At 45.6% G+C, this 143135-nt stretch overlaps 4 protein-coding genes and 1 long non-coding RNA gene across 6 annotated transcripts; 3 read left to right on the forward strand and 2 right to left on the reverse strand.

Annotated features, from left to right (window-relative positions):
• Positions 1–2180: 2180 nt before the first annotated feature.
• Positions 2181–58842, reverse strand: BAZ1A (bromodomain adjacent to zinc finger domain 1A). The gene is made up of 28 exons (XM_083166294.1): positions 58750–58842; positions 58260–58396; positions 55162–55440; positions 53113–53247; positions 49948–50049; positions 47686–47773; positions 44885–45007; positions 44160–44229; positions 42189–42331; positions 41588–41683; positions 41330–41468; positions 41095–41241; positions 40621–40716; positions 39222–39446; positions 38849–39014; positions 36004–36102; positions 34832–34944; positions 28806–29351; positions 20820–20980; positions 20296–20459; positions 17334–17482; positions 15561–15656; positions 15233–15480; positions 14334–14512; positions 12798–13321; positions 9730–9875; positions 3512–3599; positions 2181–3063 (listed from the first exon to the last, which is right to left on the reverse strand). The coding sequence occupies exons 2-28, from the start codon at positions 58370–58372 to the stop codon at positions 2873–2875; spliced, it is 4626 nt and encodes a 1541-aa protein (XP_083022420.1). The 5' UTR covers positions 58373–58396; positions 58750–58842; the 3' UTR covers positions 2181–2872.
• A 6867-nt stretch (positions 58843–65709) lies between these two features.
• On the reverse strand, positions 65710–87272 carry LOC146049686 (uncharacterized). 2 transcript variants are annotated; one of them, XM_083166254.1, is made up of 8 exons: positions 87113–87272; positions 83812–83933; positions 75445–75583; positions 73839–73960; positions 72899–73009; positions 70683–70789; positions 67771–67861; positions 65710–66133 (listed from the first exon to the last, which is right to left on the reverse strand). In XM_083166254.1, the coding sequence occupies exons 1-8, from the start codon at positions 87234–87236 to the stop codon at positions 66017–66019; spliced, it is 933 nt and encodes a 310-aa protein (XP_083022380.1). In that variant the 5' UTR covers positions 87237–87272; the 3' UTR covers positions 65710–66016. The 2 variants fall into 2 exon arrangements, with proteins under 2 accessions (XP_083022380.1, XP_083022381.1); XM_083166255.1 differs by lacking the exon at positions 72899–73009.
• A 75-nt stretch (positions 87273–87347) lies between these two features.
• Positions 87348–104122, forward strand: SRP54 (signal recognition particle 54). The gene is made up of 16 exons (XM_083166253.1): positions 87348–87545; positions 87948–88054; positions 89831–89922; positions 92736–92820; positions 95030–95134; positions 95439–95505; positions 95703–95760; positions 96218–96368; positions 97003–97151; positions 97917–98017; positions 98781–98867; positions 99016–99089; positions 99871–99979; positions 100904–101074; positions 102799–102894; positions 103650–104122. Exons 2-16 carry the CDS (start codon positions 87977–87979, stop codon positions 103739–103741), a joined length of 1515 nt encoding a protein of 504 aa, XP_083022379.1. The 5' UTR covers positions 87348–87545; positions 87948–87976; the 3' UTR covers positions 103742–104122.
• Positions 104123–111849: 7727 nt separating this feature from the next.
• On the forward strand, positions 111850–118160 carry LRRC14B (leucine rich repeat containing 14B). Its single transcript, XM_083166690.1, has 2 exons — positions 111850–112757; positions 117408–118160. The coding sequence occupies exons 1-2, from the start codon at positions 111853–111855 to the stop codon at positions 118048–118050; spliced, it is 1548 nt and encodes a 515-aa protein (XP_083022816.1). The 5' UTR covers positions 111850–111852; the 3' UTR covers positions 118051–118160.
• Positions 118161–131090: 12930 nt separating this feature from the next.
• On the forward strand, positions 131091–134338 carry LOC146049680 (uncharacterized). Its single transcript, XR_014466182.1, has 3 exons — positions 131091–131234; positions 133301–133366; positions 134268–134338. It is a non-coding gene; the product is annotated as an uncharacterized LOC146049680 (long non-coding RNA).
• Positions 134339–143135: the final 8797 nt, after the last annotated feature.

A 143135-nucleotide genomic window follows, 5' to 3' on the forward strand; every position in this document is an offset into this window, starting at 1 on the left:
GATTAGAAATTAAGTCTGGGAGCACATGTAGGAAGAGCTGCACCACCTGTGCTAATCGAATGGTCACATGCTTCACTTTATGGCTATAGGCGTACTGTATGTGAGTTGTGTTCCACTAGACCACAGAAATGCTCGCCTACTATAGTAAACACCAGGGTAGACTGTGCCATCTCCACCCGCTGCTCTCCTGTGGGCCACATTTGTTTAGCATGTCTGTCTTAGGATACAGAGTGCACTGGGCAAAGGCAGAACGCACAGCCAGGCACGAGGGAGTAACGAGAGCCTAGATGGGGAGTAATAGGTAGTGGAGGGATACATCAGTCCTCCCAGGAAGCATTTGTAATAAGGTGGAGAGGAACCAAAAACAGATAGGTTGGTCATAATATAATTAGCACCGCCTCCGACTGATTAATGAAGGCGTATCACAAAACCATTGCTCAGGTGGCCACATCAGAAACAGGAACATTACCAGAGAGATCAAACATAGAGCTGTGTCCTCATAGGACTAGCTGCCATGCGATTCAAGATCACTGGCACAAGTGTGACTATAGGTGCAGGGTCTTTTTTTTTTTGGTCTGAATTTACATCTTAATCACAATGTGATGCGACAAAACCGATTCAGAAAACTGCACAGATTAACTTTATATACGACAATTGCGCTGTGTCACAAGTCTGATCTGTGTACAAAGCACAATGGGGGAAAAAAAAAGCTTCATAGAACGACATATACATATTCAGACACACAGATATACAAGTGTCGCAACCAAATCAATCTATGTAGTCCCCGGAAGTCGTGTTGCATCGCATTCTATATCACGTTTATGTCAGGGACGTGCAGTGAGGTAAATGGCTGAGGAGTCCCTGGCAAGTACCAGAGCCAGATATGCAGACAATGTATGAGCCATGGGGTACATACCAGCATTATACACATGTACAGCAGTATAGACTGCTGGAGAGTCGCTTAGTTTTAATAAGAGATGTGCAGAAAAGGTAGCCAGGTGAGGCACTGCCTCACCTGTCAGACTTTTTGCTCCAGAGTTTTGACTAAAAATTATTAGAATAAGAAAAATAAGAATCTTGGTACTTATGTATTGTCTGGGCTCCCATGTTAAATGCACCCCATTTTTTCATACCCCTACTATCCAACTACGCATGGAGTTGATTCTATATAGTGTGGCGAGCGCAGCGAGCCACCGTGCCCGAAGCACAGCGAGCCCCGCGAGGGGACGCGGTCTCATAAGAAAAAAACGGGAGTCCAGATATTACATAAGTACCAGAATCTTTTTATATTTTATAAATTCAAAACTCTGGCATATACGTTAGTATGACAGGAAAGGCTGTGCCTCACCCCACCGCACACCACTGGTTTTTGTGGTCAGTGATTACATCCTTAGACAGTGATCTCCGGTTTTGATCAAATAGAAATGCTAAATTATTTAAATGAACCCAGTGTGGTTGCTCTCCTAGGCTATGGTAAATCAATCTCTGCTCAATCTATACCAGTGATGGCTAACCTTGACACTCCAGCTGCTGTTGAACTACACATCCCAGCATTCCCTGCTACAGTTTTACCATTTGGCCATGCTAAAACTGATGCAGGGCATGCTGGGATGTGTAGTTCAGCAGTAGCTCGAGTGTCAAGGTTAGCCATCACTGATCTATATCATGTAGCATTGTGTGCAATGCAAGACTAATCCTGTTTCCTCCAAATTCTGACCCTGTAATCCAAAGGTGGGCAATAAGCAGCCTTCCAGCTGCTGAGTAACTACACATCCCAGCATGCCTTGCCCTAGTTTTGCTATTTGGCCATGCTGAAACTGATGCAAGGTATGCTGGGATGTGTAGTTCATTAACAGCTGGAGGGCTGCTTATTGCCCACCACTGCTGTAATTTGTATGTCCAAGTAGAACCGTAATTTGTCAAACCAGGCAATGTTTTCCCATTTTTCAGCTGTCCAGTCTTGTTTAGCCTTCATCCATTGCAGCGTTATTAGCAGAAAGGAGTAAAAATCAGGTGTTTTATTGTATGTACAAACGTACATGTACACACCCACTGGCTGCTACAGTATATAGTAGATTGTGTGTGTGTTTTAACAAGTTAGCGGTGGGGGTGGCCGGCCTTAAAAATATGCACGCATGACAATTCTTATACAAAGACATTCAAAGTAATATGACAAAACATAAAGGGAAACAATTTTTATTGCCTTTTACACAGTCGTCTGCATATAAATTAATGGTGATCACTGTGTAATTATACCTGCAAGAGCCCTCAAAAGTCTATCACATAGAAAAAGGTAGAAACAACTTGTTCTGATTCCGAAGTGGAAAATAGTTTCACATAAGAAATATATTTAAACTTCAGATACAAAATATTCATAAATACAAAAAAAAAAAAAAAAGAAACGCACACATTCCTTTGAATGCTAGATAAATAACTAGAATTTTTCAAAATACTCTCAGTGTGTATAATCCACCCATCAAAAATATACCCCCGTCTATTCACTCAAGTAGTGTTGTTCAGGTACAAAACCTATGGCTGCTTTTCGGCTTTGATATAAACAGTAACTTTCAAGCATAAGAACTACAACAAACAGAAAATGAGGAAAAATAACAACTCACAGCAGTTAAACAGTCAGCTCATCCTCCGATATACATATTTAACATACATGTATGTGGCTTGGACCTTTATTTAGTAGTTCTTTCCTGCTTATGCAGTGCTGAATGGTCAGGAATCAGTGCTCTCTCATCAAGTGGATATAGCATTAGATTATTGCTTGGCAATTCAGTTCAGCAGGACAACACAATACCTGAAACCAGAGATTGTACAATAGAAAAGTGACGCTCCATTGTCTGTACTAAGCAGCTGGAGACAGTCAGATCCGGGACTTCTTGTTGGCTGGAGCAGGCTGATATGTATTGCTAGCAGATACCTCCAGACCTAATTTCTGAGCCTCGCTGTGGAAAAAGGACCGGAGGCGTTTTCCTGCATTGGCCTCATTGCTGTCAACATGGTTGTATTCGAAGCAGTTGGAAAACATCAACTCAACATCTCTTACGAATTCAGCTATAGGGAATAGAGACAGAAGTTAGTATCCTGATCTAGTTACCCAGGGGTAACTAGTTGGCCGGTGATAAAACCAGACACTTATTACTTCACCGAGCTTAATAAATCTGCCCCTTAATGGCTTACCAGTGATTCTCAAACTCCGTCTTCTAGTTAGAAATATTTAGTTAAGCACGTATAATCCTTATTTAACATGTAATGCTTCAAATCCTGATTTGCTTCAATAAAAAGCTGCCAAAGCCCCTGTCTAAGAACGTTGTATCTTCAGCAGATCCCGGTTCTTACAGCATAGAACCTTGCAGATTTTGTGGAGAACATAGGCAGCAGACACCACAGAATCAACTGTACAGTATGTAGCTCTGTTGCAATGGCTGCTGTAAAAATCATTACTTCAGCATGGACGAGCGCTAATAGGAGACCAATATAAATTGGTTCCGCGATCACTTACATGCACACTTGTATTCACATTTGTTCACTTTCTCGCGGATAATATTTAAGGCAATGGGTCTCTGGATAATATCAAAATAATCCGGAACCTGCAAAGATTTGTAAATAAATATACTTCATTAAAAAAGTCTGTTTCAAACATGCCAATTCGATAATACAACGTAATAAGATGCTGTGAAAGATTACAAATCCTAAAACAAATATACAGTCAAGAAAATGTTATTTTAAAAGCTTTTAAATAAAGATCTATGAAGAAACAAATATATTTTTTCACTGAAAATGCATCAGCGGAAATGCAAGAGCAAACAAATCAATACACATGTTGCAATATTTTTCAGCTGCAGGCAAGCGAAATCACCCTTCCGTGATCTGACCTCAAGAAAGAATGCTGCAAAATGGCAGCTGGAGGGCGCTGGCTGATCCTCTTTAGGGACCAGAGGGACAGGACCACTGTCCGGTTTTGGACACAGATGGGTGGGATTTGGCTACTTATCACTTGGCATTAGACACAGGATTAAACATCTTCCAAAAAAACACAATTATTATTATTGGGCCCTGCAGTAACAAAACTTCCCTATATCAAATAATGTCATATCAAGTGACTGGCAGGTTTAAAAAAAATAAAAATAAACTTATTTTAAAAGAAAAGATTAGCATAAAGTACAGATTCCTACCTGTTAATATGCTTTCCTCTACTCCACCATGGCAGCCAACTCATGGGTTAAGTCCCGAAGGGTAGTACTCTGGAAGGAAACAAAAAAGAACACTGGCCCCTATATAAGCTCCACCTCTTTAGGACTCAGTGTCTTGATTAAATAGCACAACACACCATTATACATCAACTTAAATCATAACCACCAACAACCGGGCGGGATAATGCTGCCATGGTGGAGTAGAGGAAAGCATATTAACAGGTAGGAATCTGTACTTTCCTCTACCTCCCCATGGCAGCCAACTCATGGGTAATACCCAAGCAGTTACCACACTGGGTGGGCATAATAACACAATACTGATAATCATAATGAAAATAATAAAAGTAAGGTTACATCACCTTACTTAAACAACTGCGCTCAGCACCTTCCTACCAAACCGGGCGTCCGCCGACGCCGCTACATCCATTCTGTAATGTCTGGTGAAGGTATGTACTGAGGCCCAGCATGCTGCCTTACATAGCTCCTGAATTGACGCCGCCTCCTTCTCCGCCCAGGAGGCCGACATTGCTCTCGTTGAATGAGCCTTCAAGCCCATCGGCGGGTCTTGACCCCTAACTCTGTACGCCTCCAGAATACAGGATTTGATCCACCTTGAGATCGTAGTCTTGCTGGCCCCCTGCCCTTTATTCTTCCCCTCGGTAAGCACGAACAACCTTTCTGTTTTTCTGTGAGATTTGGTCCTCTCTAAATATATTTTTAGCGCCCTAACCACATCTAGCGTATGTAGCCTCTCTTCCTTTGAGTTAGCGGGGTTCGTGCAGAACGAGGGCAGGACAATCTCCTGATTAATATGAAAGGTGGACACCACCTTGGGCAGAAACCGCGGATTCGTTCTTAGAACTACTTTATCAGGAAAAAAGTTCAAGAAGGGCTCTTCTGCCCAAAGGGCCTGGAGTTCCGATACTCTCCTTGCAGATGTGATAGCTACTAAAAACACCACTTTCATAGTAAGCAGTTTCAACGATACTTCTTGCATAGGCTCGAAAGGATTTTCTACTAGCGCGTTCAAGACCAGATTGAGGTCCCAGGGTGACAGCGGGTTATGGAATGACGGCTTTATCCTCTTAGCTGCTTGAATAAATCTTTGAACGTACTTATTATCTGCTAGTCTCCAGTCCAGCATGGCCGACAGAGCCGAGATCTGCACCTTAACTGAACTAACGGACAAATTCCTGTCCAGACCCTGCTGTAGAAACTCCAGCACCACGCCTATCTCCTTCGCCTGATTGTTTCTTGACTTACAGAACTCCACGTACCTCCTCCAAATTCTATGGTACGTAATGGACGTAGATTTTTTCCTGGCCTCGAGCAAGGTCCTTACCACTCTACTGGAAAACCCTTTCCTCTCTAACATACGTGTCTCAACAGCCATGCCGTCAGTTTCCAGGTGCAGGGCTGCGCCTTCCATAACCTGTTCTGACCTATTAGGTTGTTCAGATCCGGCAGGTGCCATGGGTCTGCTATCGACATCTCCAGCAGTTTGGAGAACCACGGTCTCCTTGGCCAGTACGGAAGGATCACTATTGCGGTCACTCTTTCTTGTTGAATTTTCCTCAGCAGCCTTGCTATTATTGGGAAGGGTGGAAACGCGTACACAAATTCTGCTTCCCACACTGATGTCAGTGCATCCTGCTTCTCTGCCCCCGGCTCCCAATGCCTTGAGAAGAATCTCTGGAGCTTTGCATTTCTCCTGGTGGCCATGAGGTCCACCTGAGGTTGACCCCACATTTTTACGATTTGCTCGAACACTTCCGGGGACAACTCCCATTCTCCCGGCTGCACAAGCTGCCTGCTGAGGCTGTCCGCCTGCAGGTTCTCCTTGCCTGCCACAAACACCGCCGTGAGACTGTTTACGTGGCTCTCTGCCCAAGATATTACTTCCGATACCTCCGACATGAGCTCTCGGCTCTTTGTCCCTCCTTGCCTGTTTAGGTAAGACACCACCGACTGATTGTCGGACCTCACGACAACGTCTCTTCCCACTAGGCACTTCTGTAGGTGTATGCAGGCCATCAGCACTGCCCTCATCTCCCGGACGTTTGAGTGCTTGGCTCTTGCTTCCTGGGTCCAGACCCCTTGAACTATCTGTTCTCCACAGACCGCTCCCCAGCCTGTCAGGCTGGCATCCGTGGTCACCACTTTTTGTTCTGACACCGCGAACACTCTTCCCTCTTCTAGCCTCGGTCTGTCCGACCACCATGCTAGATCCTGACGCGCCCTTTTTGACAGGACAATCCTTTGGGACTTGTTTTTTCCATCGCCGTCCCACTGCATAAGAAAGCAGCCTTGGAAAGCCCTCATATGGAATCGGCCCCATTGCACTGCATCTAGAGCCGCCGAAATGAGTCCTAGCACTCTCATGCAGTCCCCTGACGAAATGCTCTTTTTGCTTTGGAGAGAGGATACTTCGCGTCTTAGCTTCTGTCTTCTGTCCTCTGTTAGCTTGATCGTCATGCGATTCGTGTCTATCCAGACACCCAGATATTTTGCCGCCCTTGCCGGGACGAGCTGACTCTTCTCCTGGTTTATCAACCACCCGTGTTGTTCCAGGTACTGCCTTACTTGGGACGTACTCCTCTCTGCCTCTTTCCTTGTCCTGGCCATGATCAACAAGTCGTCGAGGTATGGCCACACGCAGATCCCCTGCTGCCGCAGGTTGGCGACCAACACCACCAGCACCTTTGTGAACGTCCTTGGGGACGTAGCCAGGCCGAAAGGCAGGGCGACAAACTGATATGTTACATTTCCAAGCCGAAATCTCAGATACCTGTGGTGCCCTGCGTATATTGGTACGTGCAGATATGCATCCCGAAGGTCTATTGTGGTCAGAAATGACCCTTCCACGATATCCGGTAGGATAGACCTTAGTGACTCCATCCTGAATTTTTTCGTTATGATGAACGTATTTACTCTTCTCAAATCGAGGATCGTTCTGAAGCCTCCTGAAGGCTTTCTGACTATAAAAAATCTTGATTGGCAACCTTTCCATTCTTGCTCCTTTGACACTTTGATCACTACTTTCTGGTTGATCATTTTTTGTAAACTGTCCAGTAACGCGGCCTTTTCTCTCGGCTCCCGGGGTATTGGAGACTCCGTCCTCCAGTAACCGGGGAACTTCGCAAACTCTATTTTGTACCCGGACTCTATTATGTCCAGTACCCATTTGTCCTGGACGGATTGGGACCAAATCTGCTTGAACTGCAGCAGTCTGCCCCCAACTGTCTCTCTGGCGTCATTGGGTAGAGTGCTTTGCGGAATACCTTCCATCTCTGCCCCTTTGGCCTCGAAAAAAGCTCCGATTCGCCCAGGACCTTCTGAAGCTTCTCCCCGGTCTATACGCCCTTGCTTCCTTAAAGTCCTGCGACTGGAATTTAAGTGACCTGTTGAGAAAGGGTTTCTTCCCCTTATCCTGCGGTAGCCACACTGACTTACCGCCCGAGATCTTAGTGATGATATCATCCAGCTTGGAGCCGAATAGATACTGACCCTGAAATGGTAGGGCCAGCAGTTTCTGCTTCGACTGTGTGTCTGCTGCCCATGGCTTAAGCCAGAGCGCTCTTCTTGCTACTGCCATCGTGGCGCTTGATCTTGCCGCTAACTTCACCGCATCTACAGACGCATCACACATGAACTCCACGGCAATCTGAATGTTCTGGATGGTCTTTATCAGATCTGACCTCTGAATTCCATCCAGCGTGTCTGACTCTAGGTCATGACACCAGGACCTCATTACCCTGGCCGTTACCGCCATGGCTGCGGCCGCCTTGATTGCTGCCCCCGAGGTGACATGCTGCTTCCGCAGACTGACCTCCATCTTCCTTTCCATCGCGTCTTTAAAATTGTTCGCGTCTTCCAGAGGGAGCGTCGTTTTTTTGGAAATTCTTGCAATAGCCGCATCAACCCTCGGGGCTTCCTCCCAGTGTTTCACCTGCTCACTCTCGAATGGATACATCTTGGCTACCCTAAGTGGCACCGCCACCTTTTTATCCGGGTGCCTCCATTCTTCGTCCACCATTTCCTTCAACGCCTTTGTTAACGGAAATGTTTTACTTTTTTTCTTTTTGTCCTGGAACAGCAGGTCCTGCAATTTCTCTTCCCCTTGAGTCTCTTCTATTTTCAGAGACTTATTGATAAGAACCAACAGGTTCTCCAATAACACTGGGTTAAAGTCAGCCTCTGCTTTATCCTGCGCTATCTCTCCTTCTTCCATTTCCTCCTCTCTGAATGCCGGTCCCTCTGCCGAGTCTTGGGATCCCCCTGAGAGATCAGCTCTGCTCCTTTTTGCCTGCATTTTCTCCACATCCTGCTTTGTCATAAATGTGTCCGCCAACGCTGTCTTCAGCATAGACACCAATTCGGTCATCTGGGGCATACCCATCTGTTGGGTTAGTTTGCAGGCGCTACACGAGGAGCCTATCCACATATCCGGCAGGGCCTTGTCACACAAACTGCACTTGGCAGGATGGTGTTTCTTGTGCTTGGCCTTTGCCTCAGCCTGCCCCTTGCTTGTGTCTGACCTAAAACACATATATCACAGTCAGTACCCGAACTGCTTCACCAACCAGTGCTTATCTCTGGCTTACCCTGACTTTCTGTGCTGCTTCTTCCCCTCATCCATAGTGATAACTTCAAGCCTGCAGCTAAAGCAAATAACACAGAGTAAGGATGATGATAACTCCTCCAGCTACTGCTGTCAGCGGAGTCTTACCGTCTGCTGGAATACTGCGTGCGTACACTTCACTGCTCCCCGCAGTCTATCCGCTCTCACAGTTCACTGGCTTCAAAGAGCTTGCTGGCCCGCTTTTAGGAGCTTCATGCTCCGTTTTTAAAGATTACCGGCGCCTTAATGACGCGCCCCTCGGTGCGTCCGTGACGTCAGACGCCCGCCGCACATAGCCACTGGGCTAAACGCCCGACGGGCGCCCCGCTCCTGCGTCCCTACGTGGCGCTGACGTCAGACGCTTACACGCCGGACACCCAGCTTCCGCCCGACGGGCGCCCGGCTTCAGCGTCTTTTCTCCTGCACCAGACGCCACACGCCGGACTCGACCTGCACCAGCCCATGTCCGCCGCCATTACCACGGACGAGCGTGCTCCCTCCGGCCGGTTCCAGCAGACCTCAGGTACCCCTTACTGCCCTCGACAGCGGGGACCCGTTTTTTCCTCAATCCATGCCTCACCCCCGACTGCTCTAGGCAGCGGAGAGGGCTGCAGCTCAGGGTAAGCCCTTCCACTACCCTGGAAGGAAAAAAAAAGACACTGAGTCCTAAAGAGGTGGAGCTTATATAGGGGCCAGTGTTCTTTTTTGTTTCCTTCCAGAGTACTACCCTTCGGGACTTAACCCATGAGTTGGCTGCCATGGGGAGGTAGAGGAAATCCCGTTCACTTAATCACTATTATAGTGGGTTCTACAGAGAACTGAACGGAGCAGAATAAATAGTATAACCGCTGCAGCAAACAATCAAGATCACAAATGTCACAGCTGTGTAACAACCAATTACAGTACCTGGTATTTAGACACCAGTCTCATGAAAGGCCAACTGTCATTGTGCCTCACCAGCTCCACCACCAGGTGTTCACAAGCCGACAACTCGTGTACGCCTTGATTTCTCCCAGAGCTCCTCCTATTTCCTACGTCCAATGAAGAAAGATCTGGAAAATGTAAAACACTTACAATTAAAATCGGTATTTGGTCCCTGGGTCGACAATTAAGAATGATCAACATACCTAGGTCAACATTGAAAGGCTGACATTAATTTTTTTTTTTTTAAAGGTTGTTTTTCACACTTTACTTTCCATGTGGGCCTAGAGAGAGAATATAACAGTGTGCCGTGACTGAAGCATGGTGAGCCATGCAAGGGGACACGGTACACTTATACGGTGTCCATGCCGGCAAATAAAGAAAAAAAAATTAAATACTCATGCCGACAATGCCCATGTCAACCTTCTGCCAATGTCAACCATTCTTAGGCATCTACTTAGACATTAGCTATACAGTAACCGTTAATCACATTACTAAAATTTAAAGGCAGAAAACTTATACAAGTTTAGGTACTCTTTACCTAGAAGGGCGCCAGCGATTGAAATCGCGGTGATCGGGGGTAAAAATCGCGGTGATCGCGGGTAAATCGGGATGACCGCGATTTTCCCATAGGGAACAATGTTAAAACGGCTGATTGACCGCGATTTTACTGTTAAATGCCTCAATGGACCCGATTTGGGGCCAAATAGGCCAAATTAACCGTTAAATGTCCCCCCAAATGTTTAACGCCACCCCACGATCCACGCCAACCCGAAGCGTGGCGAGCGCAGCGAGCCCGCGAGGGGCGGCGGTACGCGTCCTCCGACCTTTTCATGCCCTACTATCCACTAGGGCGTGGTGTGAGAATATAATAGTGTGGCGAGCGCAGCGAGCCACCGAGCCCGAAGCGTGGCGAGCCCCGCGAGGGGACGCGGATACCTTCACAGGTAGACGCGTCCCCTCGCGGGCTTCACAGGTGTCCGCGTCGCCACGGACACCTGTGAAGCCCGCGAGGGGACGCGCATAACTGTGAAGGTATCCGCGTCCCCTCGCGGGGCTCGCTACGCTTCGGGCACGGTGGCTCGCTGCGCTCGCCACACTATTATATTCTCACACCACGCCCTAGTGGATAGTAGGACATGAAAAGGTCGGAGGACGCGTACCGCCGCCCCTCGCGGGCTCGCTGCGCTCGCCACGCTTCGGGTTGGCGTGGATCGTGGGGTGGCGTTAAAAATTTGGGGGGGGGCATTTAAGGGTTAATGGGCTCTGTGGCCCATTTAACATTGATTCCTATGGCCAAATCGGGTGGATTGAGCCATTTAACAGTAAAATCGGGTCCATCGCGCCTTTTAACATTGATTCCTATGGGAAATCGGGAGCATCGCGTCGCAGGCATCGCGGGTACATTTATGTGCGGCCGCGACGCGACCGACACGATTTCAAAGTTTAACATTGGTTTCAATGGGAAATCGCGGGCATCGCGTCGGTCGCGTCGCGGCCGCACATAAATGTACCCGCGATGCCCGCGACGGGCGCCCTTCTAGGTAAAGAGTACCCAAGTTTATGTACACATTCTCCAAGCAAACTTAAATATGGATCAGTTATAAACATTTGTTCTTGTAGCAAATAATGTAAAAAACGTAAAGGAGGTGCTGGAAGAGAAAGGCTACAGCAACTGCAACCATAATCCAATCAGTGTGTTCTAATGTATTTAGTATCAAAGCAGGAGACCTACAGCAAACTGAACTCCAGTGTTCTGCTGTGTGTATGGCAGCAATAACCAGTTACCCTATATATGCAATAAACATATGCGAGACCCTGCAGTGTTATTGCATATATACTGTAGGGAACTATGCGAGTTATGTACAATCGGGATGCAGTCTGTCCAGAATCCAGCAGAGCATCGGGATTCTGGAAGTCAGCATCCCTTACACCTGGATTTTATCTGTATCCCCTTTGTACAGATTGCTATATTGACATTTAATGGTATTTTCTTTGAGTCTTGAGATATACGGAAACGATTCTGACATGGCTACTGGAAAACAGAAGACTATCCGCTTTTACCAACTTCCGATTGTATCTGACACTGTAGTCCCACAGGAGAAAGAATACTGTGCACCAGCCACCTGCAGTGTATTCACCAACTGGGCAGGCAGGGCCACAGAAACTGGGCTCCATATTCTGGTATATTCTGTAAGCCCAGTGATAGTCCTCTGCATTCTAATGCCTACACACAAAGTTTAGCCATTTTCTAAGCGATCTGACCAGACTGCTTAGAAAATGACCCTACATTACCCTGCACAGTGCTATCGCCGGTAGAATGAAGAATGAGTAGGGACCTTCAATAGAGTCCTCGCCAGTGTTCTCTCACTGGAGGACACGGGCGCTGTCACCCTGCTCAGCACACAGCGCTGTCAGCTCGCTCAGCACACAGCGCTGTCAGCTTGTGCTGTGTGTGGGCTGTCAGTGATGTGTGCTGAGCGACAGCGCTGTAGCTGAGACAACATAGCACAGCTAGAAAGCCCTACACACATATCGGCATCTGTGTAAGGCCTATAAGGCGTAAAGGCAGAGGTAGGCTTTTAGGCATGTCAGGAGAAACAGATAGGAATGCTTAATTGCAGAAAAGTTAAATCGAAGACAAATCTCAGAAGTATAGTGGATGCGACAAGGGCACTGAAGAACTCGCCTGGGTTTAAAAAGAATCCTGTGATGTATATACCCATCATTAAATGATGATGTAATAAAAAAGCTTGAAGCAGCACAAAAAAAAAATATATTAAAGTGCACTGAGGGGTAGATATATGAAGCAGTGATGGAGAAGTGGCCCATGGCAACCAATCAGCTGCTGTGTAAAGTTTTATATTACGCAAATAGATGTTACTTTAGTGCTGATTAGTTGCCATGGGCCACTTCTCCATCACTGCTTCATACATCTACCCCTGAATTATGAGGACAATACTATGATAGAAAAAAAAGAATAATAATAATTTATCTTAAAGGGCAAAATCCAAGTGGGTCAATTATTGTTAAATAAGTTTTACAGGACTCACCACCTGCGGACATGCGCTTCTTGCCCCTTCCTTTGGCTTCCACCTGGAGTACAGAGTCACCAGACAGCGACTTTCTTCCTCTGGGTGTCTGCTCAACGTTGTCCAGGCTAAATGGGCGGAAGGCAAATGGACTGCCCACTGGGGTGCTGTCATCTGATGTTAGCTTTTTCCCTCTTCCTCTACCCCTTCCCCTTCCCCTACCTCGACCTCTACCCCTACCCCGCCCACGGACTGATACAAGCTCAACAAGTGATGATTCATGTGTGTTTGCAGTGGCTTGTGAACTGCGATAAGAAAGCTGGGAACCAGGGCTCCTCTCAAATGGTGGGGCAGACTGTACTTTTCTGACACCGCCTCTTCCTTTTGGAGTGGCCAAAAAGTTTATGGGAGTTCCTTGTTGACTTTTTGGTGTCTTCCCAGAGTCCTTTTTTCCCGAGCCTTTTTTAGGTCCTGGCTTTCTCCCGGGTTTTCCTTTCTTAGTCTTTAATGGTAGCTGTAATTTGGGTCTCCCTCTCTTTGGAGTACTGCAAAAAGTATATTAGTCAGTGTTACTAAAGCTTACAGAAACCTTTAGAGACACAAGCCATATACTATTCAACCTAAAAACAGATTGGTTAAAACAAAAAGTCAAGAAAATAGGCCAGTAAATAGAGAAGTAAAGTTATGGGTTTTATGCTTGGCTGTAAGATTATTGCTCTAGCCCAGTGGTGCCCAACCTCGGTCCACAAGTACCCCCAACAGTACACGGTCTCCAGAGACTCACAAGTTAAATAATTAGCTCCACTTGTGGATCTTTTAAAAATGGGCCAGTGAATAATTAGTACACCTGCCGGGTGACCTAAAAAACGTGAACTGTTGGGAATAACTTGGACTGAGGTTGGGAACCATTGCTGTACAAGCCTATTTCATGCTTCTGTTTCCATATCGCCTCTGGACTGCTCATGCACACCAATTATTCACACTCTTATTCTTCGGGACACGTCAGGGGCCACAGGGCCAACGCTGGGTAGTGGAGTGGGAGAGAGCATTCCAGCACCCGAGAGGTTAAACTTCTCCCAAGCTCCTCCGAGAAGTACACAGCAACCATTCAGCTATTATCTATCATTTTATAAACGCTACCACAAAGCTCCCAAAGACACCTAACAGCCAATCACATATTGTACTGTGCAATCTCCACTAAAACTCATACTGCATGTGTGGTCGTATTTTATGCCCCATTGGTCCTATATATCCAAATGTGGCTGCAGCGGGTGTGTCTGAGCATTGTGAAGGAGCTGTATCTGAGGTATGCATATGGTGAAGTGTATCTTTGACCAAAAATAAGTCAATGACATTGTAGAAGTTTAAACCAGGTAGCCAAACAGTTTTGCATTGACGGCCACATTGGGAGACCATATTCATAACATGGGACCACCATAACAAAAACGTAATGTCTTTAACCGGTGAATTACTTTACAATCATGCCATACAGAGCGTCCTTTTATGGACTAACAGTCACAGCATAGCGAGTACGCACTCTCCTGCTGACAGGCTCACCTCTCTTCCTCAGACATGTCCATCTCTACTTCATAGTCCGATCCCTCCAGAACGTCCTCTTCCGATACATCCTCCTCTTCGAAGGAATCACTATCCATCGAAGGCCTCTGTCGGTCAGGCCTGCGTGCACGTTGCTTAGGTCGACACTCTGGACAGAACCAGCCCCCTTCGGGAATGTACTGGGAGAAAAAATAAAATAAATGAATAAATGAATGAATAATAAAATTATTGTGCAAACTAATTGGTCCCTTTGAAACACAGATATATAAAGCTCAGGTACCAAAACTTGGTGTCTAGCAAATGATTGATCTGTGCAGTGCATTGTAACAAGTTTATTTCACAGGCTATCAAATAAAAAGTCTAGTTTGACGCTTCTACCCCCTTTTACACCAGAAAATGCAGGGACTTACCCGGGAATATGGTGCCCGGATCATACAGAGACATTTCCGGGTTGGCCCCTTTCACACCAGCTTAGTCCCTGCATTTTCTGGTGTAGGGGGGAACCTAGCATCTGTGTCTCCAGCAGTCAGGCAGTAACGGGAAGGGGAGGGAACCAGGCAGCTCCGTCCCAAGCAACGGCAGCGGTGGGAGGGGCACCAGGCAGCTCTGTCAACAGTAGCCCCCCAGAAGCCAGGTAAGTAGCTTTCCCACCAGCCAGCAACCCCAGGGCTGAAATCCCAGCAACTCTGTCCCGGGATTTCCAGGAGCCTGTCACACCAGCGCTAGTGCCGGGTTGTTCCCGGGGCCAACCCGGGAATTTTGGCTGGTGCGAAAGGGGTATTATAAGGCAAGAAATAGAATGACTCAATCTCCCCCATAGTCCCAGCATCCACCATAGGCTGATAGGAAAAAAGATTTATTTCAATAGAATAGCATTCAGTGCATTGTACTGAGCTAACCTTCAGCTTGGGCCTGACGCAATAGATATGGTGTCCCCTCTCGCAGCCATCACACAAGAGCATGCTCTCTCCATCTCCTTTCTTACGGCACACCTTGCACCTGGCATTGAGAATGGAACGGGACCACAATATACTGCGGTCCAATGTGGACAAGTGCAGGAAGATTTGAGAAAAGCTGCCAGACGCCAGTAGCGATTCCCGCCAGCGATCCAACACCGTCCTCTGGACGCGCCCACCGTCACTAGCATCTACAGCAAAAAAATAGTTATAATGCTGCAATCTCATGTAACCGCCAAAAACAAAAACAATGCAATAAAACATAACATACCATCTCTTTCACTATTTTGATCGTCGTCTCTCTTTTTCTTGTCTTCCTTCTTTTTCTTGTCAGATTTTGAGTCCTTTTTATGATCTTCTGCATCTCCTATAGAAACCAAAATAGTGTTCCATTAACAGATCAATGACCCAACTATAGTACATAGGTTGGGTTCCATGAACCACACACAATCCAAAAGAGAACAGATTAAAGGCTCATACGCACGGGGCGACTTGGTGTGCCGAGCGATCTAGGCTAGTCAGATCGCTCAGCACACAGGGCTTGCTAGATTGCCCATACACACGTAGCGATACGGGCGATCTGTGCTAACCAATGTTCTCTGGTTAGAGCACTGACGATCGGACTAGACAATGACTACATCTAGTCAAGATCTGAGCTGGTGATGCACAACGCCATCGCAATGGGGCATACACACAGAACGATCCGTTCTTAGTTACCAAGTGATCTAGTCACCCCGTGTGTATGCCCCTTAATTTTAACTTAATATACAGAGTTTAACCAATATTTGGAATCCTGTAGCTTCAAGCCACTGATCCCAGATGACAATATGCGAGTATGGGTCATAGAGTTGACTCAATGGAGGTCAACAGGGCTTAGGTCAACACAAGTGTTAGGTAGATGGGAAACGGTAATTTGGTCAGCAGCATGTTGATCGACGGCCATCAGGGCCAGTAGGTCAACAGTCAAAAGGTCGACATGGGCTTTTTCACATTTTTTTTTAAGCTGACAGGCGGTATTTCATGCCCTACCATCCACTAGGGCGTTGTGGGAGAATAAACTAGTGTTCCGAGTGTAGCGAGGCACCGTGCCCGAAGCATAGCGAGTGTCCATGTCGACTGTCGAAATTTGGGACCAAAAAATAAAATGTGAAAACCCCATGTTGACCTTTTGACTGTCGACCTAACCCATATCGACCTTCCTGCATGTCGACATAACCCATATCACCTTCCTGCATGTCGACCTACATGCTGGTGACCTAATACCCAGGTCGACAATGGGAAGGTCAATAGTCAGTTAAAAGGTCAACATGAGATTCAAAAATTTTTGATCCAGAATGTCGACATGGACAACATCTAAGTGTAGCGCGTCCCCTCGCATGGTTCGCTTTTTGCCATGATTCAGGCATGGTGCCTCGCTGTGCTCGGCACACTTCTATGTTCTCCATCTACGCCGTAGTGAATGGTAGGTTATGAAATACTGCCCAGTGGCACGAGTTGGCTCCCAAAAAAAAAGCTGTGAAAATCTGATGTCAACCTTTTGACTGTCCACCTTCAACCTAATTCAGGTGTTGACCTTCAGTGGTTGATCTAACGTTTGTTGACCTTCATTGATCGACCTATTCGAAAATTACTTAAATATGTAAGCTTTTCCTCATAAGGGATATTACTGTATTGTTTTTGTCAGGATATTATGACAGACTTGAGATGCAACTACACTGGAGGGACAGCAGGTGGAGCGCTTGTGTATGTGTTTACGTGTCTGATGTATATTGCACTTGTTTGTTCCTATGTGTGTTATGAACTTCTGAAAGTGACCTGAGAGTACCAATGGCGGCTCATATACAGATGTCTTATTCTGATTATCAGTTTGTATTCTGATCGTTTCCAGCTTCATTATATAAACAAGTTATACCACAAAGAGCTTTCCAGTGTGTGCCTACTGATTGAAGCGTAACTCCAGAGTGGGTAAAGCGCTCTATGCCAACAGTTCCCATGCTGTAATAACACCACCATATTACGCAGAACCTATCTAGTACCCACTTACCAAGAGGGGCTTTTAAGTACTTGCGTTCCACTCCTTGCTCTATTTGTAATAATGCTTGTGCAAGGTAATGTATAGAATTAGTCACTGAGCGTGGAGTGCTGGCATTTGTGGACGTTGCACTTGGGGTGTTATTTTTCAAACCATGCAACCTGCATAAAATAAAATAAAAAACACACTGTAGCTATTAATCTTTACAATAACAATCTAGTAATGTAATAAAGCATGAAAAAAAAAAAAAAACTAGGTCATGATAGTTACTGAAATTTCTGTTGACTCTTGAATAAAATTATATTCAAAATGGCAAGACTTAAATGATGGTCAATGTTCTTCAGTTGTTGATGGAAAATTCAATGTGCGATATTTCTGCACTCCTCTTCTGGAGGAGTGCCATGCTTGGAAAGTTCTGGCTGTGCTATGATGTTAAAGTGGGATGGGGATGTATATTATTTGACAGCTGGGCAGAATAGGCATTGTACACATGGGAAACCGTTTGTGTTGACTCTTGAATAAAATTATATTCAAAATGGCAAGACTTAAATGATGGTCAATGTTCTTCAGTTGTTGATGGAAAATTCAATGTGCGATATTTCTGCACTCCTCTTCTGGAGGAGTGCCATGCTTGGAAAGTTCTGGCTGTGCTATGATGTTAAAGTGGGATGGGGATGTATATTATTTGACAGCTGGGCAGAATAGGCATTGTACACATGGGAAACCGTTAAAAGGGGATAAATGAAGTTTAAAAAGTGGATTTCAGTTATCTTCAAACACGTTCCAATATTTAAATAATGCACTCTATTACCATAAACGTATAACTTGCATATAAAACACAACGCGTTTAAGACTTTAGTAAAATGGAACTAAATATTGTTCAGTGTAAAACTAGTTCATCAAAAGATAGCTGGTTCTAAAGTCAAGAACCAGATTCAATACACTGATCTTTCACAACACAGTTGTTGAAATTTATCATATATAGATATGGAAAAATGTTTTGAATTCTAAACTGATTTAAAAAAAATCGGCCTTTGGGGGAATAGAAGCTACCATTGGTAACAGCACCACCAAAAAAGTGTTTTTTTTCCCCCATGTTCTATGACAGAATGCGCAATGTTTCTACCAAAATAATAGATTTTAGTGGATTATTTTTTTGCTACATGCAAAAAAATAAAAGCATGGAAGTATGAACGGAAGCAGAAATGGAACATGCTAAGAACAAAGCTTACTGAATCATTGATTGAAACCATCAGTCCTTTGAAGGTAGCTCCAGCAGGGAAATAATTAATTAGGATTAGTAACAAAACATGCAAAAAGGTACACCCCCCCCTTAACACAGCGTATACTCTATAAACCCCCAGCACCAATTCCTACTCCAAATACAAAAACAGGCAAAGAATACATATTTTAAAGACAGAAATTAAAGGAAAGCTTTCAGTGACACTGGAACCTGGGTTATAACAGCATAGAAGTTGTACTAGGTACAATGGAAAAGCAGGGTGTGAATCAAAAGATTGAAAATGAATCGGTTGACCATCATTAGATCTTCAGTTTTTCTTGTCATCTAGTGGAAAGGTGCACCCTTGCTCCACTCGCCATGCGTTGGGCAAGGAGCCTCTCAGCTAACACCTCCTCTAGCATGCGAGGGGAGGTGTACGAGAATGTATCCCCTCGCATAGGGCAGAAGGGGAGAGAAAGAATTCAATGGTCGCCGATCTAATGATTTCTCTCCCCTTCAGAAATAACAGTAAATGTACTCCATTGTCATTATTGACCTTTCCGTACCTGTTGACCTAGAACCCGGAAAACAAGACTCTAAATTCAGGGAGTATTTAAAAAGGAGTAAAGTATAGGTAATAGCATTTGAAGCTATTTCCACAATGAAACGTTCACAATATAAAATCAATTTAAGACCATTTCGAAACCTACTTTCTTAACTAGTAAATTCATTAAAAAAGTTATTTGGCAGCCTGCAGCCCAGGATCCACACAGGGGTACCAAACCCTATATTTCAAATGCTCCAGACAATTGAGAGATCCAAAAGGAGCAATCTAGAACTATCAGTTGTCAGCGTCCGGTGTTCTTCTTGGAGATCTCTCTATGGGGCCACAATGACCTTGATGATGGTCCCTATGTTCACATCAAGGTTTCTTTAGATTTCCCATGGATTCCTTCCACGAAGGAGAATACTTTTATGCTGTACTGACCTTGGGATCAATCCCTACTTGCATATAAAATGTACCTTTGATGAAGTATAATCTTCACCCATCATGAATGCATCATATGAACAAATGAACGGACCTGGGAATCAATCCCTATATTCACATAAAAGGTATCTTTGGACGCGGACCCTTATTCCTATGGAAAAGATCAACACCTCCAGCTCTCCGTAAAAGCAGGGTATTTTATTCTTGACAGGTATCCATAAAACAAAGAGACTGGATTGTCGAATAGAATGTTTTTCGACAATCCACAGGCTATCCGGCACTCGACAGCCGGAACATTGAATTCTGTCTGTCGAGTTCCAACAGTCGGAATTCTGGATTGAATACATCTCCAGAAAGCCAGAGTTTTCTTGGCATAACAAAATGTAATGAGAAAAGAAGAAAAAAAACCAAGAAGGTAGAAGCAACCAACCGGGCCAAAAACTGCAATAAAGAGACAAGTCCATGCAGAATGCATAACTGCTTTCCATAAGGGCCAAAACCCCCAGTATATAGATTGGGCATTTCCTGGTGGGTTAAGAACGATCTGCTAAACTGCCCTGAGAATTCTTCTATGGAGAGGATTGGAGGGAATAGGATAACTGAACCACCAATCAGATCCAAAATTCACTACACACCACCCGAGCATCTGAATCCTCTCCCAATGTAGATCTGCAGTACACTTATTTGAGTTTTCTGCATAGAGCTCATAAAGGATGTTCTGAATGCTTTGTTTAATATTTGTTTAACTCATTGAGGTCTCCAACCTGTCTTTATTGCTTTGCCTTGTATCGATTTCCATCTCTTCAAGGTCATTCTCCTCCAGTTTCATGATTCCATCCTCACTCGTACCATTCTCCTTTATATCATCATCCAAAAGCTCATACGTACAGTTCTTAAGTCCTTGTCTCCATAACTGCCGATCAGGTACCTGTGACAATAGAAAATCAATGTTTCTCAAATGGTACATTTATCATCAGCCAACACAGAAGGATGAAGCAGGCGGTTGTGTTTTATACATTAGATCAAATATATTTAGGATCCAAAATCCAACTATATTAATGACTAATTAGCAATTTATTAACAAATGTTCTAGGTAACCGTAGAGATTAATCCACCTCTTTAATTTTAAACCACACATTTTAATATTCACCGCTTGCTTTTACTGGAAACAGATTTAGTTTAGGCACATCGGGTAACCAAACACGATTAATGAAATGATTCAAGTTTGTGAATTAGGTTTGCGGATTTTTCCACTATGTATATTGTATGTTACATCCCAATGAAATACCTTGACAGCACCAAGAGTACCCTGGTAAATCCTATCTTCAATATCCAGGAGGAGGTCGCACAGTCTCAGCTCTAATTGTTTTTCAGCAGATGACGGTGTAGGATCCAGCACGTCCAGAGACCTCCCCCGCCCAGTCTTCGCATCCGTTGAGGGCGGGCTGTCTGCAAAAGTAACCTTTGTTAGAAATGCAGACAACTTTAGGGCTTATATGATTGGGAGGTGTGCCTTATAACCTTTGAAAACAGGATTACAGAAACTCCTGTTAGGACTTTGCAGAATGATAAAAAAGGAGAGTTATGGTAGACCTACCTTTGTTAACTCCCTTTCCTTGAAGTCCATGGGAACCACAGGGGACATCGGGGTTGTAGGCGGATCCAGGGGGTCCGAGGCACCAATCAGCGAAGCTCTTAAAGGTTTTACCCAGCATGCCCGGGCCCTCTCCCCTACAGCCCCGCCTCCAGGCTACTGCCGCCAGTTTTTGGTAACAAGCCGAGAGCAGGAAGCGGAGAAGAGAACAGGACAGAGAACACATATGCCCAGAACTCATACATACTTCTGGACTGGTCAGAACAGGTCACAGTATCAGAACATCACATAAAGGTGAACCTCAGTGGCAAATTTAAAGGGTGGGCGCCCTGTGGTTCCCATGGACTTCAAGGAAAGGGAGTTAACAAAGGTAGGTCTACCATAACTCTCCTTTTCCTTGTCAGGGTCCATGGGTCCCACAGGGGACATCGGGGATGTCACAAGCCGTAATTAAGGGAGGGAATTTGTCTGAGGTGTCAGCAGAACCCGACGACCGAAGGAGGCATCCTGGGAGGCGAACGTGTCAAAGGCGTAGAACTTAATGAATGTCTGGACGGATGACCACGTTGCAGCCTTGCACAGCTGTTCGGCAGAAGCACCCCTGCTTGCTGCCCATGAAGGCCCAACCGCTCTAGTAGAGTGTGCTCTGATAGCGACCGGAATGGGCCTGTTAGACAGAAGATATGCCTGTTGTATAGCCATGCGGATCCAGCGGGCAATAGTTTGTTTACCCGCTGGCCAACCCTTCTTGTGAAAGCCATATAACACAAAGAGGGAATCTGATTTCCTGACCGATTTAGTGCGGTCGATATAGACGGTCAAAGCTCTGACCACATCAAGCAATTTTTCATCAGATGAAAGGTCATCTGAGGTGAATGCAGGTACCACGATTTCCTGGTTGACATGGAATTTTGTCACCACCTTGGGCAGATGAGAAGACCTTGTCCGTAACACTGCCCTGTCACTGTGGAACACCAGGAAGGGTGATTTACACGACAGTGCGGAAAGATCCGACACCCTGCGTGCGGAGGCAATGGCCAGGAGGAAGACAGTTTTGACTGTCAGCCATTTAAGCTCCACTGATGATAGTGGTTCAAACGGTGGTTTGGTTAAAGCTTGAAGCACTAAAGATAAGTCCCAAGGATTCGTGGGAGGGACAAAGGGAGGCTGTATGTGTACTACTCCCTGTAGAAATGTGCGAATGTCAGGTAAGAATGCAATCTTTCTCTGAAACCATACTGAAAGGGCTGAGATTTGGACCTTCAGAGAGGCCAATCTTAGTCCTAAATCCAATCCATTTTGAAGGAAGGCCAATATCCTGGCTGTTTTGAAAATCTTGGGATTATATTTATTAGAATTGCACCAAGAAAAATAGGAATGCCAAGTCCGGTAGTATATCTTTGAAGATGCTGGCTTGCGAGCCTGGATCATCGTCCTAGCCACCTTGTCAGAAAAACCCTTGCCCTTTAATAAGGCAATTTCAAGAGCCACGCCGTCAAAGACAGGCGCTGAGGGTCTGGATGAAGACACGGCCCCTGGCTCAACAGATCTTGACGAAGAGGCAATGGCCAGGGGGACTGGTGTGACAATTGTTGTAGGTCCACGTACCAGTGTCGGCGTGGCCAGTCTGGCGCGATGAGAAGAAGGGTTCCTCCTTCCTGCCTGAACTTTCTGATCACCCTGGGGATCATGTTTATCGGAGGGAACGCGTATGGGAGATGAAACTTCCACGGTACGGACAGGGCATCCGTGAAGTAGGCCTGCGGATCCCTGGTCCTTGCTCCGAAGCATGGGACTTTGAAATAGTGTCTGGACGCCATGAGGTCTACATCTGGGGTGCGTCAGACTGACAAACACTTCCGGGTGTAGAGACCACTCCCCCGGGTGGATATCCTGTCGGCTCAGAAAGTCCGCCTCCCAGTTCAGGACTCCTGGGATGAAGACTGCCGACAGGGCTAGGAGATGTTCTTCCCCCCAGGTGAGAATCCTGGAGACCTCCCGGAGGGCGGCAACACTTCGTGTTCCTCCCTGGCGGTTTATGTATGCCACCGCCGTGGCGTTGTCCGACCTGATCTGAACAGGTTTTCCCTGCAACAGATCCTGAGACTGAAGAAGGGCATTGTAGGCTGCTCGAATCTTTAAGACATTGATGGATAATCGAGATTCTGGTTCGGTCCAGACGCCTTGCAAGGACCGGGATCCTACTACTGCCCCCCAGCCTCGCAGGCTGGCGTCTGAGGTTAGTACTATCCATTCTCTGAACCAGAATAGTCTCCCCTGGTTTAGGTGGTCCATCTGTTCCCACCACAGGAGCGAGTCTTTGACCTCCTGTGTTAGAGTGAGAAACGTCGACTTGACGTGTTGTGGTAGGCCATCCCATTTCGCCAGGACCAGGCCCTGGAGCGGACGGGAGTGGAACTGGGCCCACTCGACCATGTCGAATGTGGACACCATCCTCCCCAATATTTTCATGGCCCAGTGAACCGAGACTCTTGGTTTCTGAGCAAAGATCTGGATTCTCTGTATTAAGTCCCTGGCCTTGTCGTTTGGGAGAAACAGACGCAGGGCTCTGGTGTCCAGTAAAGCTCCCAGATGCAACATTCTCTGGGAGGGGATCGTGGAGGATTTCTCCCAGTTGAGGAGCCACCCGTGATCCTGTAATGTGGAGACTGTTATCTGCAAGTGGGATGTTAGGACCTCTGGTGACTTGGCTACAATCAACAGGTCGTCCAAGTAGGGGAAGACCCTGATCCCCTGCTTGTGCAGGATTTCTGCCATTATAGCCATCACTTTTGTAAAAATCCTTGGCGCTGTTGCAAGGCCGAATGGGAGGGCCTGAAACTGGTAGTGACTCTTCAGAATAGCGAAGCGCAAATACTTCTGGTGGGCCGGTAGGATGGGGATGTGGAGGTATGCGTCTCTGATATCTAGAGAGACCATGAAGTCCCCCTCCTCTAGGGCCAGGATAATGGTCCTCAAGGTCTCCATCCTGAACTTTGTGACTTTTACCACCTTGTTCAGAGCTTTGAGGTTTAAAATGGGACGGAATGTTCCATTTGGTTTTGGCACCAGAAACAGGGTTGAGTAGAAGCCGAGGCCTCTCTGGTGCCCTGGCACTGGAACAATGACCCGCGACCGAAGTAAGGTCTGTAGGATGATCCTCAAGTGTTCTGCTTTGCATGGGTCTCTTGGGAGACCTGTGCAAAAGAACCTTCTTGGGGGAGGCTTTGAGAAAGATATGGCGTACCCCTGCGACACTACCTCCCTCACCCAGGCATCCTTTGTGGTGGACAGCCACTGGTGAGCGAAGTACAGGAGTCTGCCTCCCACTTGGGGGTCCGTCTGTGGGAGGCTGGCCCCGTCATGCTGAAGGCTTGTCGGCCTCGGGGGGAGCCTGTCTGGCGGCCCAAGGCTGCTTGGGTTTGGGTTTGCCAGTTTTATGAGCGGGCGAGGGTCTGGTATAGGACTGGCCTCTGGCCTTGAGGGCGAAAGGGCCGAAAGGACTGGGTTCTAGGCCTTTGAGGTAGAGCCGTAGGGAGGCAGGCTGTCTTAGCTGACGCCAAGGAGGCCACAATTTTATTTAACTCCTCCCCAAACAGGTTTTCCCCTTTAAAGGGTAAGAGTTCCAGAGTCCTTTTGGATTCTAGGTCCGCTTTCCATGACCGAAGCCAGATAATCCGGCGTGCCAGCACTGAACTGGCGGAGGCTCTGGCAGCTAGAGTGCCGGCGTCCGACATAGCATCCATAATATATGTTGCTGCATGTTTGATGTGTTGCATACACAGCCTTGCATCCTCAGATGCGACTGGGGCCAACTCATCCTCTATCACTTGCAACCAAGGAGAAATGGCCTTTGCCGCCCAAGTAGCTGCAATTGTAGGCCTCTGCACTGCCCCTGCATAAGAAAAGGCTGCCTTGAGAGCGTTTTCCAGACGCCTGTCTGTCTGGTCCTTCAGGGCTGACCCTGAGGCTACCGGGAGCACGGATGGTTTAACCAGCCTGGACACGTGCGCTTCCACTGTGGGAGGGATTTCCCAAGGGGTACAATCCTCTGGAGGTAGCGGGTATCTAGCCAACATCTTTTTAGATATGTTGGCTCTCTTTCCTAAGGCCTCCCATTGATCTCTCCTGATTTCTGATAAATGATCAGAATGAGGGAACTGGGCTTTGACTACCTTCTGCTTTTTGAAGACGTCCCTGGTCTTAGCAGTGGGTTCAGGTTCGTCTGCATCTGACAGAAGAACCTCCCGAATAGCATAAATAAGGCCTGCTATGTCAGGGGTTTCAGCCTGAGAAGTGGAAGGGTCCGTAGGCATAGGGTCATCCTGATCGTCATCAGGTATGATGTCCTCCCCATTATCAGGGTCTGCATTATCGGGGTCATCCCCGCCATCGTCTGTGTCATCAGACCCATCCCTGGTTACCGGTAGCAACGGATTTATCAATGATCTACTGGGTTGTGCAGCGAGTGGCAGTAGCTTCTGCATAGCTGCCGTAGTCTGCTGCAAGGTCTGCACCGTGGTCGACAAAGCATCCACCCATGGAGGGGGGGCTGTACTACAGGGGGTGCTATAGCATTAGGGAGACGATCCACCAGGGTGCCCAACAGCTGTTGAAAGGCTGCCCATGGTGGCTGGGGTGCCCCTGAGGGCTGGGGATGGTCAGGAGGAGTAAAGCAATTGACACATAGCCCATCCTGGATGACATCCATGTCAGACAGACCTGCAGCGCAGCCCTTGCAAGACAAGAGCAAGGGAGATTCTGTCTGGCTGTGCCCCCGTTTGGACATAGTGAACACACTCCCAATAGGGGGAATACAGTGCACAGTAGGTAACTCAGTGGAAGAGAACCTAGAGTGATCCACTGACAGTATGTGACCTCTGAGGTAAAAACCTCACTTAGAATAAAGTGGACAGTTTGAGAAAAAAACTGACAGAGGAAAAGAAAGTACTAGCACAAAGTCACATACACACTATATTAGGCAATATAGATGAGCTAACACACCCTAGATCAACCACAGTACTCTATAGAGCAAAGTGGGAATGAGGGTGGCTGTGAAAAGCACTAATTAGCCTGTAGCCGGTTTCACAGGGGAGAGAGATGTGCCCGACCTCTGGAGACCTGCGTGCTGCTGTAATGGTGCTGGTCCAAGAGAGGGGGGGCGGGCACAAACAGTTTCAGCTAATGGACGGCAGACCTCGAGGAGATTGGCGCCAAAGCTGGGGGAGGGGCTGCAGGCCAAACGCCACCTCCCCTTGCTGGACTTCCCCCACCGGAGCATAAGAGCTACTTAAAAATGGGTCCCCCTTCAGGCCCAGCCTGCTGCTCTGTCCCCGGTGGTCTAGTGGGATCCCTGGCCGAAGCGAGTGCCCACGCCAGCCACCGCGGGCGTCTCCCAGCGCGCCGCGGCAGGACAGCGATTAGTGCTTCCTTAGGAAGCCTTACCTGCTCCTGGTCCGGCCACGCTGTCAGGAGAGCGACGTCCGGCGGTGCTAGGCGCTGACGTCGCCTCCGCCGTCTGCCTCAAGCTGTTCTGAGGAGGTCGGCGCCGGGAGGAGTGAAGGAGACGCTCACTCCGCTGTCAATCACTGACGGCGGGGAGCGACTCTGCCGCAAGGCGGCTTCTGCCGCCGTAGCAGCTGTTTTAAAAATAAAAAAGCTTCTTTTGGAATCACCTCAAAGAGGTGATTCCTGCTGATTACAGGTGCGTCTGCTTCATGCAGGCACCAACTAAAAACTGGCGGCAGTAGCCTGGAGGCGGGGCTGTAGGGGAGAGGGCCCGGGCATGCTGGGTAAAACCTTTAAGAGCTTCGCTGATTGGTGCCTCGGACCCCCTGGATCCGCCTACAACCCCGATGTCCCCTGTGGGACCCATGGACCCTGACAAGGAAAAAACAAAACCCACCTACTCATAACTCTCTATGGGCCGGATTCTGAGTCGAGGACCCGTTAACAAAGGCCATGCTGTGGCTGCAGCATGACCGATGCTCTCCCCCCCCCCCCCTGTGTGTAGTGCCAGCCCCAATACTGTAACAAGAACTGGGTGCTGCACGTAATGTAAAAGTGCTGGACCCAGCTCCAGTTACTAAGCAGGAGTTAGCATTTTGGTGTTACCGAGTACAAACCCCCCCCCCCCCTGAACGTCCCAACAGTCGGAATTCCACAACATTTTCATTCCATCCAACAGTCACTCTACAGTCTGAAATCAATTCTCTACACCAAATTACTATACATGAGGGTTTAAAAAATATATATATTTTATCTATAAACCAACGTAATATAAAAGTCTAAATAGAAACAAAATATTTCTCTATCACCCATAAGGGATACTGGTGATTCACTTAGTACTATGGGGATGTCCCAAAGCTTCCAGAAAAGTGGTGAGCTTGTTGCAGCGCCACCTGCCCAAAGTGGGTATTCTCTTTGGCCAGGGTATCAAACCTGTAGAACTTAACAAATGTGTTATTCCCATACCCAGTAGCAGCTCGGCAAAGTTTTATGGCCAAGACTCCACGGGCAGTCACCCAGGAGGAACCAACAAATCTAGTCGAGTGGGCCTTAACAGAATTCAGAACAGGCAAAGCTGCCGAAGTATAAGCTTGCTGAATAGTCAATCATATCAAATCGCCCGAAGGTCCAGGATGATGATGGGAAGGAGAAACTCGTGGCTTGACCACCTGCCCTGAAACTGCACCCCTTAGGTTACAGCTTCCCAGCCTCTTCGGCTCACATACGTCATTAAAAGGACCAATTTTGGATCCCAAACTGCCGTCCCTCCAACAGGTGAGACGACTGAAGCCACCACGCCAGAGAAACTCTGGCCAGAGTGGAGAGCCATATCAGCAGAGGCATGTGCAGGTGGGAGCCCGACCATTTGGGCAGGAGTTCCCATTGACAACTCCTGGCGTGGAAACGTCCGTATTGGATGGGCTTATAGGACACCACCAACTTTCTACACAGGTGAATACAAAGATGGATTGAGACCTGATTCGGCGTCACTACCTTCCTGACCAATTCCGGAATGGCTGTTGCTTTGCCCGGAGGAAGGAAGATCCTCTGGGCCACGGTCTCCAGAATCATCCCCAGAAAGAGAAGCCTCTGGGTAGGCAGCAGCTGATAATTTAGAAGCCACCGGTGATGGAACCGCCACTGAGTGGTCCAATAAACGCTGGCTGACACCCTGGTCCCCGCCTTTATGAGGAGCTGTAAAGATCCTCCAGCAGGGCAAACCGTAGGTATGCCTGATGGGGCGGCCAGATCAGGATGTGCAGGTATACATCCCCGATATCCAGAGAGGCCAGAAATCCGCCCTCAAGGACTCCATTCTGAACTTGAACACTCGTAATTCAGTGACTTGAGGTTCAGAATTGGGCGAACCGAGACATCCAGCCATCCAGCTTCGGTATGACAGACAGGTTTGAGTAATAACCCAGACCTATTTGGGGAGAAGGGACCAGGACAACGTCTCTGGAGTCTCCAGTGTGGGTATCCTCTCTTGAGAGCACATTTTTCTAAATTGAGCTGTAGGAGGGGCATAGAGGGGAGGAGCCAGCACACCCTGTTTGAAGTTTTATGTGCACAGGCTCCTTTGGACCCCCATCTATACCCATAGTACTAAGTGAATTCCCAGTATCCCTTAGGGATGATAGAGAAATAGACCTTTGTATTAATAGGAAATACCTGGTATATGGAAGCGATCAGCTGCACAATCGCTCAGTCGCTGACAGACTTTGTTCTTGTCCTGTACAAGTACATCTTTAAGGGTGCTCTCTCTATATCCGCGCGTGTTCAGATTCTCAATCAGCTCCTCCAGCTGCTCTACAGAGTTATAGAAGCACCAGCGATTTGGCTTATTGACCGGTTTAGAAGGTTTATGGTCATTTGTGACCTCGTGGACAGAAGAATCATGGCCATTCACTGCAGTAGTCTGCTCAGATTCTTGTTGAGAAACAGGTTGAGGTTGCAGCATATCCTCAGTTATATTCGTATAATCCTCTTCCACAAACAGGCCTGGCACAGAAAAGAAGGTCCAGAATCGCCTGTACCATCGGTCCCGGCCCAGAGGGTAGGTGTTCGTGCAGGCTGTGACTTGCTGTATCTTTTCTAACAACTCCAGTTCTCTCTTCTCCTGTTTCTGCCGCCACTCTTCTTCATCCACTGTCAAGGCCAGGCTCTTTCCCAGGGAGTCTCTATTCTTTAATTTACAGCTGTTTGGACCATTCATGCCTAAGAAAAAAAAAGGCTAAATTATGACAGTTTGTAGTTCCAAAAAGTACAGATTAGTACCTGTTAATAGGCTTTCCTCTACTCCACCATGGCAGCATACATATGGGTTACGCCCTCTTGGGTAGATATCTGGAAAGGAACACAAAAAAACAGACACTGCCCCTATATAAGGACCTCCTCCCTTGGGCTCTGTGTCTTATTAAACAGCTCCTTATAACATAATACTTAAATACTTAAATACTTAAATGGGACGGGAAAAACGGCTGCCATGGTGGAGTAGAGGAAAGCCTATTAACAGGTACTAATCTGTACTTTCCTCTACCTCCCCATGGCAGCATACATATGGGTATACCCAAGCAGTTTTACTTCACTGGGTGGGACATACATAATTACGAAAGGATACGGTTACTTCACCACCTCCGTCTGTAGATTGTACGTATTACTATCATACGACTGCGCTCAATATTTTGCGCCCCATGCTGGCATCTTGGGATGCTGTGACGTCTACCCTGTAGTGCTTGGTAAACGTGTGTGCAGATGACCAGCACGCTGCTCTGCATACTTCTTCTATTGATGTGGACTCCCTTTCGGCCCAGGATGCCGCCAAGGACCTGGTCGAATGGGCTTTAAGCCCCACCGGGATTTCCACTTTCCTAATTTTGTATGCTTCACCGATGCATGCTTTAATCCATCTTGAAATGGTAGTTTTGGTAGCTCCCAGCCCTTTATTCCTGCCTTCCATCAGTACGAACAGTCTTTTTGATTTCCTAAAAGCCTGTACCCTTCTTATGTAAGCTTTTAAGGCCCTCGTCACATCTAGATTGTGTAGCCTTTCTTCTTTAGTATTCTTAGGATTCGCACAGAATGAAGGAAGGATTATTTCTTGGTTGAGATGGAAGCTGGAAACTACTTTAGGTAAAAATGTAGGATTCGTCCTCAGCACTGCCCTGTCTTCGAAGAAGTTTAAAAATGGTTCTTGCACCCACAGGGCCTGGAGCTCAGATACTCTCCTTGCTGACGTAATGGCTATAAGAAAAACCACTTTCATCGTAAGATACTTGAGCGATATCTCCTCTATAGGCTCGAATGGAGCCTCCGTCAGTGCGTTAAGTACCAGATTAAGATCCCACGGGGCCATGGGGTTGTGGAAGGTTGGCCTGATCTTTTTAATCGCCTGAACGAACCTCTGGATGTACTTATTGTCCGCAATTTTTGTATCTAACATCGCCCCAATGGCCGAAATCTGTACTTTTAAAGAATTTGCCGCCAGCTTTTTCTCTAATCCCGCTTGCAGGAAGTCCAGAATGGTAGGTATTAACCTAGGGTTTTTGTTATTTTCTTTACAGAAGAATACATACTTGCCCCATATTCTATAATAAGTCACGGATGTCGACTTCTTCCTTGCTTTCAGTAATGTGTCGACTACTTTCTGGGAAAACCCTTTCCCTCTAAGTGTCCTGGTTTCAGTAACCAGGCCGCCAGGCTCCAGCTTGCTGGCTGTCGTTGATGAAACCGACCCTGCCCGATGAGATCCTCGTGGTCGGGTAGGAACCATGGCCCCGCTATCGCCATCCTTACTAGTTTGGCAAACCAAGGTCTTCTTGGCCAGTAGGGCAGGATCGTTATTACCGTGGCAGTCTCTCGCTGTACTTTGTTCAGGAATCTGTGGATGATTGTAAACGGGGGAAACGCATACACCAGCTCCGCTCCCCACTTCGCCGTGAGAGCGTCCGTCTGCCATGCTGTCGGCTCCCAGTGTCTGGAGATGAACCTTGGAACCTTTGCATTGCTTGCCGTTGCCATCAGGTCCACTTCTGGTACCCCCCATTCTTTTGTCAGTTGTGTAAACACCGCTGCTGACAACTCCCACTCTCCTGGGACTAGCCTGTACCTGCTCAGAGCGTCTGCCCTGACGTTTTCTCTCCCTGCCACGAATACTGCAGAGATGCTCCTGACATGACGTTCTGCCCATTTCAGGATAAGCGTGACTTCTGCCATCAGTTTCCGGCTCCTTGTACCCCCTTGCTTGTTCAGGTACATGACCACTGACTGGTTGTCCGATCTTATTATCAGATCTTTGCCTCTTATTAGCTCTTGAAATTCTTGACATGCCAAGAACACCGCCCGCATCTCTCTTACGTTTGAATGTTGCCGGCCCATAGCCTGGTCCCATTCTCCTTGTGTCGACTGCTCTTCGCACACCGCGCCCCATCCTGTCTCGCTGGCGTCCGTTGTCACCACTACTTGTGGACTGGTCGCGAATGACTTCCCCTTGGTCAGCCTGTGTGCTTTTGACCACCAGAGCAGATCTTCTATCGCTCCTTTTGACAGATATATTCTCTGTCTTCGGTCCCTCGCATCCCCGTTCCACTGTCTCAAGAAGCAATTCTGCAGCGTCCTGATGTGGAATCTGGCCCAACTGGTCGTATCTAATGCGGCCGACAGGATACCGAGTACCCTCATGCAGTCTTCTGAGTACACCACCTTTTTCCTTAACATCCCTTTTACCTCCTGTAGAAGCTTTAGGCGTCTGTCTTCTGTTAATTTTATAGTCATTTCTTTTGTATCCAGAATGACCCCTAGGTACTTCACCTCTTGTGTCGGTACTAGCTGACTTTTTTGGATGTTGATTAACCATCCGTGTTGTCTCAAGTAGTCTAGCACTATCCTTGTATGTGCTTCCGCCATTTCTTTGGTATCTGCCGCAATCAAAAGGTCGTCCAAGTACGGCCAGATTGCAATGCCTAACACCCTTAAGTTGGCCACCAGAACCACCAGAATTTTTGTAAAAGTTCTCGGGGATGTAGACAGGCCGAACGGCAGCGATGTGAACTGGTATGTTATTTGTCTTAGGCGAAACCTGAGAAACCTTTGGTGTCCCAGAAATATCGGGACGTGTAAGTATGCATCCTTTAGATCGATTGTTGTTAGAAACATCCCTCTTTCTATATCTGGTATGATGGATCTGATTGACTCCATTCTGAATCGTTTCACATGAACATAGGTATTCAGCCTTCTTAGGTCTAATATAGTTCTGAACCCCCCTGACGGTTTTTTCACGACAAAGAATCTTGAAAACCATCCCAGATCTTCGTCTTGTTTGGGAATTCTTATGACCACTCCTTGTTCTATCATGGTCTGTAGGCTGCTGAATAAGGCAGCTCTTTCTTCCGAATTGCTGGGGATAGGTGATACTTCCATCCAGCTTCCTGGTACTGTGACAAATTCTATTTTGTAGCCTGATGAGACTACTTCCAATACCCACTTGTCCTGTACTGACTGATGCCAAGCATGTTGATATTGCATCAGCCTGCCGCCTACTTTCTCTCTGGCGTCATTGCTGGTTTTGCCTGAAGGCAAACCTACCATCTCTGCCTCTTTGTCCACGAAAATTATATCTGTTACCCAGCCAAGGCCTGCGAAAGCCTCTGCCTGGCCTATATGTTTTCGCTTCTCTGAAGTCCGTGGACTGGTACCGGGATGATTTATTGAATGACCCCCTTCTTGCGGCCTTATCTTGCGGTAGCCATACCGACTTACCACCTGATACTTTAGTGATAATTTCGTCTAATTGTTGCCCAAACAAGTAACTCCCTTGGAAGGGCAAAGAGATAAGTTTGTTTTTGGACTGACTGTCCGCCGCCCAAGGCTTCAGCCACAAGGCCCTTCTTATTACCGCAGTTGTAGCGTTAGATCTGGCCGCCAACCGTACCATATCCAGGGAAGCATCACATAAAAATTCTACAGCAACCTGTATGTTTTGTACCACCTTCAGCAGTTCTGACCTCTTAATGCCATCCAACATGTCGGACTCCAGGTCCTGGCACCATGATCTTAGGACTCTGGTAGTTACTGCTGCTGCTGATGAAGCCTTCATAGAAGCCCCTATTGTGGTATGTTGCTTCCTCAGACTCATCTCAATTTTTCTTTCCATTGAGTCCTTAAATATGTTCGCATCCTCTAATGGAAGCGTCGTTTTCCTTGAGATGCGTGCTATAGCCGCATCCACCTTGGGTGCCTCATCCCACTTTTTGACCTGCTCATGGTCAAAGGGGTACATCTTAGATACTCTTAAGGGTACTGCCACCTTTTTATCGGGGTGTCCCCATTCCTCTTCCACTACCTCTTGTAGCGTTTTAGATAATGGAAAGGCTTTATTTTTCCTCTTTTTGTCCTTAAACAAAAGATCCTGCAGCTTACCCTCCTCCTGAGGGTCCTCTATGTTGAGTGACTTATGCACTAAGCAAAGTAGGTTCTCCAGTAAGTCAGGGTTAAACTCCACCCCATCTTTTTCCTGGAATACTTCTCCTTCTTCCATCTCTTCCAGAGGGGCCTGGCTCTGATCCTTCGGAGTCAGAACGCACTGCCCTAGGCCTCTTCCCTGAGGACTTGACAAACTCATCTTTAGACATAAAGGTGTCTGCCAGCTCAGTTTTAAGCAATTTAACTAAATCAGTTATCTGTATAGATCCCATCTGCACCGAGCTCCTGCATTTGCTGCATTCAGGACCTGAGCATTTATCAGGTAATACTTTATCACAGGATGAGCACTTCCTTTTGTGCTTAGCCTTAACTTCTCCTTTTTCTTTGCCAGTATCAGACCTAGCAGAAAAACCCTATTTTAGTTATATGCATAAAAAAAAATTTTCTTAGCCAAAACAGCGCTATTTCAATGTGGCTTACCCTGGCTTACTCGGCTGTTTTTTCTCTTCCTCCATTATTATTTTTATCACAGACTCACTGAAACAACATGAGACCTCCGTTATAGGTAAGTAAAACAACCAAGTCCCAGCAGCGCTGCTGCTTGTCGGGACCTTACCCCAGTCTGCTGGTATCAAACACACGCTTTCCGCTTGTCTGCACCTCCGTATGGACACAGTCCTGTGCACGATCACCGGCATCCAGACACTCTGAGACGCCTTCCGATGACCTCAGACGCTCTCAGGCGTCTCCTATGTACCACGCGTGACGCCCTGCGTCATCACGCGCCGCGTCACGGAAGTGCGCCTCTCCCTCTGTATCCATGCCTGCTGCTAATGCCGGCGTCGTTACCCGCAACCGCTCCTGGCGGCGGGGTACCCCAGCAGATGGACGTCCCAACTGCCCTCGACAGCGGGGGTCCAAAAACGCCATTACCCCTTACTGCACTCGGCAGGGGAGCCAGCCTTCTTCTCAGCCACTTCACAGGGTAAGCCATGCACATCTACCCGGAAAGGAAAAAAAGACGCAGAGCCCAAGGGAGGAGGTCCTTATATAGGGGCAGTGTCTGTTTTTTTGTGTTCCTTTCCAGATATCTACCCAAGAGGGCGTAACCCATATGTATGCTGCCATGGGGAGGTAGAGGAAAGATACATTTAAACCAAAATAAAATGCTCTTTGCAAAAGAAAAATCATCTACTGTATCAAAGAGACTTCCTTTGGGTGGGGGGAAAACAATATTTACATCTGCGTGAATAATGTGGGCATTTGATCCAGGTTACCTTTTTTCGTTTTGCCAGTAGATGGTGACCCATCTTCATCCTCGGAGGCTATGTACAGGTCACCCTGCTCATTGTCCTTATACTCCGAGCTGGTGTCTAAATCATCTTCCTTTCTGTGGAGCCAATGTAAAGACTAGGAATTGTTAGAAATCACAAAGCAGAACACTAAAACTGAACACAATAAAGACGCAGGTGGGTTAATTGCAGAGAGTGAATCAAGACAGACTAATTCATGGTCAAAAAATACATTAATCCAAGGGAATTTGTCAAAATAGGTGTGAAAATTGGCAAACATTTTTTTATTAACCCCTTCAGTGGCTTTTTTTTTTTTAGGGAGTGCTCCCCACCGGGCAAGTTTTTTTGTGAGTGCTCCCTAAAACCCCCCCATCACCACTGTTTCCAGGGGCCGGGCAGCCTACACATTTGATCAGCCACTGTCCGTCCTGCCACCAGCAACCTGGCTGTGTGCGGCATAACGTTAGCAAGGTCACGACCCACAAAGCTGGGAAGGGCGGCTTCAGGAGACAGGCAGCAGCTGAAGCTGAGTGCAGCGGCTCTGCCCGCGGTAAGAAGGAGCAAAGGCAGTGGCACTCCCAAGGATTTTCTGAGTTTGCCATTCTGGGCATTTCTCAGGAGTGCCAGCAAAAGGGTTAAACCCTTGGAGAGCCAACATTGCTGTGAGATCAACATATCCCTTAAAACACCAGTGCTGCTTTTTTGGTGCAATATTCAACTAAATTTCAATGAATTGACTCAGCCGTATTTGTATTTATTTATACTAAAAGAACAGTCGCTGTGAGCGGCAATGGCATTTTTTGGCAGATGTTTTGAGGATTGCTCACAGCAACATTGGGACTCAAAGGGTTAAAAGACCCAAATTATAGTCTGAGGCACAGTATTCTGGTGCCTCTGCCAATGTCTTGGACAAAAGTGCATAGCACTTTAGTACCAAATCTTCTAAAGAAGGGACAGGTGTAACAGTGGCTCACTCAATGGGCTGCTATCATTTTATGGCATGTACTTGGTAAAAGCTAGCAGCAGACCTGTTGTGATGGTCGCTGTACCCACTTCTCCGCTATACAAGGTTTGAGAACATTAGATGAGGAAATCTCCATGCAAACACCTGGTAACATGTCTGTACAATTTAGTTCCATTAGAGGAAATGCAATTACCCTGCACTTTTAGTGGATTCATTGTGCTCATCTTCTTTCAGTTTATCCCTTATCTTCGACTCTTGCTCCTTCAGCTTCTCCTCTTTCCGCTTACGGATCCTACCAATACGCAATGAGTGTCAATCATGTTAAACTTGCACCAAATACAAACAAGATCTATATACGGATAGATCATTATCTCCTTCAGCCTATCTGGGTTACACTGCTAAACCATGGGGTCTAAAAAGGGCGTTGTGGCTGGAATAGGCACTTCTGAAACTAAAACTTGCTTGTTGTGCCATTATCCCCTTTTATAGGTATGGGAGATCACTTATAAAGGCAAAAATTAAACACTCAATATATAGGCATGATAATGAAATCTAGTCAGGTATATAGTTCCTGTTGACGTTTAAACAATGTATAAAATCAATATGTAGACAGTTAAATGGTCTAGAGCAGAGGTGGCCAACCGGTCAGAGGTAAAGAGCCGAAAAATATCGGTAGTCAAGCTAAAGAGCCGACATCATGCGCGCCCCGAAGGCGCATGCGCCAAAAAAAAAAGGGGTGTAGTCTATTTTGACCCCTTGGGTGGGTGTGATACATATATGCCTCCAATAGTGCAGTGCCATATATACATATGCCCCCAATAGTGCCAGATACACATATGCCCCCCACGGTGCCAGGTATGCACCACACGGTGCCAGAAAGCTGCTATGCCCCCACAGTGCCAAAAAGCTGCTATGCCCCCACAGTGCCAAAAAGCTGCTATGCCCCCACAGTGCCAAAAAGCTGCTATGCCCCCACAGTGCCAAAAAGCTGCTATGCCCCCACAGTGCCAAAAAGCTGCTATGCCCCCACAGTGCCAAAAAGCTGCTATGCCCCCACAGTGCCAAAAAGCTGCTATGCCCCCACAGTGCCAAAAAGCTGCTATGCCCCCACAGTGCCAAAAAGCTGCTATGCCCCCACAGTGCCAAAAAGCTGCTATGCCCCCACAGTGCCAAAAAGCTGCTATGCCCCCACAGTGCCACAAACTGCTATGCCCCCACAGTGCCACAAACTGCTATGCCCCCACAGTGCAAATTCCCCAGCAGCAGCACTCACCATTGTTGCTGCTGCTGCCGGCGGGGAGAGGACAGTCTGGTGTCCCCCTGCAGTCCTCCTGTCATGTCACCGATGGGAGGAGAGCACAGCACAGCACAGCACACCACACCACGCGTCTCCTTCCCCCTCACTTCCCTTTGACTGGGCCGTCCACCAATCAAAGCTCGCTGGCCGGCTCCTGATTGGCTGCTGGCCCGCAAGCTCTGATTGGCAGACGGCCCAGTCACAAGGATGCACAGTAAGGGGTAGGAGAGATGCGCAAGAGCGCACTCTCCTCCCCTCAGAAGGAGAAGGGATTGAGGGAACCGGCAGCAGGGGGGACTGGGACGGACGGTGGCAAGAAGTGGGAGCAGGAGCCGCACTTTACAAGGGGGAGAGCCGCATGAGGCTCAAGAGCCACGGGTTGGCCACCACTGGTCTAGAGACTATGTAAACAATATGGAAATTAATAAATAGGTTGAAATGTATATCCACTCAAAACATGTAAATGTAGAACCAGAAAAGATAAACATCCAAAATGTAGACCGTGTCGACAGGCTTAATAACAAAAGTCACATCGGAAGTGGTCAGTGGTTCCCAACATCAGTCTTCAAGAGCCCGAACAGCGCATGCTTTGCAGGTGTCTCCACAGATGAAATAATTAGCTCCACCTGTGATATTTAAAAATGTGTCAGTGACTAATGATTGCAACTGTGCACCTGCCGGGTGAGAGGGAAAACGTGCACTGTTGGGGGGGTATGTGAGGACAAAGGTTGAGAACCACGGTCTTCGATGATGCAGCTACAAAGAATCTTGGTTTTTACCTGATGAATCCCTTTCTCTGGATCTATGGGGGATACTGGATGCATGGGTATAGTGGAGGAGTCTGGAAAACAACGGTTAACTTTGCAGAGAGCACATCCTTCTCCTTTCCTATCCCTCACTTTGTATACAAAGTTAACCTTTCAGTGCACAAAATTCTCCAGCTCAACTATACCCATGGTTCCAATGTCACCCAGGGAGAAAAGAAAAAAAAAAATACAATTGGGGCTTCCCCCCAATCCACTCCTAACCAATGAGCCAGAGCTGGTATTGTATTTAAAAAAAAAAAAGTGGGAAACTGTGTTGGGTTCTGCCTGGTTTCCAAAATCCAGGGTTGATAGTATTATAGCAGGAGTAGGGGGACGCAACCAAAAACCGTAAACAGCCCAAGGCTGAAACCTCTCAGAGAAAGCTAGAACTCCCCCACCCCCATCAAGTGCCTTACTTCAGGGACACATTGCTCCGCTCCTGCACTTCCCTGGTAATGTATGACTGACATCACCTGTTTTCAAGCACCTTATCATACATTGAAGGTGCATACACACTGTACAATTTTTTTTTCCCAATTTCGTTGAAAGACCTCTCCCTTGAACCCAGTGTCCTGGACGAAAGATGTTGAAAGATACAGTTTATAGGCTCTTTTTGAAAGATTTCCAAATTGAGCTGCATGCACAGTTGACAACCTTGATGAACAACTGGCGGGTATGGGCATCATCATTTGTTGTTAGTCTCAAACGCACTGAAAGATATTTTGACCTCCTGTCATTCAGAATGGCCGAGATAACCGAAATTGGTAAAAAAAAAAAAAAAATTGTACAAAAATGCACCTTAAGTCCAGGAGCAGAACTTTCTGTCCCTCCTGGAGAGGGTCGTGTTGGGAGATTGTGAGTGTGTATAACATACATACACTCACTCTAGAATAAACCCCTAATTGCTGACTGCATTTCTAAGCTGTTCCACAAACCTGGCAGCAGCCTCTTCACGCTCCTTACGATTCTGTTCAGCTTTCAGCTCTCTAAACTCTTGCTTAGCCTGACGCAGCTCTTCAACGCAGTCCTCAATGTAGTCTCTGGTAGAAACTAACGTAAGCAGCTTCCCGCAGAGTGCATGGAGAATCTTCAGCTTCTCATCTAAGAAACAGTGTATGGACCATGACATAAAATTGATGTGCAGTCTACTTTGTTCATTAACACAGCACTACGACTCTGGCACATCGGCCTACTGACAGACAGTATAGAGCAATAGATACTATAATATCAGCAGGTCTGGTTGTATTTGCGCACTAATAAAAAAGGAGATAATTTAAATCAAGGGGGCTGTTCAAATCAGCTTCTCACCAGGGGACAAGGCATACACGGAGATATTAGACAGCTTCTTCAGGATCGCAGGATGGTTAATACGGAGCTCCATGCAGGCATCATCAGTTGCAACAAAGCCACCCTGCTTCTGGTACCGGTACTTGGCATTGGCCGAGTTTGAGTCTGCTCCAGAAGCCAAAATGTGTAGGCGAAGGATCTCTGAAAGAGTGCAGCTGTCTAAAGCCAGGTCTTTTAGACTGCAGCCTGGGAGAAAGATTCACAGGTTGTTACCTCAATCTCCCCAAACATAGTCTTACACATTAAACATAGAAAAAACATTTGAGCTCACTCACACAGACAGGTTCCGTCCTCATATTCAACACTAGCACTACCCTAGCGAATCTCATCTCCTTGCTCCCATTCAGTGACTGCCTGAGCTCACTCAGGGGCAGATTTATTAAGCTTGGAGAAGAGATAAACTGGAGATAAAGCGGAGAAAAGGTAAAAGGAGATAAAGCACCAGCCAATCAGCTGTGTTTGTAAAAGACAGTTGGGAGTTGATTGGCTGCTGCTTTATCTCCTTTTACCTTTTCTCCGCTTTATCTCCAGTTTATCTCTTCTCCAAGCTTAATAAATCTGCCCGAGTGCTGAAACACCTTCCCTGCGATTGTCCTCTACAGGCTGTCGGTAATAGATTAGTGTTCTCCACAGGCTTACATTTTCGTCAAGAGATGCCCTGCCACCCAGCACTCGTAGTGACCTGATATTCTGAACTCTCACCAATTAGATCTTGTTGCAGGCAGAGGTGGATTCCGGACGGACCAATGGGAAGATCATGTGATTGACACGGCAGAGTTATGCGGACGTGAGTGCCACATGATCTTCCCATCGGACAGTCTGTCCGGAATTAGTGTCCGCCTGCAACAAGGTCTAACTGGAGAGAGCGCCGGGTGTCAGGGTACGATCAGTGTGGTGGGAGGCAGGCACGTGGCCTATCACAGAGAAAGGTTGCGTCAGGTGGAGGACTGTGATCCCTCCCTCCCTGAATAAAAAAAGACAGGGTGCGCTGTTCAGTTGCCTGACTGAGCAGCAGTGATCACAATGTCACTGTCTCTGTGTACACCCTGCTTAGCATTTTGTGTGGGCATTATTTATTCTGGGTGCTGCTTATCATTCTGTGGTACCAACTAGTTGGAACATTCTATGGCAGGACAGTAATTGTGTCTGTGACAGAATAATTGTGTGGTATTTGGATGACTAAAAACTTAAACTCTGAAGGTCAGGAGTAAAACACTATTATTGCGAAGACCCCCCACCCGGCTACTTCTTGATGGAAAAAAATTCTGGGGAGAACACTGTTCTAGACCTTTCCAAATATATATTTCTATATTAATTACCACCAAACAGGAGAAAAAAAAATAAAATGTAACCTACACACCATGATTTAACTGTGGCCAAGCTGCTGCTAAAGAGGCTACTGCTGACAGTGCGGATTTAGTGGTGTCTAGGTCTTCACCCAAAGCTTCCGTCAGGCCTGTAAACATAAAAGCAGACATGGGTTAGATAAATTGACAGTTCAACAGTGCATCAGGATTCCATAACATTGGGTGACCTACTTGACCCCGTAACAAACGCCAGGGTCGGAGGTATGAGGGGAGAGAAGTTGCCCATGTCAACCAATCCGCTCTGAAGTCACACCTGTAATTTGCATAATAAAAAAAAATTTATGCAGAGCAGCTGATTGGTTGCCATGGGACGCTTCTCCTCTGGCTCACTTCACCCTTATGACTGCTTCATACATCTATCCATGTGCTCCTAGAGGAGCGATAAGACCCATCTGTGCTCTTATTGCAAATGGTTATTGGCCATTAACATTTCCTTCATAAACGCTACAAGTGCGCAGACTTCTGACCTTTTGTTTCCGCTTCTGTTATCTGGTCTTTGGCCACTTCCTCTTCCTCTTCTGCCAAGGCCTGGAAAATGGCACTTAGGAAGAAGAACAGCAACTCGCAGAGAGGGCCTTCCGGATCACTGCTGACTAAAGCCTCTTCAAGCACTTCTGTAAAGAGAGAATCCTTCCATATAATCATCCGAACTGTGACTGGTCATAACCTGCAGCACAGTGCGGATAGATTTATTTTACATACCAAACGTTATTCCATCAGGAAATTCATCCTCAAGGTCAAAGAGATCTCCAAACGCATATAAAAATTCTAACACCATAATTGCATCTCCAAAACAATCTGGAGGGAGCCTGGTTTTCACTGGAGTAGGTAAAGGAAGCTCCTGAAAGTGGACCAAAAAATATATAAATTGCGTGCAACTGTAGATAATTTAAGAAAGAAAGAAGCCCTGAAAAGCTCCAATTATAGCATACTTCTGGGCAGGCATGTCAACAGACCTACCTTCAGATCATCGCACTCCATGTCTTCCCGCCGTTTATTCCACAGTTTTATGCGCTCCGCATATTTACGTTTTTCTTCACGTATTTTTTCTCGTTCCTGAAGCCACAAGATTGTGTATAGTGTACATACATAAAAAAGGGGAATAAGTGGCAACAAACTTTTTTTTTTAAATAAACAAATAAAAACTACTCTGCCTAGCACCACGTTTACAAAAAGGGTCAAAGGATTTTTGGCAACATTAAGTTTCTCTTATTCCATCTGCGGTACACTGCTACAGTGTCCTCCAATTTTAAACAGATTTAATGGTGAGTGCAAATCCTATTCTCTAACAGAGGACAAAGCTGCCCCCCTAGGGGAGGGAATGCTCAGACAAAAGGTGTGCAAAACTATTTACCCAAAACTAGCATCTCTACCTGCCAACACATTTAGCCTGAAAAAAACCTGGATAAAAAGTATAAACAGAGGACCAGGTGGCCGCCTTGCCCAACGGGTCAAGCGGCTCGACTAGCAAAATGAGCTAAAACACCAAAGTGCACAAAGTGCAGTAGTAATAAACCAGACCGTTGCTGGCGTGTAGAGAGGGAGAGGAGTTTCTGCGAACCTTTTCTCTTTCTAATTTAATGATTTCTTTTTCTTCTCTCTTCTTCAGCCTGTGCTCCTTCGGAGGAGCTGCCATCTGCTTTTCTCGGTTCCTAGGTCTTGCATTTTCTGCACGTTCCTTTCTCATTCTTGCTCTTGCCAATTCTGATGGGGAAACAAAGTAAAGTTTCTGCTTTATAGATATAATTATTTAACAAGAAACATTATTGCATCCAAAAATTGACTCGGAGTCAGATTCCAATGATTGATCAGGCCCGATCTCCATCTAAAGCAACAGGAGATCGTTGGGGGATATAGAATCGCCTGTTTTTATTGTGCATATCGCGCCCATTAAGGTTGTGTTTAGGCACCCATAGCTGCTAAATCTAACCAAATGGGCGCAATGCGAAAAGCCCCATTTTCTCGTTCAAACGGGTGACTAGTCGGGCATTCCAGCCATACACACCAGAACGGTGCTACAATTGAATAGCTCTGTTGGATGCCCTTTAGAGGCTGCCAGCAGAAAATCATTTAAATTTGGCCCTATGGGTCAGGACATCACATCTTCACCTTTCTTATAAACCAACAACTTCTCTCTTGTATCTGGAGAAGAACCCGTCCATTCTCTTTCCCTTGCCAGGCAGCACCTTGGTGTTGTAGTGTATGAACAGTTCAAGTTATACACTTCCCATATTGTACGTGGTGCAGATAAAGAAATCCTGGGTAAAAGGGGCTGTGGGCAGGCGTTGGCATCCCGAACCACTGAGTTGATCTTACCAATGCCCCAATGTTACTGAAGAGTAGGATAGCAGAGACAGATGTGGGATTGACCTGTTTATACATTGTACAACACGGATCTGTCTGCACACCGGATTCATTGCGCTAAAACAGGGATAAGGGACCTTCAGACCTCCAGCTGTTGTTGAACTACACATCCCAGCATGCTCTGCAACAGTTTTAGAATGGCTAAATAGCAAAACTGTAGCAAGGCAAAGGTTCCCCATCACTATGCTAAAAGTATAGCACCATTTTATACTTTGGTTTGGTTATACTATCAATGCATTGTAACGATTATATATTTTACTTCGATAAAACGGTTTTCTGCATATTAGCCATCATTCAACTCCCTAGTAAGGCCGGTCAATCTCTCTACATAGCAGCACAGGCCCAATGCACAATATCCTGCTCAGAGCAGTCAGTGCCCCCATGGTTAACACTGCGATACCAAACCACTGTACAATAAACAGCAACAATGTATTAGCCTTCATGTAAAAGTAGAGACTAGTACCCCTTTCACACTTTGATAAATATCCCGGGTTTTTGCACATGAACGCGCATCAACCCGGGATTTAGCTCAGTGTGAAAGGGTCTTGAAAGAATATCCCCGGATGAACATCCCGGGATTTCTACCCAGGTCCTGACCTGGGTAGATTCTGGAAGCGACCCAGGATGCGGTCAGTGTGAATGGTCCCGTACCTGGGATTGGGTACACGGGACTTTAAAAAAGCTGCTGATTGGAGCTTTCTTGGGCTCGCAAATGCTGATGTCATCTTTCAGAGCCCTGGAGTCCATTTCTAACAACATGCATATGTATTTGCAGGAATTTCCCAGGATCAGTGTGAATGGGGCTGTCCCGGGTCGATCCCAGGTCTGAGTGCAGTGCGAAAGGGTACAGTCCCAGGAACACATTCCCGGGTATGACCCGGCTCTGCGAGTGTGAAAGGGGTATTAGCAGCTCTGTGTCCCAGTAGCTGTGCAGCCTGTTAAGAACTGGGGAGGAATGATGTTCTACAGACCTCCTTGCCATAGAGGACATTCATGCACTCTCTTAACAGAAGGGAGTAAAGCAACATGACACGGTTCTCCTCTGAGAAGTGTTTTCCAACTGCAGAGTGGCACAGGGAGAACACAAAGCATGGGGAACGCTCTCCATCTGTGAAAGAAGAGCCCGCAAGTAATAGAATCAGATACAGTGGATATATAACGGTCTTACCCATAGCTTTCAGTTCATTTTTGTGCTGCATGATACGCTGGCGCTCTCTGGCAGCTGCGATGGGACTTTGCTTGTTTATGTTAAAAAAATAATAAAAAAAAATTATTTAGGATAGGGTTTTTTTTTTTAAACATATAAAAAAATACAATAGTTAATATGCCAGGATGTATAGCTGACTCACTAGTCTACACAAGTCTACCGCAGCCAAATGTAATAGCCTCCAAGTTCCGCGGTCATTCCGGATGCCGGACAAAAACTTTTTTTTTTCTTAAAAAGGGGGCAATCTATTACAAGGCAAAACCATGCCATGTAATGGATTGCCCCTTTAATTCCGATTTTGTCCAGCATGGCCGACGTAATCGGAGGCTTTTACTTTTGGCAACCAAGGACTATTCAGACACCATCTCCCTACAATTAATGAGCGACTTCCCCTTGTGGATTAACAAGTGAGCCAGCCTAGAATAGATAAGGGGCAGTGAAGTGTGTATAAAGGAGTAGCCCAAATACCATATGAATATCCTTGTGACAGTTGTGCTCCTTTGTGAGTGCATACATCTAATAGCCAATTGTACACAATAACTATTACGTTTGATTATATTACAACGTCTGAGTTCTTGTGACCGGCAATATTAGTGCTAAAAACTAGGCAAAAACTACATATTTAGTACAGTTTTTTTGAGCCACGATCAAACCAATGAACACAATTTATGTAGGTAACAACTTACCTGGCTGATCTGCTTATTTGTTATGGATCTTCGGCTTGTAGCAGACTCAAACTTTGGCGGATCATCAGGAAAATAATCAAAGTAATTGATCTCTAAGATTTGATACTTTGAAATTGTGCGTTCCTAAAGATGGCAATACATAAAGATCTGCAACATTAGTCATTTGCATCAACATAAAAGAAAAATAGATAAGGCATGAACACCATTAAAATGCAAAGATGTGAATATACTGTATCCCGGAATTTCCCAAACCAGTGTAAACAAAGAACAATGGTTATATCTATCTATCGCTCCACCCAGCAGTTTGGGAACTTCAACTAGTCAAGGGCTGGGCAATTGCGGCCCTCCAGATGTTGATGAACTACACATCCCAGGATGCCTTGCATCAGTTTCAGCATGGCCACACAGCAAAACTAATGCAAAGCATCCTGGGATGTGTAGTTCAACAACATCTGGAGGGCCGCAATTGCCCAGCCCTGAACTAGCCTCTTCAACTAGGTTGCATCTTTAATATTTGCAATAGATTGTTGGAGAACATCTATCCCATAGACCAGGGGTTCTCAAACTCGGTCCTCAGAACCGCACACAGTTCACAATTTCCAGATCAAATGACAGGCGCACTCATTACTGACAGACACTTCAAAAGATCCACAGGTGTTGCCAATTATTTCACTTGATTCTGTGAGGAGACCTGCAAAACATGCACTGTGTGGGGTCTTGAGAACAGACTGAGAAGCTATGCCGTAGACCTGGGGTAGCCAACCCTAGTCCTCGAGAGCTACCAACAGTGCATGTTTTGCAGGTCTCCTCACAGAATCACAAGTGAGCTAATTAGCTCCATCTGTGTATCTTTTAAAATGTGTCAGTGATTAATGATTGCAGCTGTGCAGCAGCTAGGTTGTCTGGAAAATGTGAACTGTTGGCTCTCGAGGGCTAGGGTTGGCTACCACTGCCGTAGACCAATAAGAGAATGGATATCGATAATTAGAGGCACCGTGGCAGACAAGTGAATCTCTGAAGAGGTTCTAATTCAGCAGGAGCCAAAAGAATGTCATCCAAATTTAAAAATTCTAATTTGAAAAGGGACATCCCAGGTTAACCCTTCAGAACCCATTTCATGTTTCCACAGTATCCCAGGGATGACATTGATAAAGTAGAAAAAAGGTTTTAAGCGACACAAAAAAAAATAATTATGATTTGGTAATTTCATTTAGAGCATAAATCACCTCAGCTTGTACATGAAAACATTAAGATTCATTCTAATCTACTATTTGGATACTCTAGCATCTGGCGAATCATTTTCACAGTATTTTCGGAAGTTTAAATGGACAGTGGTATATGAATGGCAACCATCACAATACAGTCTATGCAATATATATATATATTTTTTTTTAATAGTGTCCATTTAAATGGAGAAGGGGGAAATAGAAGCGTTAAGCCTGGTACCCTCATTTTTTTACTAGACTGACAATGCGATATGTTGTACATAGATCGTTCACATCTTACAATGTGTATACACTAGCATACGACTGCACATTATGTTGGCCGTAACAGCCATGGCAAATATTTATCGTACAGCCGATAAGTGTTAGAATTGTAGGATTACCAAAATTGTCCGGTTTGCCGCGTTCACCTTACTTTTTGAATATATATATATATATCAGGACAAGGAAGATATAGCACTCCAGGCGACTTGATGAAGGAAATACTCACAGACCAGTTAAGGTTCACAACGTTTCAATGCCCGTTTATTAGTGGCATTTCGCCACTAATAAACGGGCATTGAAACGTTGTGAACCTTAACTGGTCTGTGAGTATTTCCTTCATCAAGTCGCCTGGAGTGCTATATCTTCCTTGTCCTGCTGTCTGTTATGCTATATGGGCACCCGGCGCTGATTTACTTATATGGAGAGCCGGATCCTGCTGCAATTAATTATATATATATATATATATATATATATATATATATATATATATATATATATACATATATATATATACATATATATATATATACATACACACACACACACACACACACACACACGTACACACACACACACACAGCTACTTGTTCTATGTCTGACGTCCAGAATAAACTTGGTTCTGGATTAAACTGGAATCCAGTTGGTCCTGCTAGGTTTATGAACCACACGTACATGGGGGAAATCAGTCAGGATAGCGAGTTTTTGTCATTGAAGTTCCTTAAACAGCTGACAATAATGCTAGTTTTTTCAGAGTCTGAACCACAAAGCTAATGAAAAAGGGTGTGAAGCAGGGTGTAGTAACTCCAGCATTGTGTTTTTTGGCTAGATCTTTGTATGAGAGATATAATACATGCTACAATAATGCTTAAATGGGTTAATTAGCAGCTAGATAGCCATTGCTTGCGGGATTCCCATCAAAACTTGTGACTTTCAGTTAGGAGTCCCCGTAGGTCTCCCTATACTCCTATACAGCAGCGCCATCTGCTTACACACCACACCAGCAAGAACAACCCATCACCAGTGGTTGCCTGTGCAGCTGAAAAAAAGACCCCTGGTATACGTTGTGCGGGGAAAACAAAATATGCACAAATCAGCCATCTAACACCTTTTAAGAGCCATTAACACTTCCCCTTTACCCAGCCAGTATCCATGGCTGGGCCTATCCCTACAGCCATAATGTTTTAGTGCAGTTCTTCCAGCACATTGTATACAATCTACAAGTAAACTACATTAGAAAAACAGTAAATACCAAAATACTCTTTCACCATTAACATAACATCTTTATACAAATATACACTGTACAAACATTATTACCTTGGGTACAACAATCCCATTCTGAGTTTCACAGTGCAGCTTCAGGAAATATTTCAGTCTTTCCTTAGAAAACAAAGCAGGTTTTCGACTACAAAATAAATATATACATACATAAACATCCGTGAAGAAAACTAAAATGGAAAAAATCATCATGAATTACAATTTATTTATTTCCGGAAAGAGGAAAAAGATTAAAGCACTTTATAAATATTGCCAGGGTGGATTAAGAAATCTTCCTATCCATTGTGAACGGTGGTCATTAACAATGCGATATTGAGCATACACACCCGATTTTTTGTTTAAGCTATCACTAAGAACGGCCCTACAGTTTAAGAACATTCAATTTAATCATGAGACTGGTTTAAGGTGGGAAAAAAATATATTCTCGGTCATATTGGCAGCAGCTAGGAAATGCATCCATGTCCCGTCCTCTTTAGATTTGTTTAAAGGAGAAAGTATTTTTTCCTCTTCCAATGGACTGGTTGGAGGCTTCTTTCCAAAAAGAGAAACTAGAGGAACCACTTTTGGCAGAATGGGAAAGCTTGGTTGTCCCAATCTACCTCTATCAGGGGAACATATTCATAGTGGTTTCCTCTAAATATTTTGGTATTAAATGGCTGTCTATAAGACCCCCCCAATAATTACATGTTGAACCCTTTCAGTGCCAACCTTGCTGTGCGATGTTCAAAAAGTCTACTAAAAATGTCCGCTTCGCTTATATCGACATCAATATTTTTTTTATGGCAAAGCTTAAACAAAGCTTCAATTAATTGCCTTCAGATCATTTGCCGGCAAGAACTAAAGCGGATATTTTGCACATCTCACAGCAACGTTGGCCTCCAAAGGGTTAATTTGTCCATCTTCTCATCCCTTTCATCGCTTTACACATACACAATTTTACTTCAACTTACAGTGACATGTAATTTCTTAAGTACTGTCTTATCAGCTCCTCTGTAAAGGTCTTGAGATTACAGCCACTATAATGGCTTCACTCTATATACAATTTACTTCAATAAAAAAAAATTTGAACCTGAGCCATCTCGTGTTCTCTTCTATACAATTCTTTAGACCACACTATCCCATATTCAACCTGTGTTCAACCTAGTGGTTATACAGTTTACATTACATGGGTGTGCAGTGGCGTAGCTGTAGCTCCGCAGCCCCCGCAGTGGCGGGGAGGTCTGCGGGGCTATAGCTACCACTTACCCGCTGCTGTCCGGCCGCATCTGCCTGTCAGGCTTGTTTCACACACTCCGGCTCCTGCCGGACAGCGAAAACCCGTATGGCCAGGAAGCCGTGCAGCCCACACTAGTTTATCATGGAGGGGATGGCCACAGCCCGGTAGCCGTCCCTTCCAGTGGTGGGATCCGGCTGCAACCGTGCGGCCGGATCGGGACTGTCCCGTGTGAATGGACACAATAGTGTCCATTCACAACTACTGAGTGCGGCACGGCTTCCTGGCCGTGCGGGATTTCGCCGTCCGGCAGGAGCCGGAGTGTGTGAAACCAGCCTCACGGTCCCGTATCTCCCGGCATTAGCTCCTGCGGCTATAATGAAAATGGGCTCTTAGAAAATGGCTGCCCCCATACTGCAGACAGTTTTCTGTCTGCAGTATGGGGTCAGCCATTTTCTAAGAGTCCGTTTTCATTATAGTCGCAGGAGCCAGCGCCGGGAGAGACGGGACCGTGACAGGCAATTAGTGTGGGGGCTTACCCTCGCTGTGTCGGTACACTTTACAGTTACAAGGGTGTCCATATGGATGTTAAAGTTAGACACAGTTAAAAAAAAGGAACGTCAACTTTTTGCATGTCAACATAGACACTGCAGACCTATCAACCAGATACCGCATTACATGCTAATATTCTTTTCATACAAGCCTAGCATTATATTCACCCATAGCAGTAAAGCAAGGAACTGGGAGCAGCTTGCTGACACTTTACATTTTTTAACTAGTATCTCATTTAGAAATAAGTTTCATAGTTAGTACTATGGCCTAGATCAGGGAAGGGGAACCTTTGGCCCACCAGCTTTTAAACTACACATGCCCTGCTATAGTTTTGCAATGCTAAAAACTGTTGCAGGGTAACATTTGGGATGAGATGCATAGTTCAACAACAGCTGGAGGGCCTATCCCTGTCCTATATACAGAACCACATTAATTGTTCCACTTATGCCATTACAAAGGTTAAGTTTGAGATTTTGTCCAAATAGTTATTGAGCAAAAAAAAAAAAAAAAAAAGTTGGAACCCAGGACATACATACCGGATTTGGTTGTGCTTGACAAGTACAGACTCATACATTTCTTCTATAATTGGTTTCACTTTGTACTTTAGTAGAGTAGGGTTGATTAACTCTTTCTTCTTGCTAAAATCAAAAAAGGTGAAGGTGAAACTAAATTATTCCTTTAATTAAGGACTTCCATCACTTTGCTCAACTTCATCTCTAGTTCTTTGAATCAGTTAATGTTCAGTGTAAAGGGGCATACACACACACGGAGCAAATTTGTGTTACTTTCTAAGCAATCTGACTAGATTGCTTAGAAAGTAAGCACAGATATCTCCGTGTGTATGCTCTAAGATAATAAATATCTCTTGCTAACTAAGTCAGTGCATGCAGTCAAAATCTAGTCAGATTGCTTAGCAAATGACTGCAAATATCTGTGTGTACAGAATGAGAGATACTGATCTGGCTTTTTTTTGCTTAAGCAAAATTGCTTAGCACAAATCTCTCCGTGTGTATGTGCTCCCCATGGGAGATCTTGACACCAGGAAAATTGCTTAGCACAGATCTCTACATGTGTATGCCCCTAAAAATCTCTCCGTGTGTATGTGCCTCCCATGGGAGATCTTGGCACCAAGATCTCCCATGGGGGGCACATACACACGGAGAGATTTGTGCTAAGCAATTTTGCTTAAGCAAAAAAAGGCCGGGTAGTTGTTCAGAATGAGAGATTGCGATCAGTATCTCTCATTCTGTACACACAGAGAGATTTGCAGTCATTTGCTAAGCGCTACAACAATATTTTGCATATATAGAGTGCACTCCTGATAGGCAACAAGCGAGTAGCAAAAACAACTTAGGGGTGTTGCTCAATAAGTGGTATTGTTCAAATGCACACAGCTCCTCAGAGAAGAGGAGATACTAGGGCAGCCACATGGTAATCAGACTCTTTGTTACTAATTATATAGCAAATACCACAGTGACATACACTGTAAAATGATGGCACACACACTGCTGAAGACAGCAGAGGTGAAGTTTGCTAAATCCCAGGCTCATAAAAACACTAACTTCTAATAACTTTACATTGTGATAATCATTTCTCTATATGTAAAGTTTAAAGGCAAAACTGATGCGAAACAACGTGACTTTAGTACAAAATAAGGTACTCTTTACTTAGTTGGGCGCCCGTCGCGGTCATCGCGGGTACATTTATGTCTGGCCGCGACGCGACCGACGCGATGCCCGCGATTTCCCATTGAAACCCATGTTAAACATGGAAATCGTGTCGGTCGCGTCCGGCCATAAATGTACCCGCGATGCCCGCGACGCGATGCTCCCGATTTACCATAGGAATCAATGTTAAAAGGGCCGATGGACCCGATTTTACTGTTAAATGGCTCAATGGACCCGATTTGGCCATAGGAATCAATGTTAAATGGGCCACAGAGCCCATTAACCCTTAAATGTCCCCCCCAATTTTTAACGCCACCCCACAATCCACGCCAACCCGAAGCGTGGCGAGCGCAGCGAGCCCGCGAGGGGCGGCGGTACGCGTCCTCCGACCTTTTCATGCCCTACTATCCACTAGGGCGTGGAGTGAGAATATAATAATGTGGCGAGCGCAGCGAGCCCGAAGCGTGGCGAGCGCAGCGAGCCCCGCGAGGGGACGCGGATACCTTCACAGTTATACGCGTCCCCTCGCGGGCTTCACAGGTGTCCGTGGCGACGCCGACACCTGTGAAGCCCGCGAGGGGACGCGTCTACCTGTGAAGGTATCCGCGTGCGCTCGCCACGCTTCGGGCTCGGTGGCTCGCTGCGCTCGCCACACTATTCTATTCTCACTCCACGCCCTAGTGGATAGTAGGGCATGAAAAGGTCGGAGGACGCGTACCGCCGCCCCTCGCGGGCTCGCTGCGCTCGCCACGCTTCGGGTTGGCGTGGATCGTGGGGTGGCGTTAAAAATTGGGGGGGACATTTAAGGGTTAATTGTGCCTATTTGGGCTCTGTGGCCCATTTAACATTGATTCCTATGGCCAAATCGGGTCCATTGAGGCATTTAACAGTAAAATCGCGGTCAATCAGCCTTTTTAACATTGTTCCCTATGGGAAAATCGCGGTAATCGCGGTCATCGCGGGCATCCCGATTTACCCGCGATTTTTACCCCCGACGCCCGCGATTTCAATCGCTGGCGCCCTTCTAGGTAAAGAGTACCCAAAATAAACTGAAGGCTACAACAATGGGTATTTAACGTTGACTGCTGAAAATAAAAACACATGCAATACAGATTTTATTATTATTAGTTAAAATGTAAATGACAGATTCAATTAGCAACTCTTCCCAGGAGTAAAGTGCCGGAAGCCCTTAACCCCAAAAGCAGCAGTTAATAATTCTATCTGCTTGTACCCCCAGAAGTGTAGCCCAAAATGATTATTAAATGCTGCCCCTGGTCTTTAATGGAAATATGGTTACACACTGTACAAGTCCACCTGACTTTGCCCCTCAGACTACATGTCTAGTGTTCCCGCTAGGCTGTTTTAGCGGGGCGCTGCACCCTGCCCGATTTTTAAAGGGCAAAAGGCGCCCTGCCCCACTAGCAGCGCCCCGCTAAAAAAGCCTGGTGTCTGCCCGAATGCTTGCACGGGGAAGCCCACCGCCGCCTTAGATGGCGATGCCCGGCGCTTCCCCGGCATCTTCGCCCCTTTAGTGACGTCGGCGGCCCAGCACACCCCCTTTAGTGACGTCGGCGGCCTGGGACCGCCCCCCTGCCCGACCAAAACCCTAGAATGAACACTATATGTCTGTCATAATCTTGCAGCAAACAAGTACCACCTGCGTAGGGTAATACAAGTACAGCCGACATCTTATGACTAGACCTTAATACACAATGAGGGTGATACAATCGGTTTTGTGCCCGATCACCTGTCTTTTTAGGCAGAGATATTAAATTGGTTGTACCAGCTGGCACAAGTAACCGGGCGCACAATACTTTTCATGCTGGTCCCACCCAAACAGATCTGGTTAAGCCATGTAAAAGCAGCTAAACCCGTCTATACTATTAGGCGAATCAGGAAAATGTGAGAAAGAATTAACTGGCTCCTGTTGCATTTACTCCCGAATGTAATTGTCCCTTTGAGCACAGGGCTCCCTAAAAACAACTGAATTTCCCCCAATAGGTCTCTATAATTGATATTATTCTTCTTTATTACCAGTTCTGTGAGAGATCCTTAGAAGACTCCTCATCACTATCACTGATGACAATAGTATCATTGTAGACTGCATGACCATTTGTCATCCCGTTCTGTTGTGGAGGAACTTGAACTGCTAAAACCGTACACTCCAACCTGCCACAAAAGAAGACGGAATCAGCAATAATCACAGCATAAGAAGCAAGTTTGGACAGGTTTGTACTGCTTGAGAGATACAGTCAACATTGCACATGCGCTTCAGTTACAGCCTTTGTTCTCTACCATGCTGCATTTTGTAACCAACAAAACAATAAAAGTCTTTCACATTGGACAATGAGCTGACTACAGTAGAACTGCGGGGAGTTACACAGAACGTACAGCTAGCAGCTTTACCCTACATACATTTTATATTCTTACAATAATCTCCTTGTCTTTAGTCTATAGATAGCTATAAACAAAATGTAACAAACGGTCGAATCATTATGCACTTTACAGATAGCTGCCTGTTCCATCTGCTACACATTCAGAGGCAGCAAGTCATGAAACAGTAACTGCTCCCCAATAATGAATACAAAATCATAAGTGCTGCACTGGTTTACAGAGAACATGAAGACGGGAAAAGATTGAGAGCATTTAAAGATGTTTTCCATAATTGCAGACATATGGCTGTGCATTATGTAAATGAACCACAATAAATAAAAAACTGTTTTCCACCCTTCACTGCTTTATAGCAGGTTATGATGTTAGGAGCGAGGAGCATCTGTAACTAAAAACACGTAGGCAGTCACTAACTGTCAGGAAAGCTTGCTTTGCAGAAACACAGCAGAGATACAGATGTTCCCTCACACATCTGGCCTCTGTGAAATGCCTGGCATGACCGAGCTGGCAATTCCTGGGCAACTGTAAAGTTGGGTGTCTTTCTTTGGTTGAAAAAGACACCCAGCCCTTGTAAACGCGCTCACAGCTAGGTGCGACTAGAAGAGCTGTTTAACATGATCTCAGCAACAATGAGAGGACACATCTGTATGTGGATTTATAGTAACTTTGATTCTCTACTTTTAACTTAAAGATCTGTGAGGAGATGAAGTGGACGCAAGTTTTACCTTCACGACTTAAGGTGTGCACACACAGTGCAATTTAATCACTAAGCGATTTTGGCTTATTTTCGCTCATCGATATATCGCTTAACGACCATATCGCACAGTGCACCGTTTTTTCCCCAGCAACCTTCTAATTTCACCTCAAAAGACAACACTGGAAAGTCTCAATCGCAAGAGCATTCTCCTGCAACCAGTAGAGGACTGTCTGCGGGAGCGCAAACCTGCGATATCGCCCTGAAAACACAGGTGATATGGTTGCTTAGGGACCATTTAGCCAGCAATAATGGTTAATATCGCCCTGAGTGTGCAGGACTTTACACACAAACTTCAGTTATTTATTTTTCACATATACACACAGAGATAACTGCAGCAACTATATCCAAACCATAGTGCTATAAACATATGGTCATACACTTAGCTTTTAGCCTTGTTAAAAATCCATACACGGTCTGAACTTTACACTACAAACTGACGAGATTACTTTCACAAGATCTGCATAAGTTTACATATCCATAAGATACAACGCTTAATGGTAGATTTACGAAAGCCTTTTTCAAAACTATTGGTGGTGTTGCTCTTAGCAACCAGATTCTAGCTTTCATTACTTTTTGAGCTGTAGAAAATGATAGAATCTTATTGGTTGGGTATGGAATACAGACTGTTTGAATCCCATCTGTCAGAGTACAGGCAGCAGAGTTCTGCACACACTAGTGTTCCCATTACGATGTATAAGCAGGATGCCGCAACCTGTCTGAACTTAGGGGCACTTACACCGTCCATGCTGCCCATATGTAATGAACCTAGCATGGTGGTTTTTAAAATGCAGTGAAACGTGTTGCTTGGCTTGTCTACAGTTACACAAATCTGTGAACCAACCTTTAACCATAGCTTGCTACCTGAACAAAGTTTAATATAAAAATCTTAAATGAGCACAAAGAAGGAAAGAAAAAACAACCTTAAGACAAATTACCTTGCACCGTTATTTCTTACTACATCCACAATTTCCCCAACAAAGAAACGGTCCTTCATATAGTCATACAAGTCCTCACAAAGGTCCGATACTCTCTGATGATTACTGAGTGTTGCCAGATACATCATAGGCACAATCACTGGCTCGGGAAAATTCTGCAAGCTTTTACTAATTTTCTTTTCAGATTCGATAGCTTCTTGGTAAGTAAGCCCAGATTTTCCAGTGAGGGAGCAGCTCCACACAAGGCTGTTGCATAAGATTGTGCGCTCAAAAAAGTCACTGCAATAAGAAGAAGAAAAAAAACATAAAAGATGCATCAAAATGGTCGGTCACTAAGAGCGACACAATGTTTTAAAGCATGTATCAGTTCTAAATGCCCCTATTAACATCAGATGGTAAATGCAGACAGAATAGGGTAAAGTAAATTGTCTGCAATCACTACAGATTCGAAGTGACCAACCCAGAGGCACATCATGAAGAATGTAATTGCCTTCTTCATTTATTAGTTGAACTAAGTGAGCTGGGCTTTTTAGAAGTCACACAGGATATGACATTTTTAAGTTGAGTAGACTTCACATTACAATCCTATAGAACAGGCATGTCCAAAATATGGCCCTCCAGCTGTTATGAAACTACAAGTCCCATCATGCCTTGCCACAGTTTTGCCATTAGGGAATGCTGGGATGTGTAGGTTTCACAACAGCTGGAGGGCCATAGTTTGGACATGCCATAGAATAAAAGGCGTTGCTGCTCCTCACCGTTGCGGGGTTTCAATGAAAAGTTTTAAGCAAAGACAGTGGGATATATTCAATGTTTTTTTGGAGCTGTGATAGCGAGCAGCGCTGACTGCTCGCTATCACAGCTCGCAAGGTCAGTATTCAACTGACCCCTTACACACGTTTTCCCGGCTGTGCACGGCCGCTAAATGCAGCGGACTCCCTGCATTAGCCACGAGCCTCACTGTTAAGGGGAATCCTCGCTGTCCTCTGACATTGAACAGGGTGAGCAGCCAGCGCAGGGGTTAAACGGCTGCTCGCCCTACAGCTGGCCGCATTGAATACCGGCCAATGGAGTAAGAAATAATTAATCATATTTGGATCATTTTTATGTTCTGAGGTGGGAATTCAAGCGTTTTGCACGCCAGCAGCCACTAGATGAAGTGTTGCTTAGTTTGGGCAAGCACTGTAGATGGGTCTGGCATTACTGTTATGTTATTTTGGAGGGGCTGTTAACTAGTTACATATGATCAAATAAAAAGCAAGCCACACAGAGATACATCGTCTGGTTAGACAGATCAGACTGGCATATCACTCAGAGCACCATACACCACTGTCTACTTGTCAAACTATTTATTAGAAGTCAATACGGACCACTGAAAATATCTTGATCATACACAGCCATTTAGCTCTACCTGCTTTTATATGATAATCAAAATGTTGGCATATGTTGGGCCTTTTTTCTTGCTACTTTCCAGTAAGTCCATTACTCATCCAAATCTATAAACTCAGCATGATTCATGTGATTAAACCAGAAATGTTAATGGTCTTTATTTAAGAAACACATTGAGTAATAATTTGTAGTTGCACAAAACATTACTAGGCTCTCAGATTACATTGGGCTTTGTGCATTCCCCCCACTCATAACTTCAGTGCTCCTTCCACATGTATTGTAGTCTGAGATAGCAGTTGTGTCTGCGGGGTTCTGTCTCACACAAAAGCAGTTGAAAACAAAAGAAAAGAAATGTGGCTGGCTAGAATGCAGTCACACAGGACTGCATCAAGTACTCAGCAAAACTAAGATGTGATCAGCCACATCAGACATCTGCATAAAGAGTAACGTCAAACTGAACTCTATGGTTTAGAGGAAAAAAGAAAAAAAAAAAAGCACAAAAAAAAAAGCACACTCACAGGTGTGAGCTCACTGGCACAAGAGCACACAGAAGTGCACTACTACATATGCACAATACTCTGCACTTTGTTTAGTCATTTCTTACTGTAGTCATTTGCTCTTGGTCTAATGAACGACCTTCCTATACAGGTCAAGTGTTAGGTTGAGTCAAAGTTTTTTTACACCTGTGGGATCTCTCACAAGTGTTTGTCATGTCACGTGGTTCCACTTTTTTTTGTTACGTAGGCTATTGTGCTCTTACCAACACAAACGGTTGAGACGGAAGCACAACAACCTAAGATAAACAGGACAAGCTGCAGTCTGTTGGCACACATTACTCAGCATGGCATGGCTGACTAGTCACACACTGAATGAATGAAATAAAAAATCGGAGTAGCTACCAACCATTCAAAATTATGTTACATAACATCGGCAGCTGTGGGCGCCGAAATGCTGGCTATGCTCTGATGGGCGCCATCTAGTGAACGCCAACAGCCAAAACACTTGAATTACCCCCTCAGAGGTGAGGAGGAGAGTTAAGGTGCCCATCCACTACTGCGATCTAGCCTTTTTTTTTTATGTGAAAAGTGGCACATATATAAGTGGTTTACCTCCGATTCGAATCCGATGAGCGTCCCCGTGCGCATCAGATTGGATCTGGAGTTCATCATGGCTGCAGCAAGGATATGGCAGATCCCACAGCCATGACTGGCATCACATACAATACATTGTATGCAAAACGACAGCATAACCTATCATGAGGTCCAGCCGCTCGGGAAGAGATGGGCGAGTATAGCATGCGATACCTCGTACTAGTGGATGGGGGCCTATAGCCTTTTATTATATTGGATAGGTACCAGGAAAGTTTAGAAGTGTCAAGGAGCCCACAGGACAGAACATTACCGCATCCTCCAAATGAGAGAGTTAAATAGCTGCCTGGTTGCAGAGAACAGACCAATGGCAAAAACAGTGCACCCAGGAAGGTCTGCCACACATACAACCAGAACATACAGGACACATGCTACACACATACAGGGTACATGCAGCCCCCAGGGAAGGGGACATGCCACACACATACACCCAGAACATTACATATAGGGCACATGCAGCCCCCAGGGAATTGGAACATGCCACACACAGAACACATGTGACGCTGCCCCAGCAGCCATAGAGTAGTGCAGCCTGCCAGTGACAGGGCGCTGGGCTCTTACTCATACTCCCGGAACACCTCGTTGGTCACCCGGCAATAGAACAGGCGCTCGTCGGGCTCCATGTCCTCGGGCGGCGGGTAGCGGGAGAACGGCTTCCGGTGTAGCAGCGGCATCTCCTCCTCCTCCTGCTGGCCACACTGCGGAGAGAAACAGCGGCAAGATGATGAGCGAGTGCGCGGGGCGGGGACCGGAGACACCGGCACACGCGAGGCCTGTCAGTCACCCCACGCTCCGGCGGCGTGGCGCCAGGGAGACGCTACGGAGGCGGGATGAGAGGAGCAGCTGTAATCCCCCCCAAAAAAATAAATAAAAAGCCGATTCCCATATGGTGCGGGGACCCGGTGACCGCACAGCGCGCGCAGCAGCTCTCTCTCTCTGACGTCCCGCCGCCGGGCACTTCCGGTTGTTGGAGAGTCGGGAGTGAGTGAGTGAGTGGAGGACGGAGTAGGTGGCGCTCCGGTAGGCGGGAGCAGGGCGCGCTGCTGAGTACCTGGTGTCGCTGCTGCTGCTGCTGCTGCCGGTGCTGCTGGCGGGAGAGGGGATCTCTTCCCCTATTGTGCTCAGTCCCCAGCACGCGCCTCAGCACTCTGCTCCTATTGGTGGAGGCTGGGAGCCCAGGCTGGGGGGGTAAGTTGATGTATATACATCATCTTACTAGTAGCTTCTCCCATTAATGGGATCCCTGTTCCTTCCTATCTGCCCTACAAGTTCTACGTTATCCCACTGTGTGGGGCAGAATGGTGCAGCGCTGCATGCAAGCCTGATTGCGGAGCATAACTTGCGTAGAACTCAGCAAACGCATTTGCGCAAGTACAGGCGATGCAGCATTGCTCACGCCTACATCGCAGCTGCACTCATGGTGGTAAAGGCTGAACTGCGTTGTGGCGGCGGCAGCATCCCTACTTTAGGTAGACAATACTAATGCTGGGTACACACCAGGACGACTAGGGCCCGATCCCCACAATCTAGATCCAATTCCGATCAATTGGATGTAGATTGTGTGCTGATTGGGCCCTTTTCTGACCTGCTGTGGACCGATACCGATCCGATGCGCGGTCCCGCGGGTCGGTCGGTCGTTATTGAGATCCTACCTGCTGCAGGTAGGATCTCAATGACGACCATACAGCCGGGTGCGGGTCGCCATCGGATCGGACCCGCTCACGGTGCACATCGTGAGCGGGTCGTGCCCCCCCCCCCCCCCCCCGCATCACCGTGAGCGGGTCGGTCGAGACACTGACGACCCGCTCACGATGTGCATCGTGAGCGGGTCGTCCTGGTGTGTACCCTACATAAGTTAATAGTCAATAGTTCAACATGACAATCTACAAAGCATTATGGTCAACATAAGTTTTTCATGATTTTTTTCAATCCAATTTGAACTTTTTCATTCTTTACCATCCACATTGGAAACGATAATGCCTGAAGAATGGCAGGTGAAGAGCTACACTACTTGGGGGCCCATGTGCTACAGCATAAAAATTGACACCCCCAAAAACTCATGTCAATCTTTTCATGCGCCGACCATTTTCATGTAGATCTTTTGTGTGTGTTTTCTGTGTTAAACTTGTCCATGTCACGGAAGAACACGTATAATCACAGAGCAGGTCAAGGACTGCTAAGGCGCATGGTGTGTAATAGTTATCAAATGCTGTGCTGGTTCCATAGCTGAAGTTTTCCAAAGTAGGGATGGGACATCGAAAGAAAACGTCAGTTAAATGTTTTTCAACATTTGTTACAAAACATCATTTAGGCCTAAACATTGGTACTCTAAAACCAATGTTAACATAAGGTAACTTCTTACAATATTTCCTTGGTTAATGTTACAACATTCGGATTAACAAGTTTATAAGAGTAGTCCATTAGTGCATGAAAGGTGTTAGGACAGGAAGCAGGAAAACAATACTACGCACCACACAATCTTGGAAACCCCAGCAAGCCGCGGCGGCCACGTGACACCATTGTAAGCGGCCCAGCAAGAGCAAAGAGTGTAAGAAGCAAAGCAGGAGAGTTGGACCCAGCAACTACAAATATCATGTCCACAAACAACAGTAGGGACAGCCAACTAGGGTCCATCACATCTAGCCAATCCCGTACCAAAATTACTCACAAAGAGCTGTAAACATTATTTTGAATAATAGTTTTTATTTTACAGGTGTCACTAATACCCCTTTCACACCGCACTTGTTAAACGGTATATTGCCAGGTTTTTTTTCCATTTTAAAACGTTTAAGGCTGCAGTGGGAAAGCGCCAGAGTTTTAAAGATAACCGGTATTTCAAAACGTTTAAAAAGCAGAGGCCTAATCATTCACAAGGACCAAACGGGCTTCATATGGGGCAGACATTCGGTCTTAAACATTAGGAAGCTCCTCACAGTCATGCAATACCACCAGTCATTGAAATCCCCATCACCTCAGGCCATCCTCTCCCTAGACGCCGAAAAGGCCTTTGACATGGTCTCCTGGGACCATCTTATCACCACACTGCAAAACTTTCAGTTCCCAGAACCATTTATAACCGCAATTATGAATCTCTACTCCCAATCTACATCCCAGATTCTGACCAATAATTATTTGTCTCCCCCGTTTAACCTGAAGCGAGGCACTCGACAGGGCTGCCCTCTCTCCCTACTCCTTTTCGCTCTGGCCCTAGAGCCCCTGGCTATTAAACTAAGAGCCTCCTCCGCGGTAACAGGAATTAAGGTTGGAGCCAGAGAGGTGAAGCTAAGTCTGTTCGCAGACGACATGCTTTTTTTCCTATCGAACCCCCCCAAATCCATCCCGGAAGCCATGGCAATCATAGACCATTTTGGATCCTTCTCGGGACTCAAGGTTAACTATGAGAAATCCCGTATTCTACCCCTAGCCTGGCCCCCATCATACCCCGATTCCTTCCCAGCATTGAGTCAGTTTAGCATTTGCACGGCCCCTATGAAATATTTAGGCATTATGATACCATTGCACCTTAATGCACTATACACTTCTAATTTTAAACCTGTATTGCAGGCCATTGCAAAACTATTAGAAAGATGGCACACTCTCCCTTTATCTCTCTATGGCCGAATCACGGTGATCAAAAGTGTAATTTTCCCTAAATTGTCTTACCTGCTGCAAATGCTCCCCCTCGCCCTCACTAAAGCAGATCTTTCCCGTTATAATACTATGGCCAATAAATTTATTTGGATGGGGAAAAAACCAAGAATGCCCCTTACCAGGCTGTTCCTTCCTAAAGCTGAGGGGGGATTTGCCTTACCCCAAGCGCAAAACTTCTCCCAAGCCGCCCACTTCAGATACGCCACAGATTGGCTTCTGAACAAGTCGTCATACACCAATGAAAACCTGGAACGTGCCCTCTTCCACCCTTTTGCTCCAGCAGCCTTGCTCCATACCCCACGCACCAAGCTTCCAAGCGTTATAAAAGACAACCTCCTTTTCAAAGAAACATACACAATGTGGATCACCATCCATAAAAGATTTGCTAGGAACCCAACTAGTAGCCCCCACGCTACGTTCTGGGGCAACCCGTCCTTTGCCCCAGGTCTAAATAATCACTTATTTCTGGAGTGGCGTCAGAAGGGCATCGCAGCTATCTGCAACGTTTTTGACCCAGGTGGAAAGATTCTCTCTTTCACAGAACTGGCCGACAAATTCCATCTCCCGCGATCCCAATTCTTTATGTATCTGCAAGCCCGTCACTATGCCCAGTCTTTACCCCCACCTTTTACATCCCCAGTCACCACAGATCCTATCCTTAGTCTACTAGCCCCACACAACGTCCTGGGCTATAGAATAAGAAATCTATACCAGTCACTCATTATACTCCCAAGAGACAAGCTCCTCCAAATGTTGGAAATTAAGTGGAAAACTGATATCCCCTCACTCCCACTGACCCAATCATTACTAAAAAATCTCCCCACCACTCTCAAACACTTGCAGTCTGCTTCTCTTCAGGAAACCCACTTGAAATTCCTTAACAGGGCCTATGTATCACAGCGGCAAAGGAGTCACTTTGTTCCGGGAGATCTGGGTCTCTGTCCTAAATGCAAGATAGTAGGTGCCACCCTTTTCCATAACTTTTGGGAATGCGGCAAGATTAGAATTTTCTGGAGGAAAGTCCTGGGTTTCCTGAATACCTTATTTAACCTGCAACTCACATATGATCCCATCCCTATCCTTTTCCTTAACTTTAAAAATTGGACACTTGGACCGCATAAAAAAAGGATAATACCACTTCTTAGCTTGATACTGGTCCAGTCTAAAAAACTGATCCTGACCCACTGGATCCACAGGGTTACCCCGTCGCTTACGGAGTTGAAACACTCATTACTGAAAATCATGTATTATGAACGTCAGGCATCCCTACATGACATTGAGAAAGGTGTGATTCGTTTCTATGCTAAGTGGGACTTCTTTATTCAATCATTAGACCCAGAAATACAGTCTTCCATTCAGAAGATTTTCGAAAATACCACTTGGATCATGCTACGCCAGATTACATAGTATTGATCGTACTCTGAACCCCCCCCTTTTCTTTATCTCATAGTGAATGCTGTATTGTCTCATTTGTCATCTTCCCTTCCTTGTCCTCCCACCCCCCTTTTTCCCCTTCCTCCCCTCTTTGTTCGTATGTGTTTAAATGTTCAGTTGGCGGTTTATGGCCAACGTTATGTTATGTTGGAGGAAAAGTCCAATTTGAAATAACGGCGGGAAATGAACCACCGTTACACGGTAGGGTTCCACATATGTGGTCTCCCCTGAGTTACTTCTCCATCTCTCCCTCCTAGCTGGACCTGTATTAGTCTCAAAACTTTGTACGGTGGCTTTGTCTACTACCGACAAGTTATGCTTTAGTAATTTATATTCATAGTTTGCGAGATAAGCAGACCGGAGACTGTGTACAATGCATGCCGGAGACCTCTTCTGATGTAACAGTTTACCTGTATTTGTATTTTATTATTATTTGTTTTGTTTTCTCTATTTTAAAAAAAAAAAACTACAACAAAAAAAGCAGAGGCCTAACGTTTCAGAGCCGTTTTTTTATGCAGTGAGAATGGCTCTGAAACGGTATTTAGTAAAAACAACAGACTACAGACCTGTGATAGGCTGGCTGCCTTGAAACGTGTTCAGGGGATTAAACGAGTTGATTGATGTGAATGGTATTTAAAATGGTAATCTACTGCAATGTGAAGGCTCAGAGTCATTTTAAATACCGGTTTTTCAAAAGTTTAGGCAGTGTGAAAGTGGTGTTATTTGTATTTTTTACTGTTTTTTATACCTCACTATTACATGCATATCGCTTGTTTTTTAACCACTATAAAGATATAAGTATTTTCCAAATTCTACAACATTTTAATATACATAGTACTGTATAGGCTTTAATATTTGTATCATCCTGAAAAAATAGAAACAAGATTAAAGAACGTCAGTTGTAAGGTCAATAAACAAGAGACTTCAATATCCTTTTCCACAAATTTGCCCGCCATAAAATTAGCTGAACATACAGATGAGCCGCTATCATTAGAGCAGCTCCTGGCGATATCACTATGCGCCGGCAGCGTCCGACAGAATGTGGGTTGCACACGAGACGCACACGCGCCCCATTATGTCAGAAACCCTGCCTGTCTCCCTGAAGCGATCCTGTCCCAGCTGCCTTGCTGACGGGGACTCACACACGTGTGAGCCGCTCACGCTTCCGCCGGCCCGCACATCACTGCCCTCCGCCAGCACTCACCAGCTAGGGGGATATGGCGAGCGCTCGGCAATGCCAAGGGCAGCTCCATCTGTGAATTTTCTATCTAGAAAATATTGTAAACAGAAAAGAAAAAGTGGAAGTGAATAAGCCTGTCAAACAGGCCTAGATAATGGTTATCTATACATTTGAATATTGTATTGGGGGATTCTGTAACAGTATTCTGTTTTCATACCACCACTGTGAACTTAACACAATAACGTATTTGTTTTTTTAAGGTCTGTGTTCAAAGTGTCAATAAAGTTTTCCTATTTAGAAAAGAAGTGTGTTTTTTTTTTAAAGAGATGATTCGATCCAATCATTCTGCCGACATAGTTAACGACATTACTTGTGGAGAGAATTGTATGCACCTTAAGACCCAGGGCATAAGTTAAGAGACAATACACTAGTAAATTGTGTTCAAATATTGGGTGGAACACACATCTTCCAAGAGACTTGGCTTAAACCTCTCTCCTGCTTGACACAGAAGCCTTATGTATGATGCAAATATTTAGGCACAAGCAATATATGTAAGAATAGGAACTCTTCAAAGATATTAGGTTATTTAAACAAAAACGGAAGATTACAATTATGTGATTGTGGGATCATCATTTTCTTCTTGTAAACTGCCAACATCCTGTATTTAACCCTACTAAGTAGCAATGGAATCACGTTTACGATATAGATCTGTGAATGGTGCAACTTGTACACAGACCGGTTTGTATTTTAGGGTTATATTTAGGCATGTGCAGGAACGGATTAATCCAGATCTCAAAACGAGATCTTATTGGCTATCTGGCTGTCACATGTTTTGTCTTCATCCGTTTTGAGATCCGGATCGGTTCATGCCTATATCCCTTTTCCACTGCTGCAATAACCTGGGTTATTACCATGGGTGCCGAATGATTGGCCGACAGTTGAGATCCTGGTGGTCAGTAAACAGACATCAATATGTGGTCTTTCACTTTCTTGACCCGAATGTCAACACTAAAAAAGAGCACCACTGCGCTTGCCATGCTTCGGACACTATTTTATTCACCCACCGCGCCCTAGAGGATGGTAAGGCATAAAATACTGCCTGTAGGCACAAAAAAAAAAGGGTACTTGTTTCCTAGCACAGCACCCCTGATTTTGATCGAAGTGCATCTCATCGCATGCAAAATAGCGGCATGTGATGCATTTCAATTTTTAATTATACAAGCACCCTGATGGGTGTTTACAATGTTAAATGCACCCCCATTGTCAACGCCACCCCCACTATCAACGCCAACCCGAAGCGTGGAGAGCCCGTGAGGGGCGGCGGTACGTGTCCTTTGACGTTTTCATACGCCCACTATCCACGTCGGACGTACCGCTGCGCTCGCCGCGCTTCGGGTTGGCTTTGATAGTGGGGGTGGCGTTGACAATGGGGTTGCATTTAACATTGTAAGCACCCACCATTTTCTGGCATGCGATGCTATATTTCATTGTACAAGCACACCACTAAATACGGTATGCGATGGGCGCCGTGCTAGGAAACAAGTACCAAAAAAAGGAGTGAAGAACCTATGTCAACCTTTTGACTGTCAACCTTCAGGCATGTCGAACTAATGCTTGTCGACCTAGTATCCCCTGCAGAGTTCTTCTAGTGCAGTAAAATGTAAAACTAAAAAAAAAAAAAAAAACATTGTTCATGCTTAACAAAGTCAATTGCAGAAGATGCAAAGTTTAAATACAAAAAAAAAATACATTTATAATCGTTTTTTATTTAAAAAAAAATAACAAAAACATTTGCTAGGAGTCCGACAGTTGCATGATGGGTCAGTTTCCTGAAATAGAGAGACTAACGGGAATATTTAGTCAGGTGCATGATTAGATATTGCCCATAGCAACCAGTCAGATCCTACATATACAGTATCTAGCACATTCTACACGATAATAGCTAGATACTGACTAATTGCTATGGGAAACATCTCCACGTGTGTGAACCCACACTTTAGTAAATATGCCCTTAATTCTGAAGAAAATCACGTTGTACTGGCTTAAGGTTCTGCTATAAAACTCGGTACAAATGAATGTCACTGAGGGACTCCCGATCAGTCTCCGATCCCAAGAAGATATCTGGGTCTAGCTCAATTTCTTCCACCCACTGATTCAGTTGTAGGTTTATCTGTAAGAAAAAGAAAAAAAAACACACGTGGATCATAATATCTATTTATTGCAATCAGCAATACAGAATAATACTATAGTACTTTCATGCATTATCACCATATAAGGATCCACATAGCAACAATTGCTAGGATCACATTGAGAAATTTATGGAGAAGTAATTGACCGGAAGTAACAGTTTGGAGGTGTTTACAGAGGATCTTTGGGAAAACGCAAGGGTTCTATGGCTGTTTTTGGGAAGTGTATCTGCCATCAATTACAAACTTGTATGTAAAAAACATGGCACTTGTACCGCTACTGCTGTTTCCAGTATAAGTAGCCTTAAACCTTAGCTCTGATGTTCCTCGTTTGTGCACATAGGTTGTGAATGTGTCTATCTGTACTTCTAAGTTGTCTGTATTAGTGGATATACTTGTGTAACTAAGTGTATTGTGGTCCAATTGCCTCCTCTGATTTGTGGCAGACAATACGTGTGCATCGGTGTTATAGAATTGTATTGGGGGGATGCAGTTCAAATCTCGGCGTTCGGAATCCCGACGCCGGAATCCCAACTGCCGAAATCCGGACACTTTCTCCCTCCGTGGGTGTCCATGACACCCATAGAGGGAGAATAAATTAGTGTGCCACGTCCCCCCCTTGTCGGGATTCCGACCGCCGTGATTTCATATCAATCCCGTTTTGGGAGTGATTTAAACTATCTGTAATTGATGTGAAGGATGAGGACAAGATAGAGTGTAACCCCTTAAGCTAGGTACATACTATGCTATACAATTTTTGCTGACTTAAAGCATATAAGATAATTTTTTCAAAAATTGTTTATTGTGTATGCCGCAACAAGGGCCTAGCAATCAGTACAAATCGCCTAGAATCGGTTCCCAATATAGCACATGCATCTCATTGTATGAAATACATGTAATGTTGGAAACGCTCGACTCTAGTCTAGTGTAATGTATAGAAACACTATTCTACTTCTTATGGTAAGAGGCTTGTAATTATCTACTTAACTATTTTGTACATTTTTATTCCTTAAATACGTATCTCGCTTTTAATTAATTTTTCTTTCACAAATGAATCTGCCTGACTATCCTGAGCTGAGATCTTACCCTTTATCAAACTGTGACTTCACAAAAAGATCCATAGCATCAGAAATGTAGAAGCAGTGGCGTAACTATAGCACCGCAGCCCCCGCCACCGCGGGGGGGGGGGGGGGGGGCGCTGTGCATATGGGGGCGCGGGGGGCTGCGGTGCTATAGTTACACCTCCCCCCAATCCCCCGCAGGCTTACCTATTTCGCTGGTCCTGGCGGCTCCGTTCTTCTGCTGAGGACCACCACAAAATGGCCACCCCCATACAGCAGACAGAAACTGTCTGCTGTATGGGGGCGGCCATTTTGTGGTGGTCCTCAGCAGAAGAACGGAGCCTCCGGGACCAGCGCGAAAGGTAAGGCTGCGGGGGATTGGGGGGGTTTGCATGGGCGGCAGGGGGCGCCTCCCCCTAACGGCGGGGGGGCGCCCAAAACGTAGCTACGCCGCTGTGTAGAAGTCTATTAAATGTATGACCAATATACAGGGCCGATGGATGTACAACAGATGTATTACATTTTTTTTTATTCGTAGAATATGGAAGCACAGAACTGACCTGGAGTTTGTTGAAGGTTTCTTTTAAGCTTGGTACAGTCACTATGAGACATTCTTTTTTCCTTATGTTTTCACTCAGAAACCTCCATGTCCTAATGTTCAATAGAGGAATTAGCAAATGTAAAAAATGTATTTGCATTACCGTTCGTCATTATACCCAACTGCAAATGTCAAAAGGAAATCTAAGTCATGTTCAGCTTGGCCTTTATGCAACAGGACTCACAGCTATACTCCCATAACTAGCTGAGAGGGAAGTTTCCACCTTCAAAACCAAACTGTAAGGAAATACATTCACATGCCTGGGTGTCATTTCATCAGCGAGACACAAAATTCAATGTACTAAGATTGGATATGATCACTGGTGATTTCATCCATAAAGTGCATGCTTAGAGCCTACGGAGAACAAGACAATTCGGTACTTATGTAGTATCTGGGCGTCCGATTTTGTGATTGTATGCCTTACCTTAAGGCATACAATCAGATGCGATGCGATGCGATTTTGCATAGGATTCAATGTTAAGAAGGTCCTGTTCATTTCCCCACTATCCAAGTGGGCATAGAGTTGATTTTATATAGCGTGGCGAGCGCAGCGAGCCACCGAGCCCGAAGCGTGGCGAGCGGACGCATATTTCTTAAAAAGTATTCTGTGTCCGCTCGCCACGCTTCGGGCTCGCTACGCTCGCCACAGGTTTATATCCAACTCCATGCCCACTTGGATAGTGGGGAAAGGAAAAGGACCCCTTTTTCCCATTGAATTCTATGTTAAAATGGACTCAGACCATTTTAACATTGAATCCTATGGAAAAATCTTGACCATCGCATCGCATACGATTTGGTCGCATGCGATGCGATGCGATTTCTAAATCGGACGCCCAGATACTACATAAGTACCGACAATTCATTTGGGTCATTTTCTGTGGTTGCATTTTTTTGAATGAACCTAAAGAAAGCATTCGTACAGAAGTGTACAGTGAGTGCGGAGATGGAATTGCTGCTATCACAGGCGGATGTACAAGGTCAGTTCGGCTACAGACATACAGGTAGACCTCTGCTTTCAAGAACAATACTACAGAATTGCAGACACCTCTGAATTAGGGATGGCCATCGACTATCTATGTTCCCAAAACATTGATGGTCAGGCCTAGTGCTCAATGTTTTGGGCATCGATAGACGGGGGTCAAATAGTTTTAGGCCATCGATGGATAGCATCTGAGGGCGATATTTTATTTTCCCCTTCCACTAATCAGACAGTTCCTCAGTCTGTCTCCTGCAGCCCTACTCTTCGTCTCATCCCTGCAGTTTGTGTTGCGTTGTGTAAGCAGCAGCTTCTTTAGCCAGCGATGATGCGGCACTGGGGGTGGTCTGAGTCAGCTGCAGCGCAGTATGATCAGCAGCCTAGGCCACATGTACACATTGATTGATCGCTCTGTCATTTGCCCGGCGGCGCCGCCGCCTTCGCGAGGAGGTGCGCGCATACGCAGAAGAAAACTTTACCTAAAGTGACTAGCAAAAGTTTCTACTGTGCATGTGCGCATCTCCCGTCAGGGCAGCCCGCACCACTCCTTTGCGCATGTGCTGCCATCAATGGCCGATGATAGAATGGTTTATAGCAATCGATGGTTCCTGCCATAAAAGCCATCAATGGCAACCATCAATGGGGGATGTGTCTATAGCCATCCCTACTCTGAATTAGCACATACAGGTTCTCAACAAGTGTTACTTGTACCAAACCTCAGATAGAGACATGGGGGGTGTATTCTGATTCAATCTGTCCCCCGCGCCAACCGATTGTTTGCAACTGCATATAGGTTTTTAAGCGCATGTGCAGCCGCTGTGGCGAGCGCCCACTGTGCTCACACACAGAAGTTCGGGCGGGGAGCTGGCCAATTTGCATATGGGAATGCACAGCGTTTCATGGGGGTTCCCATGACAACGCTGGGTGTTCTCATGCAAGTTGTCAGGTGACGCGGGGGGGGGGGGGGGGGGGGGGGAGCAGCTGACGTCCCATACAGGGTGCACGAAAGATCTGAGACATAGAGATGTCGTAGATCTGCGAGTGCTGTAGAAATCATTTGATTGTAGATCATCAAATGATTTGATTTCTCCCCTGCACCCAAGGCTGTGAATGGATAATTATGCAAATCATCCATTCACATGCATGAATGGGTTCGGGGAAGATGGGGCAGCAAGCACTTTTTTTTTTGCAAATTCCATCAGCCGTAAAGTGCAGGCTGCAGCCGCGATGGTTTTCTGTTGGGAATCCTCATAAGGACATGTGGAAACCTCAAGGTCAAAGTCTTCAACCACCTTCCTTCTGGGAGGATAATTTCAGTCTCTACTTGTTTTAGAAGCGGTGATGGATTCAGGGACACTTTCCAAGGATGATAACACCTTAACCATAGCCCACACTGACGTCAGCACTAACACCAATCAAACTTTATCAGAAATATTAAAAGATGTAAAAATCAATAGGCACAATCTAGTAATGGAAGAAAAAAAAGAAGAAAAAAACGTCTTGAAAGCTAGAAACGCGCTTTATTTATTAAGCGAAGGTTGGAGGAGAACAGAACGCCAGGCTTCACACTAAAGGTGGCCATACATCTACAGATCGATTGTCAGATCTGGCTGGTTGGAACAAAAACCTGGTAAATATCTGAATGACAGTTTTTCAGCATTTCAAAGCAAATGTTCAACTGTCATTTGCTCTCATCCATTACCAGGATTTTGTTCCAACCAGCCAGATCTGACAATAAATCTGTAGATGTATGGCCAGCTTAACAGTGAGTGCCGGTTTCCATTTTTACCTCCAACCCACTGAGAAGCATCAACTTACAAAAACCCCACTTAGTAAATAATGCCCTAAGTACGTATTTGTATTTGTAAGTACTGCATAAATGTATAGGGACAAATTACCTTATTTGTTCCTCATTGTCCAGGAAGTATTCAAAAACATTATTCAGTACAACAACATCAGCATGGTGGAGAAGAGACTGCTGACTGCAAATATCTGAATGGTATACCTAGGAGAAAAAGGTACGGTATATCCAGTGTGTAACAATGAATGCCTGAGGGGTTTTGAACAAAGGTCAAATAGAATCCCAATCTTTTACAAGCCATGATAAATCAATAGGTAGGGCCAAGTTTTGGAAGGTAAGCTATAACACAACTGCCCAATGAGCACATGGATGGTGTAATGGTTAGCATTACTGCTTCACTGTGGTAACGAGTTTGATTCCCACTTTGGCCCTAATGGTGAGTTTGTATATTTCCCTCCCCCATGCTTGCGTGGGTTTCCTCCAACTATCCAAATATATACTAGTAGGTTAATTGGCACCAAACAAAAGGTACCCTAGCATGTATTAGGGATGGCCATTGGTGCAGTCACCATCGATTGTTATACTGCAACCAGCCATCGATGGTAATAAACTATGGCCAAACAGAAATGGTCATCCATTTTCTTTGACTGACTGACCCGTGGGCCAATTAGAATGTGGGGGCGGGGCTTCAGGGTTGTCAGGGGGCAGAGCTATGCTCCGGCACCTTGAAAAAAAAAAAACATTGCTTTTGCTGCTCCATCAATGGGGGAAAACTATCTGGTTTTCCCTCCCCATCAATGGCAAAAGTATTCAACATCGGCCATAAAGCATCAATGATTTTGAATCATGGATGGTCAATGGCGATCCCTAGCGTGTATGTTTGAACATGTGGCAGGGACTATAGATTGAAAATTCCGCTGTGGCAGGAACTGAAACATCAAATTTTATTTTTTTTCCTGCCTCTAGGTAGAGTAGGGGTGTTTTTTATTTGTTTTGTCCCAGGAATGACCTCAGGAATAGCTGCAGTGGCACCACGGGGTACATGGAGTTGGACTACGCAGGAGGCTTGGTGCACGGGCCCAAAGGAGTCATCGAGTTGGTGTGCTGAAGTCCCCGTTCAGGATTGTGAATGTGGTTCCGCCAGTGTGCAGCATCTGGCGGCAGTAGCAGTGCACCAATTATGCATTGCAGCCTGATTTTGCACATGTGCCCACCTTTTTTTAGGTCAGCGGGCTTTAAAGATCGCACTGAGCACCAGGAAAATTAGCAGTTTTTTGCCCTCTGTAGTTTTTCTGCCAGGGTGGAGTAGGCTACAGGTGCAGCTGTAGCCTACTCCTACAGCTGAATTATTTTTATTTCACATAGTTAATAGTAAGTAGTTTAATTTTTCTGCAATGTACCTAATCCAATGGTGTACAAGTCCAATGGTGGTGACATTGTGCATGCAATCAGTGTCCCCTTGATTGACAGGCTGAGGGCATTTGGGGGCAGTGACTAGGTCTGTTTCTCAAAACAATCTGCTTCCATTTTGTATGAGTGCCGAGGCCAGCGTTTACATATGGTGATGCAGACTTACTGACCTCGGCTGCGGACCACTGTGTAGCGTAACATGAATAAGATGCAATACTGATTAACGCAATGTGAATAAGGGGCACTACTTTGTGTCATAACGTGAATAAGGGTCACTAATATGTAGTGTAATATGAATCAGGGGCCGTACATGCAGTGTAGTGAGAATATGATTGTGCTACTGTGTGGCGTAATTTGATTTGGCGGTACTATTGTTTAACCACGCACCTTTGTCCTTTTATAAAGTATGGGATGTAGGGCAGGTAAATATAGTTCGCAGGGGCAGCCAAAAACTCTGCCACATCGGGGAGGAGGTTCTTTGGTGATAGGGGAAAGGAGTTCCCCTACCTCTCAAGGACTAATTTAAGCCCTGGTGCCCAGCATTAGGAGGCATATCCTTGGCATATTAAGGTGGGGAAAAATACTTGTCGCAAACTAGACACATGCTGTCCATCCAGATCAGAGATGTGCAGGTCTATGCAGAAATACAGAATATGCCCCAATGTTTCTATTAACTCTGCATAACTCCCATTGCTCTATATGCATTTACTTGGTTGTACTATGTTTTATGCTAACACAACATTGTTAAATAATTGATCTACAGGTTAGATATCATCATCAAAGTGAAATGAAAATGATCTAAAAACATGATTGTATAAATATACTGAATATACGCTCTTGATATCAAACACTGCATTCCATTAGTTTGTTGCACACATTTTTCCAGACCCCTCCCTGTTTTACCTGAATCCTGTCAGAGAACTGGTACTTCTTTATGACCTTCTCTTGCAGACTGCAGAACTCAGCATTGATTTCCACTCCCTTCAATTGTCTTGCTGAACTGTAAACATGTCCCTAATTCCAGCCAACAAGAGTACATAGGCTACAGGTTTTATTCATTTTATTGTAAATATTTTTCAATCTCAGATAGCCAAATTTCTTACTTTCTTATAGTACATAGATACGGCTTACTAAATATAAATTAAAATAATTATAATTAAAGGATGAAGCTCTCTGTTATCTATCAGTGCAAACTTTTAGGTTGCATGCACAGGCTATGAAAAATAATTGGAACTTTTCTGACCGTTGCTGATAAATTTTAAAACTTTTTTGTAGTCTATTCCATTTTACTATATTTTAATAATAGTTTTGACAGCTGCACCGATCTGTTCCTTGCTGTGGCAGCTGCTGGATCAAGGGCTACGCAGGAGATCTCACGCGAGTACCAAGATCTCGTAAATGCCCAGTAGAGACACCCTGGCAGGGAGATGTATCTGCGTGCTTGAGGGAGGGATCGCCGGAGGGTTGAGTTTTCACTCCTCCGCTCTGATGGACAAGATTTTCCTACATCTTGTCGATGATATAGCGGTGCAATAATTCCCACTATAATACATGCCCCCCCCCCCCTTAACTTAGTACAGGCATGACCAAACTATGGCCCTCCAGCTGTTGTGAAACTACACATCCCAGCATGCCTTGCCATAGCTTTAGCATTCCCTAATAGCAAAACTGTGGCAAGGCATGATGGGATGTGTTGTCATTTCCCATAGTTTGGCCATGCCTGACAGTATAACTTGATTACCACTAGTTATTTGAGGATTATTATTCATTTTGATACAAGAACCATTTTATTATCTTTTACATTTTCAGGAATAGGACAGTAAAAAACGCAACCTAATATTACCGCGTATAGAACAGCACCAAGTCTTGAACCCACATCAATGAGCGTCTTCTCGCTCAGATCTGGTAAGACGTGCTGGAAGAGATATTTGAGCTCCACAATGGAAAATGAATGGGAAAGAAAGTCTGCAAATGTAAAAATAAAGTAGAAAGTTACTGGTAGAATACTTAGATATTTAACTTTACAGCCTAGTGTCTTAGGAAAAGGATACAGCGCATTGTGTATTTGTTATATTAAGCCCCAAACAGTAGGAGTGGTGGAATACCCAGAATTGTAATGCTACTTACATATTACTTCTGTATTACCTCAGTCAATACAAAGAACTCACACAACTATAATGCAGGGACGTGCAGGGCTGCGGTGAACAGTCAAAATTTAAAATGTGAGCTGCAACTGGAAGACCGTTTTGTGCTGCCAAATAAAGGCCCTTATTCTGGTTCACTCGCAGAGGAAAATTCCTTCTCAAATGGACAAAACCGTGTGCACTGCAGGTGGGGCAGATGTAACTTGTGCAAAGGGAATTAGACTTGGGTGGGGTTTTACTTCAAAGTGAGATCTATATTGCAGTGTGGAAATAAAGCAGTCAGTATTTTCCCTGCACAGAAACAAAATAACTCACCCAAATCTAACTCTCTCTGCACAAGTTACATCTGCTCCCCTGTAATGCACATGGTTTTGTCCAGCTGAGAAATAATTTTCCTTTGAGAGTGAACCAGAATAACCCCCAAAGTTATGAGTTTAAAAAAAAAAAAAAAGTAATGCCACATCCACAAAATCTGAATCTGACCCTCTCTCACCATGGGTACCACAAATACGCTCATCCATGCACTGGTGATTTCCCATCTGGACTACTGCAACCTTCTCCTTTGTGACCTTCCTTTCGCCTCCTTTCCCCAATCAATTATTTATTTAATAATTCAACTGCCCGTTTCATTTACATCTTATGCTTCTTACGCTGCTCTGTTCCAGCCTCACCCTTCCATTACCTCTGGGCACCCCATCCACCTCATCTATAGATTCATCCTCTGACTTGTAAACAGATATTATATAGGGTACATTTACATGTATCACTGCTGAAAGTGTGTCCCAACAAAGAGTACTGTTGCTCTAGTAACAACCCCCTCAAGTTCATACTATAGACATTTTATGAGAGACCTAAGTTTGGGAGCAGGTATTAATTACAATTAGCGCATGTAAATTAAAGCGCTAATTGAATTCCTCCTTGATCCCCATCCCACCCAATGCTGCACGATTTCTAAAGCCCCGTACACATGGGGGAGATATATTGCTCAGTGTCTCCTTTTCATCAGAGACCAGAGATGGTCGCTAATGAAAAGGAACCTCTGCCGGGGGAGCCGCAGAGGGAATCAGCTGGTCGCAGGAGCTTGATTAGAATGGGGCTGAAAACGGTAGCACGCACCCCGCGATTTATCGCCAGGGCACACTCCCATCACTGACAATATGGTTGCCAGCGACCATATTTCCAGCGATTTCAGCCCTTATCAGCCCAGCTTAAGGAAACAAGAAAATAAAAAAAAACATGAAGCTGAAAACAGTGAAAAATAATTAATGTCCTTTAACTTGAAACTATATGAAATCCACAACTCACCTATAGGTGCAACTGTTGTAGAGCCACACGATAAACAGTAATTACGGCTCATCTTCCCCTCATCACATAGTAAGTCAATTGTATCATCGTTATAAAGGAAAGCATCTACATGAAGGGTGGGCTTGGGGAGTTTGTGAATCTGAAAAGACAAATACAGTATCATGAAATGGGAGTAGGAATACGAGTAATTGGAATAGATAGATTAGATAGATATATAGATAGATAGAACAGCAGCTCCAGTCTAAATAAAATAACCCAGACTCTGCTGTGCAATATTCTATTTAGGCCACAGTGCTTCCCGTTCGTTCTATTGCTATGTGTTTCAGCAGCCTTGCAGGTATTTGCGGAGGGCACCCAGTGAATTACCATTTATTAGAGAACTACTCAGTGCCAGATCAAGTGACTTTATGGATGCTTTTCAAATGTTTTACTCACCGCTAGCCACTAGATGGCGCCTAACGGTGCAAGTCAATTGTTGCTCTGTTCAGGCGTAAACAGCTGCTGGCGACAACAATTCATCTCAAACCCCTGTGCTAGCAAGCTGAAATGAGCAAAAAGTGACTTGTTTGGGCTGTTTGGGTCACCATCAGCATGACAAAAAAAAAACCTATTGAATATCGCCCATCCTCCGTCACTTTAGATGGGAGATCAGGCATGATAAACAATTGACTCACAACAGCAACATTTCAGCACATTTTTTAAGCACGCCGCTATCGCCTGGCAATTAAGATCCAGTATGCTGGATAAATCTAGTTCTCATTGGAGAACACTGCACCTGACAGATCGCTCAGGACACATCACTGGCACATCGCTGTGTGCTGAGCAATCTAGCATCGCTCAGATCGCTCAACAAAATCGCCATGTGTGTAGGCCCTAATAGCGTGAAATAATTACCTTCGATATATTCAGTCACCTCTGCTTTACCTTACCTTTACTGATCTGATCAGGAGAATACAAGAATAATAAACAACACAGGTTCATCATTGCAGGTATTCTATCGTTTATTTGCACGGACACATATTTATACAGTAACAAAAGCATGGACCTCCCTTCAGGGGTAGGTCTTACAAGAAATTCATACATATTCATTATGACCCTCCTCAATAGGGTTGGGCTTCAACCAGAATATTGGTTCAAACATGATTTGCGTAGCAGACGTGCACTTCCATTTTGTAACAAAGGAGTGGTCTTCCAGTAAACTGGATTACCCTAGACCTCCCATATTCCTGCCCCCTAATGCTGTTTGTCTGTAAATAACTTATGCCTTACATGGTCCGAAATCTGGTTCTAGCTGACTCCTGTGGTCACTGACCACTGTCTGGAAACACAGCACTTCCTCAAACCTGGGTGTAACTTCATGTTTCAGCAAAAGCCAAATATCAGCTTACAAATCACATTGTTTAACTTATTGTGAAATTTATCAGCTCATATGTGCTTTGTAATAATTCCTATCTATTACCCATATGAATATGCAGACCCCAGGGGGGTCTCTATCATTCCCTCATTTTGCACAATAATTAAACATGATGTCATGTTCATTCGCAAACTGCATATTGCATACATGGTTTTAGCTGGACTACCTAGACCAGGAATACTCAGAATAGGTGAGAACATCATACAGTAAAAATCTTCCTAACTGCAGAAGAAACAGTCTAACTTAATCGTGATAGTGGATATTTCTCTCACATCCATCAGGCCAGACTGATTCTCTGCTTTCTGTGCTCCACCATTCCTGAGTTTCCCAAACCGATCTGGTCATTGCTGATTTGCATTTCTTCTGGCAAACAGAGAACATACACATGAGTATATTGAAAGTGACATACTGTAAGCAAGTAACAATATTTCTATAATATTTAAAGCAAACATCGCTATACCTACTATATGTCCCATAATTCCTGTAATTCATGTTGCTGGATTAAGCTAAATTAACCATCCTGAATTCCCTTCAATAATCTGCTTCTTCAAATCCTTGACTCTAGCTGTGTTCCTCTATAGCAGGGCTCCTCAAACTATCTTTCTCTGGGATCCCATCAGGAAATAGAAATAATGACTGGACCCCAGCAAGTTACTGCAGAAGGTCATAACATCACATGTGTAGTCAGCAGACAGCACATGCATGGCAGCATTTGTGGAGGCACAGAGTGATTGGAGGAGTCTAGAATAACAGACAATTCAACAGATGTTCCAGACTCCCTGAATCACTGACTGAGATTAGAAAAATAATCACCCTGATGGGCAGCAATAGGGAGTTATGACCCCATGCTGAGAAAGTCGGGACCCACTTTTTTTAGAACCGCTGCTCTATAGTATCTTCAATTTACATCAGACTGGTAATTATAACATGCTCTTGGTACAGCCAAACACATATCTATTTTTTAGCTGCACGGTACCATCTGAATATTTACAAATAATTTTGATCTGTGGCATTAACATAAAAATAATCCTTTTTGGTCATTCTACTTATCAGAATGTCTACCTAGTCTATTAGCTAGTGAGGAGTTACAAAGATACCCAGTGATGCTAATATTTATCAACTCTATAGTAGTTAATGGGACTCCTAACCAACGCTTGGATCCCATGCCTTGAAAAAGATAGCTAGTCTATCGAAACCGGTTGGCCAGAAGGGGACCAGCGCAGTGGATTCCATCCAAAGGGAAGGAGAACTTATCAGGGCCTGTTTTGTTTAACCACCCATGCTATTTTTGTCTGCAATTCTTTGTAGACCATCCTATTTGTTTTTTCTTATGCATCATAATAATACATTTGGAAAGTGAATTTGGACCTCATACTGAGGATCCGGAGTGCCTATGGTGACTTCACTGTCCCTCCCTATGCGCTATTTTCTGACAATATTCCTTTTAATTGATAATAATTATCGTTTAAACAGTATATCACTATTGTTGGGTATAATTTGTTTTTCTTTTTTTTGGTACTCCATGTTGGAGGACCGTTTGGACTCGAAAGACCATTTGATTTAGAGTTTCAGCACTCAGAAACATACCAAGGTCCTTTTCTGTGGTAATGCATGGATCTTGGATTAAAAGGGGAAAGTGAACAGACCCAGCAATCTCTTAATTTTAATTTTTGCTACTTGGTAATGGGCCTGTACTATTTGAGTCAGCCCATGTCTGAGGCTTCTCTGCTTTATCAGAAACGTAATCAGGTATCTTCATTATCATTACCATAAACCATATTACTGTCACTTATCGTAGCTGCTAGGCACAAAATACAGCCTCAGACCCTTATCAGGTTTGGGCCTTAATAACATTTTAGCAAACTGCATCGTTGAATTTAACTTTCAGCTTTTGAGCTTTGCAGATGTTGGAGTAGTCAGTTTGGACTTGTAGTTCAGGCATATACTGCAGTTCTGTGCTCTTTGATACTGTAACTGCTTCTTTCTTTCTGTGGACTTGTCATTGCAGCTTGCTTTGCTTCAGCATCTGCTAGATTGCTTTCTTTGGTCTGGTTCCCTGTGTGTGCTTGTATCATCTTTGTATGACTTCATCAATGCTTGGAAAAGTTTTTTTATGAGGTCAGCGTGCTGTATCTGGAATCTGTATAAAGGTTTGCTGTTGTGTTCTTCGCATGTTTCAATGCTTTAGTGAGGGCCACAAGTTCTGCTGCTTATGCTGACATCTGTACTGGTAAGGCTCTAGAAATCACCACCTCACTCTCTGTGGTGACATCATAGTCAGTGTAGGGTGTGCCATCTTAATATCTGGACCCATCAATATACAGTTCATAATGAGCATTGGGTATGGGGATGTCATGGACGTATGGGAATGTCTGAGTCTTTTGTTTCATCAAAGCAAGTCAATCATGGGAAAAATTTATGACATGAATATTCGCTTCTCACCTCCACCTTCTTCCGAATCTACTTCCATTCTCTGGGCTGCCGTAGATAAAGGTGTGCTTGTAGAAGGTGCTTGTTCCAATATTCTCCCCCATTTTGAACATTTGATGTTCACACGAGAATTGTTGGCGGGTTAAGATGCATCTCTTTATTGTCGCATTGGTTGCACTCAATATGGAACTTCATACTTGGTGAGTCTGGCTGCTGATAGGTGCTTAGTTCTGGCTTATTGCAGAATTTCAGTTACCACATGTGGTACTTGTACAGTCAGTTCATGATTGAGAACAATGTCTTTTAATACAGCCGCAGGTGCTTCTTGGATAATATTTTCAGGCTTGTGGAGTAGTGAGCAAGAGGTCTTTGTTTTGTCCCATGTAGCTGCGTAAGGACTCCCAGTGCGTGTTCCTTTTCCTCATGACAGTAGAGGGAAAAGGATTTTGAATAGTCTGTAAAGCCTAGAGCCAGTGAAGAAGCTATGGCTGCCTTTAGTTGCTAAGTCGCTTGAGACATTTCTTCATCTGATGGGCATGGACTTCTTTGTAGCATCATACAAGGTTTGCATATAAACGGATGCAAGAGGGATCCAGTCCCTGCAATAGCCAACCAGGCATAGGAATGACCTTATTTGTTTAACAGTCTTTGGTACCTTGGCTTGCAGTATGAGCTTATTCCTCTCTTCTGTCAGGTATCTGATGCCTTGAGAAATGCAGTGGCCCAAGAATATGACTTTGTGTTTGCAGGCTGTAATTTGTCTTTCGATGCCCTGCAGTCTTGCTCTACTGTTTCCTTATGGCATTTTGGCTTTAGTTGTTGTGGTTAACAGGAGGTCATCATCGCAAGCTGGGTGTCTTCTGTGTAGAGGGGTCTCCAAGCCAGTGATATGCAGTTAATAACAGTATTGTTTGCTAACAGTTCTTGTGAGTCTTTGATGGTAAGCATAGAGCAGAGTGCATTGGCCAATCATTCACCGTAAACCAGGCCCCTGATGGTGGGATCTGATCCAGCAAGGTGTGTCGATTTTAGGCACAATGAGACAGTTTATTAGCAGTCTTTCAATGATTCTCTTGTACCAGTCTGTATTGAACTTCACCAGAACCGGTGACATCATATTTCTGGACAGAACAGGTGTATTGCTGTGGAGATCTGCACTACACAAGGACACCAGACCACAGGAAGGCTTGGACTTATTTGCTGCTGGCTGCTGTTTGTTCTGTGGTGAGTGGACATTGCAGTTGCATGCTGACATCCAATATTCATTTTTTTTTTTTCCAAATCAGGCAGCATGGTATCAGCAAAGTCTGCAGGAAAACTTTCTAAAAGAACACAAAATACAGCAACTTCTATTTCTGGCATATAGTTTTTTTTTATACTATTTGACCTTTATTTCATGCCTGTCTTTGATGAGTTCATAAATTGCAGAATATCAGCTCCTAATAGGTTAACACAACATGTTAGTGATGTGAGGAATTATACTTAGTATGGGCGTTCATTTATCATTGATAGGTTAAGGGGTTGGCTTACTCTTCTGGAGTAGGAGTGTCTGTCCGCCCACCCAAGTACCTTTTAATGTACTTCCTCATTTAATTCATTTTTTGCCTACTTCTATTTCACACACAGACATTACACATAATTGTATTACTAAGAGACTGTAGTTTCTGCCCTGTGTGAAGATCAACATGGAGTACTGCGTCTTCATACCTTCCCACGAGGTTAGTCAAGATGTTCTAATATATACATATTTTTTCCTTTTCTATATTTTTTTCCAACTTCCTCTAAATCTTTAAAAAATCTGTAATTACACTTAATATTACATATGAACAAATTTAATTCAGGGCATAAAGCCGTGATTCCCAAAACTGTGTGCCTAGGCATCCTGGGGTGCCTCAGGACACTTGCAGGGGTGCCTTGGGTTGGTGGACCAGGATCAATTCATATTAGTTATGTGCAATGTAACAGGCAAAACAGTGCTGGTGGCTGCTAATTATAATATATGTAGACAAACAGGAGCAAATCCTGTCCCTCACCAGATAACTGTGACACATAAACACAATGTACATAATTTTATATATTTTCTGAATAAGAAACATTTGGCCTAGGGGTGCCTTGAAAACATTTTTATGCTAACAATCTATAGTTAGCAGCATTTGTCATTATAGTGTTCTACTGTACCATTTCAAATGGTCTGCTTCTGACAATTTGCTCTAAATCTATTCAACAAAAATCTACACATACACATATATATATACATATACATACACATAACAATAGCTTATTATAACTAAATTCTAGAGGACTTAACAATATTAAGCATTTCATTCAGGTCTTGGAATTAGTTCCCTTTTTTTATATTGTGTCACAGGAAGCATCTGGACTGTGAAATACATCTCTTGTCTTTTGTATGTGGTATGAGTTCTGATTGCGCTACACTGAGTAATATTGTGCTCTGGTGGGTTCATTTATCACAATGCTGTAAGTACATATTATACTTTTTTGTGATATTGAAAGTCTCAAATATCCATATAATCCTGTAACTGTGACTAGCAACCATCTGTAATTAGGAATTTCTGACATTCCTGATTTTTTTTTTTTTTCTCCCGACCTTCGATGCAACGATTCTAAAAGGAACGTTCAATATTCTTACTCCCGTCACCTGACTTGAACCACTCGTTCAAGGGCGTGGCTTTATCCACCTGTGGTGTGACGGGATATGTCTGTGTGCAAGGAAGTAAAACTGTGTATTGCTAGCTAGGATTTGTTATGGATCTGTCTAAGGCTGCTGTGTAAAAAAACAACAAACCTTATTCCACCATCTCAATCTATCTCTATGAATGAGACCTTGACCAATAGTACCTGTGAAAGTGCTATTATTTTGCACAAATTCTGTCTCTAAATGGCAACCAACCATAATAACAAAATCTACTACTTTGTTTTCATTAGTGACCTGAACAGTTAACTGAATTTATACTGGATCTTTAATGCCAGCCGTTATTTTTGTCTTAAAATAATGCCCACTAAAATTATCAAACCAAAATACAATTTACATTTACAATCTGAACAAGGTGTGACATGGAACAATGTGACAATGTGAATTTGCAAGTCTTCTTTCTTTAGTCACTATTAAAAAAACCTCATCATATTAATTTCAAAAACCTCTGTTTCAAATATGACAACTCAATACTAGGACAATTTGTCTGATCACATCATTTTGTACATTAACTGTAGTTTTAAAATCTGTTGGTCTTATTACCACAATTGTGATTCTCTATAATAATCTTTTATCTTATAACATAGGACTATACTATTTTTACACTTTACACAAGTTCCACGTAGTGACATAGGTCATAGAGACCACTAATCCATAAGAGCTGTGTCCTAATTGGTTCAATTATAACACTGTGTACACACAGCACAATTTAGCATGAAATTTAAGATGACACTGAACCTTATTCACCTTAATATTTACCTTAGACAGAACAGTATAACAAACATTTCTACTGCCACAAAAAACTATTTCAAAATACAATGCATTGTTAAATGTGTGTGATCTGAATATTTCGGGTTAAAAAATGGCGTAAAAAGGGTGACATAAATGTATAATTTGTTCTATATAAACGTGGCTAGACTGATGCACAGAGAGGGTCTGACTAAGCAACAGTGATCGTAAAGCAACCAATCTTCTGTTTGCTTACCCGGGGTTGTGTCAGAGTCTCCCTGCGTTATCTAGCATAGAACTGAGACCATTAGATATCTCCCCTTTGCTTGCCATCCCGGACTTTGCAGCCCCCATATAATAGCGTGAAATAATTACCTTCGATATATTCAGTCACCTCTGCTTTACCTTACCTTTACTGATCTGATCAGGAGAATACAAGAATAATAAACAACACAGGTTCATCATTGCAGGTATTCTATCGTTTATTTGCACGGACACATATTTATACAGTAACAAAAGCATGGACCTCCCTTCAGGGGTAGGTCTTACAAGAAATTCATACATATTCATTATGACCCTCCTCAATAGGGTTGGGCTTCAACCAGAATATTGGTTCAAACATGATTTGCGTAGCAGACGTGCACTTCCATTTTGTAACAAAGGAGTGGTCTTCCAGTAAACTGGATTACCCTAGACCTCCCATATTCCTGCCCCCTAATGCTGTTTGTCTGTAAATAACTTATGCCTTACATGGTCCGAAATCTGGTTCTAGCTGACTCCTGTGGTCACTGACCACTGTCTGGAAACACAGCACTTCCTCAAACCTGGGTGTAACTTCATGTTTCAGCAAAAGCCAAATATCAGCTTACAAATCACATTGTTTAACTTATTGTGAAATTTATCAGCTCATATGTGCTTTGTAATAATTCCTATCTATTACCCATATGAATATGCAGACCCCAGGGGGGTCTCTATCAGCCCCAATAGTCTGTATTTTATACAGTTTACAATCTGATTTAATGAGGTTTAAGTGTGCAGAGTAGATTAGCACTTAGCATAATTTGCAAAGAAGATATCTCACATTCTCAATGGCTTGGTTCTCTGACCCAACCATCGCCTCCATCGGCAGACAGCTTCGCAGGTCCTCAGCAATACCGTGCAGAAGGACGTCAGCATTATCTGTGGTTAATTCTTCTATTTCACCTATAAAAAAAAACAATGACTCCGTTATATAGAAACCTAGAATACCACAGATAAGAACCATTTAGTCCTGGGGTAGCCAACCCTAGTCCTCGAGAGCTACCAACAGTGCATGTTTTGCAGGTCTCCTCACAGAATCACAAGTGAGCTAATTAGCTCCATCTGTGTATCTTTTAAAATGTGTCAGTGATTAATTAGTGCAGCTGTGCAGCAGCTAGGTTGTCTGGAAAATGTGAACTGCTGGAAGCTCTCAAGGGCTAGGGTTGGCTACCACTGATTTAGTCCATCAAGTCATTCTCAGAGAACTAGCCCCAATACTCCATGTGATGTGAGACGCCTGGCACAAGTGCATCCTATTTACAATACGATTACACTAAAACGCACCCGAAGACTGTGGATTCATTTGATATATTGTGTGCGACTTAAGGCCCATGCACACTGTACTGCACTTTTGAGCTGAAAGTTGCTCAAAACAGCATGTTTGAGCGGCTTTCAGCTCGAAGCCGCCCAGTGCATATGAGCGGCTTTGAGGACAGCTTTGCATAGTGCATGCGCTATGCAAAGCTGTCCTCTCCCCGCTGTTGGTGCTGGGCAGAGGGAAAGCAGCTCAGTGTGTATGCACTGAGTGGCTTTCCCCCAGCGATGAAAACTATCATCGCTGTCCATACACGCTGGGCAAAAGGTCACTTACACATACATAAAAAAAAATACATTTAATTTTATTGTATACAAAATGAACTCTTGATGCATGGCTTAAGTGACAGTGACTTATATGACCAGGATCTTGCTTTCTTGGATAGCTTTGCATTGTCTGTACACGAGATATATAATACCTAAGGAAGAGAGTATATAAAACGTGTCCACATATCCACACACAGATATAGGCCCTTATTCTGATCTGTGCGGCCGGAGCCGCATACGTTGCTCCGGCCGCACAAACCAATCCCCGCCTACAAGACGGATCGCCACGGCCGTCCGTACGCGGACGGCTGGCGATCCGCATGAAAATGGTGGGGCGTACGCCTCCACCATGGTGGGAGCTGCCCCCTGCATTCGATGGTCGACGACCATCGAAGGCAGGTCCGCACGCTCCACCAGCTCACGCAAGCTTAGACCACACGGACAATCGTCCGTGTGAAAGCTTGTATGGGGGCGGCGAGCTGACATCCGGCGATGTCAGCTTTCCGCCCCCATCACTGGCGTCATAGCCTCATTACCATGCATACGCCCCGCGTTTGCATGGGAACGCCCATGAAACGCGGGGCGTATGCATAGGGAAATGAGGGTATTAAGCCCCTCACGCCCCTATACGCCCCCTTTGCGGCGTATAAAATTTTTGTGCGGCGATTTCGCCTGCACATGCGCAGAGTGACCTCTGCGCATGTGCAGAGTGAAAACATCGGCGGTACGGCCGCACGCGGGCCGTACCGCCGAGATCTGAATAAGGGCCATAGTTATCTAGGATGCATTTACATACCCCCCAACATCTGAAGAGCAAAGAAAACAGTACAAATTAGGAAAGGGGTACTGCCACAGGTAAAGGGTGTGTGGCCGCACCCCCCTTCCCTATACTTACAATGTATATTACAAAGGTACAGCCCATAAAAAAATAATAATAATAATTAAACGGTACTGTACATGCCAAAAAGGTACAGTTGGAGACTATGCCTTAAGCATCCTGCGTTTGGGATGCCGGCGTTCACTATCTCGACTCCAGCATCACAAGGGGAGTGCAGGACGCTCCCAGGTGTCACCCTTCCAGGAGAGGACACCAAATTCAGACTCCTCCAGATTTGACAGTAGAAAGGTGCTTCAGAATGACATTAACCTGCAGAACTCATCTTCACTCACTGAGAAGGAGCTGACAGTACTCAGTCAGTACTCAGGAAGTAGGTTAAAGGTGTACAAGGTGCAATATCACAGTGTTCCCAATTGTAACGTGCAACAGATATCCTATTGGCATGTATTAATAGTCACAAGAATAATAACATAAAGAGAGCTGCCAAGGATTAGGTAATAATAACCAAACCTGGGGTTACCTGTGACAGCTGTCACCTTGGAGGGAGAGATTCATTACAGCCTTGCTCTATGGTCCAGACTGTTCTGGTTAACTCATCCCTGGACCATAGAAGGAAGCTGTACTATCTCTCTAGCCTCTGACATGTACACTACAAGCTCCAGAGTGGCAGAGACTGATCCGCTGTTCTAGTTCTTTTGTGTATGGGTAAAAACCGGACCCGGACAAGACCCCGTAATGCTGGACTGGACATCAAACTCTGCTTTCCGGAGCTTGTAGTGTCCAGGCCGAGGGGCTGTCCTGTACAGCGGAGGGGGTGGGGGCGCTGCCTGTAACAGCTGTCACCAGGGAGAGGAGGAGGTAGAGAATGAAGCCTCCCTATATGGTCCGGGCATGCAGCAAAAACCGTAACAGTCTGGAGGCTTTAATCTCCCCTTACCATGTCCCTGGTGAAACTATCAAAGGCAGTGTCCCCACCCCCCTCGGGTGCCGGACAGTTTTCCGACAGTCGGGATCCCGACAGTCATTACCCCGACATCAGGATCCCGACAGTCAAAACCCAGACACTCGGGGTCCCGACGGCCACCGGCTATTCTCACTTGTGGGGGTCCACGACCCCCATAGAGGGAGAATAGAATAGGTGGTGAGTGTAGCGAGCTAGTCGGGTTCCCGACGTCGGGCTAATGACTGACGGGATTCCGACTGTCGAGACCATATACCACACACACACACACCCCCCTCCTCCTCCTCTGTACACGAGAGCCCCTCGGACCAGACACTACAAGCTCCGGGGGGTTACCATACTATCCTTTTCAAGTAGGGGTGAGCAGATTTGGATTTACTCAGTTCTTTTCGCAAAATTATTGCAATTTCAGATTTATCGGATTGGCTATCGGCTGTCAAGTGTTTTGGAAAGCCAATAAGATCCCATTTTGAGATTCTAGTAAAACCAAACTCGCTCACCCCTACTTTAAACCCGGGGCACTCATGCATTACACAGGTTCTATGGCTGATTAAAATGCAGACTTGAATGAAGCCAGCTGGAAAACCTGTACAATTCATAACTTTCCAGGTTTAAAGGACAGTATAGTAATCCTATGTATCATTATGCAGCCATACACGATTCCCCTCTGTCGCCCCAGGAAGGAGCATTGTGGCCGCTTACTGCTGCTCTTCAGCCAATGAATGAGCCTAGGCAGGACGCCCGGAGACACCCGCCCCAGCACGCTAAGGATAGCGCTCTGAGCCTCAGCAATGTCCATCTCAGCTGACTCAGTAACCACCACCATCACCACGCTGTTATCCCGCAGGGGTGTACCAAGATGGCGTCCTGACCATAGAGAGGCGCTGGACTCTATGGTACGCTTGTTGATCCGGAAAACGAATCGCAGCGAAAGGTTAAAGGTTACCAGCGAGTGGTGACGTTTCCTACAGAGCGGAAGCTGCGGGGACATAGTGCAGCTGGGGGTGATATTTGGAAAGAGTTTGGGGGGCCCCTGTAGCTGGCTGAGGGGAGGAATTCCGGACAGGGCCCGTCCCAGAGGGGGCGGAAATAAGCGGCTGAAGACGCCGGTATAAAGAGACTGGTTACACGCAGGGTAATGCACCTCTTACCCCCGGGCAGCCTATGGGTCTCCAGCTGTTGTGATATTACATGTACCAGTGAGCATGCTGCGACTTCTGGTTCCACAGCAGCTGGAGTGCCACAGTGCCTGCCTCCATATATACAGAGTTTTATCTTCTTATTAGGCACAGACCTGTGTGCTGACACCACCCTCCTCTACTTGTTATTCCCTTGTCTATGGCCTCTTACATAAACTAAACATCGAACCACATTTCACATGCCTGTTACACTGGTGTGGTGACATGCACTAAGGTTCCCCTGATCCTAGTTACATGTCAGTCCTAATTAGCTGTACATTTATATTTGCTGACAATGCTAGCAATCTGGCGTTCCAGGTATATATTATTTATGTGCTGTTTTTTTTTCCTTGTTCTAGGTTAGCCTGTCTGCCTGAAAGAAGCCAAAATGGTTTTAGCAGACCTTGGACGGAAGATTACTTCTGCATTGCGCTCCTTGAGCAATGCCACCATCATTAATGAAGAGGTGAGACTTTGTTTTTTTGCATGAGTAGGGTCATTCTTTTAATTCAATTGTGCAGATGTATTAAAGGCACATAACACTGGGTGATTTTTGCCCAGTGTGTTTGGCCAGCGATGATGAGTAAATCGCTTGGTGCATACGCAATGTGATTTCCAAAGGGGGGTGGATGACTTTACATAGCAGGACGCTATGGAAAGCTTTCCAGCCCATCACTCATCTGCTGGTAATACCAGCAGCTGAGCTGCATCCGCCGGTGTTGATGCACATTTGTGCTAATCGCTGGCTTGTAAACACTGGATGGCTTTTGAGCTGAAAGCAGCTCAAATGGCAAAACTGAGCTGCTTTCAGCTCAAAACCATCCAGAATTTTTGTTATCACCTTCTCCTTTTAAGGCGAAGGTGCTAAAGGTCCAGCCAATGGGCTCATAACTGTCATTGTGTACAGACATGACAGTTAGGGGCCAATTGAATGTTTATCACTCTTTATCACCCTCGCGCTAATCTTTTTATGTTTGAATACATTTTCCCCATTGTTTTATGTACAACGTACTGTACTCTTATGCTGCAGAACTGTAGCAGCCATTATGTTTTGAATCAATTGTCTTTTAGTATAAGCTTAAGTTGATATTGAAAAAATTAATTTGGCATCTTTTGTTTTTCTAAAAAAAATTGTTTTTTCCCTAAATGGTAAAAAAATAGTCCACATGTCTAGATTACTATGTCTGCATATGTGTATTATGTAAATTAGATAAATCCTGGCCTATTGATAACCTGTGTGAGCACTGCTGCATTCTTTGCAGTATGGTTGCTAGGAAACCATTGATAATGCTATGCGTTCATGTTCAGAACATGGGACCCCCTGGATTTGTATCACTAAATTGCTTTTGAACATCATTAAACTTTTTCAGAACGTTAAAATGTGTATCCTTGGGGGGCTCACCTCTCGTCACAGGTTACTCTCTCCAAATAGATGTCCATGTGGAGAGCGTTCTGAGGCAGTTTATTTCTGCTAGCTTAGAAAGGCCCCATGTTCTGAACTTAAGCTGCTGTCATGGTTCCTTGTGATTCTTGGGGCACGCTTTAGAGGGGCAGGAGAATCTGGTCTAGATATGATCTCCCTTGTCCCCTAACCATACTAGGGTTATGTGGATAATATTGCATCTTATATATAAGCAGCTATAAGGGATTCAGCATGAAAAGCCGGCGGTCGGGATCCCGGCGTTCGAAATCCCGACAAGGGGGGGACGTGGATCGCCCCCCCTTGCGGGCTCGCTGCGCTCGCCACGCAGCGGGCCCGGTGCCTCGCTACGCTCGGCACACTAAGTTATTCTCCCTCCGAGGGTGTCGTGGACACCCACAGGGGGGAGAAAGTGTCGGGATTTTGAACGCCGGGATCCCGACCGCCGGTATTTAAACTGCATCCCGCTATAAGCTCAATAGATTTTTAGACCTATCTGTTACTGTCTAGAGATAAACGGAACTCTCCTTTTTTCTGTAATGGGTCGTCCACTATGACTGTAAATAAAGGAGGGGAGGTGATCTAGATATTTCCTTCCCTGAATTTTACAGCCACCTAGAGATTATTATTTTTTTTACATTTTTTGGGGTTCTTTATACTTTTGCCATATACTCTAAGAATCATTCATTGTTGGAATGGTATTTAAAGCATTTTAGAGGTAAAATGGTGCTGTAAGGTGTATACCATGAATGTACATGATGGAGAAGGTATGATTGCTCTTCTCATGCTATGTTAATGTCCTGTGTTTTGCTTTATACCCAGGTGCTGGGTGCAATGCTCAAGGAAGTGTGCACGGCCTTACTTGAAGCAGATGTCAACATCAAACTTGTGAAACAACTAAGGGAAAATGTCAAGTAAGTGCACTGTCCATACAGTAAGAAAGCTTGTACTGTTCCTTACAAACCAACGTACCATATGCATGAAGTTTCAAAGCTGGCCTTGGAGGCTTTCTATGGCATCTTGTTCTATTACTATTATCATTCTTTCTTTTTGTTTTGCATAACGCAAATCTTCAGGCAGTTATGAGCCTTATGTGAACTTCATAATAACGACATGCCTTATATGCACACTCAGACACAGTTGATAGTTTTTCATTCTCCTACATGGGGAGATGCAGGCATGTAGGGTACAGGGTGGCCAGGTACCAAACAGAAAGCAGCTCAGACCCCCTTTCCCCTAGCCTATGGCCTCCAGGTTTTTTTGTTTGGTGTCCAGATGGCCATATTTTAAAGTGCTGTTTTTTTTGTAATCTTGCCATGTACTGAGTGGGCGGAATCGCAGCACCTGTATACCCTTCAGTTCCTTAACACAGCTCAGGAGCGTCCCCATCCTTAGGGGTCTCCTCTGTGACTTCCCATAGTTGCTGTAAGCATGCGGCCCCATGGAAGAGGATGAAAAGGGGATTTTATTATTTTGTACACGTAAAATCCTGTTCTTACAGACCATGGGGGACACAGGCATACTGGGTTGTATTGCATTTTAGTTCGCTCACATGTTCCTCATATTCCTGTTTGCACTCAGTGTTTGCCGTTTCTTCCTGCTCCTCGCTTTGGGCTTGTTAACCTAACTGGTAGCCTGAGGTGCAGGGGGGTATAGTGAAAAAGGAATCCACTGCTCAGAGAATAATTGACCTGCTCGTTGCAGATGACCACCTCTTACCCCCCATGGTCTTGTCTGTAAAAAGGCATTTACAAGTAAGACACAAAAGCCTTTAGTATGTATACTGCAAATATGTAATCTGCCAGTCATGTGACAGCACTTGAGTTTATAAAGACATGCATGTCAGTTTTTGTTCAGGCCAAACATCAGAATGGGGAAAATGTTATTTTGACCATGGATTGATTGGATAATTAAGACTGGTTTCAATGAACCAATGCATCTGACGTTTATCAATCTCCGTTCAAGAATACACTTTTGGGATATTGCGGGATGGGAGATATGCAAGACGAATGTACAGTGTGTAGTGGTAATAGTGTGGCTGGATGCACAGTTCAGCGTATGTGCTGCTAAGTTGTGTACAGGAAGAAAATGTCAAGTTGGCAGAGATGCATGTATCCTGTGTTGTGCTCGCCCCATATCCTAATCGTAATTATGCATGTTCAAAAGATGCGCCTGCATGGGGGCAGTGGTACCTCAGAATCTATTTTAAACTTTGATCCAGGCAAGAGACTGCTATCCACCATGTCTTGACGGTACAATCAATTGTCAGCAGACGGTTATCAGTTCATTCATTTGGTCAGTGACTCCTTGTAAAGACCGTGCCATGGTGGTTACCTGCATCATTATAAGGGCGGAAGAAGGCCTCCTCTTGTAATGGTTGAAATGGTCTGCATTATCAAGTGGGCAGAAAAACCGGAACACCTATCTTTATTCTCGGAAACTGTTGTCTGCAGCTACAACCGGGCAAGTGGTCTCTTCGTCCGGACGTCTTTCAGATAGGAGTGCACCAGTGGGATTACCGGACGTTGACCCGATAGCATCTATGATAAATCACAATGTCCATTGTATAGCTCCAGAACAAGATATCTGAATGCTCTGGCAGCGGATGTTCCATGGTTTGAGATTGCGCCACAAGGTCTTTGTGTCTCTATCTCGGGCTGTGTGGTATGGGGCTTAGCTGCTCAGCTGTGTCGGTCTGTCATCCGGTCTTTGTGAATCTGGTTACTATGGACAACATCCCGCCTTCAAAAGAACTCTCATCTTTAGTAAACTTACCCCTGTATTTTCGCTTTGATGAGGGGTCTGTAATTGGATATATGGAAAAGAAAAATAAAGTAGCGCTTGCCAATGAGGAAAATCAATATAAAAATTTATTACACATGAGTATAGCAATAAATAAACCAATATAATAAGGATATACACAATAAAATATATGAATAAAAGCTCAAGCCCTCAATGATTGCCACTTTTTGTAGGATGTTAATAGGATCCGTCCTATATGTGCCGTAGAGTGGGTATCTCAATAGGGACCCAATAAAGTTCTTTATTGAACTGAGATGGTGTGTAAAGTTTCCACTTGAAAAAAGTCAGCGAATTTAGAAGATGGATATAATTACCACTATTTGTCCCTTGGGAGTCTTGTGTCCATTTAGGACTGCTGAAGAAGCTGTGATCTCCGTATGGGGTTGTGGATGCAATCTTCTCCGCTTGATAATGGCATATATAGAGCCAGGTGGAGGGTCTCAGAAAGATGGTTTTTTTTCCCTCCAAGAAATAAGATGGTAAACGGCTGGTTGGATCCAAATAACGCAGTGTGGCCAGGGCAGTGAGGGGCCAGGGTGAGCAAGCAGCTTCCAACGCGTTTCACTGTCTCTAGGGACAGCTTTGTCAAGGATATGTAATTGGATAGCCTGAAATGACCATTAGACTCTTATCATGATAAAATCACTTTTCTTGTGGCAAATAACTGCGGGTAATAAGATACCCTCCTTCCTCAGTTGGCTGGGTAGACCAATTAGTAAAGAATAACTGAGACAATGTAGTGGACAAACCGCACTTGGCTTGGGCCACATTGGCTGTTAAGATTGAGCGATATCAGTCTGCCCTTAACATCCTCTTCCTAAATGTCAACTTGTGATTCTGTTTTGATGTGAGATGAGGCGTTGGATTGGTGTACTAAAGTAGGGAATCTCACTTACGGTGACTGTTGTGCCCATGTTCTCTTTAGGTCTGCAATTGATCTGGAAGAGATGGCATCTGGTCTCAATAAGAGAAAGATGATACAGCATGCTGTCTTCAAGGAGCTTGTCAAGGTATTTTGTCCTGTGGGGTGGGGGGGGGGGGTTCTTCGCAGTGATTCTTTAAGACGCAGAAACATGTATTAAAATTGTACTCCTTTCCGTTAGATATAAATGTTTGGTAAGATGGCAGTGTTACCTGTAGATAACAAGGGCACTTTATCGGGGTTGGTCATTTGAACATTGGCTAATAATCCTCTCAAGGTGGCCAGCCAGATCATACACCTCAGATCTGGCTGGTTGGAACAAAAACATGGTTATGGATGAGAGCAAATAACAGTTGACCATCTGCTTGGAAATGCTGGAAAACTGACAAACTGTCACTCATCCATAACCACGTTTTTGTTCCAACCAGCCAGATATGAAGATAAATCTTACTAGTGTATGGGCACCTTTAGAGCTACTCAATGTTCTCTTGGTCCTACATTATTTCTACCTTCATTGGCTTTCCAAAAAAAATGTAAACACGTTTTTTTTTTGCTCTTTTTACCCCTCTTAATAAAACTGATACCTTTACCATCAGATTATGGGCATGCAAGTCAAGCTGTTATGGTACAACTCCTACCAGGCCTTGCTAGCAGATTGTTCTACAGTTTAAGAACAATTACTTAAGTCACTGTGCCATTTTTAATCAGTGGTTTTCAGGTGCTGCTTGTCCATATATTCTGTGTGCTGGCAACTTGTTTCTAATCAGATCAGGCACCGCAGCACAGCATGTTTGAGAGAACAAAGCAAAATGTGACAGGGCCAGTGTCCTGATATATGCAAGTAGGATGCCTTAGTCACTAATACCCCTTTCACACCAGCCTAATTTCCCTGGTTGGGCCAAAAATTGCCAGGATTCCAATGCTGCTATGGAGCAGGGTTGTTCTGGGTTCTCTGGGACCTGGCTGGTGTGAAAGGGATAGGGGGTACTTACCCGGGTTTGCCCGTCCTCGGTGTGCTGTCAGGCTGGAAACCACACAGGCGGCGGGTGCAAATGACAGGAAAGGCGATGGATGAAGATGGCGAAGCTCTCCAGTGCCCTCACTGCCGCCAGAAAGCTGCGTCATCTGCGCCCGCCTGTGTGGATCCCTGGCCTGTACTGACCAGCAACAGGGGTGAGTACTCACCGGTGCACCCCAGGCGAGGGGGGGGGCTGAGGGGTACCTGCTGCGCCATCTGGCAGGAGCGGGCAGGGGTGTCTGTGCCGCGGGGGGGTACCTGCGGCGCTGTGTATTAAGCTGGCGGCGGGGTCCCTGTAGTGATTAGCAAATAACTAGCGCTATCAGGCGGCGGCGTGGGAAGCGCTTCTGATTTTGAAAACACTTGTCGCACGCTGATTGGCTGAATCTCAGCCAATCAGCGTGCGGCAAGTGTTCTCAAACCCAGCAGCGCTTCCCACGCCGCCACTGGATAGCGCTAGTTATTTGGTAATCACTGGAGGGACCCCTCCGCCAGCTTAGTACACAGCGCCACAGGTACCCCTGCAGCACGGACACCCCTGCCCGCTCCTGGCAGACAGCGACACGGACACCCCTGCCCGCTCCTGCCAGCACCTCCGCTCACCTCCATGCAAGGAGCGAACTGCCGCCCTCCAGTGGCAAATGCCTAGAGCTTGCCCAGTGGCGGTGCCGGCCCTGCTTGCCGCCCTCAAGCTGCCTGACTTTTCTACTGTGAAATGGGCCAACCCGGGAATGGCCCGGCGTGATCCCTGGACCATATTCCCGGGTGGGTCCCTGCATTTTCTGGTGTCAAATGGGTATTAGGTAATGGAAGGAATAGAGGGGTAGATGGATAAAGCAGTGAGGAGTAGTGGCCTATTGCAACCAATCAGCACTTAAGGAACATCTATAATTAGCATAATATAAATAGCTCACTTCTCCTCTGGCTCTCTTCTCCTCTGGCTCTCTTCTCCTCTGGCTCTCTTCTCCTCTGGCTCTCTTCTCCTCTGGCTCTCTTCTCCTCTGGCTCTCTTCTCCTCTGGCTCTCTTCTCCTCTGGCTCTCTTCTCCTCCCTTATCACTGCTTCATACATCTACCTCAAAACCACACAGCCGTAGAGTAGTAATGTGAGACATGTCTTAAATTGATGTGAGAAGATTGCGGTGTTAATGGATTTTATTAACTAATTGGGTATTTATGCATTTTTACTTTGCTTTCTGATATTTTCCGTTAATTTGAATGAGAATGTTAGCAGTTTCTGTCTAGTGCAGCGCTTGTTAATTGCTCCTTCTCTTCCAAAGCTTGTGGATCCAGGAGTAAAGGCATGGACACCCACTAAAGGAAAACCAAACGTTATAATGTTTGTGGGATTACAAGGAAGTGGAAAAACAACTACATGTTCAAAGGTGAGAGGAGTGAGCGTGCTAAGCTGTAGCAGATTGCGTCCACACTGTTTCACGTATTTGGCATATTAATTCATTGGTGTTGTAATAAACAGCCGTTAACTTTTTGTCTAATTCACGGCCGTTTTCAAACAATCCACGGACTCTCTCACAGTCTGAACATTGAGTTCCGACTGTCGAGTTACTTCCGGAACATATGAAAACAGCTAGGGATCCCGACTGTTGGGACGTTCCGACAGTCGGAATCCCAGATTGTATACCTCCCCATAGCATTGCACGTGTGGTTACTAGTTTTGTTTTCTTGCAGCTGGCATATTACTATCAGAGGAAAGGTTGGAAAACGTGTTTAATATGTGCTGACACATTCAGAGCAGGTAAGTGCCCGGCACCTTGGTACTTATCAGCTGGGACAGAACTAGATTTATTAGTGGCTGGTCGGATTGTTGGTGGTTGTTCTATTGCAGAGATGTAGCCAGCCCTGAGCTTAGTATAGCATGTATAAGAATTTCCTGAATGTGATCTGTTACTGCATTACTTAATGTAACACATTAATTACACTGTATGCTTATAGGAGCCTTTGACCAGCTGAAACAGAACGCCACAAAAGCCAGGATACCCTTTTATGGCAGGTAAGTTGAATTGGAAGTTCCACAACAAGGACTGCAACCTGAACTAGCTTTGGTTTATCACACTATGAAGCACTGAGACCGATATCACCTTGGGGTTCTCATCCAGTCTCTCCGTTGGAAAAATAATCCCCTCCCCCCTCTTACTGGGTACATGGCAACACCCGTACCCAGTATTTCAGTGATATGTCTTCAGATACTATGTCAAGACTAACAAATGGGTCTTTTAAGCGCTAGCATGCATGGTAACCACCGGAGGCTGAACATTCATCTTATAGTCTGCCCCCTTGTTATAAAGTAGAAACTTTTCATCCAATGGCGTTCCAGTATTTAGGGGCAGACGAGTAAGTACTATATAATACAAACCCCCCTCAAGTAGAGGTTTTTTTTTTTTTATGTAACATTACATTGAGTTGTAAGGATGACCCTTTCTCCCCCCCCCCCCCCCTTTTCATTTCAGTTATACAGAGATGGATCCAGTGAACATAGCCTATGAAGGTGTAGAAAAATTTAAGAATGAGAACTTTGAAATAATCATCGTGGATACAAGCGGTCGGCACAAACAAGAGGATTCTCTCTTTGAAGAAATGCTTCAAGTCTCCAATGCCGTAGTAAGGAAACTGTTCTGATTGTGCATTGTTTTTCTTTTTAAAGAATGGTAATAATTGTGGTCAATAGCTTCATGGAGTTCTTCTTTTTGGGTTCTATTTGAGTCTTTATTAAAAATGGCTGTCGTCGGACATTATCAGGAGAGCACAGATAGGCCCCTGTTACATGGAGGCCACATGCCTTCAGAGGGGAGGAAGTTTTAAGAATGGTGGCATCCTGAGACATCGCCCCGTTCAAAGTAACGGAGTTCTTCAAAAGGATTATAAGACTAATGTTACATTATGGAGATGGTCGACAATAGTTTTTGGGGGGGTTTTTTTGAGCCGACATGTGCGGTCCTATACTTCTGACGGATCGCATGCGACCCCTGTTCCCAGCCCTCCGCAGGGAGGAAGGTCTAAGGTCGTACCTGCATGCCGATCTGACCTCCGACTCAGGACCCAATTTGGGATGCTTTCTCTGCCCGTTTCGTTGGGAACGGGTGAAATCGGTCCAAATCGAGTCAGTGTATGGGGCCCTTTTTAGACTAATGCAATATGGACAATAGGGTTAGTGTGCCTTAGAAACATCACATTATGTTTTCAACCAATATTTGTTAACACTTTATTTTTTTTCTTTTGTTTCACTTATATAAAGCAACCGGACAATATAGTATACGTTATGGATGCCTCAATTGGACAAGCTTGCGAAGCTCAGGCCAAAGCCTTTAAAGATAAAGTGGATGTAGCGTCAGTGATTGTAACCAAACTGGACGGCCATGCTAAAGGAGGAGGCGCTCTTAGTGCGTAAGTCTGTTCTACTGTCTCTGCTCTGCACCCGTAAGAGAGTGTTTATATGAATGAGTGCATGTGTGTGTTTTATAGCTATACATATAGGAGGGTATTTAATCCCATATATAAAATAAGTCTGATCTGTATTGTCAGAAACAGCCGCGGATTGACAAATTCATGGACCGTTTTCGTGAATGCTCAGACTTTCCGACACTCGGAACATTAAATTCCAACTGTCAATTTGCAGGCGAGAGAAACGAAAACTGCCTGGGATTCCGACTGTCTGGACGTTCTGACAGTCAGAATCCCAGACTGAATAGAGAGAGAGAGAGAGAGAGAGAGCGATATCGAGATATAGATCTAAATCTAGTATAGTACTGACAAGGGAACAGTCCTTGTAATGACAAATACAGGTGCGGTGCCAGGTTCATATGAAACAATAAACACTCCATAAAGAACCAGCTTGCACGTTTTATGCAGCTTTTATTTTTAAATAAACTTGCAGAAAGTCCAGGGATCAGTGGCAATAGCCCGCCCAATGGTCTTCAATATCCATATAATGAAATGACGGTTTAAGCTTACCCGTATATTAGGACATACTTGTCAGATTAGTCTGGGAGGGAGGTCTTGTTTTGCTTCTGGAGGTGAGGGGACATGACTTGGTTGTGGGGTTTTCAGTCCAATTTTCCGTGAACACATGGCATTCGGAAACACTTGTATGTGAGGTGTCTGTATACTCGCAGTGACACCCACTTACGCTCCAATTGTCTTATGTCACAGTGTTGCAGCAACAAAGAGCCCAATCATTTTTATTGGAACCGGAGAGCACATAGATGACTTTGAACCTTTTAAAACACAGCCGTTCATCAGCAAACTCTTAGGTAAGTGGCGCCTCCATTGGGAGTTCTAAAAGAACATGTTTGCACCCTGTAATAGCGACAGAGTATTTCACAATCCAGCCTGCAGCTTTTACTAGGTTCTGTAGAGACATAAGATTTTATAGGTATTCTCATGTAATTTTGCTACTTCAGGAAAAACCGTCCTAGTCCCACTCTGGTGAAGCCTGTTCTTCCAAGCCCCCACTCATTTCATTGTCCGCTGCCTCATATGTGTTTATTACCAGTTATTTATATAGCGCACACATATTCCGCAGTGCTGTACAGAAAATATTTGAACATTCACATCAGTCCCTGCCCCAGTGGAGTTTACAATCTATATTCCCTACCCCATGTACATGCACACACAGACATTCTAGGGGTCAATTTGTTGGGAGCCGATTAACCTACCAGTAAATGTTTGGATTGTGGGAGGAAACTTGAGTACCCGGAGGAAACCCACGCAAGCACAGGGAGAATATACAAACTCCACACAGTTAGGGCCATGGTGGCAATCAATCCCGTGACCTCAGCGCTGAGGCAGTAATGCTAACCACTAGATCATACGTTGCTTTTATGGCAATGAAATTTCCTTTTAAATGATAGTAAACCCTGATGGATGTAGTAGAGACTGCAGCATAAAACAGTACTTTTTATCAGTATTTAATGTGATCATGCAATGGTTTCCTTGCAGCAGAAGCAATTTTATAACATTGTTTTTATAATTATTATTATTCTATTTTTTTTTTTTTTACATTGTATCGCTCAGGAATGGGAGACATTGAAGGTTTGATTGATAAAGTGAACGAGTTGAAGCTAGATGATAATGAAGCCCTTATAGAGAAGCTGAAGCATGGTAAGAAAATATGCAAGTGGGGAGGGGGGGGGGGGGATTTTGTATTGAATCCAGGATCTGGTACATATTTGGTTGTAGCTCCTGATTTTTCTGGGTACGGTCTGGAAGAATTACTGGTCTCTGCTAATCCTGTGCTTTTCCATTTAAGGTCAGTTCACCCTCAGAGATATGTATGAACAGTTTCAAAATATCATGAAAATGGGTCCATTTAGCCAGATCCTGGTAAGTTCTTTGTGTGTATACCACCACCATAGCGACAGGTTGTGCAGTTTGAGGGGGGTATTCCAACTGTCGGAATGTCTCGGTCCCGGGCCGTTTTCGGTCCGTCTGACTGCAACTGGTCAGTTTGAATTCAATGTTCTGACTGACCTGTGCGCTGGTTCTTCCTCCCTTTTCCTACCTTCCCTTATGTTTATGCACCTTGTTATCCAGGACGACGTACGGCTGGTTCTCACGGCTGCTTGATGTCCTGTCTCTTAGTAAGAGTTAGATGAGGCAGTTATAAAGAAGAACGCTTCTATGGGATTTTACAATAGACAATTCTCCAAATCATTATTGAATTGTCCTGACACACTCAGCTCACCCTTTCCACACACTTGGTTTCATCGCATCTCGTTGTGAACCTGAGGTGCTAAGGAAATACCTTGTACATAGTGCCTGATTCAGACCCGTTCACTAGCCTTCGGTCCGAAAAGTTAGTCAATATTTTTCAGATGGCCGCCGAATTTGGGCCGTGCGCTGACGTCAACTGTCCGCCCCAAGCAGACATCACCACGCCTGCGTTAACAGGGGAACGGTCAGCGTAAAATGCCGGACGTTCCCCTGCTCGCCCCTTACTAAACAGACGCCTCAGCCAGTGTGATACTCATCGATGGCGTTTGCACAGGAGAATTGCACATGCGCCGTCCCTCCCCATTGAAAACTGGTCTAAATGGGGCGTTGCGCGTTGTCCTGGAAGCGGTTACACATTTATTCCATCACCTATTAATATTTGTGTTGACAGGGGATGATTCCTGGTTTCGGACAAGACTTTATGAGCAAGGGTAATGAGCAAGAATCCATGGCAAGACTGAAAAAGCTTATGACCATAATGGACAGCATGAATGACCAGGGTAAGATCATCTATCCCCTTAATGGGCATTTTTATATTTATATTTTTTTAAATGCACAGAATCTCATGCTTTATCTTTCTTGCCATCAGCAAAATGAGAACAGTTGGTTCTCCAATTGTAAAGCGCAACCGAATATGCTGCGCTATATAAGAAACTGTAAATAAATGCTGTAGGGATTTGCATCGCCGGGATACGGTCGGTTGGTCGACCTAAAGATAGTTGACAGTCATTAGGTTGACACTGTTGGGTCGACATACTGCAAGGTCGACAGGTTATTAGGTCGACATGGTCTAGGTTGACAGTCAAAAGTTCGACATGGGGTTTTTCACCTTTTTTTTTTAGCCGACATGTGCCGACAGGCGGTATTTCATGCCATACGAGGGCGTGGTGGGAGAATAAAGTAGTGTGCCCGAAGCATGACTAGCACAGCGAGTCATGCGAGGGGATGCGGTGCACTTAATCCTGTGTCATGTCAACTGCGTCGACAAAAGTGAAAAACCCCATGTCGACCTTTTGACTGTGACCTTGTCCCCTTTCAACCCAACGGTGCTGACCTAATGACTGTCGACCATCTTTAGGTCGACCCAATGATCCATACTCCTCTCACCTCTAGTTGACCAATGTTTGGTTTGGCACCAAAGATGAATCCAGGGGTAGATTTCTGGCAATAGAAACAGGCACATAAAGGGAACAAGGCCTTGAATATGCTACAGGGGGCTGCAGTACCAAAAGCAATCTGTCCTCTAAACCTCCTTCCTAGTACTAAATTCTGCCTCTGACTCCTTCCTCAGTTTCTCTCGAATTATGCTCCTGGTAATATTGTTAGGGGGGGATGTATCAAGCCTTGTAAAGACTGTAGAAGTTTCCCAGGGCAAAGAATCGGCTTCTGTTTTATCGTATTATCTTTGTCCTGTCTTCCTCTAGAGCTTGATAACACCGATGGCGCCAAGCTCTTCAGCAAACAACCTGGCAGAATTCAGAGAGTGGCGCGGGGATCTGGAGTCTCTACAAGAGATGTACAGGAGCTGCTAGCACAATACACAAAGTTTGCACAAATGGTTAAAAAAATGGGAGGCATCAAAGGACTGTTTAAAGGTTTGTATCCAGTGATCGAGTATTTTCAAATTATACGATTGTAATGCATGAGATTTGGTCTAAAGGTGTGTGTACACATTGGGCCTGATACTAGGTCACTCGCAAAAGCAAATTCTCTAATGGACAAAAAACCATGTGCACGGCAGGTGGGGCTGGTGTAATGTGAGTTAGATTTGGGTGAGTTATTTTGTTTCTGTGCAGGGTAAATACTGGCGGCTTTATTTTTACACTACAATATAGATATCTGTTTGAAGTACAAACCCCCGGTACTTGTTTCCTAGCACGGGGCCGTCGGGTCCCATCGCATACCATAACTTAAGGTATGCGATGGGACCCGATCAGACCCGATTTTTAACCTTCAAAGACAGAAAGTTCATCGTGAGGTGGCGTTAACAATGGGGGGGGCATTTGACATATAATTAACCATTAGGGTGGGTATACAATGAAAAATCGGGTCTGGGGGGCATTTTACATTGGGCGGTATTCAATGAGCCAGAATCGCTGGTCACAGTGATCCAGATTTAACATTCGCCTGCCAATCGCCGGTTTTTTGCTGTGAATCGCCATGCATGGGGATTCGTGGGGAGTCGCCAAGTAACCCTATTCAACGTGGCTGAGAATCGCCGTCCCTAACGGCGATTCTCAGCCATACCGGCGTTTCCCTATACAGCCGCATTAATGTAGTCAGTTGTTTAAAAAAATGCAGAGAAATGCCAGAAAAAAGCAAATTACCCTGTACAAACGCTTCCCATACAGCATACGGCAAACGCTGGGTATTCTGCTCTACGGGCAAACGAAGGAGTGAGGTGGGGAGGAGAATCATGGGTAAGTGAGGTGCACCATGGGTAAGAACAGTGCTTTGTGGGAGAAAAAAAAAATGCCTGAAAAAATTAAATATATATTTGTATAGCACTTCTACGACCATGACATCACACAAGGGCAGCAAATAATAATACATTAGACTTGCATAGTTAAATAGAACACTTCAAACCAATTATTTCACATGTTCCTATAAAAGTTCACCAGAAAAAAATGACGAGGGACACTCGGTGAGGAACGGCGATATGAAAGAAGAAAAAGGAATCGCCAACTTCTCATTGAATACACTTTTGGCGATTCCCCTCAACTACCGTCGATTCCCCATGTAAAATCCTATAGACCAAAAACGGCGATTTGGAGAGAATAACATTTGGCGATTGCTGCTTCATTCACCGGTAGTCATCGGCGATTTCAGCTCATTGAATACGGTGATTCGCATTTGGGGCTCCAAAAATCACCGTCAGACACGATAAAAACACAGAATCGCCATAAAACTTGGCGATTCTGGCTCATTGAATACCGCCCATTGAGTCCAAAGTAAAAATCGGGTCGGTCGCGTCCCATCGCAATGCGACCGATTTTTCAGAGCCGATGGCATACAATTAAAGTCGGTGGCGCCGTGCTAGGAAACAAGTACCCAAACCCCACCCAAATCTAACTCTCTCTGCACGTGTTACATCTGCCTCCCCTGCAGTGCACATGGATTTGTCCATTAGAAAGAGAATTTGTCGGCTTGAACCTGTTTGCTAGACTGAGAACATGTGCAGCCTGGTGAACAGCTCTGAATCAGGCCCATTATTGCTGGGTTTTTTTTGTTTGTTTGTTTGATTTTACTGCATGAAATTGTGATTTTAGGTCACGTCTGACTACTTAAAAAAAAATTTTTGCATCTATTTCCCATCTAGGAGGGGACATGTCGAAAAATGTAAATCCATCACAAATGGCGAAACTAAACCAACAGATGGCAAAAATGATGGACCCCAGAGTGTTACAGCACATGGGTAAGTTCAAGTTCAACTTTATTTGTCATATGCAGTGTAACACAAGGTGAACATACAACAAAATGTGCTAGACGAAAAATTCGGTCATCAGCAAAAAAACAAACCGGTTGCGTATCCCTTATCTGAATTGCTTGGGACCATGAGCATTTTGGATAAGGGATTTTTGCAGATTTTGCTATGATTTTTTGTTTTCATACTTACCTGGTCCCCTAGCGGTGCCCCGATGTCCACGGCGGCCATCGGAATCTCCTGTCCCAAGGATGCATTGCACCGGTGATGTCACTGGCGGGCCCGTGCAATGCATCCTTGGGACCGGGGATTCCGCTGAAGAGTATTCCGATGGCCGCTGGGGGACGAGGTAAGTATGAAAAAAGGTGCAGGGGAGAAAAAAACTAATTATTCTGGAAATTTCGGGTTTTGGAATATACCGATAGGGGAGACTAAACCTGTACTGAATATAAAAGTGTGGTGTACTGTACAATGATAGAGCGTAGATCGTAGATGAATGCAGCTCCTATTTGTTTCCAGGGACACTTTCAATAACGTCTAAGCGAATGTCCCCTTTATAATGTATTTCCTCCTATGACTTGTTCGGAATAATATTTCAATGTACTCTTCTTTGATGTTCAGCAGGCCAGTGTGCGACTGGCTGTGTATTCTGTGCCGTGTCCAAGTAGTTTGCATTTAATACCAGCGTAAAACTTCTGTTGGATAACGAATATCCTAACGACTAATAAATCCCTTTGTGTTGCCAGGTGGAATGGCCGGCCTTCAGTCTATGATGAGACAATTTCAACAAGGAGCTGCAGGGAATATGAAAGGAATGATGGGATTTAACAACATGTAACCATTGCCTTCAAGCACAGTTGACCCATCACTTGGCATCATTCCTACTGTGAACTGCAAAGCTCATCTGGCAGAGAGGCCGCCCTGATTCTCCTGGAAGCCCGTGAAATCAAGTGGCTAAAGAGACTTAGATTATATATATATGCTCATTTTACGATGGTTCCTTCACAACTATTTTAAATTTTCAGTTGGCGTTTTGCTTAACTTCAGACCAGGGCAAAGATAGCAAGTTTTAAATTATGAAACCAATAAACCTATTTTGAAAAAAAAAAAAAAGACCAGACAAAGTAAGTTTTTACAACTACGTTTGTATACTTCAAGCTCACTGGTAAGTCCCTGGAAAAAAGTGTCTGCTGTCAAATAAATTTCATAATTATTGTCATGTGCTTGTTATGTCCTTCTACATATCCTGCTTATATTGCCAAAACATGTAGGGGCACTTTAATTCTTGGCAGAATGTGGCCTTGTAATTTGTTTAAGATTACGGTACCCTAATGGGTGCTGTGTGACTCTCCAACGGTCGTTTCTCCGTCATCTGAATCCAGACTCCTAAATGCCAGACAGTCGGGAACCAGACTGCCAGGGGCTATTTTCCCTTGTTGGGGTCCATGACCCCCATAGAGGGAGCATAGAAGAATGTGAGCCATAAAACATGCAGTAAGCCTGCAAAGGGCTCTGATGCGCTCGCCCCCTGTTGGACTATTGACAGTCAGGATGTCAGGGAAAGGACCGTCAGAATCCAGCGGTCTGGAACGAATACCGCACAAAACATCCCACACACCTCTACATGGCTCTTTTTTGTAAAGAAATAGAATTTAACAAATCTGCTGCACAATTACTATTGTTACATGTATTCCATAAATGTTATTTATTTCATCCGGTTTTGTAGTTGCACCATCCATGTAAATTGACCTTTTAAATAACTAGAAGACTGTTAAAGCCACTGGCTGGGTTTAAATGACTAAGTGCCTGATTCGGGGGCGGGTCTTGACCTGATCGCTGTGCTGAAGATTCAGATTTGCAGCACAGTGATGCAGTGTGAATCGGGCCTTAGATGAGAATTACAGATTGTATTCTATTTATACCAAATTGCACCAGGAAAACAAGATCTTTGTCATGCGGGGGAGAGAGAATGGCTGCAAGTTCTCTCAGAGTTCATTTTATAGTGCTAGAGGTGGGGAAATAACCAGAGGTAAGTGCATTAGATAGAAGTTTGTTTTTAGCATCAGTTGTTTGTTTTTAGCATCAGTTGTGTGTATCTGAGAGCTAGAAAAGCAGAATCTGGACTCCATGGTTTGTGGAGAATGATATGTTGGAGGCAGGAAAAATTGCCTTTTTAATAGGTGACAAGGAGGTCAGGGGATTTAAGAGCTAGAATAGGGGATAGTTTATGGATAATATAGGGAATGGAAGTGGGTTGTGGGGTCACTTGTTAATGCAAGGAAACCAGACAGAGGGCATGCAGTTGGGAATTCATAGCTGTATTATATCCTACATCCGCTATACCTGTAGTTGTTTAAACTTTGATCCTTTCCATTGGTCTGGAGTAAAGGCTTGGGGTGGACATTGTTATGCTCTTTCCCAATGGGTCTGCATGATTGTGATCATTGTGAGATGACTAAATGGTTGTAGTTCCGGACAGGAGGCCACACCTGTCATTTAAATTAACTGGAGCAACTCGCTAGATAACAAAGGGTACAAGCACTGTAAAATTGGCATATGATGATGATGATGATGTAAAATATAATTGTGACATTTATTTGAATAAGAATTTAAATCTAAAGGGCCCTACACACGGAGAGATTTGTACCAGATATTCATAATGAGAGATTCAGCATGAGACATTGCAAATCTCTCACAAAGGCAGGTATTCAATGTGGCCGGCGAGGGGGTTAAACAGCGAGGATTGCAGAAAACCAGCTAGCCTCGCTGTTTAACCCCCGCGCTGGCCGCTCGCTCTATTCCACGTTCTGGGGAAATTCCCCAAAACAGTGAGACCCGCGGCTAATGCAGGAAACGCGCTGTTTTTAGCCGCGAGTTTCGCTGCTTCTGGAGCCGCATACGCCAATTCCCCCTCGCTCAAAAAATGGAGCGAGGGGGAATTGGCGGATGAGGGGGGGGGGGATGCGTTGAATACTGACAGGGTGAGTGGTGACAGCGAGCAGGAAGCTCTGCTCGCTGTCGCCGCTCACCCACAGCATTGAATACCGGCCAAAGTGTTTCAGCGACTTCAGGAAAATAAAAAAAGTCTTCAAATTGAAATAATGGGTTGGAATAAAGCCTGGGGGAGTGTCATCTTTGTCTATAATAGGAAAATAATTAAATAATGTTAAAAAATGGCGTGGGGTCCCCCCACACACACAAGCATGGCCAACCCTGGACTTCTGGAGTGGTCCTGGTTCCCAAAATATGGAGGACAAAGTGAGTGGTGGGCCCTCATATTTTGGGGACTAGCACTTGAGCCGGCCCTGGTTTTCAAAATACGGGGACAAAACAAATAGGGGTCCCTCATATTTTGGGGACCAGGCTCCACTAGCAGGGGGTGTAATGCCATAGCCAGGGGGACAAGCTTGATGGAGTCCCGTGGCCAAAGCATTACCCACCCTAACTACTCAGCCCAGGACAAGAGTTTTTGGGGGAGGTGGGGACCTCCCAAATAAAGGGGTCCTGCCTCTCCAGGGCACTCTAGGCCTGGGTTGAAGCCCGAGGCTATCCCCTGCACCCCTGGGCGGTGGGTGCAGGGTTGATAGCTTGTTTAAACAGTAATATTGTCTTTTACAGTAGGACTACAGGTCCCAGCAAGCCTGCCCCTCATGCTGGTACTTGGGAGAATCACAGGTACCAGCATGTGGGGCATTAAAGGCCTGCCAGTACCTATAGCCCCCCCTGTAAAGGAAATATTAACATAAAAACACAAACACGTTTTTTTAAATATTTTATTAAAGTGCATCTTGTACGCTGCTTTTCATGGCTTCAGCGTCTTCATCTGTGTTCTTCACCTGGGGGCGGTGGCCTTTCAGCTCTTTTGCATCGCCACTGCCTCCCAGGACTTGTTCTTCTGGAGCTCTTCTCTGCTCCTCCTCTGTCGAACTGGCTGCCCTCTGTCTCGAGCTGGCTAATGTAGCCAGCTCTATGGGGCGGGGCAATGATGTAGCTAGCCATGGCCATTTTACTGTTTTGTTTTTTAGGGGGGGGGTTTCACCGCGCCGATGGATGAAGGGAACCTGGATTACCAGCCATGAGGACCAGGACCGCCGCCCCTGAGACCAGGTCATCACCAGGGTTAGTTCTGCAGATGGAGGGGAGGGGGGTCAGGGTGCTGCATCGCCTACTCTGAGGCAGGAGCTTCTGAGCGACTGCACTGAAATTATCTGACCCATCCATTCTGAATCTTGGGCAGATTCAGAACGGCAGGGCCTTGCATTTAAATTGCTGTGTGGTTTACACACACACAGCGATTTACATGCATTTTCTGAGTGATTTAGTAAAATCACTCAAAATGTCTGAAGGTCACCCTGAGTGTGGGGACCATAAGGTTTGGGATATTGCTGCTGCAATCAGGCACAAGACCAGTCAAGCTGCTCTGAGACGCACTCTTCTGTCGCACCTCCATTTTCCACAAAGCAATGTACAGCTCCCGGACATTGTACAGTAAGTGAAATCATCAGCCAGAACCAGGACAACGAGGGAAGCGAAGAGGGAAATGGTGAATACAAGATGGAAACATCATCTGACACAAAGTGTTCCTGAATGATGTTAGTCCCAGGAGAAGGAGTCACCTCACATGAGGGCTAACGAGTGTCCTGTAACTGGGATAAGGAGAAAATGTGCAGAAAGAAAACAGTGCAGACACCTAAAACAAATGCATTAAATGTGCTCTAAATAAGGAAATCTCTTAAATAATGTTTATACCCAAAAAAATGGAAAGGAAGTGCTGGCAACCAGTGAAATTCAATTATACCCATTAATAAATGATAAACAAATACCAGTTGACAAAATACTCCAATAATTTTAGCAATAAACATCACTATTTGGCCTTGTGGATATACAAATAGGGCACTTAATTATCTCTGATATTACGCTTGATGTTCTCTCCACTTTATCAAATACACACAATGTGTCCCATTCTGCTGGTAAACCGATGTCTTTTTATCTCTAGCCATTTTCTTTTTAAAACTTTGCTGTAGAAGAAACATGCCGGCAATGCAGCAATTAGCGGACCTGTATTGTTAACCAGGCATTCAGGTCTGCTTTCAAACAAGTATTCAGCGGCTTGTGCAGACCTATAAGGTCTCCTTTAAGACCAGCCGCATAAGTCAGTTTGCATGTAAACGTATGGAGATATAGATGAGTACACAGATAATACAAGATCATGGTTGCCTACCTGACCCTCTCCTTCAGGGAGAAAATGCTCTGTTCCTGGACTTCCATGTATGACTGCCACTACCTGTTGGGAGCTAGGTAATTGATAAGACTGCACAATGGTATAGCCAAACTACAGGTAAGATCCTTATTATATAGCAAGTCAGATGTGGGGTGAGCTTTTGGCGTTTGGGGCACCCTGGATTGCTCTCTGGACCTCTTTGGGGCACCACCATTTAACATTACATCATTCTTTGTTTTTTTATATATTTAACACTGTCCCATATAAATCCTTTCACTTTTAACAATTAACACCAAGCAGCCATTTTTTTCACTTTCCTGATACTGCACTTCACTTTTATTTTTATATTAACACTCTGATGGATTCAGTATTGAATCCCGGCGGTCGGGATCCCGGCGTTCAGAATCCCGACGCCGGAATCCCGGCAGCCGAAATGCCGACAAGGGGGGGACGTTGATCGCCCCCCCCCTTGCGGGCTCGCTGCGCTCGCCACCCAGCGGGCCCGGTGCCTCGCAACGCTCGGCACACTAATTTATTCTCCCTCCAGGGGTGTCGTGGACACCCACGGAGGGAGAAAGTGTCGGCATTTCGGCGGTCGGGATTCCGGCGTCGGGATTCTGAACGCCGGGATCCCGACCGCCGGGATTGTAACTGCATCCCCACTCTGATATCTCACTATTATACTAACACTGATATCTCACTATTATACTAACACTGATACCTCCCTATTATACTAACACACTGATTCCTCCCTATAATATCAACACTGTGATATCTCACTATTATACCGACACTCTGATATCTCACTATTATACCGACACTGATATCTCACTATTATACCGACACTCTGATATCTCACTATTATACCGACACTCTGATATCTCACTATTATACCGACACTCTGATATCTCACTATTATACCGACACTCTGATATCTCACTATTATACCGACACTCTGATATCTCACTATTATACCGACACTCTGATATCTCACTATTATACCGACACTCTGATATCTCACTATTATACCGACACTCTGATATCTCACTATTATACCGACACTCAGGGCCGGCGCCACCACTAGGCAAATCTAGGCATTTGCCTAGGGCGCCGGCCACTGAAGGGCGGCATTTTGTGCCGCCCGGGTACCTGTCCTACGGCGCTGTGTATTTAAATCTGGCGGCGGAGGCAGCGGGGGTCCCTGCAGTCCATTAGAAATCACGAGTGCTATCCGCCGGGCTATGCGGAAGCGCTTATGGGGTGAGATTTAAAAGGATGAGAGATTCAGAAAGTGAGAGATTTGGTGAGAAATCTCCAGGGTTTTTTAAAGCGGCAATCATTTACACTGCAAACCCAGTTTGATTTTGCAGTGTAAATGATTGCCGCTTTAAAAAAACTGGAGATTTCTTCCCAAATCTCTCACTTTCTGAATCTCTCATCCTATTAAATCTCACCCCTAGTGTGAAAACTCTGGCAGCACGGCGCACGCTGATCTCAGCCAATCAGCGTGCTGCCAGTGTTTTCAGACTAGAAGCGCTTCCGCATAGCCCGGCGGATAGCGCTCGTGATTTCTAATGGACTGCAGGGACCCCCGCTGCCTCCGCCGCCAGATTTAAATACACAGCGCCGCAGCAGGACAGGTACACACACCCCCCCCCCGCACCGGGGCGCCTCCACCCCGACTCGCCTGGGGCGCTCCGGTGCCTTGCGCCGGCCCTGCCGCCACTGATATCTCACTATTATACAAACACTCTGATATCTCACTATTATATCAACACTCTGATATCTCACTATTATACCGACACTGATATCTCACTATTATACCGACACTCTGATATCTCACTATTATACCGACACTCTGATATCTCACTATTATACCGACACTGATATCTCACTATTATACCGACACTCTGATATCTCACTATTATACCGACACTCTGATATCTCACTATTATACCGACACTCTGATATCTCACTATTATACCGACACTCTGATATCTCACTATTATACCGACACTGATATCTCACTATTATACCGACACTCTGATATCTCACTAATATACCGACACTGATATCTCACTATTATACCGACACTCTGATATCTCACTATTATACCGACACTGATATCTCACTATTATACCGACACTCTGATATCTCACTATTATACCGACACTCTGATATCTCACTATTATACCGACACTGATATCTCACTATTATACCGACACTCTGATATCTCACTATTATACCGACACTCTGATATCTCACTATTATACCGGCACTCTTATATCTCACTATTATACTGACACTGATATGTCACTAGGGATGCAGTTAAAATCCCAGCGGTCGGGATCCCGGCGTTCAGAATCCCAACCGCCGAAATCCCGACACTTTCTCCCCCCCGTGGGTGTCCACACACCCCTGGAGGGAGAATAAATTAGTGTGCCGAGCGTAGCGAGGCACCGGGCCCGTTGTGTGGCGAGCGCAGCGAGCCCGCAAGGGGGGGGCGATCCACGTCCCCTCCCTTGTCGGGATTTCGGCGTCGAGGTTTTGAACGCCGGGATTTCATACTGCTTCCATCTCACTATTATACCAACACTCTGATATCTCACTATTATACCGACACTGATACCTCACTATTATACAAACACTCTGATACCTCACTATTATACTAACACTGATACCTCCCTATTATGACACTCAGTATAATAGTGAGGTATCCGAGTGTCAGTATAATAGTGAGGTATCCAACACTCTGATATCTCACTATTATACTGACACTCTGATATCTCACTATTATACCGACACTCTGATATCTCACTATTATACCGACACTCTGATACCTCCCTATTATACAGACACTCTGATATCTCACTATTATACCGACACTCTGATACCTCCCTATTTATACTGACACTCTGATATCTCACTCTTATTTTATTTTAACTTACACTCTGATACTCCATTTTATCTTTTTTGGGGGTGCCCTGCACCCCAGGGGTGAACCCTTATAATGTTAGGGACCTGTCCGACGAGGTCACCTTGACGAGTGGTGGGCAGGCACATACTGTACTATTGGCCAATACTATGCCAAGAACCTCATATATATATAAAAATAGTTGAAAATGAAAACATTCAGCCAATAATGTGGCAACAACCCACACAGATATGGTCAAGAGGTTCAGTTGTTGTTCAGTCTAAACACTAGAATGAAACAAAAACAAATTTTTTTTTTTTTACTTTGGCCATAGGATAGTTGGTAGTTTGAATATATCATAAACTACTGATATTGTATTTATTTATTTACAGTTACTTATATAGCGCAGCATTTTCCGTTGCGCTTTACAATTGGATATCCTAGGATTTTCATGCCGGGCAGTCCCTCAGGGTTATAGATTTACTGATACCAGCAAGCCCTGGTGCCCAAAATTAAGTGATCAGCAAATGCATACGTTTGAGAATATTTTCTATATATCTCTCTTAAAAGGTGTATTATATATATATATATATATATATATATATATATATATATATTTCTCCCTAATGCACAATCGGAGTACTGACTGGGAAGCTGCCTAAGAACAGGGAGACTGACATAAGGCTGGTGGTTTTCATTCCCAAACAAATTCCAGTGTCAGCTGCATCTAAAAATAAATCCTGACACCGGCTGAGCTCAAGAGAGCAAGTAGGCGATAGCCAAGTCAGAGAGCAGAATCATTATCATTTGCAGGATGAAGACGCTGAGATTTATCTGCACGGAAGCCTTTATATCCAACCAGGAATATGCCAAGAACAACATCAGCAATGTGGCCCATAACCTTTACCCACTCTTACTAAAGACGTCCTACCTGCACGAGAAGGAAGACTTAATTGTCATCTTATTGGAAAACTGGCCACTGGCAGAATTCAACTTCGGACAACTACTGGGCAAATCGCTGGACTGCCCAGAGGATATCAGTCACTGGGCCTGCCAACGTGGGTTGACAGCTTGTCTAAAGGGATTGAAAAACTATGTATTAAATTGCTCCACGACTTACTCCAAAAGACTTACGGTTGTGGACTTGACAGCGATACAAGACCTTGAATTTCAACCTTGCAAATGTAAGAAGACGTTGGGAAGATGGGCACGGACTAAAATGATCTCCGAACTCTGTTTCGAACTTCTGACCGACATGCAAGGGCTTGATTTCCCGCCTTCTGTATTTGATGTTCATATCGATGTCCTCTTGAACCTGTTTGTCACAGAAAAGAACTATGAACTTGTGGCACAAGCGTTGCTGATGAGATGCCACTGCCCGCTGAAGATACGATGCGTTGGGTTTAGGGCAGACAATTTGGCTTTAAGAAAGCTCTTTTACATACTAAAACTTGCTGAGCCCACATCTATATGCAAGCTAGAGATTGTTCACAACGTTCGCTTAGAACTTCCTCATCTTGAAGTTCTTCTACACAACCTCGCTTTCCCACAACTGAGGTCACTGACCTTGCCGACAAAAACGTTCAATGTGACGTATTACACCGCAGAAGATGACGCGGTCTTATCTGGGATTGGAGAAAAACTGAGCAACATGAAGTATCTGACGGAACTGAGTCTCTCATTTTGTACACTTACCGGAAAGATCAGGAAGCTGCTGAGGTAAATGATGATGATGATTATTACTATTTTTGTAAATTGGTGAGTCTGTAAGTTGTGGCCAATGGTGTTGACCACTAAGGGTTCAATGAATTCAGAGTTTAGTCTTAGTATAATATTTTCAAGAAACGATTAACCCCTTCATGACAGAGCCAGTTTCTGCCTTCATGACAGAGCCCTTTTTTTCAAATCTGACATGTCTCACTTAAGTGGGGATAACTTTTTTTTGCTTTTACTTATCCCAGTGATTTTGAGATTGTTTTCTCGTGACACATTGTACTTCAAGTTAGTGGTAAATTTTGGTCGATACAGTCTGTGTTTTTTTGTGAAAAATACCAAAATGTCGTGAAAAAATGGAAAATTTAGCAATTTGCAAAATGTCACATTTTCTGCTTGTGAGACAAATAATCTTACCACTCAAAATAGTTAATAACTAACAAAGACCATATGTCTACTTTATGTTGCAATCATTATTTCAACCTCCTTTTCATTTTTTTGGACACTAGGAGGCTTCAAATATGAATAGCAAATTCTAAAATTTTCAAGAAAATTTTAAACACTGATTTTTTTAGGGACCAGGTCAGTTATGATGTGACTTTGAGTGACTTGTATGTGAGACACCCCTATAAATGATGCCATTTCAAAAACTGCACCCCTCACAGTATTCAAAACAGCATTTTGGAAGTTTGTTAACCCTTTAGGTGTTTCACAGGAATTAAAAGAAAGTGTAGGTGAAATTTCAAAATTTCATTTTTTTTTGCAGATTTGCAATTTTAATACATTTTTCTAAGGAACACAGTAGATTTTACTAGAGAAATGTGACTAAAAATTGATTCCCCCAATTCTTTGGTTTTCATAAATATCCTATATGTGGCCCTAGTGTGCACGGTGACCAAACCACCGGCTTCATAATAGAAGGAGCACCTACTTGATTTTGGAGCCTCCTTTTTATGAGATTATTTTTTAGGCACCATGTAGGTTTCTAGGCACCATAAGATGCTAAAAGTTAGGAACCCCCCCACAAGTGACCCCATTTTGCAAACTACACCCTTCAGGGAATTCATCTAGGGGTATAGTGTACATTTCAAACCCCCAGGGGTTTCACCAATTGTGGTACAACTGGGCAGTGAAAATGAAAAAAAATAATTTTTCATTTTCACAGCTCAGTTGTATCAAAATTGGTGAAACCCCTGGGGGTTTGAAATGTACACTATACCCCTTGATGAATTCCCTGAAGGGTGTAGTTTGCAAAATGGGGTCACTTGTGGGGGGGTTCCACTGTATGGGTGCTTCGGGGGTCATTCAACCAGAATCTGTGCTGCAAAATCCAAATATCACTCCTTCCCTTCTGAGTCCTGCCATGCACCCAACTGGTATTTTTTGGTCACATGTGAGGCATTGCCGTACTCGGGAGAAATTGGGGCACAGATTTTAGGGTGCTTTGTCTCCTTCATTCCTTGTGAAAATGAAAAATTTTGAGCCAGAACTGCATTTTTCTGTAAAAAAATGTAATTTTTTACAGAAAAATGCAGTTCTGGCTCAAAATTTTTCATTTTCACAAGGAATGAAGGAGACAAAGCACCCCAAAATCTGTGCCCCAATTTCTCCCGAGTACGGCAATGCCTCACATGTGACCAAAAAATACCAGTTGGGTGCATGGCAGGACTCAGAAGGGAAGGAGTGATATTTGGTGGTGGAATGAATGGTGGGTGCTATGTCGCATTAGCAAGACCCCCGAAGCACCAATACAGTGGAACCCCCCCACAAGTGACCCCATTTTGGTCACCAGCTTTGGGAGGGGGGCTGGCGCTGCGGCTGGCGGGGGGGTGGGAGGGGTGCTGGCGCTGCGGCAGCCGGGTGGGTGGGAGGGAGGGGGGCTGCCGGGTGGGAGGGGGGGGGGCTGGCGATCGGTGGTGATCGGTGCTGTACTTAACAGCACCGATCACCACCGATCACTGTGTTACCGAGCGGCTTAGCCGCCGGTAACACAGAAAACGCTGCAATTGGCTGTTCACATTTGAACAGCCAATCGCAGCGATCGCCGCGAGGGGGATGTCTGCTGTCAGGGACAGCAGACATCTCCAAACTGTCACCGCGTCTATAGACGCGGTGACAGTTTAAAACCATGACGTATATATACGTCTTCGGTCGGGAAGTACCTCCCGACCATGACGTATATATACGTCATATGTCGGGAATATCTTTATATATATATATATATATATATATATATATATGTGTGTGTGTATGTGTATATATATATATATATACACATATATATATATATATACACACACACACATATATATATATATATATATATATATATATATATGTGTGTGTATATATATATATATACATATATATACACACACACATATATATATATATATATAATTATATATATATGTGTGTATATATATATATATATATATTCAGTACTAATATTTAATTTTACTATATTTTACTATTTGTGCAGCTTGATGCTGCTGCTGCTGCTGCGGGGGGGAGGGGGGAGGAGGGCAGCGCTGCTGCGCTGAGCTGCCTGCTGCCGGGGGAGCCGGGGGAGCTGCTGCTGCTGCCGGGTGAGTGCCCGGCGGGTGCGAGGGGGGGGCTGCACATCGGTGGTGATCGGTGCTGTACTTGACAGCACCGATCACCACCGATCCCTGTGTTACCGAGCGGCTTAGCCGCCGGTAACACAGGAAACGCTGTGAATGGCTGTTCAGATTTGAACAGCCAATCACAGCGATCGCCGACAGGGGGAGGCATCCCTGCCCCCCCCGGGCGGCGAGGGGGGATGTCTGCTGTCGGGGACAGCAGACATCGTCCCTCTGTCACTGCGTCTCTAGACGCAGTGACAGTTTGAAGTCATGACGTATATAAACGTCATGTGTCGGGAAGTACTTCCCGACCATGACGTATATATACGTCAAATGTCGTGAAGGGGTTAATGTTGTCAAAACCGCCATCAAATTTGTGACCTAATTTGCATATGCAATTTGTACTAAAGGCCTTTATTATCAAAACCCTAGTATTAATTTTAGATCTGGTGAGAACTGTATTATACTTGTTAAAGACACTGAGAAAACAGTATCCAGACTTGACTTAAGGTCCATACACTATGCATGTCCAAACTATGGACCTCCAGCTGTTGTGAAACTACAAGTCTCATCATGTCTTGCCACAGTTTTGCTATTAGAGAATGCTAAAAGTATGGCAAGGCATGCTGGGATGTGTAGTTTCATAACAGCTGAAGGACACAGTTTGGACATGCCTGGGCGTTTTTGCCCAGCGTGTATGGCCAGCGATGATGTTCACATCGCTGGACAGAAAATCGCTTGGTGCAACTGCATACACACTGAGCTGTTTTCACAGGAGTGAATGACTTGCCATAGTAGGAGACTATGGATAGCAACTCTCTCATCCTGTCAAATAGGACGGCGGTGATGCGGGAGCGCACTGCAGCGCTGATCGCCAGGCCATACACAGTAGCCGGTTTTGAGCTGAAACCAGCCCAAATGGCAAAAAGAGAGCTACACAGAATCACATGAGAAATAATTAGCTCAACCTGTCGGGTGACTTGGAAAATGTGAACTGTGGACTAGGGTGTATGGGCCTTAACTGGGTACCCGGACTCAGGGCCGGTGCAAGCCTCCCCCCCACCCCAGGCAAATCCGCCACCCGCTGCCCCCCCCCCCTCCCCACGCGCTCTGGGGGGGACGATACTGCACCACAGGGGGGGTGTCTGGGCGATACTGTGGCGGGCGCCAGCACCCTGTTTCCAGGGGGGGGGGTTCAATGTTGATTCACGGGTAGGATGGGGGGGAGGGAAGCTCACTGTCTCACCTGCTTTCTATGGTACCTCTCCTCGGCGGCTCAGTACCACCCTCCCGTGGCCGCGGCGCCCTAGGCTAATGCCTAGACCTGCCTAGTGGTGGCGCCGGCCCTGTCCGGACTGATCATAGAATGACTCTAGGTCAACAGTCATAAGGTCAACCACTATAGGTCGACAGTCAAAAGGTCGGCAGGGTTTAAAGGTCAAAAGGGTCAATAGGTTGACAGCTAAAAAGTAGACATGGTCAAAAGGTCGACATGAAAAGGTTGACATGCATTTTTTGACTACATTTTGAGCCGTCAGGCGGTATTTCATGCCCTACCATCCACTAGGGCGTGGAGGGAGAATATAATAGTGTCCGAAGCATGGCGAGCGCAGCGGTACACTTAGACAGTGTCCAGACAACACGTCAGCCTACTCCACAATGGGGCTGCCGGATGACTGCCCGACAGGGGGGATCCCGATGGTCAGTATCCCGACATCACAATCCTGGCTGCCGGTGCTCCGCCAGGGGGGATCCTGACTGACAGGGTCTATCCTCCCTTGTGGGGGGAGTCCAACACCCCCATAGAGGGAGAATAGAACCTGTGGCGAGTGCAGCAAGCCCGCAAGGATCTTTTTTGTGCTCGCCCCCCTGCCTGAGCACCGACAGTTGGGATTCCGATGTTGGGATACTGACTGTCAGGGTCCCCCCAGTCGGACCAACATACCACACCCCACAATGGTGCATGGTTATATTAACCATGTCTACATTTATGTAACCGACCAGATTGTTCCATGATTGTTCCCACCTATTATTATTATTTTTTCTCCAGCCCGCTGCAGACACCCTTGAAAGTTCTGGACCTATCGAACTGTGATCTGGTCAATGTAGACATGGCTTACTTAGCCAACAGCCTCCACGCAGAACATCTGGAACTTCTAGATCTCAGTGGCCACAAAGTAGTAGAACTCTTCCCATCAACGTTTCTTAAGCTCCTCTACAAGGCTTCACCTTCTCTACATACTCTGGTTCTAGAGGAATGTGACATTGGAGACCTGAATGTCCACTTCATGGAGATGGGATTGATACACTGCGTCAAACTAGAACATTTTAAATTCACTGGAAACCCTTTAACGTCTATAGCTCTAAGACGTATATTCAGAGTACTGGCCAAGCTTCCCAGCTTGAAGAACATTGAGTTTCCGGTGCCTAAGGACTGCTACCCTGCGGATGTCAGCTACCCACTCGATGAGGCGACCCTCACAAAGTTTGATCGTCAAAAATATGACCATGTGAAAGAATCCCTGTGCAGAATCTTGCGTCACGCCGCACGGGAAGATATATCGGCAATCTCGCCTCTGTTCGGCAGCTATGATTCTGCAATACAAGAGACCAGCGGTGAACTTGGGGTATGCCTACTGGCTTCATTCAAAGATGCCTTACAATCCTTCACATCATCACTGCAAAAACTGTAGCAACGTACGAATAGACTCAATGCAAAAGAATCTCAACTGTATATTCTACAGAGGTTGACACAAGCAAAGGGTCGACATGGGGTCGACAAAAGCCCCTTTTTTTTCTTTTTTTTTTAACCGGCTTGTTCTAACTTTACCACCCAGTAAGCCTGGATGGAGCAGGGAGAAATAAGAAGGAACGTAGTACACTCATTCGGGGTCCATGTCGACATCTGCTGACATAGACACCAAAAACTGATGACGACCTTTTCCAGTGTCAACCTTTCTCCTGTTGATCTTTTGCTTGTGGCGACCTTTTGACGCCATTGACCTAGAGATCACACCCAAAATGGTGTACTTTTTGCAACAGCTAAATAATGGTGTCTACTACTTATACCCCATTCACACCAGAAATGCAGGGACAAACCCGGGAATTCAGTTCCCGGGACAAGCAGGGACATTCCCAGGTTTGGACCCATTCACACCAGAAATGTCCCTGCATTTTCTGGTGTGAGGAGGAGGCGGGCAGGCGGCGGGATGGCGGCGGAGGTGGGGAGAATACTCACCCCGGTTGCTGGTCCTCCGTGCAGGCCAGGGATCCACACAGGCGGCGGCGCAAATGACGGGACAGGCTGCGGATGAAGATGACGCAGCTCTCCGGCGTCCTCACTGCCGCCGGAGAGCTGCGTCATCATCATCCACCGGCTGTCCCGTCATTTGCGCCCGCCGCCTGCATTAATTCCCATCGGACAGGACACGGCAACCCGGGTAAGTATACCCTGTAACTTTCACACCAGCCAGGTCCCCGGGTTGAACCCGGGAACAACCCTGGTACCTGGTTGAAATTTGCCCGGGATTTTGTCCCGGGAACCTTTCACACCAGCGCTAGTACCGGGTTGTTCCCGGACTCAATCCGGGAATTTAGGCTGGTGTGAATGGGGTATAACTCAACTATGCTTTTATCCTATAATAATAATATTAATAATAATAATTAATAAAGGAACAAACAATTAGACTAAAATACAGAGTGGGCCAAATTGTATATTTCCGCAACCCTTTGCCAGTTTAATGTTTAGCAGTTGTTTGAATGTACTATGATTTTTAAGGTGGTCGCTGCAATCACAAGCCCTTTAACTCCATCATCCACCCTACTCAGTCACATGATATAGGACAGTGGTTCCAACCTATTTTCTCTCCCGTAAGCCTTGATTGGGATATTCATTTATTAATACCCCTCCTCTCAGTACTTACGAGTGGAGTAGAAATGAGCGGTATGTGTGTCCATATATGAAGGAGTGGTGGAGGAGTATTGTGAGTCAGGCATCAGGTCCCTCTGTGTCTGGCTGCTGGCTATGTACTATTCCAGCCTGTAGGAATAATGCCGCTGCTTCCTCCACCCGTGTCAGTGTGGGGCAGGTGAGAACTGATGTCTGAGGGCAGCGCGGGTAGCTCCCAGTAGATTTCTGAATGGGCAAAAGGGCGACGTTGCAGACGGAACCGGAATTGACGCAACGTGGTTTGTCTCCATGCCAATGGGAGACTTCTTCCGCCATTAAGAGTATTATTTTCACGCACCCCCAACCAGTCTGCAGTGTACCCCCAGGGGCACAAGAACCTCTTTGCTCAGATACCCACTCAAAGTAGCGATCATTGCAAAAAAGAATAATAATTTGAGACTTCCGGTGCGCGGTCCAGCATGGCACCAGCAGTCAGTATGACTTTTCTACCTGTTTTGGACATTACCATTGTGGACAGAGGCAATAACCGCTTATTGTACAAGGATGTCACTTTCCTGGGTGTCACTGCATCGTGGATTGAATAAATTCCTTGTTTTCCAACCCTATTGGTATTTGTCAGCATTTAATCTTTATTCTGTATGTTTAGTCCTGTATAACTACATATATATTTGTGTTGACAGAATATAGATCACATATGTAACAGTGGTACTGCTGTGCACACATGGCACCTACAGACCCAGACAATCTGTTCCTCTGACAGCCTGGCATGGCTCTCTAATGACAGGGGATCCAGGTACTTACTTTCTTTCTTTCAGACCTGTCTCATCCATGCATTGTAGCGTTACACCCTGCAATGCCTAATGATATCGGGGTGTAGCTGCTACTCTAATGGTGTGTACACACGGGGGCGATATGCCGTGCTATGCCAGTCCCGATGCGATCAGATCTCATTGGGACTCTCATCGCACGGCATGCATGGTGGCACAATTTAGACTATATAGTGCAGATCTGCACTATATAGTCTTGGCTGCCCTCTCTATTTGCCGGCCGACTTGCACTCACACGGGAGCGCGCGTCGGCAGAGCATCGGGCTCGCAAGCCATAAAAAAGCATGAGATCTGCATGCGATATGGCTTCCGATGTTGACTATATCGTCAACATTGAAGCCATATCGGCCCGTGTGTACACACCATCACACACATAGCAGAAGCCATGCCCTTTTTCTTTCTCTTGGAAATAAAAAAGTGTGCGAAGCATAGCGAGTCATCTGCATGGATGTAAAACATACATTCACAGCCCGTGCGATCGTATGTGGCATGCGAGGGGGGATGCAGCATAACACCATTCGCAGAACGGGTTCTGGTTGACTCGCAAGGGTGCGAATTCATACCCTCCAACATGACCCATTCCATTAGGTACAAAATGCTCTGTTCCTGAACTTCCCTGCCAGTGGCAGTTACAGAGGTGGGGCTCCAGCATAGTCCAATATTCAAAGAGGGGGGTCACATCAACTGCCAGTGAGTCCAGGACAGTGATGTTTGGGGTGGCAGTAGGTGTGGCTCCCCTCTTTGAATATTGGACTGTGCTGGAGTCCAACCTCTGCAACTGCCACTGGCAGGGAAGTCCAGAAACAGAGCATTGTGTACCTAATGGAATGGGTCATGTTGGAGGGTATGCGAATTTGCAACAGAGCGAATCAACCAGAATAAGCCTGTGTCTGTCAGTGCACAGAAGCAGAGACCGTTGTACAGACATATTACTCTGCTTTTGCTCAGATGGAGTGTAATCATGTCACCTGTGTGGTGTATATACAATTCAAGTTCCTGCAGGTCCTGATATCTGTAACCACGGCAACACACACAACTACCACAGCTCGGCAGGTCCGATTCTATAATGCGTGTGCCTGAGTTTGGCGACCTCGTCTGGTCATCTCCAGCATCACACAGATTTCGCAGTGCCTTTACTTCGATCTCCAGTAGGGGTCAGTCACACTCCCTGTAGTGCAACATGTTTTATACCTTACATTAACGTTACATAGAAGATAAAACATTCTGCAGACATAAGATTGACTCCACAATATAATGTTTCCTGAATGCAGTAGCAGGATGTATTACTAGTGGTGCTGGCTGTGGCTGTATTATAAACTGACATTCAATAATCTGCTGATAGAACATGCTACTAATAACAAAAAGCTGCCTCTGTGATTCAGGACGAGTGCAATATCAGGATATATAGAGGAGCAATGCATGTATTATATAATTATAATTATTTTTTAAAACAATAACAATAAACAATCATATGTGGAAATGTAGTAAAAAGACTGTGTCTCACTGTGTTGCCCAGGCTGCTCAACACTGACTATTCACAGGCGCGATCCCACTACTGATTGGCACGGGGGCTTTGACCTGCTCCGTCTCCGACCTGGGCCGGTGCACCCCTCCTTAGGACAACCTGGTGGCCCCGGGCTCCCCCAGGGTCGCCATATTGATACCGAACTTAGTGCGGACACCCGATCGACATAGCTCAGTGAGGACCAGAACTCCTGGACTCAAGCAATCCGCCAGCCTCAGCCTCCCAGGTAGCTGGGATTACAGACGCACGCCACCGCGCCCGGCGAAAGCTGAAGGCTGCTCCCACTGTCACGTAGCTGCAATGCCTCTGTCGTCACCGGCAGCCTCTGCTGCAGTAGCAGCGCCACCTGGTGTCTGTAGTGATGAGAAGGATCAGCACCATCTAGTGTCTGCTGGGTGTAACACTACTGAGAAGGAACAGCGCCATCTAGTGTCTGCTGGGTGCAACTCTACTTAGAAAGAACAACTCCGTAATTACGTCCTACAGAAAAGGAACGTAGTGTCTGCTGCTTCCTGCACCTCAATACTGAGAATTAACAGCGCCATTAATTGCTGCCTGCAATGTATTATTGAGAACTATAGTCAGAAGCACTGGACAGCAGACACGTGTGGACTTTTACCATTTAAAAGTTTTTAACCACCCCCTCCCCCTAATATAAGAAGGCAATAACTACACTAGTATTGTAATCATCATTAGGTGGTCATACGGTCCTCAACTGTAGGTTTAGATTTACATAGCGGCGTGGTGATTAAAGATGGGCATAGACTCAGCCAATCACCTGCAAGTCGCCCGTAAAGGATCACATGTGATCCATCACAAGCAGTAACATACTTGTGACCAGTGGCGGTTTTTACCTATGGGCTGCACAGGGGCGTAGGGAGGGCAGAGCTCGAGCTCTGGGCGTCGAAAGATCACAGGGCGCCAGAGCCGTGCACCTCAAACTCTCCCGCCGACTCCCCCACCCTGCTTGCCTGCTCCCCTTCCTGCTCCGGCTGGAATCCGACACTATTTTCAATTCAAGTCTCCCGCTGGGCCACTAGCCAATAGGCACTGTGAGGACTTTGAGTGCTTATTGGCTAGCAGTCCAGATTTGAGAATTGTAAATAGCAGCAGACAGGCTCAGCTGGGCACAGCGGGCGGGCTGGGGAGCGGGCTACAGTCCCCCTTGGCAACAAGCTCTTTAAGTCCCCCTTGGCAATGAGCAATTTTAGTCCCCCTTGGCAACGAGCAATTTTAGTCCCCCTTGGCAATGAGCAATTTTAGTCCTCCTTGGCAGTGAGCAATTTCAGTCCCCCCTGGCAATGAGCTATTCAGTCCCCCTTGGCAACGAGCTATTTCAGTCCCCCTTGGCAACAAGCAATTTCAGTCCCCCTTGGCAACAAGCAATTTCAGTCCCCCTTGGCAATGAGCAATTTCAGTCCCCCTTGGCATCGAGCATGAAGCCCCTTGGCATCCAGAATGAAGCCCCTTGGCATTGAGCATGAAGACCCTTGGCATCGAGCATGAAGTTTCTAGCAATGAGCATGTAGGTAAGTGGCACTTATGTGTCAAATGTGTAATGGGCATTACGGTTTGTTATATAGTAGTAATGGGCATTGCAGTTTATGTAATGGGCATCATGTGTGGCCTTATGTGTAATGGGTATTACAACGTTTTCAAAAAATGTGCAATGGCCATTACGGTGTGTGGTATAATGTTAGAACGTGTCCCCTTTTCGCCGCGCAAGAGCCCCGCCTACTACAAATTGGGGGGAACCGTGGCACCTAGCTACACCACTGGGGCTGCAGCCCCCCTGGGTAAAATCTGCCACTGTTCCCTGCCTAAGTGAACCCAGATACAGTCTGTGGGATTGTGCTGGCTTCACTGTGACTGGCAGTGACTTCCTATTGGAAGTCCGACCTGCCAGTCACTCAAGGCAGTCCCATTGGGAGGTGTTCCCTACCTCCGGGACAACTCTACATGGGCTTCTGAGCACCAGCCAATAAAAAACGGGATTTTTTAATGCACATGCGCCAGACTTGGGACCCGGAATATGCTTCTGGGGGCTGCTGCAAAAGCAGCCCATAGAGGCTGGGAGACGGCACATGTGCAGTACCTAAGAAGCTACTGCGCATGCGTTGGCCCCGCGGCTGGACCGCGACCGATAGCTGGGACAGGGACCCTGGGACTGTGATTGGTGAAGGCAGCAGAGGGGATGAGCACAGCAGCAGCGGAGGGGGGCCCCACATCAAGGCAGCCCCTCCTCCGCAGAGGTAAGAGCTGCCTTGTGACATATCGTATGTGACCCGTTCCCTGCCCGCCGCCAGGACCTGCATGCCGGTCAGTCCTCCGACTTAGGTCTGATGCACACAGGACCGCGCATTGGACCTGAGAGGACATCACACCAACCCGATTTAGGTCGATTTCTTGGCGGAACGGGTGAAATCGGCTCAAAGTGAGTTAGTGTACTGGGGCCTTTACTGTTACAAGCAGCTAAGGGGTTCATCCTATTAGCTCCGATGATTTCGTTAGCGGCCTCACTTTACGGCGGCCGGAATTTGCTCAAAAGTGCTCGCATAGGGCAACCTGCGAAGGGTACGAAATCAGGTGCCATTTCCAGCATTTAAACGCCACGACAACAGCACTTCTCAGCCTTGGCAATTAAATTTTGTGCTGAGTGCACAGTGACGTCTGCATTGGGGTGTGACACTGTGACTAATCTGTGATTTGCACTCAGCCTCCAAATTATACAGAGCAGATGGCTCTCTGCACTCAGCCTGTACCATTCTATACAGCTCACTGTCTCTGCACTCAGTCTGTACCATTCTATACAGCTCACTGTCTCTGCGCTCAGCCTGTACCATTCTATACAGCTCACTGTCTCTGCGCTCAGCCTGTACCATTCTATACAGCTCACTGTCTCTGCGCTCAGCCTGTACCATTCTATACAGCTCACTGTCTCTGCGCTCAGCCTGTACCATTCTATACAGCTCACTGTCTCTGCACTCAGTCTGTACCATTCTATACAGCTCACTGTCTCTGCACTCAGCCTGTACCATACTATACATCTCACTGTCTCTGCACTCAGTCTGTACCATTCTATACAGCTCACTGTCTCTGCACTCATTCTGTACCATTCTATACAGCTCACTGTCTCTGCACTCAGTCTGTACCATTCTATACAGCTCACTGTCTCTGCACTCAGCCTGTACCATTCTATATATACAATGCCTCTGCACTCAGCCTGTACCATTCTATACAGCTCACTGTCTCTGCACTGAGCCTGTATCATTCTATACAGCTCACTGTCTCTGCGCTCAGCCTGTACCATTCTACACAGCTCACTCTCTCTGCGCTCAGCCTGTACCATTCTACACAGCTCACTGTCTCTGCGCTCAGCCTGTACCATTCTATATATACAATGCCTCTGCACTCAGTCTGTACCATTCTATACAGCTCACTGTCTCTGCACGGAGCCTGTACCATTCTATACAGCTCACTGTCTCTGCGCTCAGCCTGTACCATTCTATACAGCTCACTGTCTCTGCACTCAGCCTGTACCATTCTATATATACAATGCCTCTGCACTCAGCCTGTACCATTCTATACAGCTCACTGTCTCTGCACTGAGCCTGTACCATTCTATACAGCTCACTGTCTCTGCGCTCAGCCTGTACCATTCTATACAGCTCACTGTCTCTGCGCTCAGCCTGTACCATTCTATACAGCTCACTGTCCCTGCGCTCAGCCTGTACCATTCTATACAGCTCACTGTCTCTGCGCTCAGCCTGTACCATTCTACACAGCTCACTGTCTCTGCGCTCAGCCTGTACCATTCTACACAGCTCACTGTCTCTGCGCTCAGCCTGTACCATTCTACACAGCTCACTGTCTCTGCGCTCAGCCTGTACCACTCTACACAGCTCACTGTTTCTGCGCTCAGCCTGTACCATTCTACACAGCTCACTGTCTCTGCGCTCAGCCTGTACCATTCTACACAGCTCACTTTCTCTGCGCTCAGCCTGTACCATTCTACACAGCTCACTGTCTCTGCGCTCAGCCTGTACCATTCTACACAGCTCACTGTCTCTGCGCTCAGCCTGTACCATTCTACACAGCTCACTGTCTCTGCGCTCAGCCTGTACCATTCTACACAGCTCACTGTCTCTGCGCTCAGCCTGTACCACTCTACACAGCTCACTGTTTCTGCGCTCAGCCTGTACCATTCTACACAGCTCACTGTCTCTGCGCTCAGCCTGTACCATTCTACACAGCTCACTGTCTCTGCGCTCAGCCTGTACCATTCTACACAGCTCACTGTCTCTGCGCTCAGCCTGTACCATTCTACACAGCTCACTGTCTCTGTGCTCAGCCTGTACCATTCTACACAGCTCACTGTCTCTGCGCTCAGCCTGTACCATTCTACACAGCTCACTGTCTCTGCGCTCAGCCTGTACCATTCTACACAGCTCACTGTCTCTGCGCTCAGCCTGTACCATTCTACACAGCTCACTGTCTCTGCGCTCAGCCTGTACCATTATATACAGCTCACTGTCTCTGCACTCAGCCTGTACCTCTTTATACAGCTCATTGTATAAAGTTTACTTAACTTAAAAAAATGCACAAATGATCCTACAATAAGAGAACAGAATAACAGAAAAATATATTCAGGTGTGGCTATAAACCAGTAATTTGAGCTATGTATGACATTATTCCTTTACTGCTTAATGAACAATTTTTTTTAGCTTCAATTGTATCTTTGTGCCTCTGATCTCTATTTCTCAGGATGTTGAGTATCAGATTTGGTGCCGAGTGCACAGTGACGTCTGCATTGGGGTGTGACACTGTGACTCATCTGTGATTTGCACTCAGCCTCCTAGTTACTGTATACAGAGAATCTGGGTCTCTGCACTAAGCCTCCAAATTATACAGAGAATCTGGGTCTCTGCACTCAGCCTCCAAATTATACAGAGAATCTGGGTCTCTGCACTCAGCCTGTACCATTCTATACAGCTTACTGTCTCTGCGCTCAGCCTGTACCATTCTATACAGCTCACTGTCTCTGCACTCAGCCTGTACCATTCTATACAATGTCTCTGCACTCAGCCTGTACCATTATATACAGCTCACTGTCTCTGCACTCAGCCTGTACCTCTTTATACAGCTCATTGTCTCTGCACTCAGCCTGTACTACTCTATACAGCTCACTGTCTGCACTCAGCCTGTACCTCTTTATACAGCTCATTGTCTCTGCACTCAGCCTGTACCATTCTATACAGCTCACTGTCTCTGCACTCAGCCTGTACCTCTTTATACAGCTCATTGTCTCTGCACTCAGCCTGTACTACTCTATACAGCTCACTGTCTGCACTCCTCTTTATACAGCTCATTGTCTCTGCGCTCAGCCTGTACCATTCTAGACAGCTCACTGTCTCTGCGCTCTTTTCTCATTTTCATATTTTATTCATATTTTTATAATTACTCCGGATTTTAAATATGTTTTATTAGATTCATGTTTTTTACATTAATGTTTTTTTACATTACTGTTATTATAAGTGAATGTTTTATATGATTGCCTTAATGGTTATTATGGTCTTTTATTGAAAATACATTGCCCGCATTTATATTGTATAATTTATATGGGAAAATAATGACCCTGCTTCCGGGTACGTCTGGAACGCTTCGTTTGCGTTCCATAATCCGGAGTACACCTTATAGTGCACTTCCGGATTGCGCTCCACAGCGCGACTTCCGGGACACGCGTCATTACTTAGCCGGCACCGCCGCTCTCAGCTTGTTGAGCGGCGGAGATAGGAGAACACCAGGAAGTCCGTGACCGCTGACGTCAGTATGCGTGTCACGGCCGGACTTCCGGGTAGATATGCGTTCCACCGCGCTATCTCCGTTCCCCCTACTCCTACAACACCTACTGTCCTATCAGTGTATAGAGGACCCACAGGGGGAATTATTGGCTAATATTATACCATTCTTATTACCTCTATAAGGCCTTTTTATAACGCATTATACTGCGTTCGTACTACTTCCGGTTTTTAATTATTAACCCCCCCACAGGAAGGGGAGGGGTATAAGGGTGTATATATACCCTTTCTGCAGACCCAGACTCTCACATCCTGAGGAAGACCTGGTACGGTTGAAACGCGTTGATGGAGAGTCTGGGACATATCTAAGAGACCTACACCACTGCATTGCCTCACTTCTCAATTCAGGGGTATCAGTCCGGACCTGATCCCCTGAACAAAGTTAAGTGTTTTTTTCATCTTTGTTGTGCAAGGGTTGTGGTCCTTTGTTGTCCCATTTTATTGTATCTTTGGAAAAATAAAATATTTGTTATATGTTCAAGTACGCTTTCTCTTCTCTTATATATACTTATTGAGAAAGAAATATACCAATACTGGGAGGAGGATACTCCCACAAAGAAACCGAGATAGGATTTACAACACACTGTGCTGTGTAAGTGGGGTACGTCCCCCTCGTTATTTATTTTGAAAATACACTGGGTGAACCTATATATACCAGAAAGGGCGAAGGTCGTGTTGTGAATTGGAGTCTGTCTTCCCTATCACGGATAAAAGATACCTTTATGTGTGGAGCACAACCCCCTTTTGGTGTGAGTCTGGTACGCCACCCTTCTTGAATTTACAATCCACTTCCGTGTAGCGGTGGTGGCTATCCCCCTTTAAACGACTGTGAGAACATATAATATATCCTCTTCCATTTCTTTCTTCTTTCATACTCCCTCTTGGAGAAAATAAGAAAAATTGCGAAAGAAAGAAATAGAAAAAGCCTGCATCTGGAATTGGACTGAATTAAAGATCATACTACTCCATATCATATTAATAGGTTGTGAGCGCGGTTTGCGACAGGAGAAACCATTTCTTGTACCATTCTATACAGCTCACTGTCTCTGCGCTCAGCCCGTACCATTCTATACAGCTCACTGTCTCTGTGCTCAGCCTGTACCATTCTATAGAGCTCACTGTCTCTGAGCTCAGCCTGTACCATTCTACACAGCTCACTGTCTCTGCGCTCAGCCTGTACCATTCTATACAGCTCACTGTCTCTGCACTCAGCCTGTACCACTCTATACAGCTCACTGTCTCTGCACTCAGCCTGTACCATTCTATACAGCTCACTGTCTCTGCGCTCAGCCCGTACCATTCTATACAGCTCACTGTCTCTGCGCTCAGCCTGCACTATTGTATACAGCTCACTGTCTCTGCGCTCAGCCCGTACCATTCTATACAGCTCACTGTCTGCGCTCAGCCTGTACCATTCTATACAGCTCACTGTCTCTGCGCTCAGCCCGTACCATTCTATACAGCTCACTGTCTCTGCGCTCAGCCTGTACCATTCTATACAGCTCACTGTCTGCGCTCAGCCTGCACTATTGTATACAGCTCACTGTCTCTGCACTCAGCCTGTACCACTCTATACAGCTCACTGTCTTTGCGCTCAGCCCGTACCATTCTATACAGCTCACTGTCTCTGCGCTCAGCCCGTACCATTCTATACAGCTCACTGTCTCTGCGCTCAGCCTGCACTATTGTATACAGCTCACTGTCTCTGCGCTCAACCTGTACCATTCTATACAGCTCACTGTCTCTGCGCTCAGCCTGTACCATTCTATACAGCTCACTGTCTCTGCGCTCAGCCTGTACTATTGTATACAGCTCACTGTCTCTGCACTCAGCCTGTACCACTCTATACAGCTCACTGTCTCTGCGCTCAGCCCGTACCATTCTATACAGCTCACTGTCTCTGCACTCAGCCTGTACCATTCTATACAGCTCACTGTCTCTGCGCTCAGCCCGTACCATTCTATACAGCTCACTGTCTCTGCGCTCAGCCTGCACTATTGTATACAGCTCACTGTCTCTGCGCTCAGCCCGTACCATTCTATACAGCTCACTGTCTGCGCTCAGCCTGTACCATTCTATACAGCTCACTGTCTCTGCGCTCAGCCCGTACCATTCTATACAGCTCACTGTCTCTGCGCTCAGCCTGCACTATTCTATACAGCTCACTGTCTCTGCGCTCAGCCTGTACCATTCTATACAGCTCACTGTCTGCGCTCAGCCTGCACTATTGTATACAGCTCACTGTCTCTGCACTCAGCCCGTACCATTCTATACAGCTCACTGTCTCTGCGCTCAGCCCGTACCATTCTATACAGCTCACTGTCTCTGCGCTCAGCCTGTACCATTCTATACAGCTCACTGTCTCTGCACTCAGCCTGTACCATTCTATACAGCTCACTGTCTCTGCGCTCAGCCCGTACCATTCTATACAGCTCACTGTCTCTGCGCTCAGCCTGTACCACTCTATACAGCTCACTGTCTCTGCGCTCAGCCTGTACCATTCTATACAGCTCACTGTCTCTGCACTCAGCCTGTACCACTCTATACAGCTCACTGTCTCTGCGCTCAGCCTGTACCATTCTATACAGCTCACTGTCTCTGCGCTCAGCCCGCACTATTGTATACAGCTCACTGTCTCTGCGCTCAGCCTGTACCATTCTATACAGCTCACTGTCTCTGCGCTCAGCCTGCACTATTGTATACAGCTCACTGTCTCTGCATGGGTATGGGTCATTGGGTGGACATGCATTAGGTTGACTACTGGATGTCGACCTGGCTAATTTCGACAGGGTTGGAAGGTCGACACAAGCATTAGGTCTACATTGGTAATGTCGACAGTCAAAGATGGACATGAGTTTTTCACATTTTCTTGTCCCAAATGTCAATGCATTTGACAAGTAGACGTCAGAGTGTAGCGCATCCCCTTGCATGGCTCGCTGTGCTCGTCGGCATGGCCAGTGCTCCTCGAGTGCCACTAAAAATGGACTTTGTAGGTGCTGCATAACCCTTGCGGTGCCGTATAAACAAATAATAATGTATAGGATGTCTTTCTCCCAGTGGGTATGGATCATTAGGTCACCAGCATTATGGTCGGCAAGCGTTAGGTCAACATACATTTAGGTCGACATGAGTTATGGTCGACATGCAGGAAGGTCGACATGACTTTAAGTCGAGTGGATCATGAGATAAACAGGGTAATGAGGTCGACTTTGAAAAAGTAGATTTTTTTTTTTAAACCGGAATGACAACACAGTCAACATAAACACTAAAACGTAGCACCGCGTCCCCTCGCATGGCTAGCCGTACTTTGGGCACGGTGCCTCGCTACGCTGGGCACGCTATTTTATTCTCCCACCACGCCCTAGTGTATGGTAGGGCATGAAATACCGCCTGTCGGCACATATTGTGTCGACATGGACACAGACATAACAATGGTATAATAGTATTACATAGAGATTGCTGGCAGCGTCTGTAACAGCAGCATCGGGGAGAGCAGGCATTACACTTTTGCTGGCTCATCCTCTGCCTTCCGTGACTCGGCAGGTTTTGCACACATCCGTGTTGATAGTCCTTGCACATGGCCGCTTGTATCACATGGTCTGTGGGTGTGCTCTGTGCTTTGCACTCAGCCTGAGATCTTGTGTATATATAAGTGCAGAGCAGCTGTATACCTCATACAGCAACAGCAACACAGAACTGCCAGACATCTGTATATCCACAGCAGCAATGGACCCTCAGGACTGTAACTGCACACAAGGTACACAGAGGTGTTACAGTGGGAGCATTGTAATACTAGTAATGGCTGTATGTTACCTGTTAGTATCTGTACTGATAGATGGGTAATATCTAATGAAAATTAAATTTCTGGATTGAAAAGACGTATTCCTAGGGATGGCCAATGTTGACTTTGTCATCGATGGCAATAGTGCAACTGGCCATCGATCGTGTCATACTATGAAATAGATGACCATCAATGTTAAGGAGCCCATACACGGTCCGTTGTGTAGGGCTCCGTTCTGTACTATGCGATGCGCGCTCCCGCGCATCACATAGTACGGTACAAAAAGTATGTGCTGCACATACTTTTTGTACTAGGTACACATCGGATCGCAGTGCATGCACTAGGGATGCGATCCCATCCGATGTGTACTTTAAAAGTACAGAACGGACCGAAAAAACGGACCTATCGATGGTCGCATTATACCTATCGATGGTCATTCATTTTCTTTGACTGATTGTCCTGTTGCATACTTGCCTACCTGACCCTCTCCATGCGGGAGAAAATGCTCTGTTCCTGGGCTTCCCTGGTAATGTATGATTGCCATCACCTGTGGGGAGCTAGGTAAAGGTGTTTCACCACAGGTGATGGCAATCATGCATTACCAGGGAAGTCCAGGAACAGAGCTTTTTCTCCCGCATGGAGAGGGTCAGGTAGGCAAGTATGTCCTGTTGGCTAATAAAAACATGGGGGAGGGGCTTCACAGGTATCAGGGGCGGAGCTATGCTCAGTTATAATAAATTCAACTAACAATGGGCTCTATGTACTAATCCTTGGAGAGTGATAAAGTGGTTAGCGAGAAGGAGTTCTATGTACTAAGCCTTGGAGGGGATTAAATATCAGCAAACCAGCTCCTTTTCAAACAAACCCACTAACATTGCAGTTAGGAGCCGGTTGGCGGTTACTTTACCTCTGGTGACTTTATCTCCATCCAAAGGGACAATCCTATTCAGCCTGAGGAAGTAGCGGATGTGAGTCATGGTGACAGTGGCCGCAGTTTACGTGGCTGAGAGTCACAGGTACTTGTGTATTAGCACGGCGCCCGATTTTACTACGTACGCAAACATTATTCTGTGGCATGTGGTGCGATGCGATTTTAACTGTTATAATGGCATTTAATGTACTATACCTATAAATGACATATAATAAAGTCATTTATTAACGCCCCCCCCCTCAGTATTGACATCATCCCGAAGCGTGGCGAGCGCAGCAGGACACGTCCGTCTGACCTTTTCCTACCCCCACTATCCACATTGGCGTGGAGTTGATAATATATAGTGTGGCAAGCGCAGCAAGACACCGAGCCCGAAGCGTGGCGAGCGGATGCATATTATGTTACATGTATTACGCGTCCCCTCGCCACGCTTCGGCCTAGGTGTCTCGCTGCGCTCGCCACACTATATAAATTAAACTCCACGCCGAAGTGGATAGTGGGGGTATGAAAAGGTCGGATGGACGCATCCTGCCGCCCCTCGCTGCGCTCGCCACGCTTCGGGATGACGTGGATAGTGGGGGGGGGGGGGAAGTGGTGCAGGGCCTAAATAAATGACATGATATGTCATTTAATGGTATAGCACATTAAATGGCATTATTATAGGTCCAATCAGAACCGATACAATAATGGCATGCGATGCGATTTTTTTATATCGCACCCTATTTTTTTTATGTATTCAATGACACAGAGCAGTGAATACATTATATAGGAAAATCGCATCTCATTGCATCGCATCGCATGCCATACAAAAATGGCATACGATGCGATACGATTCACTACCGTGAATAGCCCATTACGCAAATGCCGTAGTGGGCGCCGTGATAATACACAAGTACCGAGTCACACAAAGGGGGTCACTCCCCCATAGGGCTCCGAACACTTCTGTGCGAATTGGGGTGTAATTAAACCTCCTGAAGGTGGCGTTGTTGGAATAAAAAGGCAGCGACAACCAGAGGCACAACCAGAAGTACAGGATATATGAGACATAAGGGAAATGAATTCTGAACGGTTTTGTTTTTAGTCTGTAATTCTGTTTCTGTTTCTCTCCCAGGCGACTCCTGTTGCTCCAAAGATTCCTGCAAGTGTCAGAACTGCAAGTGTGCATCATGCAAGACAAGTAAGTGTACAATTATTCGGACACTGGGGGTGGCATTCAGGCACTGGGGATGATATTTGGGCACTGGGGATAACATTCAGCTACCAGGATAAGGGGCCCCTCCAGGATTAGGGACCCTGAAGCTTAAACTTCATTGTGCATCCACCTACTGGTCAGAACCAGCCCTACTATGCACAGTTTGGGTAATACATTTGTATTATAAAGGCGCACCAGTCACCATGGACTAATATAGTCATAGTCTATAATACATAATATATTAAGTAAGTTCCTCTGGAAATAATACCTTTTTTAGTTACATACTGATTATTATCCCTCCTCTGTAATATAAACGGCATAAAACGCAAATCCAGCACCTTCACATAAAACAAATATGGCTTAGTAATTACAGTGGGTGGCTACAGAATTTTCTGCCTGCTGCCCTAGATGTATTGTAAGTACAGAATATCGCTGCTTTTCTTGGACCCCAAAATAATTGTGGGGGGGTTGGACTGATCTTAATAATTGGTAACCTAGAACCAGTTCTACTGTAATGAACCTAGAACTCCCTGTTTCTTTGAATTTGGAACATATACGCTCATACTTATAGGATTGTATATGTTCTAGTATTTAAGAGTATATGTACTACAAGTACAAGAGTAAACCCTGTGGACTCTTATTTTTCTATAAACAGCAAGTTAAGTACCTTGTAAGCATGCATCATTTGTCTGACCTTCTATAAATTATCTCCTTTTCAAAATCTCTCTGGAGGGTAGATAATGACGTCTTCCATTTGCACTCCTAAGGAGTTCTATTTCACAGAATCTACTTCTAATTTATTTAGCATTATTCATGCAGCCTGTCACGTTGATCTGTATTCTGACACACGGCATATGTACAACTGACTGCCTTATGTCTTCCACAGGCTGCTGCTCCTGCTGCCCGGGTGATTGTAGTAAGTGCAGCCAGGGTTGTGTGTGCACAGACGGGACCTGCAGCTGCTGCAAGTGACCCGCTCTACACTGAAGATGGACTCTCCCTATATACTCTGTATATTGTATCTTGTAGTTCACAAAGCAAATGTGATCTATGCAGTATCTATGCCATGCCTAGTACAGTATTCACTATCAATGTAACGTGATCCATATTTGTTTTCTTATTAAAATATATATGAACTATTCCCGTTATTGTTGGAAAACCAATAAATGTTCTATTTAACTACTAATCCCGGATTATGTTCTACAAACCAAACGTACAAAAGGCCCTTTCACACCGGACGTCGACTGACAACAACCTGGGTTATTTGTGCGATGTGAAAGAGTTAAATATGTCTCTGACTCTGCTTCATGCAAGTCGTGGTGCACTGGGGCTATTATATAATGAGAATTTACTGCACCCTATAATCAATTGGTCCATGAGGCCTGATTCAAATGTTTGCTGCAGATCCGTGCGTCCGTCGGCAGTATACAAATGTTTCTGCCGACGTGTGCGCAAATATCATTGCAGCGCACTACCCCGGGAGAAAAGTCCCCCATTATAATGTGTGATGGACCTGCACAGATAACACAGGAATAGAGATATAACATATTATACCAGGGAATTACAGAGCAATGCTGTGTCTGTCAGTACACACAGGAGCAGAGACAGTGTCTGTACACACAGGAGCAGAGACAGTGTCTGTCTGTACACACAGGAGCAGAGACAGTGTCTGTACACACAGGAGCAGAGACAGTGTCTGTCAGTACACACAGGAGCAGAGACAGTGTCTGTCTGTACACACAGGAGCAGAGACAGTGTCGGTACACACAGGAGCAGAGACAGTGTCTGTCTGTACACACAGGAGCAGAGACAGTGTCTGTCTGTACACACAGGAGCAGAGACAGTGTCTGTCTGTACGCACAGGAGCAGAGACAGTGTCTGTCTGTACGCACAGGAGCAGAGACAGTGTCTGTCTGTACGCACAGGAGCAGAGACAGTGTCTGTCTGTACACACAGGAGCAGAGACAGTGTCTGTCTGTACGCACAGGAACAGAGACAGTGTCTGTCTGTACGCACAGGAGCAGAGACAGTGTCTGTCTGTACACACAGGAGCAAAGACAGTGTCTGTCTGTACGCACAGGAGCAGAGACAGTGTCTGTCTGTACGCACAGGAGCAGAGACAGTGTCTGTCTGTACACACAGGAGCAAAGACAGTGTCTGTCTGTACACACAGGAGCAGCAGAGACAGTGTCTGTCTGTACACACAGGAGCAGAGACAGTGTCTGTCTGTACGCACAGGAGCAGAGACAGTGTCTGTCTGTATACACAGGAGCAGAGACAGCGGTGCAGGCCCTGTGCTCGGACTCATTATAGAATGACTATAGGTCGACAGTCATAAGGTCGTCACTCAAAAGGCTGACATGGTCCAAAGGTCGACAGTCAAAATGTGGACAGGGTTTAAAGGTCGACAGACAATAGGTCGACAGGGTCAATAGGTCGACATCCAAAAGGTCCACATGGTCAAAAGGTCGACATGGAAAAGGTTGACATTAAAAAAGTTGGCATGCATTTTTTGACTAAATTTTGAGCCGACATGTGCCAACAGGCGGTATTTCATGCCCTACCATCTACTAGGGTGCGGAGGGAGAATATAATAGTGTGCCGAGCGTAGCGAGGCACCGAGCCCGAAGCAAAGCGAGTGCAGCGAGCCATGCACAGGGACGGTACACTTAGTCAGTGTCCATGTCGACCTATATCAACACAGACACCGTAAAATCATTAAAAACACATGTCGACCTTTTTCCATGGCGACCTTTCCGATGTCGACCATTTGATCCTGACGACCTTTTAGCTGTCGCCCTGTGGACCCTGTTGACCTTTTAACTGTCGTCCTTTAGACCCTCTTGACCTTTTCAATGTCGACCTTTAGACCCTGTAGACCATTTAACCCTGTCGACCTTGTGACTGTCGACCATTAATGGTCAACCATATGATTGTAGACCTAGAGACTAGATGATTTATACTATAACCGCTGGGTGCTATGTAGCTGCTGTCCTTGTTATTGCTCAGGAGGAGTGTGACCATGTCACCTATAACTGAGCTCTGTGTGTGTGGTGTATATATACGCTTCAGAGTGCTGCAGTCTTAGGCATCTGTAACCACGGCAACGCACAAGTAAATGTTTGTGAAAGAGCAGCGACCTCTCCTGGCCATATGCAGCATCAGCACAGAAGTGGCAGTATTTCCTTATGTTCCCCAGTAGGGGTCAGTGTCACTCTCTCTGGGTATATACCAATTCCATCTATATATTATGGTATTTCAATTATTATTTATCTAGTTATAATAAATAACACATATTACACTAAGGAATATGTATCAACAGTAACAAAAAAATGTGCAATTGTGTCTTTATTACAACAATTAACATTATATAGTAGTGAAATAAAAGAGTTGTAATATAATACAGCAGCCTGCTCGAATGTGATGGTAATAAGCAGGAGGGGTGTAGTAAAAAGACTGTGTCTCACTGTGTTGCCCAGGCTGCTCAACACTGACTATTCACAGGCGCGATCCCACTACTGATTGGCACGGGGGCTTTGACCTGCTCCGTCTCCGACCTGGGCCGGTGCACCCCTCCTTAGGACAACCTGGTGGCCCCGGGCTCCCCCAGGGTCGCCATATTGATACCGAACTTAGTGCGGACACCCGATCGACATAGCTCAGTGAGGACCAGAACTCCTGGACTCAAGCAATCCGCCAGCCTCAGCCTCCCAGGTAGCTGGGATTACAGACGCACGCCACCGCGCCCGGCGAAAGCTGAAGGCTGCTCCCACTGTCAAGTAGCTGCAATGCCTCTGTCGTCACCGGCAGCCTCTGCTGCAGTAGCAGCGCCACCTGGTGTCTGTAGTGAGGAGAAGGATCAGCACCATCTAGTGTCTGCTGGGTGTAACAGTACTGAGAAGGAACAGCGCCATCTAGTGTCTGCTGGGTGCAACTCTACTCAGAAAGAACAACTCCGCATAGCGTTTGCTGTCTGTACTAATTACGTCCTACAGAAAAGGAACGTAGCGTCTGCTGCTTCCTGCAACTCAGTACTGAGAATTAACAGCGCAATTAATTGCTGCCTCCAATGTATTAATGAGAACTATAGTCAGAAGCACTGGACAGCAGACACATTATGTGGACTTTTACCATTTAAAAGTTTTTAATCACCCCCTCCCCCTAATATAAGAAGGCAATAACTACGCTAGTATTGTAAGCATCATTAGGTGGTCATACGGTCCTCAACTGTAGGTTTAGATTTACATAGCGGCGTGGTGATTAAAGATGGGCATAGACTCAGCCAATCACCTGCAAGTCGCCCGTAAAGGATCACATGTGATCCATCACAAGCAGTAACATACTTGTGACCAGTGGCGGTTTTTACCTATGGGCTGCACAGGGGCGTAGGGAGGGCAGAGCTCGAGCTCTGGGCGTTGAAAGATCACAGGGCGCCAGAGCAGTGCACCTCAAACTCTCCCGCCGACTCCCCCACCCTGCTTGCCTGCTCCCCTTCCTGCTCCCCACTGTGTCCGGCTGGAGTCCGACACTATTTTCAATTCAAGTCTCCCGCTGGGCCACTAGCCAATAGGCACTGTGAGGCCACTAGCCAATAGGCACTGTGAGGACTGTGAGTGCTTATTGGCTAGCAGTCCAGATTTGAGAATTGTAAATAGCAGCAGACAGGCTCAGCCGGGCACAGCCGGCGGGCTGGGGAGCGGGCTACAGTCCCACTTGGCAACAAGCTCTTTAAGTCCCCCTTGGCAACGAGCAATTTTAGTCCCCCTTGGCAACGAGCAATTTTAGTCCCCCTTGGCAACGAGCTATTTCAGTCCCCCTTGGCAATGAGCAATTTTAGTCCTCCTTGGCAGTGAGCAATTTCAGTCCCCCCTTGCAATGAGCTATTTCAGTCCCCCTTGGCAACAAGCTATTTCAGTCCCCCTTGGCAACAAGCAATTTCAGTTCCCCTTGGCAACAAGCTATTTCAGTCCCCCTTGGCAATGAGCAATTTCAGTCCCCCTTGGCATCGAGCATGAAGCCCCTTGGCATCCAGAATGAAGCCCCTTGGCATTGAGCATGAAGACCCTTGGCATCGAGCATGAAGTTTCTAGCAATGAGCATGTAGGTAAGTGGCACTTATGTGTCAAATGTGTAATGGGCATTACGGTTTGTTATACAGTAGTAATGGGCATTGCAGTTTATGTAATGGGCATCATGTGTGGCCTTATGTGTAATTGGCATTACGGCATGTGGCTTTATGTGTAATGGGTATTACAAAGTTTTCATAAAATGTGCAATGGCCATTACGGTGTGTGGTATAATGTTAGGACGTGTCCCCTTTTCACCGCGCAAGAGCCCCGTCTACTACAAATTGGGGGTAACCGTGGCACCTAGCTACACCACTGGAGCTGCAGCCCCCCCGGGTAAAATCTGCCACTGTTCCCTTCCCTGCTACTGCGCATGTGTTGGGCCCGTGGCTGGAAAGCGACCGATAGCTGGGACAGGGACCCTGGGACTGTGATTGGTGAAGGCAGCAGAGGGGATGAGCACAGCAGCAGCGGAGGGGGGCCCACATCAAGGCAGCCCCTCCTCCGCAGAGGTAAGAGCCGCCTTGTGACATATCGTATGTGACCCGTTCCCTGCCCGCCGCCAGGACCTGCATGCCGGTCAGTCCTCCGACTTAGGTCTGATGCACACAGGACCGCGCATTGGACCTGAGAGGACATCACACCAACCCGATTTAGGTCGATTTCTCGGCGGAACGGGTGAAATCGTCTCAAAGTGAGTTAGTGTACGGGCACCTTTACTGTTACAAGCAGCTAAGGGGTTCATCCTATTAGCTCCGATGAGTTCGTTAGCGGCCTCACTTTACGGCGGCCGGAATTTGCTCAAAAGTGCTGGCATAGGGCAACCTGCGAAGGGTACGAAATCAGGTGCCATTTCCAGCATTTAAACGCCACGACAACAGCACTTCTCAGCCTTGGCAATTAAATTTTGTGCTGAGTGCACAGTGACGTCTGCATTGGGGTGTGACACTGTGACTAATCTGTGATTTGCACTCAGCCTCCAAATTATACAGAGCAGATGGCTCTCTGCACTCAGCCTCCAAATTATACAGAGAGTATACCATTCTATACAGCTCACTGTCTCTGCACTCAGTCTGTACCATTCTATACAGCTCACTGTCTCTGCGCTCAGCCTGTACCATTCTATACAGCTCACTGTCTCTGCACTCAGCCTGTACCATTCTCTACAGCTCACTGTCTCTGCACTCAGCCTGTACCATTCTATACAGCTCACTGTCTCTGCGCTCAGCCTGTACCATTCTATACAGCTCACTGTCTCTGCGCTCAGCCTGTACCATTCTATACAGCTCACTGTCTCTGCACTCAGCCTGTACCATTCTATACAGCTCACTGTCTCTGCGCTCAGCCTGTACCATTCTATACAGCTCACTGTCTCTGCGCTCAGCCTGTACCATTCTATACAGCTCACTGTCTCTGCGCTCAGCCTGTACCATTCTATACAGCTCACTGTCTCTGCGCTCAGCCTGCACTATTCTATACAGCTCACTGTCTCTGCGCTCAGCCCGTACCATTCTATACAACTCACTGTCTCTGCGCTCAGCCTGCACTATTGTATACAGCTCACTGTCTCTGCGCTCAGCCCGTACCATTCTATACAGCTCACTGTCTCTGCGCTCAGCCTGCACTATTGTATACAGCTCACTGTCTCTGCGCTCAGCCTGTACCATTCTATACAGCTCACTGTCTCTGCGCTCAGCCTGCACTATTCTATACAGCTCACTGTCTCTGCGCTCAGCCTGTACCATTCTACACAGCTCACTGTCTCTGCGCTCAGCCCGTACCATTCTATACAGCTCACTGTCTCTGCGCTCAGCCTGTACCATTCTATACAGCTCACTGTCTCTGCGCTCAGCCTGTACCATTCTATACAGCTCACTGTCTCTGCACTCAGCCTGTACCATTCTGTACAGCTCACTGTCTCTGCGCTCAGCCTGTACCATTCTATACAGCTCACTGTCTCTGCGCTCAGCCCGTACCATTCTATACAACTCACTGTCTCTGCGCTATGCCTGTACCACTCTATACAGCTCACGGTCTCTGCGCTCAGCCTGCACTATTCTATACAGCTCACTGTCTCTGCGCTCAGCCTGCACCATTCTATACAGCTCACTGTCTCTGCGCTTAGCCTGTACCATTCTACACAGCTCACTGTCTCTGCGCTCAGCCTGTACCATTCTATACAGCTCACTGTCTCTGCGCTCAGCCTGTACCATTCTATACAGCTCACTGTCTCTGCGCTCAGCCTGTACCATTCTATACAGCTCACTGTCTCTGCGCTCAGCCCGTACCATTCTATACAGCTCACGGTCTCTGCGCTCAGCCTGCACTATTCTATACAGCTCACTGTCTCTGCGCTCAGCCTGCACCATTCTATACAGCTCACTGTCTCTGCGCTTAGCCTGTACCATTCTACACAGCTCACTGTCTCTGCGCTCAGCCTGTACCATTCTATACAGCTCACTGTCTCTGCGCTCAGCCTGTACCATTCTATACAGCTCACTGTCTCTGCGCTCAGCCTGTACCATTCTATACAGCTCACTGTCTCTGCGCTCAGCCCGTACCATTCTATACAGCTCACTGTCTCTGCGCTCAGCCCGTACCATTCTATAGAGCTCACTGTCTCTGCCCTCAGCCTGTACCTCTCTATACAGCTCACTGTCTCTGCGCTCAGCCTGCACTATTGTATACAGCTCACTGTCTCTGCGCTCAGCCCGTACCATTCTATAGAGCTCACTGTCTCTGCGCTCAGCCTGTACCATTCTATACAGCTCACTGTCTCTGCGCTCAGCCTGTACCATTCTATACAGCTCACTGTCTCTGCGCTCAGCCTGCACTATTGTATACAGCTCACTGTCTCTGCGCTCAGCCCGTACCATTCTATACAACTCACTGTCTCTGCGCTATGCCTGTACCACTCTATACAGCTCACGGTCTCTGCGCTCAGCCTGCACTATTCTATACAGCTCACTGTCTCTGCGCTCAGCCTGCACCATTCTATACAGCTCACTGTCTCTGCGCTCAGCCCGTACCATTCTATAGAGCTCACTGTCTCTGCGCTCAGCCTGTACCTCTCTATACAGCTCACTGTCTCTGCGCTCAGCCCGTACCATTCTACACAGCTCACTGTCTCTGCGCTCAGCCTGTACCATTCTATACAGCTCACTGTCTCTGCGCTCAGCCTGTACCATTCTATACAGCTCACTGTCTCTGCACTCAGCCTGTACCATTCTATACAGCTCACTGTCTCTGCACTCAGCCTGCACTATTCTATACAGCTCACTGTCTCTGCGCTCAGCCCGTACCATTCTATACAACTCACTGTCTCTGCGCTCAGCCTGCACTATTGTATACAGCTCACTGTCTCTGCGCTCAGCCCGTACCATTCTATACAGCTCACTGTCTCTGCGCTCAGCCTGCACTATTGTATACAGCTCACTGTCTCTGCGCTCAGCCTGTACCATTCTATACAGCTCACTGTCTCTGCGCTCAGCCTGCACTATTCTATACAGCTCACTGTCTCTGCGCTCAGCCTGTACCATTCTACACAGCTCACTGTCTCTGCGCTCAGCCCGTACCATTCTATACAGCTCACTGTCTCTGCGCTCAGCCTGCACTATTGTATACAGCTCACTGTCTCTGCGCTCAGCCTGTACCATTATATACAGCTCACTGTCTCTGCGCTCAGCCTGCACTATTGTATACAGCTCACTGTCTCTGCGCTCAGCCCGTACCATTCTATACAGCTCACTGTCTCTGCGCTCAGCCTGTACCATTCTATACAGCTCACTGTCTCTGTGCTCAGCCTGCACTATTGTATACAGTTCACTGTCTCTGCGCTCAACCCGTACCATTCTATACAACTCACTGTCTCTGCGCTATGCCTGTACCACTCTATACAGCTCACGGTCTCTGCGCTCAGCCTGCACTATTCTATACAGCTCACTGTCTCTGCGCTCAGCCTGCACCATTCTTTACAGCTCACTGTCTCTGCGCTCAGCCCGTACCATTCTATAGAGCTCACTGTCTCTGCGCTCAGCCTGTACCTCTCTATACAGCTCACTGTCTCTGCGCTCAGCCCGTACCATTCTACACAGCTCACTGTCTCTGCGCTCAGCCTGTACCATTCTATACAGCTCACTGTCTCTGCGCTCAGCCTGTACCATTCTATACAGCTCACTGTCTCTGCACTCAGCCTGTACCATTCTATACAGCTCACTGTCCTCTGCGCTCAGCCTGCACTATTGTATACAGCTCACTGTCTCTGCGCTCAGCCCGTACCATTCTATACAACTCACTGTCTCTGCGCTCAGCCTGCACTATTGTATACAGCTCACTGTCTCTGCGCTCAGCCTGCACCATTCTATACAGCTCACTGTCTCTGCGCTTAGCCTGTACCATTCTACACAGCTCACTGTCTCTGCGCTCAGCCTGTACCATTCTATACAGCTCACTGTCTCTGCGCTCAGCCTGTACCATTCTATACAGCTCACTGTCTCTGCGCTCAGCCTGTACTATTGTATACAGCTCACTGTCTCTGCGCTCAGCCCGTACCATTCTATACAACTCACTGTCTCTGCGCTATGCCTGTACCACTCTATACAGCTCACGGTCTCTGCGCTCAGCCTGCACTATTCTATACAGCTCACTGTCTCTGCGCTCAGCCTGCACCATTCTATACAGCTCACTGA

Source organism: Crinia signifera, chromosome 12, assembly GCF_055691185.1.
Source record: "Crinia signifera chromosome 12, ASM5569118v1, whole genome shotgun sequence".
Lineage (NCBI taxonomy): Eukaryota > Metazoa > Chordata > Amphibia > Anura > Myobatrachidae > Crinia > Crinia signifera.

What these genes read in the sequence shown, in the direction of transcription:
- BAZ1A (XM_083166294.1), bottom strand. Translation starts at nt 58,372, where the DNA reads ATGCCGCTGCTACACCGGAAGCCGTTCTCCCGCTACCCGCCGCCCGAG. An exon ending in GTACTCTTGGTGCTGTCAAG is followed by an intron (nt 20,460 to 20,819) that starts GTATTTCATTGG and finishes CTATTGTCACAG; the next exon opens with GTACCTGATCGGCAGTTATG. An exon ending in GTACTTAAAAGCCCCTCTTG is followed by an intron (nt 15,657 to 17,333) that starts GTAAGTGGGTAC and finishes TGGTTTCTATAG; the next exon opens with GAGATGCAGAAGATCATAAA.
- LOC146049686 (XM_083166254.1), bottom strand. Translation starts at nt 87,236, where the DNA reads ATGGTGGTGGTTACTGAGTCAGCTGAGATGGACATTGCTGAGGCTCAG. An exon ending in GACAATGAGGAACAAATAAG is followed by an intron (nt 67,862 to 70,682) that starts GTAATTTGTCCC and finishes ATTGAACATTAG; the next exon opens with GACATGGAGGTTTCTGAGTG. An exon ending in AAACCTTCAACAAACTCCAG is followed by an intron (nt 66,134 to 67,770) that starts GTCAGTTCTGTG and finishes TTTTTCTTACAG; the next exon opens with ATAAACCTACAACTGAATCA.
- SRP54 (XM_083166253.1), top strand. Translation starts at nt 87,977, where the DNA reads ATGGTTTTAGCAGACCTTGGACGGAAGATTACTTCTGCATTGCGCTCC. An exon ending in CCACCATCATTAATGAAGAG is followed by an intron (nt 88,055 to 89,830) that starts GTGAGACTTTGT and finishes CTTTATACCCAG; the next exon opens with GTGCTGGGTGCAATGCTCAA. An exon ending in TATAGAGAAGCTGAAGCATG is followed by an intron (nt 98,868 to 99,015) that starts GTAAGAAAATAT and finishes TTTCCATTTAAG; the next exon opens with GTCAGTTCACCCTCAGAGAT.
- LRRC14B (XM_083166690.1), top strand. Translation starts at nt 111,853, where the DNA reads ATGAAGACGCTGAGATTTATCTGCACGGAAGCCTTTATATCCAACCAG. An exon ending in AAGATCAGGAAGCTGCTGAG is followed by an intron (nt 112,758 to 117,407) that starts GTAAATGATGAT and finishes TTTTTTCTCCAG; the next exon opens with CCCGCTGCAGACACCCTTGA.